The 144,179-nt window shown below is 42.9% G+C and overlaps 1 protein-coding gene across 1 annotated transcript; it reads left to right on the top strand.

Annotated features, from left to right (window-relative positions):
* Nucleotides 1-35,323: 35,323 nt before the first annotated feature.
* HS3ST3A1 (heparan sulfate-glucosamine 3-sulfotransferase 3A1) lies at nucleotides 35,324-131,223 on the top strand. The gene is made up of 2 exons (XM_025428327.3): nucleotides 35,324-35,956; nucleotides 128,394-131,223. Exons 1-2 carry the CDS (start codon nucleotides 35,340-35,342, stop codon nucleotides 129,013-129,015), a joined length of 1,239 nt encoding a protein of 412 aa, XP_025284112.3. The 5' UTR covers nucleotides 35,324-35,339; the 3' UTR covers nucleotides 129,016-131,223.
* The last annotated feature ends 12,956 nt before the right edge of the window (nucleotides 131,224-144,179 follow it).

Here is a 144,179-nt window from a genome sequence, read left to right as displayed (position 1 = left end):
AGGGACCCAGAATCGAATCCCACATCGGGTTCCTGGTGCATGGAGCCTGCTTCTCCCTCTGCCTATGTCTCTGCCTCTCTCTCTCTCTCTCTCTCTCTGTGACTATCATAAATAAATAAAAATTAAAAAAAAAAACAAAGAGTAAGCTTCCCAAGTTTTGTTTTTTAAAGATTTACTTATTTTATTTTATAGAGAAAGAGAGAGAGTGCAAGCAGGGAAGGGACATAGGGCTTGATGCCCTGAGATTATGACCTGAGCTGAAATCAAGAGTCAGATGTTTAACCAACTGAGCCATCCATGCACCCCATAATTTGAAAATCCTTTAAGTGTATTTACCGTCACTTTAGAACAATACTCTGAATAGCCAGCTCCTTAATATGTGATAGCTACACATTTTCGAAAACACATTTTAAATAACTCAAAATGCATTCCTTCCTATGTATCTCAGTGTAATTTTTTATGTCATGTTCGGTTTGGTTTAAAAATGACATCATTAATTTGATGGAAGTAGTGTGGGAATTACTTCATTCATGCAATATAGGCTTAAGAAAAAAACCTCATTGTTCATATTTTTGACAATAGAATCATGCAAACATCGATCATAGGGAAGTTTTCATAGAATGCCTGCATGTTGATACTTTAAAAGCTTCTCATACCCGGCTCGTTTGTTACTAGAAGGTGCTATGGGCTGAATTGTTTTGTCCTGCTCAAATTCACATGTCAATGCTCTCAACCCCAATATGACTGTCTTTAGAGGTAGGGCCTCTTTGGAACTAATTCAGGGTAGATAAGTTCATAAGGGTAAGACTCTGATCTAATATGGTTAGTGTCTTTACAAGAAAGAAAGAGACCAGAACTTTCCCCACTGCCCACATTCTCACACACTGAGAGAAGGCTATTTGAGCACCTAGCATGAACACAGTGTTCTTCAAGCCGAGAAGACAGCTCTGACCGGAAACTGAGTCACCGTCAGCATTTTGATCTTGGATTTCCAGGCTCTAAAACTATTGAGAAATGAATCTGTATTGTTTAAGTCCCCAGCCTATGGTATTTTGTGATGGCAACTTAAGCCGACTAAGACAGATGGCATTTCAATAAATACTAATTTCCAGGTTAAGGAATTGGAATATATTTATTTATAGTCAGTAATTGATAGAATGGTTTAGAAAACTGCCTTCTTATTAAGAGCTGTTAGGTCCAAGTATACCATGCAGTATGGTTAACATACATATATTTATTTACATCCTTTATTTTTCTGAGCGGAGCATAAGGAAATAGTCTTTTCACATGCAGTCAGAAAATATAAAACAGTTTTTTAAAAAGGAATAATTTGTAGAACTGAATGGTCAGGTTCCATAGGTTGATCTTAAAATTATGGGTATTTGGGGGAGGGGGGAATAGAAATCCATTCATTTAGTGGTTTCTGCATCACTTATCTGGACCAGATCTCTGGAGTGTCATCTTTAGAGCTCTCCAGAACATAAATCATGCCAAATGGGTAGTAAAAAATGATACAAGGTATTAGGCTGATTTGTACCATTCTTCTTTATGACACTTCACTGTGAGGTCTGCACTGTTATGGCTGTAAGAGGGAGCCCTGGTCCACCCAGCAGTGCTTCCTGCATATACCTCTGGGTGTGCAGAAGGGCACATCGGACCCATCAGAAGGGAGGCAGGGAGAACCATAGGCAGAGGACACAATGGATGGTATTCTGTGGATGAATGCACCCCTGCTCCTATCCATGTTAGCCCCTCCAAAGTACCACTTGAGCATCTTCAAGGCCTGGAGACTAGTTTCCCACACAGACAGCTTAAAAGAGCCAAAGCAGAAGCTGTAATCCTGTTACGACTAATCGTGGAAGTCACATACTGTCACCTATCCTATTGGAGCATCTCTGATTCACACTAGAGTACAAATGCCAGGAAGTGTAGGTCATTAGGGACCACGTTTGGAGCCTGGCTCACACTCTTGGTACCACATGATGCTACTTCCTACTGGGGTCTTGCTTGAGCTATTCTATGATTTCTTTCCTCCTCTTGCCCAGGGGAATCTCTTAGGCTAAAGCAGCAGAAGTAGGGAAGTCCCACATTTTCTGCTCTTTCTAACTGACACAATTGTTTACCGAAATACTGACTTACAAGTACTCTAGATTCCCCTGAGGCATTGGTTTTTAATGTTGGCTGTTGTTTAGAATTATCTGAGGGGCACCTGGGTGGCTCAGTGGGTTGAGGGTCTGCCTTTGGCTCAGGGCCTGACCCTGGGGTCCTAGGATCCAGTCCCACATCGGCCTCCCCGAGGGGAGCCTGCTTCTCCCTGTGCCTAGGTCTCTGCCTCTTTCTGTGTCTTTCATGAATAAATAAATAAAATCTTTTTAAAAAGAAAGAATTACCTAAAGAGTGTATGCATGTGTGTGTTTTATACATATTATATATGTACACACACATATAAAATATATTTTATAAGACATTTATTTTATATATTTGTATTTACATATATCATATATACATATATATGTAAATACATACACATAATATTCTAACTGCACTTTCACCCCATCAGAAACCAGTGCTTCACCTCCATCCCATTCCTATAGGTTCTGATTTAATTGGTTTGAGAGGGATCCAGGCAACTGTAAATGTTGAACGTGTGCCTCAGTGATTCTAACACACAGGTCAAAGACCACAACTTACGTTTTTCGAACACAAGAGTCAGAGAGAGTGGCCCAGGTAAAGGACACAAATCTCATTTACTACTCAAGTTCAGCCTCTGCCCTCCATCCAAAGAAAGAAAAGACAAGAAGAGTAAATATTACAGACGGTCTTAACGACCTTAGCCATCACTGCCCAAGCAACGTTCACACCACTGGGGAGGAATTGGATGCAAGGCACCTAGTTTAGGGGCAGGGTCATGATTCCATCCCAGGACTCGTGCTTTCCTGTTTGCAGACCCTGCCAGCACCTCAAAGCCTCCTGGAAAACCTCAAGGGCTATTTTTGAAGAACCCACATGAACTTCCGCTCTTGGATTTCATCAGTGCTGACTCAGCAAGCACGGAAAAAACTTTCGTTGTACTTCTTTTTTCTTTCTGTTGAATTACCAAGGGCTCATCAGCGAGAAACTAAAACATCATAAACTGGAGGGTGTTTTGGGGTGGGGGCAGGTGGTAAAGAAATGAGAGAAATTTTTTTTTTTTTAATGGGAAGCCTCAGGTAACACAGCTTTCAGCTCAGGGCTTCCACTTTGAGCACCAATTTTGCAAAGGGCCTCCGGTTCCTTGAGGGCAATCCACGTCAGCCCAAGCTTGATTCCTCTGCTTCCCCTACCTTCCGGGCCAGGTAACCGAGATCCATGAAGATCTCTGATTACTGCCCCACTTACTTTTTTTCTGCTTCAGGCACAAGCCATTTATTGAGAGCAGAGGTTTCAAATCAGAAGCCTGCGGGCTGGATGAGGTCCATGGAGTGGGGGTCGTCTGTGTTTTTCCTTTAAGTTCACATTGAAGAGAGAGAGAGAAAAAAAAACACAGAACCTCTAGGATCCCTTGAGGAATCAAGATAAATAACAATGTTGGGTTTGCATTTCAGTTTGGCAAGGATGTGTTTGAGTTGTATCCCTTCCTTCTCTCCCCCACAGCTTCATGCTTTTACATGCTGGGCCTCCTCTGTGGGCAATTGATCTGGGGGCCCCTTACTTAAACAATGACATGCATTAGGTATAATATTAGTTCTTGTTTACAAACACAATATGCCCTGAAGTTAAAAAAAATTAAATGATATGTCTGTGTGTATTTATGTATAGACAAATGCACACGTCCCCCACTGCTGAGATCCTTTCAGATCCCCTTGAGTTGCACTTGGGCATCACTGATCCTGGAGCGTTTCAGCCTCTGGTCAGTTGCTGGTTGGAATACAGGTGTTCAATACCTCCTTGGCATCTTCCTGATACTCACTCTGAGCGCCAAATACCTTCAGGAGGATATAAAATGACGTTGACACAACCTTCACTCTGAAAGAGCCATCGACTTCCTGAGTATTTGAATCCAGGCTTAGCTTTGACTTTTACCACTTATTTCCTGGAGTGATTGAGAAGCATCTTCAAGGGGAACCGTGTCTTGACACCATCTCAACCTCAAGGGTCCCCACTCCCTGCTCTCTGGGCGGTGACCTTCACCGAGAAGGTCATACACCTTGCATAAAACAATGACAACCAAAGTGGAGATCTTTTTTTTTTTTTTTTTAAGATTGTATTTATTCATGCGAGACACACAGAGAGGCAGGGACATAGGCAGAGGGAGAAGCAGGCTCCCTGCGGGGAGCCGGATGTGGGACTCCATCCCAGGACCACAGGATCACGCCCTGAGCCAAAAACAGACCCTCAACCACTGAACTGCCCAGGTGTCCCCAAAGTTGAGATCTGACTCTTTTGCTACAAATTAAAACACATTCCTTTGCAATCCTTTATTTGGAAAGTCCTGAAATTTTATTCTTATAGAAAACAAACAAATACATTTTCTTTGGAGAGAAAACAGTGGCAACCTCACAGTGGTTTTATATTCATTCTCTTCCTGGCAGCTGGGAGGGCTGGGGGGTGAGTGATGGCGAAAGACATTATTTGAAAGTTTCTACTTTTTGGAGCTCATTCCGGGGATGCAGTGAACAAGGCTCGATTTTGCGGCTGTATTTCATGAAGTGTCATTATCCTTCTGCCAGAGCAAACTAATGGATGGCTGGGAGGAAAGATACAATTTGGAGGCAATTAATTCTGCTTCAAGTCCCAATTCACCCAATGCTAAATAGCACTTGAATCCCGACTCAAGATTTAGAGCCCAGCGGCCTGTGGAAGTCGGCAGGGCTGCTCCTCCTCCTGACTCCGTCCTGCAAGGGGCCTGCCTTTTGTTCTACTTCCTCTCGGCCCTGTGCTCCTGGGCAATTAGATCAGCGGTGGGGCTGGTCCTCGGCCGCTCTCCGCCCTGATTTACGGCCCCAGGGAAGCCCCTGGTAAGCTGGTGCAGGGCTCTGCTCGTCCCAGCCACAGCAGGGCCCATGCTGCCATCTGCTTGCGACACTAGGACAGGAGCACACACGGCAACAGCCTGTCCTGCCCCCCTCAGCGGGGCGGCTCCCAGACTCTGCGCTGATCGCGGAGCAAGTGAGCCAAAGATGCTCCCCGAGTCCTGGGATCCTCTGAAGTGGGAGGCTTGGCCAGGGCCCGCCCGCAGGCACCGCTGCAGGAACGAGAAACACATCATTTTCCCTGTTTATGATTCACCAACGCCGAGGGGGATGGTGGTTAAGCACATCTCCTGCAGGCACCTGTTGGGATCAGCCTGCTCCAGGAGAAAGGGGGCTGCCAGCGGCCCCCTGGGGCAGGGGCGTGTGCTGACACACCAAGCCCAGGTCAGCTGCACTCATTTGCCATCAGCACCTTGGAAAACACTTGGCCCAGCGAAGCAACACTGCTCTGCCTTCGTGGTCTCACACCGGGCACCTGGGGCAGCTTGGCATCTCTCTGCCTCTGGTTGCTCATCCTCACCCTGGGGACGTTGCGAGCATTATGATGGGAAGGTTGTAAATAGGACCTGGGGCATCAGAAAAGCTCCATCGATGTTAATTATCATCCCCGAGGTAGGGTTTCAACTCACGCCACAGTTAGTAAGTCAAACCAGAAGCAAGAAATCAAGCAAATACAGGGGCAGGGGCCTGAGTTGGGGTTGAAATCCGGAGACCCTTGCTTTGCAGCACCCCCTTCACCTCGCTGGGAGGACGGCTGACACTTGGTACCCTGAGTGCCAGGCAGGTACATAGGCTTTCCTGTATTAACTCTTCCCGCATGCCGCAGCTACTCTGAGAGGTGGGCTATTTTTATCATTATCTCTATTTCACTAAGGAGAAAACTGAGACGTGCAAACACTAAGGAACCTCCTCAAAGTTGTGCGCCTAGGAGCCAGGATTCCAAGGTTGATAAACCCGCTCTGCTCCCAGTGGCGGCTCTTAACTACACCTCTACCCACCCACCACTCAGAACTAAGAAATGGGGCACCTGGGTGGCTCAGTGGTTGAACGTCTGCCTTTGGTTCAGGGCGTGATCCTGGGGTCCTGGGATCAAGACCTGCATCAGGATCCCTGCAGGAAGCCTGCTTTTCCCTCTGCCTGTGTCATGAATTAAAAAAAAACAAAACAAAACAAAAAAAAAAACCCTTTACAAAAAGAACAAAAGAAATGTAGAGCCCCAGGACCATAGATGGTCTGACTTGACCTTCTGGAGCTCCTAGCACCCAACTCCTTCATTTTGCAAAGGAAGGAACTGAAGATGAATTGGAGTTTCTTGGAGGAGGCAGGGCAATAGGGCAGCCTGGAGTCAGAGAGTCTGAGGGTCCCATTTGTGTCACCAAGCAACTCATTTAGCCTTTCTAAGTAGTGTCTTGGCATGACCCCACACCTGGTGTCCTACCACGTGCCTGCCTCACAAAGCTGCAGGCAGAGCCACCTGGGATGAGAGTGAGGGCTCTTTGAAAGGGGGTAGGGGTGGCTGTCCTTGCCCCCTTTTATGCAACTCAAGTGGTAAAGCTTGGGGACTGACCCAACAGCTGACTCCAGTTTCAGGATTCTTCCCACTACTCTCTACTCTCTGAAGAGCTGAAGAGGCACAGAAATCAAAAGGAAACCAGAGGTCTGGGGATGATGACAACCTTGACTCTACCCTACATGGTTCCCAAACAACTCAGAGCCCTGCATCGCAGTAAGAAGGGCTCTCACCTGTAGGAAAAACGCCACCTCTAGGAAGAGTGCTCACCTGGAAGAAGAGTGCTCTTCTGTAGGAAGAGTGCTCCTTGATAACCCGGTCCTGAGTCAAGTTGCGGGGGGCCCCCTCACCACCTGTTGTGCCTGCAACCTGCAGTCAGAGAAACCACTGAGCCTCCGGGCATTCACTGACCTGCCTTTGCCAAACCCAGGCTCCCGTTACGTTGGTCCTGGTGATTACCAGATGCCCATTCTCCAGGGCTCAGTTCATCTCAGAGCTCATTGCCGGATGCTGTGCAGGGGATACATAGATGCACAAAGGGAACTTAGAGGGAAATGAGGAGGCTGCCATCACTCATGGCAGTTGGTGGGGAAGTTCAAGCCCAGTGGTGTGGGAACTCGGAGAATATTGTGGGTAGCATGGTTTGGGAAGGGGGAATGACAGCAAATTTTTGAGCACCTCATGTATGTGAACTCATGTAATTTTTTTTGAAGATTTTATTTATTTATTCATGAAAGACACACACAGAGAGGCAGAGACATACGCAGAGGGAGAAGCAGGCTCCTCAGGAAGCCGATACAGGACTCGATCCTGGAACCTCGGGATCATGCCCTGAGCGGAAGGCAGACACTCAACCACTGAGCCACCCAGACATCCCTGATCTTATGTAATTTTTAAACCTTTTTCAAAGAGATAAGCATACTTAAATTAATTTCACAGATGGAGCTTAAATGATGAAAAGTCACGTAGTCACAAGGGCCAGGGCTAGAAATGGAACTGGAGTCTCTCTGGAAACAAAAATCCAAACCCATGATACTATATTCACATTGTTTCTGAGCATTTATGCAGCACTAGCTATGTACCAGGGGCTCGTGATGCAGGCTGCACATATTACCTTGTATAATCCTCAAAGAATCCTTTTGAAATAGATGTTATTAGTCCTCATTTCTAGTAAAAGGAGGCTTAAGTAACTTGCCCAAGATCACATAATAAGTAAAAGGGCGAGGTTTGAACCTGACTTTGTTTAGCTCCAAAACTAAGGCTCCTTTTACTGCACCCTGATTTTTCCCTATTTTTCCTATAATTTTTAAACAAAAACATTTCCAAATTTGATGAGGAGTTTAATGAAGCATTGTCATCTATGCAAACTAGCATATTCCTCATAGTCATTACCAGACTTTTCCTTCCTGGGAACCAAATACTGCCTCTCTAACCCTGTGTGGACGCCTGGTCACATCACTTCCTGGGACAGAGGACTTCTAGGTGGAGTACTTGGTGGCGATGCTGTGACCTTGGCATACCTTTCCCAGAAGCACCCCCTCCAATCCAGGGTGAGACTAACCTCCCCTCCCCTCCACCTGTGTCCTACCTACATCCCGTTAGCTCACAGATCCCTGACTTTGAGAGGCTACTCTTCTCTTTCCAGATACTATCTCAGATTCAGGAACTCCCCCAAACTATATCTCTGTCTCCAATCTCTCCTTTGACCTTGAGATCCATATATATAACTTCCTACGGAGCAGCGCAGGAGATAAATCTGGACAAAATAACTCGGTGCCCTAATGGAAATATGTAGAATGTATAGTGGAGACGTAAAGACTTAACTGGTTTAGTGATTTTCTGCTGAGGTTAGAGAAAGGTGACGAAAAATGGACTGTCTCATCCTGAGTCTGGGAGGAAGCTTCTGAGCTTTCTCTTTAAAGGCAGAAAACATGTATTTGTGAAAGGAGACTTTTTTTTTTTAAATTTTTATTTATTTATGATAGTCACACAGAGAGAGAGAGAGGCAGAGACACAGGCAGAGGGAGAAGCAGGCTCCATGCACCGGGAGCCCGACGTGGGATTCGATCCCGGGTCTCCAGGATCGCGCCCTAGGCCAAAGGCAGGCGCCAAACCGCTGCGCCACCCAGGGATCCCAGAGACTTTTTTTAAATACAAAATCCATGGGTCCCTTCATAATTATTTTCCTTTTAGCTTTCTCTTTCTCACTACCCCCCACTCCCCACTTTGTTTTAGTTCTCTGTTGTATTTGCATTATCAAAACTCTCTCCTTTGGCTCTCTCCCTCTCTTTTTTCTCAACCCATTAGATGATAGAACATAAAGAGCAACACCAGCCGGGTGGGAAGGAATGTGGATCAGTCCAGGAATATCCAAACTGGCCTTGCTCCTCGGTTAGGGTGACCAGTTTGTTTCAATTTGCCACCTACCCCGCCCCCCACCCTGGGAGGCTGGAGGGAGGGGTTCTCGGTTTTAGGACTACAGGACCCGCTTCCTGGGAAGCTCCACGGCCCTGGAGCACATCACCATGCTTGGCCACCCTCTCTCACCGGGATGCGAATAACTAAGGATCTGGATGTAAGCAAGTGTACAAACTAAAAGGCATTCGCCTAGATTTCCTTGGGAATAAATAAGGCGAGCATCTGCAGACCAGGATGCCCCGGGAGGCGTATCAAAGACACAGATGCCTGAGCTCACTGCGGACTTCTGATTCACGGGGTCAGAGTGGAGTCGAGAGTCACATTCCTGACGCCTGGCCATCTGACACCTGCTGCTTCCGGTCCAGGCACCAGCCTCGGAGAACCACCACTCTCCGGTTCCCAGAACGTCCCTGCAGAAAGTGCAGGATTCCTCCAACTGTGATAACACCGGAACCATCTTGCCACTAAGCCTGACCTTGTCCATGCCCACTGAGCCATTCTATTCTTGCTAAAGTCTTTATTGTTCAGAGACAGAGAGTGAGAGCTAGACCAGCAACATGGTCACCATTGATTAATGAGCCCCCTGCCGCCCTCGTGGCTTTGGGAGACTCCGGCATGCAGCTTTTGGCCTCAGAGCCTTGCATTTGGGGGAAAGAAATAAGAGGTCTCTTTAGAAAGGCTTGAGGGTGAAGGCCGGAGGGGCTGGGCAGGGCAACAGCTCAGGGCTACAGCTCACTGGAGAAATACCAACCTGACCCTCTCCAAACCCCCAACAAAACCTTTTCTTGAGTGATTAGCCCCAGAGAAAGGTGATTTGTTAAAGCCCTGGGTTCACTGCTTTTGTGTCCTAGGCCTAGGACATCTGGCAGGAGCCAGAGAGCTCTCTGATACTGGGCTTGAGCCCCATTCTCATCCACTGGACTGTGCATCATTGAAACACTGGCTACTCATTCTCATGCTAATCCGTGAACTCTGAGAGCAGATGTGAAACATTTCGTTCTGTTCCTGCTCACTTGTAAAGAACTAATGCCACTTTTTTTTAAAGGGAAGGGCTGAGTTGGGCTGAGAGAAAGGTGAAGGTGAAAGGGGAGAGAGAAACAAGGGGAATGGGGTGCATTCCAGAAAGACATAAAAATTTATTCTCTCCCAGTGGGCGAAGCACTCCAGGTTAGGTGAGTTCTGGCCAGAACAACATAAAACAGAAAATGCAAACTAATATTAAGTAGGGGGTACCTCCAGCTTGCAAAGCCAGTAATATCTTTGGCTTGCGGAGACAGAAAGACTTTGATGGTTTTCCCCAATATGTTCCCACGGAGTCTTTCCTGTCTGCCTTGCCCCAAAGCTTTATCTTTTGGGGCATGGAAGCTTCCCGGCAGATCCCAAAGATCTGCCTCCCAAGCTACTGGCATACTTCAATTATTTTACATTTAGAGTGCCAGTTGAGAATGGAGGCAAGTTTAAGCAGAAGCTGGGAGTGGTTCAGAGGAGTATATCTATATTTCTCTATGTATTTCCTCTTCTCTATTGATAGGAAAATAGATATAGATTTATAGAGAGAGGAACAGATAAATAACTTCTTACGCTGTCAGGCGTTTACGACGGCTATTCCTACGAGCTTCATTTGCCTAAAGTGCCTATACTATTGATTAAATTGTAAATCTGTTAATGACAACATTGATTCAGTGGAATATCTAGATTTGTTTCCTACACTGTCATCAGAAAAATTCTCAGGGAGAAAGACTTATGATACATTTGCTGATGGCAGACTGTCCCTCTTGCCCAGGATTTGTGGCCTATTTAATGCATGCCACAGACACAGGCTGACATCTGCAGAGCATGCCAACTCAGAATTGTTTACAGCTCTCACCCGAATGTCCTCTGCATGCCACTGCTTGCATCACTCACTTTAACAGATCCGCTGTGTCAGTAGCCCCTCTGCATGCTAAGCGGCCAGACCTCCACCTTTCACCCTTGCACCTTTCTTGAAGTCCCTTAAATCAGTGTTGCCCAAATAAAAATAACCCAGAGGGCTTGTTAATGGAAGAATTTTCTGGGCCCTACGCTGGACGTTCTTAGTAGACGTGGATGAGCAGGGGTTCTAGCCTGGCTAACAAGTGTCCCAGGAGAGTCTGATCAGCAGGAAACTCTTGGTCACATTGCCCACGCTCTTCTAGTGTGTTTGTGGACGGCCTCTGGGGTGGACAGGGGTCTACATACAACCCAAACTACTCACCCTCTGCCACTTCTCTGGTCATGCTGTCTACCTTTGCAGTTCAGTTGTTTGGGGGATCACCTTTGACCCTTTATACTTTGGGATGTCTGTTTCCACTGTGAAGTCATTCCCTGCAACTCTTGCCTATTTGTCTAGATACCTGGCGCTCTGTTCTTTTCCCGTAGGCAGCACCATGTTTAGGAGGAGAGGCAGAGGGACATTAGGTGATGATGTTTGGTCTTATAATTGGACAATTTGTTTAGTTTGTTTTGCTTGGTTCAGCTCAAGAAAAGTCTCAGGGGTTTTAAGTTGATTCTGTCCTGGTTGCATCTGTTCTAGAGAAGACCTCAAGAACACTAAAGCTATACATATCAATCTTTCAATCCTTTCTTATCCTTTTCTATCATCTTCTTTCTCATAATTTAAATTATCTTTCTTTTTCCTTCCAGCCACCTTAAACTAACTGCTTTCTTTTTTCTCTCAATTTTCTAATTCTATCTTCTGGAAGGTAGATTTTGTTTTTACCGCTTCTAACAAATTTTAGATTTTTCTTTTCGCATACCACCCAGGGAGACCTCGAGAAGGGGGTAATTGGATCACAACGTGACATTGCTATTGGAATCAACGCCTTGGGGCTTCCTCTGTCCCCAAGTGGGACTCCCACATCAGAGTCCTTTCCTCTCACTAACCTCCCTCTTATCCATACCTGTAAGCTAGACGCACACACACACATACACAGACCCCATCCAGATTTCCAGGATTCCCAGACATATTTCTAAATATCTAGCCCTACCTCTGGAACAGGTTCATGCTACTTCTCATAGGGCTATTGGGCTCCTCCAAATCAGAGGATGTAATGAAGCACTTGTTCAGAGAATGTTCAAGCATCCATTCATAGATAAGGAGGCCCCGTCTCCATCCTGAACTCAAAGAAGATCTCAATAAAGGGTATCTGCAAACTACCCCCTAGTATAGGCAACTTATTCAAGATGCGCTGTGCCACAACCCATTAAAAGAGTTGTCATTTCTTCCTGGACCCTATTCATCAATTATCCCCACCCATATTTATTCCTACCTGGGTGTCTACCTCATGCTATTCCCCTGGCTTCAAACATCTTTCTTCTTCCTTCCACCTATCCAAACCCTAAACATTAAAAAAAAAAACAACATCTGTTCAACTTTTAGATTCTTCTAGCCATCAGTGAGCTCCTTCTCTGAATTTCCAATCCTATATATTTTTTATCCCACAATTTGTATCTAATTACGTATTACTCGTATCATGAAATATCAGGTCAGGTATACATTTTCATTAGATTCATGAACACTAGAAATTCCATTTTGGCATTCCTGTGGCCTAATTCTATTTCTCTGATAGGCGTTTATTTTCTCCCTTATTGTTCTGTTTTTTGTTTTGTTTTGTTTTGTTTTTAAGTAATTCTGCACCCAATATGGGGCTTGAACTCACAACCCTGGGATGAAGAGTCACGTGCTCCACCTACCAAGCCAATTAGGAACCCTCTTCCTTTTTTTGTCAATGAGCTTTTCAAGTATGTCTTCTGTCCCTAACTAGATTGTAAATTAGTACATTAGGCAGTGAAGAGTTACCAAATATCCACCATGTGCCAGGGAAGCGTGGTTAGCAAGGCAAACTCATTTTCACTGCTCACAGTCTTTCAGTTTTCTCTAACTAAAAAAATCATTATTTCCTTAAAGAGAACTGCATGCTTTAAAGTCTTTTATTCCTGTTGCTCGTATAGCCTGGAAACAACATATAAAACACACACATCCTGTAAGTTTGGCTGGAGGGTGCTTCCACTGCCATGTCTAAAGAGTAAGTAGAGTGAAATGATGCTAATTACGATATTTACCATTTATTGAGCACTTGCTATGAGTCAGGTGCTTTATGAAGCCCTTTATATGTATGAACTCATTTATTGCTCACAATGACTCACTGAGCTGTTAACACACAGACATATTAAGAGTTCTCATTCTTTCTTCCTCTCTAAATGGGTATTTTAGAACTTCACAGCTTTGATAGGTTTCCCAAATAAAACTTCTTGATTATTTTCCTCATCATAGGAATCTTCTCTCTCTCTCTTTTTTTTTTCTTTTAGAAGTTCAGGGCATTGATTTAAAAGAAGTACATGTCCCTCCCAAAGGAATACAGAAAATTTTATCTCGGGGCACCTGGGTGGTTCAGTTGGCTAAGTGTCTGCATTTGGCTTGGGTCATGGTCCTGGGGTCCTGGGATCAAGTCCTGCACAGGGTTCCCTCCTTAGCGGGGAGCCTGCTTCTCCCCCTCCTTCTCTGCTCTCTCTTTCTCTTTCAAATAAATAAATTAAATCTTTTTTTTAAAGAAAAATTTATCTCAAAGAACTAAAAGATGTCTAAATTTCAAAACCTTTCTTTTTAAAGAGACTTTCTAGTTTAGCAGTATTATAATTTCTCTCATCTTTTCCTCCCTTGTTTAAAAGAGTAGCACACACAAGCCAGGGTACAGTCAATGGCAGGAAGGGGGAAAAAGAGGAAAGGTGGAGTAAAAAACTTACCAAGCTATGTTATTCCAACATGAATGGTTTTTTCCACTTTGCAGGCATGTAGAGGGTAGTGTTATGGGGTGTTTATGGGCATGGACCCTGGAGACGGTGTTCAAATCCTGACCACCTCCACATTCCTTATCCTGCTTGCACCTCAGTTGACCTATCTCAAAATGAGAATGATCATTATTTCACAGCGTTGTTAGTGAGATCAAAAGACTTGATATGTTTGAGCATTCTAGAACAGTCTTATGCAAATGAAAATTACTCTTTGATAGAATCCTTTGTTTCCTCATCTGTAAAATGGGGATGCTAGATTGAATCTGATATATCCAAGTTTATTTCTACCACAGGCTTGCAATCAGAAATTGACCTGTATATAAGTTCCAGGGATTTTTAAAAATGATAATTTTACCGAATTGAATGTGCTTCCACTTAGTGATTATTAGCTATGGCTCAACAATGATTTAAGTGCACAAGAAGGTATACTTTATACCTACTTTCCTTCTGTAAGTTATCCTTCATTATGTCAGTTTGGTGATATAAACTGACATTGCCCTTCAGTGACAATTGCTACTTGATCCAAGTACAGTAGAGGTACACCTGGCAAGGTTAGTTATGTGGCTGGAGCTGTGGGCTGATGGCACATGCTTGCTGCCCTGTGAAGTCAGGTATAGTAGCCAAATGGATAAAGAATTTGGTAACGAGTCTTCTGGAGCACATCTGTGGCCTTCAGACCACTCCAAGTGCGGTAGAGGGAAAAAAGCATAGCCAGAAAGACCTAGAATGCATCCCAACTTACCTTGGTTCAACTTTTGGAGCCTGGACTAGCGTTTCTAAGATCCTACAGGAGAGCTGTAAGGTTGAGAGTTGATACCGATAGAGACTCCAGCATACAGCTAATACCTACTGCATGCTCAATAAGTGGTGCTAGTGTGTGTTAAAGTTAAGTGTAATAGTGAGTAAATACTAACAACCATAAGACGCAGGAATCCTGTAGATTTGAGGTTTCAAGTATACAACCTGAGGTACATATTCAGCTCCATCACTTTCTAGGTTGATGACTTTGGGCAAGTTATACTAGATAACTAACCCTCAGTCTTCTCATCTGCAAACTGGGAATAATACCTGGAGAGGCTATGGTGAATAAAAGTTGGAAATAATAATGTAGTGTGATCAGCTGAAGATGTGTCATAATCAATATTCAATAAAAGGAGATGGCCGTCCTTGAATCTTCTAACTTGCATTGTCATTTCCCCTGGAAGCTCTGTATACCACACGTATGTATTATTTTTATTCATAGCACTCATTCAGTATCTGAACTTATTTATTTCTTGTCTTGTTTTGTATTTTTCTTCATACCACCTCTGTGGTGAGAGCCAAAATTGTTCATCATTTTTTTTTAAGATTTTATTTATTTATTCATGAGAGACACAGATAAGAGAGAGAGGCAGAGACACAAACAGAGGAGAAGCAAGCTCCATGCAGGAAGCCCGATGTGGAACTTGATCCCAGGACTCCAGGATCACGCCATGGGCCTAAGGCAGGTGCCAAAGCACTGAGCCACCCAGGGATCCCCTGTTCATCATGTTGATCATTACTCCATCCTTGAGATTTCACACGTGCAAGGCACATAATAAATGCTGGCTAAATAAACAAAATAATTATGTTAACTATTGTTATTGATGGAGATACACAGGACTAAAGGACTCCTGCAGATTTTCATGTATTTTAACTGTTTTTTTGTATTAAAATAATTTTTTGTCATTTCTGCGAAGATTATTGTCCCAAGTATCCTACGCTCTAGCACAGTGTTCGCAAGTCCTTTTGCCTAAAATTCAACAAGTCATAACGTATGCATTCTTCTGTAAATAGGTCTTATTAACATAAAACATGTCTTAAACATCTGTTCTTATACCTCTGTACTTTAATAAAAATGATCTTCTTTTAATAACTGAATATTGATGACAAAAGGATTCATGCAGGGGGACTTAATCATGGTCATGGGTAGATTTGGGATCAAATAGAAAAATCTAGCTTTGCTTTCAAGAGATTATTGGGCCAATCATTATACATACCAAGAAATTTAAGTGGAAGTCTTCTTTAGGAGTCTTCTGACTTCTGACTTCAGCAGACCCACCAGAAAGCAGAGAACACTGGGAAGGAAGGAATGTACAAAAGAGAGAAATGGAAGACATTCCAGTTTTAAATTTATTCCTTGGGGGTAAAATACTATTTGGCATTGAAGAGTGTCAATTCAGTGACAGTTTATTTCATTGACCCCTTTTTGGTCTTATTATGGCCCAGATTTCTATACTAGCATATTACGTTTGATCAACAGCACCATTTGAACCAGTTGCGCCACAGTTCTTTATTTCTTTCTTTCCTTTTTTTTTTTTTTTTTTTTTGCCATTGATCATTCTTGAAACAAATTCTTTCTCCACCTTATCAGGTAAGCTCATTTTCCTCCAACCCCACTGGTTGTTTCTTCTCACATTTCTTTTCTGACTCCCCTTCTTTTTCCCAATCTTTATTGGGAAACACCATATGGAACACCTAAGATCTCAGAGCTTGGTGTTCCTTAATTTATGCTCTTTCCTCGGGCCATGATTAAACATACTTCCATGGTTTTAAACACATTCAATAAAGGGCATCTGGGTAGCTCAGTTGATTAAGTGTCTACCTTCAGCTCAGGTCATGATCTCAGGGTCCTGGAATTGAGCCCTGCATCAGGCCCCCTGCTTAGTGGGAGTCTGCTTCTCCCTCTCCCTCTTCCTCTGTCTCCCACTTGTGCACTCTCTCTTTCTCACATAAGTAAATAAAATCTTTAAAAATAAATAAATAAATATATTCAATAAGCTGGTGGCTTCCATATTTATATCTTCAGTCACATTTTCTCCATTGAGCTCCAGATTTGTGTCTGTTAAACATTTCCATGTGGATGTCCAATGAAGGTCTCAAACTTAGCAAGACCAAAATTCTACTCTTGATTCTTGCTTCCAAGCCATTATGGAATCCATGTTTCCCCATTTATGTAAGTAAAACAATCATTCTTTGAGTTGCTTAGATGAAAGACCTAGAAGCCAGCCTTGATTCCTTTCTTTCCCTTATGCCCCACATTTAATCCAGCAGCAGATCCCATTGGCTCTACCTCCAAAAAGCATTTCAGTATCTTCTCTTATTAGTACCTTTACCACTAACACCCCACTCCACAGTCCATGACTTCTTTCTGGGAGAACTGTTAAGAGTCTCCTCATTGGTATTTTTGTACATTCTCTTGTCCCCCCAGACTTTATTCACCATGTATTACTAGGGTAATTTTTTAAATATGTAAATAGTATCATATTACTTTTACTGAAAATTCCTCAATGGTTTTCCTATCACATCTAGAATGACCTCCATATTCTTTTCCCCATCTTAAAAGATGCTAAATGACTTAACCCACACCTCTTCAATGTCATATGTGTTCAATGAACAAATGAGTAGATAAATAAATAAATGAATGAATAAAAGCAACAGATTTTATGGTTATGAGTATGGGCTCTGGTATTAGATTACCTGTGATCATATTTTGGATCTACCAATTAATAGTTTATGGATTGGATCCACCAATTAATAATGGGATCTTCGAGATTTAACTAAGGACTGTTTTGATTTTAAGCAATAGGAAGTGATTTTAACTAAATGGAATCAAAAAAGAGAATTTATTAGCTTGTTAAATCAGGAAATTCAAGGAATTCTTCTACTTCAGGTACATTTGGTTATAGGTACTCAGATAATATCACTAGAAATTTGTCTCTTCTTCACCATAAACCACCACAGGTGCCTCATAATTGTCTTCAGATTCAGGCAAACTCTACCCATAATGGGGCAAAGATATCTCTGTTTTCATTCTGCTACGTAGCTAAAGATTCTACAGGAAAGAACATTTATTATTTTCAGAGAGTTTTAGCAAAAGTCTTATGAAAAATTCTAATTGGGTTTGGGTCATTTGCCTCCTCCTGAACCAATGACTAGGGCTAAGGGATGACTAGTGTTGGCTCATGTGCCCATCCCTCAAAGTTAGGCTGGATTCATTCTTCTAAGCAACTTGGACTAAGAATAAGGGAGGGCCAGCTACCCAAAGAGCTGTTTTGGGTTCATCACATGTAAAATAAGGCAAGAGTTCCTACCTTGTATATAAGGCTCATAACACAATGCCCAGCATACAGTGAGTAATCCATTAATTAGATACAAATGGCACTTAGAAAAGCTTTGGGATGTGGACCAAGTTCTACATAGATAAAAAGTTATGCTCCTAAAAACTCCTACCACTGAGCAAAAACAAATGAAAATGAATAAAATATGATTTCTGTGCTTGCTCATGATTCTAGAACACCACCACAAAAGCACCTAAGGAAAGAAGAAAGGAAATAACAAAGTTATAAGCAAAAATCAACAAATCAGAAAGCAGAAATGGTAGTTGTACTTCTCAATTGCCTTTTTGAACAAAATAAATAGATAACAGGGGCACTTGGGTGACTCAGTCGGTTGAGTGTCGGACCCTTGGTTTTGGCTCTGGTCATGATCTCAAGGTCATGGGGTCAAGCCCCACACTGGACTCCATGTTTGGCACAGAGTCTCCTTGCCCCTCTCCCTCTGATTCCTCTCTTGTTCATGTTATCTCTCTCACATGGATAAATAAATAAAATCATTAATAAAGAAGTAAAATCTTTAAGAAATAAATGTACATAACTCTGGCAAGCTAATAAAAGGGGGGTGTGATACACAAGTGCACTAAATAATAATTAGAATTATAAAGAGATACCATGTTTTTAAAAATTATAATTGAATGCATTTCAATTCGAATAACATGACAAATAGAATAATTTGGCATGCTTTTAATGTTTATTACAGAGATATCATACAAATAAAGCCTGAAAACATTATTACAAAAAGAAATCAAACATTTAAGTACAGCAAGAAAAAAAATCTTTTTCACATTTCTTTGCTTGCATTCTTCCTAAAAATAACCACTTTTAGGAGTGGGGTGTTCATTCTTTCCCTGCATTGATGCATTTACAAATGTAGGGATTTATGCCTTCTGTGTTATATAGAAAAGTCCACATGTGAGTTATCTATACTGCTTTGAAACGTACTTTTTCGCTTAAGCAAATGAGTTGATGATAAATCTAGTGTTGACATACGGGTCTATGTCATCCAATTTTACAGCCTCAGAGTGCTCCTCAGGAAGGCCTGCCTTTTAAATTATTTAACTACTTCTCCTTTGATGGACATTTAGGATCTTAACAATTTTGTTATTACAAACAGCATGGAAATTGAGCAACCCTGTATATGCATCTTTGGATACAAGTGCAAATAGTTATTTAGCATAAATTTCTGGAAGGATTTATCATTTCTATTTTGATAGAGGGTGGCACCTCACCTTCATAAAAGTCAACACCAATATACTTTTTGTATAACTGTTTTAGATTTTCTATTTTCTGCTCATTCTTGAAAACATTTTCTATCACCAATGTTTTTACTCTGCTAATTGGATGAGGCTACCCCCATAATTCATGCCATGCATTTCCCTGCTCCCCAACAGCAATATCTACCAGAAAGGTCAAAAAGAGAAAGCTGCTCCCTCAGTTGTATTGCCTCCTGACTTGGGAATATCAGTAAAAATTCTCAGGATTATGTCTGTTCACCGGGATGGTTTCTGGGGATTGAAAGGCATATATATAAGTAGAATCAAGCTTTATCCTTTTGCTCTGCTCTGATTGAGTCAGGTTTCCTCTCTTTTACTTTCTTTCTTTCTTTCTTTCTTTCTTTCTTTCTTTCTTTCTTTCTTCTTTCTTTTTTTAATTGATGAATTTTGGAATGGGAGAGAGGTTGTCTCTTCATTTTTACTCATTTTTGTAGGTGTTGGAAAAAAGATTTTTCTGTGGCAGAAATCCAGATTCTTTTCTATGAATCCAATAGTCTCTGGATCCTCACCAATGATATTAATTTTACTTCTAAAAAATTATTTTTCAGGGGCTCCTGGGAGGTTCAGTTGGTTAAGCATCTGACTCTTGACTTCAGCTCAGGTCATGATCTCAGGGTTGTGGGATGGAGACATGAGTCTAGCTCCTTGCTCAGCATGGAGTAGGCTTGAGATTCTCTCTCTCCCTCTGCCCCTCCTCTCCCTCAAAATAAATAAACTTAAAAAATAAAAAGAGTCTTTGTAGATGTTTCCTTTGTCAATCATTTTACCTACAGATATTGTTTTTCCTTTTAATGCAATTAAAATCTGATCTGTCCTGATGGTTTGAAGCAGGTTAAACCAAATGTCATTACTGATACTCAGCTGATACTCGGCTGTTTTGTTAACCTACAACAACAGCAATTTCACATCTGGCAAATCTTTAAGAATCTATGTTTTTCTGCCTATGCTTTTTTCTTTTTTTTTTTTTTTTTGCCTATGCTTTTTTCTGTAGTTTGGCCACTGATGGGGGCTAGGAGCTGTTGCCAGGTGAGGTGGGCTGGCCCCTTGGTGAACCTGAGGCTCTCAGGGTTTCCCACTGCTGGGCCACACAGCAAGCAGTGTGGGTGGAAGAGGCAGAGGAAGAGAGTTGAGCATCATCTCCCATTTCATCACCCTGATGAATTGCCCATCACTTTTTGAACCCACTTGTTGACTGTGGCATTGGGACCACATGGGACCACTTTCGTATCTAAAACAGTGTCTCCTGAGTAGTTTGGACTGCACTTGGCTCCATATAACTAATCTATTTTTCTGTCTTGCTTTCATGCATTCTGCAACATTTCTGTTCTCCTTGTTACATTTTTTTCTTCCCCGCCCCCCAAAGTAATTGATTCACTTTGAGTGGGTGAAAACATGGGTGAGTATGCTGTTTACCATCTTGATCTCATTTCTCACAAATGATTTTAAGGAATAGAGACTGGTTCAAAAATACTAGAAATTCTTAATATAACAACCATGAGAAAAATATTTGTCATCGAGCACCCTTTTCTATTAAGGCTCCAGATCTGAATTGGCATGTGAATAATTTTGATGTTACTCTTAAGAAATATGTAACCCATAAATTATTTATACTCTTTTTTAAAGATTTTATTTATTTATTTGAGAGAGAGAAAGAGAGAGAGAGAGAAAAAAAATGAACTGGGGGGAGGGACAGAAGCAGACTCCATGCTGAGCAGGGAACCTGATTCCAGGCTCTGTCATCCTAGGATTCTGATATCATGACCTGAGCCAAAGGCAGATGCTTAACTGACTGAGTCACCCAGGTGTCCCTCTTTATACTCTTTCAGAACACTTAAAAAATATAGAAAGTTTTCATGTCCTTTTAGAAAGCCAGCTTGCTTATACTAAAACACTTCACAAAAATTGAACACAACAAAAGGCTGGCTTATTTTTAAACATTAAAAAAATATATGTTAAAAAGCAATTAAACAAACAAACAAACAAAATATATGTTTTATTTATTGGAGTGCCTGGGTGGCTCAGTTGGTTAAACGTCTGCCTTCAGTTCAGGTCATGATCTCAGGGTCCGGGGATAGAGCCCTGCATTGGGCTCCCTGCTCAGTGAGGAGTCTGCTTCTCCCTCTCCCTCTGCTTCTCCTCCCCACTCATGTTCACTGGGTCTCTATCTCAAATAAATAAATACAATTTTTAAAAAGAAAGAAAAAAAAGAACTAAAACTCCCTTTATTATTTTTTACATATTTATGTCTGTATGTATTATGTATATGTTTGTTTATTTATTTATTTATTTATTTATTTATTTACTTGACAGAGACAGAGAGCAGAAGCAGGGGAAGGGGCAGAAGGAGAGGTTCCCTGTGGAGCAAGGAGCCCAACTAAGCCCAATGCTTAATTCCAGGACCTTGGGATCATGACCTGAGCCAAAAGCAGACACTAAACTGAGTAACTCAGGAGCCCCCAAAGGAAACTGAGTAACTCAGGAGCCCCCAAAGGCTGACTTTTTAAATGACTTATAGATGCAAGTAAATAAAACCTTATCAAAAAACATACAATAGCAAAATGAAATAATAATTACAATACCAAATTACCAAGCAGGTGAATGTGAGTACACTTCAACATTAAAACAAATTGATGTACCATGAATGTTATACTAGATCACAAAAAACAAACAAAGCAGAGCAATTCCCCCTCCAAGTATCTTAGTATCTGTAAAAGCCTCTAAACAAAATCCAAACCATTTATAATCAATGAATATTTTTAATACCAGAAATAAAGTTAGCTAATTCTTTAATAAGATTAAGATTCCAGAGTGGAAAAAAGGACAAATGTCATACTTTGGAAGATCAAACTTTAGGAGCATTTCATTAATAACATAAGCAGAGAAAAGATACCTGATATTTTTGCTATGATTTCACATTATTCTTACAGTTTAAAAAACTTTTTAAATAATTAATTGACTATTTAATTAATTTAGAGAAAGAAATAGTAAGGGGAAGGGCAGAGGGAGAAGGAGAGAATCTCAAGTAGACTCCATGCTGAGTGCAGAGTTGGATGGGGGCTCGATCCCATGACCCATGAGATCATAACCTGAGCTGAAATCAGGAGTCATTCAACCAAAGGAGCCACCGAGATGCACTGTATTCTTACAGTTTTAATCAATGCAACATGGCAAGAAAAATGAATGAGTTAAATTTTTGGAAAGAGGACTTAAATTTTTTATCAACTAGAAATTAGGTAATTGTCTACTGAGAACATTGAAAGTAATAGGTGTGCCCTGTAAAGTTGCCAGTTACTGAATGAACATATATGGAAAAGTTCATAGTCTGCTTATATTCTGGGGGAAAAATCATGAAACTATCATGGGGGGAAAATTCATTCACAGAGCAATCATTCATCTAGATCACTTATGAACAACCACAGGAAACAATGCAGGAATTTTATGAAGGTAATGGAAAATTTTCCTGTCATACAATAGAAGGCATTTCATGTTCCTTGAAGGGGTTATAATGTATCATATTATAAATATGCGAATTCCCTCTCCCCCACCCCCAGCACCCCCAGCAAGCAATACACGTAATGAAAAGACCAATAAAAATGTAAACAGCATGCTTTGGGGGTAACTGACCTAAGAAGCCTAAAACCGGGGGGAGAATAAATATGTGAGAATAATCAAGACATTTGAAATGATAGCTTTTGGAGTCTTCCAGTGAAAATACAATAAATATTGTGACAATATCATGTGGTTCTAATGACAATGACAGATCAATGGACCAAAATAAAACGTCCCAGCACAGACTCAAGTATGTATCAATTTAAATACAAGATAAATGTGTCATTTCAAGCAGGGGAAAAGGATAGGTATTAGGAAAACTAGTTCATCACTTGGGGGAAAAAACAGAGAGTTATTACAAGAGGAGAAATTGATTAGGTAAGAAGCTGGCTCAGAGGATCTCTTTCTTGGGGACGCTCTCTGGTCTTGCCCTTGCTTCCATCGCCTATGAACACAAAGAGACCTAATCCTATACAAGCCAAGAAGGGACTGTTTTTAAAATCACTGTATAGCCATGTCTAAAAACATTATTTTGTCCTGTGTAAAGGGTCTTAAAAAGTCATATGTTTATATAGGCTGGGATGTGAGTTATTCTAAGTCCTTTAAAGGAGTGAAACCTGTGTCAGAGGTCAAGCTGTAAAAAACATAGAGGTGCCCCTTGGCATCCAGTGTTTAACTAGCAAAAATAAGCCTTTTTTTTTTTTTTTTTTTTTTTTACAGTTCTAGCTCATATTATTCCAGCAGTTAAAGGGCAGAAGGCTAACAAGGAGAGGTGATGAGATGGATGAAATGCTCTTTTACCCCCAGATTAGGGACATTGGCAAAATCAGTCTCTGTTTCTCTCCCTCTCTCTTCCTCTCCCTTTTTCTTCTCCCTCTCCCCTTCTTTGTCATGGAAAGACTTCAAGAATTCCGAGGATGATCAAGGATGCCAGAAGATGAACTTCGGTCTTTCCTAGGAAAAGAGAATGATAAGAATGCACAGAATTCCCAGAAGAGAAAGTTTGTCCAAGTTCTACCACCTGAGGACATTTCTAGAACACCTGCAGGTGTGAACAAGACATAGCAGCACACTTAGGAGCTGCACAATTTAGGGTGTGTTTCCTCATCTTCTTTGAGCCTCAACTTCTCCATCTGTCAAATAGGAATAATAAAATCTACTCTTAGGGGGCCACCAGAGAACTAAGAGACCTTGGTTGCAAATCACTTAACACAGAGCAAGAGCTCATCAGTATTAGCCATTATTATTAAACCAGTTGCATTGACACATGTCTGTTGTAGTTTCAATTGTGTCCTCCAGAAGATATGTTCAATCCCTAATCCCTGTGAACGTGATCTTTAAAAATAGGGTCTTTACAGACCCTATTTAATTAATATTTAAGTTAAAATTAAGACCTCCTGGATTAAAGTGGGCCCTCAGACTAATCACCAGCCTCCTTATAAGAAGAATCAAAGAAGGGATCCCTGGGTGGCGCAGCGGTTTGGCGCCTGCCTTTGGCCTAGGGCGCGATCCTGGAGACCCGGGATCGAATCCCACGTCGGGCTCCCGGTGCATGGAGCCTGCTTCTCCCTCTGCCTGTGTCTCTGCCTCTCTCTCTCTCTCTCTGTGACTATCATAAATAAATAAAAAATAAAAATTAAAAAAAAAAGAATACAAGGTATTAAAAAAAAAAAAAAAAGAAGAAGAATCAAAGAACACCCTAAGAGAAGATGGCCATGTGATATGATGATGGAGGCAGAAACTGGGCCAAGCATCTACAAGCCAAAGAACACCAAGAGTTGTCGGCAGCCACCAGAAGCTGGGAAGAGACAAAGAAAGATCCTTCCCTACAGCTTTTGGAGGGACGATGCCTCTGCCGACACCGATCTTGGACTTTTAATCTCTGGAAGGATGAGAAAATCACTTCCTGTTGTTGAAAACCACCCAGTTGGTGGTCATTTGCTATGGCAGCCCTAGACAAAGAATCCAGTGCAATAATTAATCTTGCACTTTTAGTTGCTTAGTGAGATGACTGGAAAAGCTATATTATTGTGTAGAGAATAATCATCAGAATGAAAAAGAAAAAGGAAAAAACCATCTGCAGAAAGATATGCTACCCATGGGTGTCTTACTAAGGCATGCATTCTAGCATCTCAGGAGAAAACCAAATATAGAGATCCATACCTACTGCAGTGATGCTGCAGACACAACCCGCTCTTGCTGGGGAGTCAGGTGTTGCAAAAAAGAACTCTCTGGTGCTTCTGAAAACTGAAGGGAGTTTCCATTCCAGGGCCATGTTTCTAAGTAGTAGACTATAATCTCAGTTCGTTCTGGGGGGGATCTCAGGGTGACTCCTTGTTCCCCTGTCCCTGCACCCTTATCAATGCCTCTGCTACCACCCAGTATCTCCTGGTTGGTCTCAGAGGGTGCCCGAGACGTCATAGTGGATCTGGACTTTGACCATTGTTATTCATCCACGGGGCAAAGGATGAGCCACCCATTTGCCCTCCCTGTTTTTGATCACTAGTCCATGCCTGTCACTGTTGTGGTTATGCCTTGTTCCTGACTGCTAGGCTTCTCCAAATTTCACTCCCTCCTCCAGACCCTGGATCTTCTCAGTAACATCTGGGTGCTTCTCAAGCCTCTAGAGCTACCAGACGCCCCTAAAGACTTGTTGCAGGTGTTTTGTGAAAAGGATCGCCATGGCCCTTCTGAACCCTCCATGGAACCTAAGGTCCCATTCTCTTTTTGCTTTTGGGATTCCCTCAGGCTCAACCTGTCTCTTCTCCAGCTCCTGCTGAACATTTGTTTTGGAGTGGAAATCACAGGACACTGGCTCCTGCTCAGAAAGCTCCAGTATGCCACTCTCCTTCCATTCCCTCTGATTTATCTTCCTGTCTTATGATACAAAGAAACATTTTATTTTATTTTTTAAAGATTTTATTTATTTATTCATGACAGACACACAGAGAGAGAGGCAGAGACATAGGCAGAAGGAGAAGTAGGCTCCCTGCAGGGAGCCCAATGTGGGACTCCATCCCAGGACCCCGGGATCATGCCCTGAGCCAAAGACAGACACTCAACCACTAAGCTATCCAGGCACCCCAAATTCAGTTTTCAAATAGAGTGTATTTCACAACCTGCACCCCTTTCTTTTCATATGGGATAGAATCTGATATAATTGATCCAGAACAGAAGCAAGGAGAAGCGGGAGGAAATCTTTATGTAATTATCAACCTTCCCAGTTATTTTTGGCCAAATCAATAATTTCTGAAAATGACCATTTGTCAAATCCTTAGTTAAAACCCCATCCCTTAGAGGTGGTGGGCTCCTAGAGAACAAACCGAATCCCAGATACTTGGTGAAATGTCCTCCACCTGGTCTCAAAGTAAACCAAGCCCTCATTATATGTAGCTGAGGCTCCAGTGTGTTCACAAAACATGTGTCCTCTGAGATTCCTGACAAAAGCAAGCCCTCTACAGTTAAGGATTATATTTCTTGATTTGCACTCCTCTGAACAATGAAGGTTACTAGATAGGACATGGGTAAAGGGAGTCCATGGCACAAAAGGCTTCAAAACATGGAATTAAACAAAATGTAACTGTCTTCTCTACTGAAAAGTCACCTCAGAGACTATAATATGCTAATATTTAACAGAGATGCTCAATATTGCCTTGCAATAATTTTTGTTTGCTTCTCAATCTGGAACAGCTACCGTGGTCATCTCCATCTGCAAAAACTCCTAAATTCCCCCTAAAGGAATTTTTTCTTTTCAACAAGGTCCTCCTAAATTCCACTTATTTTGGGAATTCCTGATCATCTCTTTATTTGAATTCTCAGTAACTCACAGCTCAGAAATAATAAGTCGCTAGTCATCCTCTCACCTGTGATCGAGAAAACAATTTTTTCCCCAGTGAGAGTGAGAACCTTATTTGATTTAGATGACAATCCAAAGAATCCCAAGAGTCCCTGTGACCTCATTTCAAGCTTCACTGTTTGGAGAGGAATGACTCAAGACCAAGACTGTGTTTGTGTATTCAACCCTGAATGGGACTTGACCCAGCTTCCAACCCTGCTTGGCCAACTTGACTGCTACCCACCCAACCCCATCTCTCCAGTCCTACTGGCACATCTCCAAGTCAATTTAGAGTGAGAAACCAGCATATCTGACTGCAAAGATAGAGGAAAAGCCAACTGGCAAACAAACATCAGGACAGTTATGGAAAGATCAATTCAGTGGCAATACCTGGAATGGATTCTGACTTCTTCTCCTTCATGCTGCATCTACTCTATCATGTTTCTTGCTTAATGAGATATTTTAGATTTTTCTCTTCCTATCCGTACCCCTTACCAACACTGCAGTTTGGGATTCTATGATTTCATGACTGCCATTTATTTAACTATAGCTTCTTCATTCGGTTGTCTGCTTCAAGCTTAGCTTTTCTTTTCTCTCTTTTTTAAAAATATTTTATTATTTGAGATAGAGAGAGAGAGAAAGCACAAGCAAGCGGAGGTGGGGGCAGGGGTGAGAGAGAGGGAATAGTAGCAGGCTCTCCACTGAGCAGGGAGCCCAATGTGGGACTCGATCCCAGGACCCTGAGACCATGACCTGAGTCAAAGGCAGATGTCAAGCTTTTCTAACTCATCTGACATTTGGTTTTCAAAATCATTTTCTAAAATGCTGCCTTTATTACTTCCAGGGCTGAGAACAAGAAATGGAGCACTTGAATCTGAGATCTGAAGATCCTGGACCGTCTTTATTTACTTATATATATATTTTTTGTTTCTTTGCTTTTGCCTGTTTTGATTATAAGTCCAAGTTTGTGGGACGAAGTAGTTTTATAGCTCAAGCAGGGATGTATCAACCTTCCATTCTGTTAATATTGCTGTGATTGAAGTAAGTTCTGAGAAGCAAAAAGTTCCCATTCATGAATGATAAAAACTTTTAAAAACTTTATTGGAATGATGCGTCCGTATCATTCAAAGCGACAGGTATATCTGTGGCATATGAGTCATCAATCGGATTTCAAAAGCAAACGTTCCTATGCTATAGTTAAAAAAAAAAAAAAGTAATGTGCTCGACCTCTCATTAGGTAAATACAAAGATGATTTAAAATGTCCCAATTAGCTTGCTTGTGTTTGAGCTACACTTTCTGGAGTCAGGCTCAGTGGTGGTGATCCGTGCAGGCCTGACTTACGTGGGGGTAGAAGAGCAGGGACAATCAGACAGGTAACACCAGGTAGGTCTCACCTGGTGAGCATGCTCGGTCCAGGCTGGGGTCATTGATAAGGTCACCAGTGAGACTGTCTGGTCAGGTGGCAAGAAAGTGTATATGGTGGAAAAGGAAACCAGATCTGATGATCTTGAGACAGACTACCCTAAAATCTCCAAGAACATTGGGAATAACAGAATTTAGTCCGGTGTGGCGATGAGTCAGGATCTCAGACCAAGTGTCTTAGAACCGATCTCTCCCTGGCTCACTTTTCTTTCTTTCTCTCTCTCTCTCTCTTTCTTTCTCTCTCTCTCTCTCTCTCTCTTTCTTTCTTTCTTTCTTTCTTTCTCTTTCTTTCTTTCTTTCTTTCTTTCTTTCTTTCTTTCTTTCTTTCTTTCTTTCAAGATTTTATTTATTTATTCATGAGAGACACAGAGAGAAAGAGAGGCAGAGACACAGCCAGAGAGAGAAGCAGGCTTCCTGCGGGGAGCCCAAGGTGGGACTCTATCCCGGGACCCCAGGATCATGCCCTGGGCTGAAGGTGGCACTTAAACTGCTGAGCCACTAGGGCTGCCCCGTAGATCACTTTTTTATTCCTGTGTTGACTTCATCATCAGGAGGATTACCCCTTGGGGAATAAACTATGGCCGCTAGCCCCTCAGGCTTATCTTCTGTCCTTCTGGCAAACCTAGGGCAAGGGCACAGATTTCTAGGAATCCCAGTGAAGTCCTGTCCTTGAACCTCTGGATCTGGCTTATATATAGTTGCATTTTGGAAAACCAGGTGCTACGCAGACGGAAGACAGATTACTCTGACATCGAAAGTCAAGGGGATCCTTTTGGGGCTTCGAGATAATTCTTGGATGCAAAGTGTCTGATGCAAGTCTTGAGAGGGGGAGAACTGATGGTAAGAAAAGTGTTAGGTGAGAACACAAAGAACAAAGGCACATGGCTTCTTATCTGGTGACTTCATTTTCAGGAATGGTGAGTTCCCCAAAGAAAAGACAAGAGGTACACAGTAAAAACAGAGACTGGCATAATGCAGAAGTCTGAGACAAGTCCCGAGGCTACTGAGATCACATTCCTGCTTCCAGGAAACTTTCTTAAGTCAATAGATTAATAGAAATGATTTCTTGGGGCTAAAATAAATAAAGATTTGGCCACATTAAAAAAAGATTTTATTTATTTATTCATGAGAGACATAGAGAGGCAGAAACACAGGCAGAGGGAGAAGCAGGCTCCCTGTGGGGAGCCCAACGTGGGACTCAGATCCTATGACCTTGGGATCATGACCTCAGCCAAAGGCAGACAGACGCTCAACCACTGAGCCACCCAAGTGACCCTTGATCACAGTTATTAATTAAAGGTTTACTGGCTACCTGATGTGACTGCCACATTAGTACTCACGCCCTATGATCCAAAATATCATGCCCCTGCCCCCAACCAATCCCTCAGGACCCATTTTGGAATCCCTCATCTCCGCCAAGTCCCCCTCTTAATTTCTAGCTAATTGTTGATTGTCACAATGGCTCTGTTCTAAGAGGAATCGGTCACCGAGCTGGCATCCTGCTCTCCAGTCTTGACACTGCTGAGAAAGCTTTGTGGAGGAGAAATCTTCCTAAAAAAGCAAAGATTTTCCTGTCGATCTCCCCAGATGTCCCATAAAAGTAGACTCTCAAGAAAATTGCACAAGGCCCTCAGGATCTGGGTCCTGCTTTCTTCTCTATCATCATTTCTACGTTACTTCTAGCTCCCTACAAGCCCACACTTCATTCATGCTGAACCACAAGTAGTTTACAACACACAGTGCCCTCTCTCTTTTTCTCTCTCTCTCTCTTTTTTAAGATTTTGTTTATTCATGAGAGACACACAGAGAGAGGTAGAGACGCAGGCAGAGAGAGAAGCAGGCTCTGGGACTCCATCCTGCGACTCTAGGATCATTCCCTGGGTGGAAGGGAGGTGCTCAACTCCTGAGCCACTCAGGCATCCCCACAGTGCCCTCTCTTGACTCGGCCTTTTTGTGAGATGCTCTCAGACCGGAATGTCCAGCTCCATTCTTCCCTGGACCTATTAGTTCGTCAACAAATCTTTATTGGGCATCTCCTTGCACTAGATGATATGCTAGATGTCCCGATGTAGTACTGAGTAGTGGTCTTAGGCTCTTTGGAGTGTCTCTAGTCTAAGGGGGAGAACCTATAACGTCACAAATACTCATGAAGTCTGGAGATAACATTGCTGGGGACTCAGAGAATCTGCATCAGGAGACTTGAGCAAAGCAGGGATGAGGAAGGCATCCTTGAAGATATGTTCCAGCTGATAGCTGAAGGGTGAAGGGGATGTGTGTTATAGGTAGAGACACCATGGACCTTGAGACAGGAAGGGGAGGGCGTAAGTAAACCCTGAAAATGAATCTGATGAACGTGTAACACAATATCTGGTACTTGTGTTGAACACAATGCAGATGTGCATTCTAAGGATTGTGTGCGTATTTTGTCTCATTAAAATGATAAGCTCCTAAGGCTCATGTGTCCCCGTTTGCAGGACATACTCTGCTCTCCTGGATGCATCTTACCTCCTGTTCCTGCCCCAGGAAGAGGCTGACCTTCATCCATAACATCAATGGGCTCCTGAGCTCTCTGGCTTCCATGTTGGTGTGGCCGGTGGAGTTGGAAGGACATGGAAGGAGATCTGGGAGTGAGGGATGGACAGGAAAGGAATAGGGCAAGGGAGGGTCATAGAGATATCTTTTGGGGCAAAGAAAGGTTAAAAAAAAAAAAAGGTCCTGTGAAACATCCAAATTCTTTGAGCAGAACCATTCATGAGTCCATACACATCAATTACGCTCATTTTTACAAATGGCCAAAGGATGCTTTCTCTATTTTCCACACTGCTAGAAAGTCTTAGTATTTTTAAAGAATTATCTATCTATTTTAAATTATTATCTATCTATCTATCTACCTATCATCTATCTCATATATACCTACATCCACTTCTCTCTGTATGTATTTATCTATCTCTATATGGTGAGAACTTACGTATATAAGATTATATAGAAACATATATAAATAACACACGCACACACACACACACACACACACACACATATAAATTACTAGCCAGTATGTTAACCATAGTCATCTCTGGGCAGTAAAAGTTGAAATTTGGGATATGATTTATTATACTTCATTGTTTACTGCATTTTTAAAATATTATGCATTCTTGCTTCTGGGGCAGGTAGGAGAAGGTCGTCTGTAAAGATATTCCTCCCTCTACAGTGTAAACTCTCCATGGGTGGGCTGTGAGAGAAGATGAGCCATCCTCTGTACTTTGGGTTTAGTGTGAGTGGGTTTATGGGACACAGAGGGTAGGACACTGGGTGAGGATACTGCAGTAGGACTGGGGACCCACCAATGAGAGAGAAGTAAGCTGGAAGTCACCAAACATTAACCTCATTTATTCACCCGAGTACAAGACCAGCTTCTGCGGTAGTAAGAGTTTTTCATGGGACCCCCGGGTGGCTCAGTGTTTGAACATCTGCCTTCGGCTCAGGTCGTGATCCTGGAGTTCTGGGATTGAGTCCCATATCAGGCTTCCCGCAAGAAGCCTGCTTCTCACTCTGCCTATGTCTCTGTCTCTCTCTAGGTCTCTCATGAATAAATAAATAAAATCTTTTTTTTTTTTTTTGAAGCGCTTTTCCTGGCAGCACTCATCACTTTTAAGGAGTGGCTACATCCTATAATGTGGAAGGTCAGGAGAAAAGGAGAAACAAGAAAGTGCAACAGAGTCCATTGTGCTTGTTGGTATTTCTGTGGCCACTGCTCCTCTTTGAAAGCGCCCTAAGAACGATTAGCTGGAATGGTTTTCCATTCTAATAAATGCACCCGAGTGGATCAAAGACCAAGAATTTTCTAACAAGTTGTGGAATATGACTCCCTCTAATGTTATCCAGAGACTTTAATCAGTCTTTTTGATGCTTTCTCATGATTAAACATAATGTCACATATCTCTCCCCTGCTATTTGGTCCAGAAACATTCTTCCCCTGACTCTTTCCTGAGACATTCATTGCCTTAGGCGGTTCTGGGTTCTAGCAGTCAAGCTTGCCTCTTCTCTGAGGGGCTTTGTCTAGATGACTTCCTTCTGGGTTTTGAAAACTTCTCTCCCTCATTCCTTTCGACCTAAGGGCGGCAACAGCCCCGATGCTACTGGCCCAGGGTTACTGCACTGTACCTTGGCCTTTGCCTTATCCACTCTTCCGGAAATACTTCTGTCATAAATAACCTCCCTGCCATGAGTTATCCTGATGTGAATATCCTGTTTCCTGTTTAGCCTCTCACAGCTATACCTCTCTCACCAAAAATAACATCCCCATTAGTGCTGCCCAGTATGGCAGCCACTAGTCACCTGTGGATATTGAGTATCTGAAATGTGGCTGGTCCCGACAAAGATGTGCTGCAAAGGTAAAATACACACTAGATTTCGAAGCCTTGATGTGAAAGGAAAGAATCTAAAATGACCTCATAATTTTAATATGGACTACATGTTAAAGTCACATTTTTAGGTATGCTGGAGGTATTATTAAAATTGACCTCCCCTTTTTCTTTTCGGCTTTTTTTTTTTAAAGGTGGCTACGTGAAATTTTAAAGTTACCTATAAGACTTGTATTTATGGCTCGTAATTTATTTGTAATGTACAGAGCTGCCCTAGACATTGTGAGCACTCCTAAAACCATGTCTCCTAAGTATGTAGGTCTTTAACACCCACATAAAGAAGATACCTAGGTTTGAAACGTGAAAGTATAAATGCATGATATTGTACCCTGTTGGCTCTAGCAGGGAATGTGGAGACCATCATTTTCCCAAGGAGGAAACGGAGGCATGTTTGTAGGCATTTATGAGACTGCATATGTTTTCAGACTTTTAAAATGATTTTTTTTTTTTTTGGTATTCCTTCTGCAAATCAGGCTGAAACACTGAGAGAAAAACTTCAAAACATATTAAAGCTCCAGATAGTATTAAAACTGAACTGGCTTGTCAATATCCAATTTTAGGACACAAAGAGACAGCAGACCTTGCGGGATCTGCTGTTCATCCTTGTAAAAAGTTCATTGCTTTAAGGCATCAGAAGCTAATAAGCTCTTCTTGGCTGCTCTGCAGAAGAGGCTGGAATCGGTACTTCATAAACCTAAAACCAGGGATCCCTGGGTGGCTCAGTGATTGAGTAGCTGCCTTCGGCTCGGGTGGTGATCCCCGGGTCCTGGGATCGAGTCCCGCATCAGGCTCCCTATGGGGAGCCTGCTTCTCCCTCTGCCTGTGTCTCTGCCTCTCTCTGTGTGTCTCTCAGGAATAAATAAGTAAAATCTTAAAAACAAAACCCCCCCAGATGTAGCAAAGGCACAGACAGACCAGCTCCACCCCAGCACAGAGTGAGAATCAGTAGGTCCTCCCTAGGAAGGGTCAGGGGGACTCCCGTGACTTGCACGTCCACGGTCACACAGAGCACAGAGCGCAGGAAGGCAGGCGGGGAGGTTGGCAAGGCCGGCCCGGGCGGCGGAGTTCCCGGCGAGGCGCAGGGCGCGGTGCGTGTGCGGGGCCCGGTGCACGGCTGCCTGGGTGACTTGCACCGGTCGGCGGGCCTCGGTCGGGGCCTCGGTCGGGCCGGCCAGCCTACCGCCCACGTTGCCAGGCGTCCTGCCGAGACAAGGAAGCCAAGAAATCAGCCACAAATCGAGATGGAATCAGACCCCCACGTCCTGCAGGTTCCACGGGCCGCCTCCCTCCACTGAACAGCGAGGTGATCTGTATCCCTTGCTGACCGGCTCTCGGGAGCGGGAGCGGAGGAGCGCGCCAAGGGCAACCGGGTCAGGGCAGGCCGCAGAGAGGACGCCGCTGTAGAGGCAACCTGGGACTCCTTTCCCGACACGCGTGCGCACGCGCGCGCACACACACCTACAAACCCACACGCCAGCACAGTCTTCGTCGCAACTGGGTGTGGGGGATGTGGCAAGCGACCTGATTTTTTTTTTTTTTTCCCCCTCTAAAACTTATTTCTCTCCTCGGTTTGTTTATGGGCTCAGTTCCCAAGAGGTTGCTCCTATGTCGGTCCTGGGGAACTCTCGATCGCCCTAAACCAGTACGAGGCCAAACAGTCACGAGGAAAAGACAAGATACGGGCGAGGGGCGAAGAGGCCTGGGCTCCGGGGCCGGCCGGCGGCAGCGGGGTAGGTGCAAGCCCGGGCGGGCGGCGGGGAGGAATTCGGCTCGCCCCGGACAAACGGGGGCGTGGCGTGCAGCGGGGCTGGCAACTGCAGCCAAGGAAACTTCCAAAGGGCCGGGGAGGCGGCAGGGGGCGGGGAGAGGAGGCAGCGACAGGGGCGGGAGCAGGGACCCGGAGGGGGTCAGGGCTGAGCCGAGGCTGAGAGGCGGCTCGGGGGGAAGTCAGGCCCCCGGGGATCCGGCCGGCCCGCGCTGTCGCTCAGACGACCCCGGAGCCCCCGCAGCCCCCCGCGCGCCGGAAAGGGGGCGAGGCTGCGGCGGTGCGCGGAGCGGGGAGGGGGGGGAGTGGGGAAGGGGCGTCGCCCCGGCCGCCCCCGCCCTCTCCGATGCCATTGGGCCGACGCTGCGGGGTCCGCGCCACCTTTTCTCCATCCCGCCGGGTCCGCCCCGCCGCGCCCGTCCGGGAGCCGGTGCTGCCCGGGCCGCTGACGTCACCGCCAAGTTTGCTGCCCTCCGCGCCCCACGTGTGGCGGCGGCGGCGGGGCAGCGTCTGCGAGCGCAGTGGCCGCGGCGGCTGACAGGTCCCGCGCAGCCCGGCTCCGGCGCGCCGCTCCCCGGTGGACACCCCGGGCGCTGTGGAGCAGCCGGGCGCGCGCGGAGAGGGGCGCACGGCCCGCCGCGGGCCTCGGGCTCCCGCCGGGGCAGGCGCACTCGGGGGCACCTCGCGCCCCGGCGGCCACCGGCCCGGAGGAGGGCACCGTCGCTCGCCGCCGGCCGCAGCGCCCGGAGCTCCGCGTGCCCGGAGCCTCGAGTGCCCTCCCCGGGACCGAGCCAGGGATGCACGACCGCTGAGCGGGGATCCGCGCCGGGAGGCCGCCCGGGGCCGGGGCTGAGACGCACGCGCCGCCGCCTCCGCCGCCGCCGCCGCCGCCAGGACCCCCGTTCCCGCGGCGCTCGGGGACCCGGGGCGCCGAGCGCGTCCCCCAGGCTCAGGACGGGCGAGTCGACGACGATGGTCTCTTAAGCACGGCACCACGTCCCCCTCCCGCCCCCTCGGCCGGAGGCAGGGGTCCCGCGCGGGGCGCCCGCGGCTCCGTGTCCCCGGGGCAGCTCGCACGGCCGCAGGGACGCACGGGCGATGCGGGGCCCCCAGCCCGAGGTCGCGGCACCCGGCGGGGTCCCGGCCTAGCATGGCCCGCGCGCGGCCCGACGTCGCCTCCGGCTAGGATGGCCCCCCCGGGCCCGGCCGGCGCCCCCGCCACCTCCGCCGAGCCGCTGTCCCGCAGCATCTTCCGGAGGTTCTTGCTGATGCTCTGCTCGCTGCTCACGTCGCTCTACGTCTTCTATTGCCTGGCCGAGCGCTGCCAGAGCCTGGCGGGCCCGCTGGTGCGGCCGTCGGGCGGCGGCGGCGGCGGCGGCGGCGGCGGCGGGGCGGGGGCCCCGGGGCGCGGCGCCCTGGCGGGAGGCCCGGGGGAGCCGGCGGGGTGGCCCGCGGCGGCGCACGGGAAGCGCCTCCTGCAGCTGCAGCGGTGGCGGAGGCGCCGGCCGGCCGTGCCGCGCGACGACGGCGAGGAGGCGGCCTGGGACGGGGAGCCCCCCGGCCTGGCCGGAGGTCCCGGCGGCTCGGGGGCCGGCAGCAGCGCCGCCGAGGCCCCGCCGGGGACGCTGGCCCTGCTGCTGGACGAAGGCAGCAAGCGGCTGCCGCAGGCCATTATCATCGGCGTGAAGAAGGGCGGCACGCGGGCGCTGCTCGAGTTCCTGCGCGTGCACCCCGACGTGCGCGCCGTGGGCGCCGAGCCCCACTTCTTCGACCGCAGCTACGACAAGGGCCTCGCCTGGTACCGGTGAGCTGGCGCAGGGCGCAGCCGGGGGCGGGGTGCGCGGGGTGCGCGGGGTGCGCGGGGTGCAGGGATCCCCCACCCCAGCTCATCCCCTTCCAGGTTCCACGCAAAGGGGCCTCAGGCGTTGCTCCTGAGTGCGGGGGTCTCCTTCCCCATCGTCCCTTGTGCCTCCAGGGAAATAAATGGGTGTTAAGGGAGGCAAGGGGTGGAACATTTTGGCCTTCACGAGTTTTCCTTTCGTCCTTGGGATTTCCTTTCCTTCACGCAGCCAATCCCATCTTTTTCTCCTGCTCGGTCCGTGTGTCTCTGTTGTTAGCTTAAGGGCTTGGGTGGGTGGAAAGGGACCTCCTAAATTAGAAATCTGTTCCTCGATTAGGAGGCGTGTAGCCTAGTCCATGCTTTTCCTGCAGAAAGCATGCTTTTATTTCTTCTTTATCTGCTGAACGGTACCCAGTGGTTCCTGCAGTCTCTGCCATCAGGTATTCATTTACCTTGACCCTTTGCCAGATCACTGCCGTAGTAATATCGAGACTTAGTAAAAGTGTCAAGAACCAGAGGCTGGGCAGTTGGGAAATACAGGTTAGCGCTCGTGCCAGCAACCAGCCTGTGTGCTTGCTTTAAGGAAGGGCTTCCCGTGTAATAACTTGTGCTTGTGGTGAGGAATGAGTTTTGAAAAGTGTTTCCTAACTTTAAAGAGAATAGTGTCTCGTGTTTCTGGCCTGGCTGAAACTTTTCTAAAGATCTTCAAACAATTCTCTTTCCAAATGAGGCAACTTTTTTTTTTTTTTCCCTTTTTAAAAAAAGAAAGGGAGAAAAAAAAATCAGGACACTGGTTACATTGTGAAAAACCCTCCTAATAAAGTTTAGGAAACAAGTCCGATTCAGATCTCAATCTTAAAGTTGCCAGTCTTCTCAAATTTAGACCACCTTTAATAATGGAATCAGCCAAACTCCAATAAATCCTGGTGTCACCTGGATTTTATTTGCCATAAAATATTGGCCTGTTTTCTTTCCTCCGAGAACAACCAAAAATCATGTGGCCAGAATTCTCATTTTATGACGTTATATCTTGTTCATTAAGTACGTGTTCTCTTTGTTGTTTTAACTGACACAGCATCACAAAAGTTACTGGCACAATTTAAATAGAGTTCAGAAGCTCACTAACTAAATAATTCATCTCCGAAACAGAAATGAACTTGATCTGACAAGTTTATTTATTTGAGGAGTCAGGCACACCCTCAGATTGATTTCGGGAGCCGAATTTACAGTAACCCAACTTAGGAGAAAACATGTGGTCTTAAAAGTCAAGTTCAAACCTTAAACATTTTTAAAACAGTAACTTTCCATTTGTTGGAAAGAAAAACAAACAACCTTCCCTTAATATAGAATATATATCATTTAAAATCATCAGCCACTTAAAAAAAAATCCCCTTGTGTTTCTGTCATTTATGTTGTATCCTCTGGGAAGTTCTTATAAAAATGACCTGTTGAATCTGGAAACAACAGGTCCTTCTTTTTAGCACAAAGGCAGCTCTGTTTTTTCCATCAAGGACACAAGAAAGAAGTGATTAAAGACCCCTAAAACTCTTATCTATAGAGGTTTGCATTGAATCGGGCTTCGTACAGTGCTGTGACACAACACATTTCAAGCCAACTTCACGGAAGGTCTAAAGACAACGTTTGGATCTGAGGTGCATTAAATACGGTGAAACATTTAGCACTAAAACTCTTTCTTTTCGTTTTACCATGTAGACTTTATTTCCACAAAGTAGGATTGTTTCTTCTTATTCCAGAATTCAGTATTTGAGGGCACAGTCTACAGACCTGGATCTTATTTTCCTTGAACCTTCTTAAGATCATGTAAGAGAGAAGGAATGTTTCAAGGTAACTTAGAAACACAAGTATTAAGAAAAAAACAACAACAACAAAACAACAACAACAACAAAAAAAAAAACAAAAAGAGAGAGAGAGAAAGAGGGGGAGAAAGAAAAGTCATAAACTTTTAGGTCACTCTCTTTTGGAAACTAGATGCACGCTGTAAAGTAAATCTCTCCTTGGATTGTTTATTCCAGCAGAGGAGTGCTATAAAGCAATTTATGGTGGTTACAAAAATAACTGCACGGTAGACTTCATGGTTTGGTGAATTTAATTTTCTAAGTGTCGTAGCAATGTCTTTGTTTTACCATTTGCAATGGTTTTTATTGGATGCATAAATTTAAGTTTAACTCAATTACATATAAAACTCTTATTAAAAAAAAAAAACCCTCCACCTATACAGCCTGGATTATGCGCTCATTTAATGAAATTTTGCCACAGTTCTCTTTCATCTTGGCTCTGAACTTGGGAGTATGATGTTTGTGAGAGAGACTTGAACATTAACTCTGGAAAAAAAAAATCTCTTGCACAGAATACTACTTAACCTATATTAAGTGGACATTACTGCTGGTGTTTGGCCAGTATGTACAATTAGGGATTCGGTGAGACTTTCCTGAGTCAGCCCCAAATTTATTATATGGGATTTCTGCCACATGCTTCTGATTTACCCCGCCTCCCCCCTCCCCCCCGCCCAGCCCCCGCGACGTGAACAGAAAGACAGCTCGTGTTTGCACCACAAAGTGAATTATAGAAGGAAAAAAACCCTGTAAATTATTTTTTAGATGCTCATTGACGTGGGACAATCTTATATGTCCAGCCGTGGGTTTTTTTGCCCTATGAAATCTCACAGTTGGCCATAATAGATCGTTGTGGCAGTGCCCCCTACTGTCCTGACAAAGGGAGAAGTGTGTTGTTAGGAAGCTGAAAGAAAATGCCATGGAGAGTGAGTTTGAGAATGAATACTGTGGCCACGACCATGGCTGGGATATTTCGGTACATTTGCCTCACTGAGGAAAAACATAAAGTACTTCGTAAATTGCGTCCCAAGATTAGTATAATCGGTTTCTTCCTTTGGACAGATTTGTAGTAAAGGCAAGAAAGTTGAGTCTTTTCAAAATCTCTAAAAAGGGAAGCTGCTCTGATTGGTTTAAAATGCCCTAATGTTCCTCTAGAACAAACGAAAAAGACAGATATTTATATGCCAGGAAATGTGTTAATGATAACGTAGGATGCTTCGGTGGAGTCTTCTGGATGTGAAACTCCACCCTGGTGGGGGCTTTAAAAAACATTCCAACATTACTTAATTTAGCAGACATGATATCAGTACGACAAATGTCTGTGGCTTGCATGTCATGGGAAAGCAATCCTTTGCAATGAACAGTCTGCGTGTGTTTCCATGGTATGGGTGGTGGGTTCATAAAGGAAAGTTAGGGAATTTTTTTCATTAGCTTTAAGGCTTTGAGATCTTTTCTGGAAGCCAAATGCTGCTATTGTCATTTCAAGAGCAGGTGAGCTAAGAATTGAATGAGAAGGCCCCCCTCTTCCCTGGGTATTTCTGTGCCAACTCAGAAGGGGGGGTCATTTCTTTTCTTTGTAAGACCAAAGATCCCTATTTATAAAATACTAAACATACATGCGTACACACGCATATGTACGTATAAATAACACTTTGTTTGGTGTGACATTTTTGTTTCCTCTCGTATTTTGGGACAAGATAGTAACTGTTCCATACCTAATCTCTCAGGCTAGCATGCTTCTCCCCTATGTTATGATGTGTTTTCTTTTGAGTGGAGAAGAGTATCACCAAAATATTTTACTTTCTAGCATCCAGGAAGATCAGAGATCAATCAGCTTGGAGTTTAAGAGTTGGTCCCCCCCACCCCACCTCAGCTCCATCAAAATTTAAAGTTTTGTGGCCTCTCACGATCATCGCCTTGTTTTCCAAGTCTACCGAAGAGGCGGACGGGACAGAGGAACTCTGGGTTCCTATCAGGAGAAACCGGCATTTCTTAGCAGCTGGGAGCAGCTGCAAACTACCTCCATGTGCACTTTCCCACCCTCCTGAGCCACAAGCCCCTTCTGTATGACGGGGTGGAAATGAAATTCGAGCCAAGGGAGCTGCAGAGCCTGGCCACCCATGCAAGGTCATAGGGACTGAAGTCCAAAGAGAGCCCCTCTGTCCTTAGAGTAAAGAACAGTGGGAAGGGATGTGGGCTAGGAAGAGAGAGGAAAGAAGTTGCTTTGGACCTCGAGTCTAGGGTGTGTGTCTACAGGGGGAGAGGGGCTAATTTCTTTTATGCATATAGTTCCCATCAGCTCCCAGTGACTGTACATTCTCTATCCACCTAGAGGCTGCAAACAGGCCCTTTGAGAAGCCACAGAGCTTTCATTTTATTAGCTGAATGCCTGTACTCTGGGCTTAGCATCCCAGTAGACGACTCCAGCAATACCAGTCAGACAGCTTAGTCCTGGTGTGTGTGTGTGTGTGTGTGTGTGTGTGTCCCCAAGGGTTCATGTAAGAGCAGACACTTGGTAGGTGGGGAAATTGATAGAATTGGTAACAGGCTAGTTATTAAGTGCCTGCGGAACTTCTGAGCATGATATATCAGACACCGAGGTTATGGGACAGGCTTTGGGTCTAGTGAGTCTGGGCATTAAAAACAACAAAAGCCACGTTTGTTATAGCCTAGAACTAGAATAGCTTGCATGCTCCAATATTCCTTTATAACAATGAGATTTATCGTGTGCTGATACGTTTTATGTGAAATGCATAGCTGTCTCAGAGTGGAAAAATCCTCCACGATACCGTGATCTGCCCTCCCCTTAAAAAAGAAAGCCCTCTGGCCAAAATGTTTGTCTCATATACATAACTCTGTCGATTGGCCAGGAAAGCATATGTGCCAAATCTGTATCTTGGAGGGGGTCATGGGAATAAAATAATAAGCCTGTGCAATTAATGACATCGGGGGCTAACCTTACATAGACCAGATGCTCACATTGGGAGGGGAAGAGTGTCACAGAGCAAACAAACCTACTTGATATAAACAACAAAGGGCCTCCCATCCCTAAAGCGTGCATGTGAACAACTGCAAATTGCAATTACCATCATTCAAATCACCAGGGTCCCGTTGGGAACTTTACACACTTAGCACTTTTCTTTAGGAAGGTCATCTTTCTCCACCAAATAATAGTAACTTGGCAGATAAAGAGTGTCCTCTCTTGGTACGTTTCCCAGTGATATTGGACTCCGCGCTTTGTGAAAGTTGGTTTCTGTTCGAGGCAATGAGTTACAGTCGCGAAAATGAGATTTTTTTCTGTTACAGATAGGCCTTTCATAAGGAATTGGAGGAATCGGAGTGATAGCATAACTACATAATGTTGTAACTCCCTAGTCTTCGCATTTATAAGAATGTCTTAAAATGTTGGACGGCCCTGTTTGATGTAACTTGATAGAGTTTAAGAATCTCCATGGGGGATCGTGGTAAGTTAATAGATAAACGTGTGTGAAACCAGAACTTAGAAATTGAGGAAATGCTGAGTTCAGTGACCTGAAGCATCTTCCCAGTTGCTGGTCTCCAGTGATGCAATTCTTGATTTTTTTTTCTTTTTTTTTGCATTACTCACGTGGTCATGACTACCATGCCTGGAACATTCACATGTCTCCTGTGATCATTTGAGGACCGTGTCCCAAGAGTTCAGATTTGACCTGTCCCAGAAGCTGTCCGAAGACAGTAAATGTTAAAAAAAAAAAAAAAAAAGGAAGAAAGAAAGAAAAGAGGAAGTGTTTATACGAATGAAATTTAGTAGCTGACCACGAGGCGTGTGACATCCTTGCACCGTTGAAAAAAATAAAATCTTCCTTCGCAGACTGTGGAGAGCAGCCCCTTTTTGAAGGTGACATGTAGTGCCACCTAGTGGGAGGGAGAGTCAGCAAGGGACCCAAGCAGCTGAACTTTGAAAACCTGTAATCAGAGAGTTAAGTGCGGTCTGGATTAGGGAAATCGGGGCAGGTGGCCTTAGGTAGTAGCATCAATAGCCCAGGGATTGTCTGTTCAGTGTGGCCGAGCTCTGCTTTGCTTGTCTGCCTGAGCTCACTCCTCTTAGGCAGGGAGTTTATTCTTTGGAGAGAAATAAAAGAGACCTGCCTTCACAATAAACCTGAGAAACAAGATATAAATGAGTAGGAGATTTATATTGGAAATGTGCATGAGTGAAAAGGAACACCATATGCCCCAGATTAGTTTCCTTAGTGTGCTTTGCCTCTGTTTCTGAAAGCCAGCTTCAAATGAAAATACTTCCAGATGATTTTATTTCGACAGCAGTAATGCAGCCTGTGGCTTCCCGGGGTTGTAAGGCTCTGGAGGAGGGTCCCCTGATTTCCTAACGGGCAGTGCACAGAAGCCTGTTTAACCCCGAACCAACAGAGACACATCAGGAAGATCCCCATCCCCCCTGCAAGGGACGATGTCACAGGAGGTGCCTTCGGACTCCCAACAGGAGAACCGTTCTTGTGACTGCAGCCCGGTGCCTGGGGAGGGTCGGGGAGAGGGGTGGTGGTCAGGTGAAGGCAAGGCAGCGGAGGAGGGGAAAAAATAGGAACATTACAGAGGAGATATCAGGAGACCCCATTGCAGCCAGGTGACAAGCTTAATGCTTGCTTGGTGTAGCCAGCGAGGAGCGCACCTCACCTGGGGGGTATCCTTCCCCCACGCGCCCAAGCCCGGTCTAATCACGAGAAAACATCTGATCAACCCAAATGGCAGGGCAGCTACCGAAGAAAATCTCCGACTGGCATCCTTAAAACATGTCAAGATCACGAAAAACAAAGACTGACAAACTGTCAGAGATCAGAGACCAGAGACTAACCACTAGTGAGTAAAAATGGTGGATCCTTAATTGGATCCTGGAGAAAGGGCATTCTTGGAAAAAACTGGAAAAATGAGACGATGTGTGTGCAGCCTGTTGGTGGAACGATACCAGGATTAAATTCTAGGGTTTGATCACAGTGCTAGGGAAACGTGAGATGATAACCTTAGGGGAGTCTGGGTGGAGGGGTATCTGCAAAGTTTCCGCGCTGTCTTTTTTTTTTTTTTTTTTTTGGAACAATTTTAGTATTTGAAATTATTCTAGAACCAAAGGAAAAAAACAGTAACATCCGCAAGGAAGGGAGGAGATGCCCGACGGCTTCAAGGGATGAGGGCTCATCCGGAGGTCCTCCTCTGCACACCCGCTCCCTTTTGTGCCCTGTTCTCCCAAAGCACCTGTGGCTTCCAGACCTGCTGATCTTCCCTCCGCTGACTCCTCTGCCTCGCTGTCCCCGAACCAAGCACAGAGACGGTTCTGTTGGGTCCTTCTCTCTTCTGTGGCTGGCAAAGTGAGGAAGGTGTAAAAAGTCCCCCACCCCTGATTGACTTGTACTCTTGTTGGAAAGTAAAAACAAAACAAAACAAATCCCTTTAAAAAAAAAAACAAAAAACAAAAACAAATCCCTTTGATGTGAATGACAGGTTTTTGAGAACAGAAAGGATGGAGGTAGGGGTCAGGGGAAAATCAGTTGACATCAGGCATTTTTCCTACGACACAGGAGGAGCAGTTGTAGGGTTGGGAAGCTGGTGATGGGATGGAACCATTGCTCTTTGTGGCTGAGATGCCAGCACGGTCCCGGTTGTTGTTGTTGTTGTTGTTTTTTAAGATTTTATTTATTTATTCATGAGAGACAGAGAGGCAGACACAGGCAGAGGGAGAAGCAGCCTCCCTGAGGGGAGCCCGATGTGGGACTCGATCCCAGAACCCCAGGATCACGCCCTGAGCCAAAAGCAGTCGCTCAACCACTGAGCCACCCAGGTGCCCCCCAGTCCAGATTTTCTTGGCCAGCTTATCGCTCCTGGCTGCTTGCTCAACCTGGTGCTTTCTCCTTTGGTTTAGACACTGTGGCTTATAGGACCAGCCATGGGAGCAAAACAGATGTGGAGCAATCACCAGGTTCAAGGATCAGAGAAAATCCAACTTCGAGTGCACTGGAGAACCAGAACCTGGGCACCTGGGGTGGTTCTTCCCATTGAGGTGCTGAGTCTGGATGCCAGTGTGCTGGGACCCAAACGTCCCCACGTCTAGGTGACATGCTGGCATTTTCTGCTTCTGTTTTTAAACACAGAGTTGTGCTTCTGAGACTCTGGTTTACCAGAATCATGAAAATCTCCCTAGAAACATTTCTTTTGATATTTTCAACAACTGTAAAAATAGTTTTGTTCACATTACATTTTCTCTTAAGCAAAACAAAACAGCATGGCCCTGCATCTCAAGAAGCAAAGAACTTAGTGTTTCCTTATAATTCTTACTCCCTTATCTTTATTGGATCAGTTTTTTAGTTTTCATTTTTGTTTGTTTGTTTGTTTTCTAGAGACAGAGAGTGATGGGGAGGGACAGAGAGAGAGAGAGAATCTTAAGCAGACTCCATGCTTGCTCGATCTCACAACTCTGAGACCATGACCTGAGCCAAAATCAAGAGTTGACGGCTTAACCAACAGAGTCACCCAGGCACCCCATTGATTGGCTTAGTTTTGTGAACATGTGTTGTGCAAAGGACAGGCTACTAATGCTTATGTAGAGAAGATAATTTCTTTGATTTAATGCCATTCTCTGTATCTTTCCATCTTAGTTACTACACACTTTTCTTCATGCATTTTGAGCCTTCTTAAAAACAATTGCAAACTATTTGAACCCTGAAATGGACATTTGATGAAATATTTTGTCTTAGTCTGTTTCATTTAATTCTGCTCTGATCTTTGTTATTTGCTTTCTTCTTCTGCTAACTTTAAGCAGAGATTGTTCTTTTTCTCATGCCTTGAGATGTCAAGTTAGGCTGTTCATTTGAGATCTTTCTCTTAATGTAGGCACTTGGTGGTCTTTATCTCCATCTTTTTTTTTTTTTTTTTAAGATTTATTTATTCATGAGAGACACACAGAGAGAGGCAGAGACACAGGCAGAGGGAGAAACAGGCTCCTCGCAGGGAGCCTGATGTGGGACTGGATCCTGGATTCCAGGATCACGACCTGAGCTGAAGGCAGGCACCAACCACTGAGCAACCCAGGTGTCTGTGACTTCCCTCTTAAAACTACTTCAGGAGTGGGTTGTTCAATCTCCACATATTTGTGATATTTCTGGTTTCACCCTTGTTATAGATTGCTAGCTTCATACTATTGGGTCTGAAAAGATAACTTGATAGGGTTTCAATCTTCCTAAATTCATTAATATTTGTTTTGCAGACCAGCATGTGGTCTGTCCCAGAGAACATTCTATGCCTGCAGGAGATGAACGTGTATTTCCGCTGCTATGGATGGAGTGGTCTGTGTATGTCTGTGAGGTCCACCTGGTCTAATGTATCGTTCCTTCAAGGTCAATGTTCCCTTATTGATTTTCTGTCTGGATTATCTCTTATTTTAGATGTCAGGTAACAATTAGTAATGTTTGGTGAGGCCTCACCCTGTACTGGATGTTACCAAATGATCTACATGTAGTCTGGATATTTTATTAATATGATGACTATTATTAGGCAGATCCTATCACTAAAGATGAAGTAAGTTGTCCAAGACCATACAGCCAAGTTAAATGGTAGGACTGGTGCTGGATCCAGGGCCACCCACCTCTGGTATGCCAGCACCTCACCACCAGGGTATGCCATTGTGTTCTCAGCATGGCCCCTGTGTGGTTCCTGCCCAAACAGCAGGCCATCAGCGGCTCAGAGATCGTGGACATGGAGAGGCTGCCCCATGTGATTGGACACATTTCATCCTGGTCTTGGACCCTTCATTAGAGAACTGGGTAGCGTATCAACACAGGGTTGAAAACCTAAATTGTTAAAAGTGGTTGTCTATCCTATGAGTCTGGTGGCCTGTGAGATAACTAAACCACTTGTGTTTTTTCTCAACTTCTCTCTCTCTGTCTCTCTCTGTCTCTCTCTCTTTTCTTTCTTTCTTTTTTTTTTTTTTTAAGTATCAGATTCCAGAATCCATCTTACTGAGCCTATCAGAAATCCGGGTGGTCTACTTCATTCCCTCCCCCCCTTCCATTAAATATGAACAGTAACTATGAAAGAACTTTTAACTATTAAGTGGCCCAGATGAGCAGGTTTCCTCCTAAACTGCTGTATGGGAAAGCCCGAATATTGTCAGAAATGCAATCAGAAAGCTGCTTACTGCTCGTGGAAGTTGGGGCCACGCGAGCCGGTGGCTGTGCCAGGTTGCTTGTGACATCATGTGATCCTGTGCTCCCATTTACCTGTAAGAATCTGCCGACCGCCTCTTCCTCCTGAGCATGGCTGAGTCACTGCCAATGTCCAGAGTTCTCTTTTCTGTGTGTGCACTTTTTTTTTTTTAATTTAAGATATTACTTATTTATTCATGAGAGGGAGAGAGGCAGAGAGGCAGAGATGCAGGCAGAGGGAGAAGTAGACTGTGTGTGTACCTTTTGATTGACATTCTGTTTTTTTAATTCGTTGAGGTATGCTAATACTCCCAGCCAGGGCACAGCCCAGTTGTTACCCCAAAGCACTCTTCTGTCTACCTCCATTATTATTTTATTAATAACCATCATCTAATTTCTTTCCTGGCAGCTGGTCATTATGAGTGGCAACACAAGCCCTTTACTGTAGTGGTCAGGTCATTGCCACCTAAGACATGGGACCCCTGGGTGGCTCAGTGGTTGAACGTCTGCCTTCAGCTCAGGTTGTGGTCCCGGGGTCCTGGGATCGAGTCCCGCATTGGGCTCCCTGCAGGGAGCCTGCTTCTCCCTTTGCCTGTGTCTCTGCCTTTCTTGTGACTCTCATGAATAAATACATTTTAAAAATATATATATTTTTTTAAAAAGGCCTTGGCTCCTGATGGGAACTTCCTTTGGTTCCAGCCAGATAGCATCATAAACTCTAAACATTGCTGGAGTTAGAAGGTCTCTGAGAGATAAAGATCGTCTTGCTTATAAAGGACAGGAACCTAGGGCTTCAAATTCTAGGGCACCATTCTGAAGAATCCAGTTAAGAAACAATTCCATGTTCCAGATGATAAAAATTCAGTTTTGGAGGTTTTGCAACAATGACAAAAATATGCTAGAGGATGGAACAAGTTAGAGCATTATGTTTTTCTCCTCCCAGAATGGGTAAATTAAAGCATTGCATTGACTTGAATCAGCGGTCAATTCATCTTTAAATGCCTGGTTTTCATCTTAGAGCATTTTCCCAATACTTTGGTGTGTACAGATTTAGGGACCCCACTAACATGATTGGCCCATGGATCCTTGTGAGTAATTTGTGTTTTATGATCGTTGCCTGCTTGTTAAAGATTAGTGGGGGAAATCTGAGTACAGACAGGAAAAAGTTTGCTGTTTCTTTTTTTTTTTTTTTTTTAAGTTTGCTTTTTCTCTCTTGAGTGTTCAGAGTAGGAAGTAATCCATCAAATTATGGGAATAAAGTTCTTTTTCCTTTTTTCAGGCTTCTTTCTTGGATTAGATCTCTCCTTTCAATAGAAATATCAAAATTACCAGGCTAGTTTAAAGGACAAAGTCAAAAACGATGGATGTGTTTGGTATGATCATAAATCTTTGTAGATTCTTGCGAAGTTCAGATATTAAAAAGAAAAGAATGGAATTAAGCTGCAACTAAAGTTACATTCTTGGAGCTAATTGCATGCCTCATCACCTTTCCAAATCAGAGTCTCATTTGTTCTAACTTGATAGCTTAAAAAATTCTGGCTGTAGGAAAATGCTGCAGAGATGAAATTATTTCATTTCCCAAACAAAGGTTTTAAGTAAACAAAATCTGGCATCTGTTTTTTTTGATTTTTTTTTTTTAAATTTCCTGGTGGACTCTAATTATTCTTATAGTGCTTTCATCAAATGCTGTGGGTTTTTCTTTTCTTTTCTTTCTTTCTTTTTTTTTCTAAGAAATAAAAGCTACTTGTTTTTCTTTCTAATGAGGTCTCACTCTTTCTTCTTGGTGTGGGAGGATTCAGGATTACGAAAGTATCTGTTAAAAAAGCTCTCCCCAAAGCCAGAGGGTCTACTAGAATGACCTGCTAGAGTTTAATGATGGAAACAAAACAAATTGGATCTGTTTTATATTTATCATGGGGGGGAGGTCGTGGAGAACTAATGCCTGTGATGAAAATTCTTGAGATTTTCAGGTGCATTTGCCCTGTGGCAAAGGGTGGCAAGTTGGCAGCAAGCATTGGAGAAATTACTTCTTAGCTCCGACTGATTGTTACCAAGTGAGAAAATAGACTTGTTATTGCCATGCCCTTGGATTTTTCAAAAGAAAAATTGAGAAATAATATGTAATAATAATGAAAAACCAAAAGCGACACTAAAAACAAAATTCTGCATGGGTGGAGCAAATCAATGTCATCCGAAGGTGAATGGCTGCTAGTTTATAACCAATGGTTGGTTTATGGTGAGGACCAGATGTAGACAAACAAAAGCTGGTGTTATACGAAGAGTTTTCTACACTGTGAATCACAAGACATTGTAATAGAATCCATTGTTTTTTGTTTTGTTTTGTTTTGTTTTGTTTAATGAGAGGCACTTTGATAGGATAAAATAGGAGCGTTGATCCCATGTGGTAAGCAAGACAAGTATTACTACCTTGACAAACTTGGTTCCGGTGCCTACACATGCATGGATGAGTGGGTGCAGAGTGGCTCTCGATGGGAAAACTTTGAAAAACGCTGGCTAATGTGAACAGAAGTCCTATTTGAGAAGTCCAAAATGAATGTGCTTCAGGACCCTTCGAGAAACTGATTGGGAATGCTCCATACGGTGGATTCACCTGTTTAGTCTTTTTCAACCTTATATCTCCAGGGCCATGAGCTCTGCCTGCCACATAAAAGATTCACTATTGGTTTAATGAAAAACTGAAACTGACCCTGGGGCCAGAGATCAGGAATTTTTTTCTGAAAAGGGCCAGAGTAAATATGTTAGGCTTTCTGGGCTCTGTGGTCTCAACTCTTCAGCTCTGCTTTTGTAGCAGAAAAGCAGCCTTGGTCAATATGTCAATGAACGGGCATGGCTATGTTCCAATAAAATTTTATTTACCAAAACAGACCTTTGGTTCACTACCAAGAGTTTGCAGACTTCTAGGGTAGGCTGAAGGCTTCAAACATGTTGATTCCCCTTTCTTACCTTTTTATTCTCAGGTGGGTACCCTCCACTAACGTGCATAGCAGGCGTGAATGCATGATGTAGAAATAACTTCCCACTTGAGATACAACTTGGAAATAGCAGAACTCCCTTGTGGTTGTGTGAGAATAAGATAGTTCACCCAGAAACTGCTTAGCAGTGACCTGTAGGAACTTTTTGAAATTTTGTGTAGAATGGTGGCATTTCATGTAAAGGTGATCATACACTCAGTGATGCACATTCTATTTTTTTTTAAGATTTTTATTTATTCATGAGAGACAGAGAGAGAGAGAGAAAGGCAGAGACACAGGCAGAGGGAGAAGCAGGCACCATGCAGGGAGCCTGATATGGGACTTGATCCTGGGACCCCAGGATCACGCCCTGGGCTTAAGGCAGGCGTTAAACTGCTGAGCCACCCAGGGATCCCACACATTCTATTTTGGAAGAGTATTGTATACACACAAATCAAAGCAGCTTTGGTCATTTTCATGAAAAGCTTGAGAATCTGTTCTGATGTTTCCTTGACTTTGTACTCAAGTGCATCTTTGGTTTGTAGATCTTCCCCTGAGTCTTTATTTTCTCTTTTGTCTTCTGGATGCCTGGGCATGCTTCGAAGCATTTGGAGGGAGTTCTGGGGATATAAAGAGGTCATACTTCCTCACCTGATCTCCGTTATGAGAAACCATCTTGCCATGTGGTTGAGTTCAACATTGTCTTTGCAGATGGGGGGGTTGGGGGGGAGGGTGGTGGTGAGACATCACATCTGGAGCCAAACATGAGGAAAGAGTTCTGAGGATTAGTACATGGCGTGTTTGAGGAGCCTGGACTTTCTTCTAGATCATCACTGTCTAATAGAAATCTAGTGGGAGGAGTGCCTGGGTGGTTCAGCCGGTTAAGCGGCTGACTCTTGACCTCAGCTCAGGTCTTGATCTCAGTGTCACGAGTTCAAGCCCCTCATTGGGCTCCATTCTGGGTGTGGAGCTTACTTAAAATATATATATATATATGGAATCACATTGGCCATATTGAATTTTCTAGAAGCCATCTGCAAAGTAAGACTGAAGAGGTGAAATTAACTTCTGTAATAGTTTGTTTGAAAGTTAATACATCCGAAATATGATAATTTCAATGAGTAATCAAAAATCAAAACATTCTGGATGAGGCATCTTACATTTTTTCATGTGAATCATCCAAATCTATGTGTTTGATGCTTGTAGCATGTCTCCATTCTGAGTAGGCAATATCATGGGTTCCATAGCCCGGTGAGGCCAGTGGCCACCATATTGAATAGTATAGCTCTACAGATGGGGATGGGGTGGTGGGGGCTTTCAGTGGAGGACTGATCCCACAGATTGCCTCTGGTTCTGGTGTGGACACCTTATCCCAGGGGGCATTAGAAGGGTAGAAAATGCAGCCTGAGCTATCAGAATCTAGAGGACAGATGATGGAGGCTTAAATTAGAGCAGGGCAGTTGGTGTGGGAAAGGGGAGAAAGATTTGCTAGAAGTTTTGGTAGTAGGGATTATAAAACTTTGCATGGGATGCTAGGCATGAGGGAGGGAGGAGAAATTGGAGAATATTTGAAGATTCCTAGCTCTGGTATATTTATTAGTAACTGTGACTGTGGTCAGGAACCCAGGAAGAAATGACAGGTGCCAATGAGAACAAGCAACTTTGTCTGAGGTGTGAAGTGGAAAGGGCTTCAGGGTAAGCTGGAGCTCATGGGGGAGGTTAGGCTCGGGAACCGCGTAGGGCGAGATTGTTGAGGTCTTGCCAGCTGTCACAAACCCGACAGGTGAGAGTGTGTAGCAGAATGCAAGGATCTGGGGAAAGAGAGCAGGACCAGGAAAACGTGTTTATATTTTCACTCCAAGGGCATATAGTTTCTAGAGTTGATGCTGTGCATGGGGAAGTGTATAAAGGAAACGGTGTGGATGTCCGCAGTTTACTTTGAAACACATTGAAAAAAGATCAGATGAATTTGCATGGATAGAAAGATGGGTAGATCATGGGATAAGACAAATACAGATTTTTAAGGAAAATATGTATTTAGAATTTAGTTGGGGGGCACCTGGGTGGCTCAGTGGTTGAGCATCTGCCATTGGCTCAGGTCATGATCCCGGAGTCCTGGGATCGAGTCCTACCGCTTCTCCCTCTGCCTGTGTCTCTCATGAATAAATAAATTAAAAATCTTAAAACAAATTTTTTGTTGGTAGGCGCAGGGTGTCTCTTGCACCATTCCTTCTCATTTTGCTGTGTTGAAAATTTTCATAATAAAATGTTGGTGGTAGAGGGGGTGAGTTTCAAGATCATTGGTATCAAATGCTGTTAAAAGGGGGTATAGAGGTTTGAGATGGAGGAGTGTTTGTTTCAGCAGTTAGGAAGTTATTGGGGATCCTGAGACCAGGTTGGGTGGCTGTCGTGTGACACATGCCAGCCAGCAGTGAGTTGGTGAGTACGTGGAAATGTGTCAGAAGACATGAGGAACGCAATGAACTTGGCCCCTGTGTCTGTCTCCCTCTTCTTGCTTAGACTGGAATCAACCAATGGGGTCTTCATACAGACTTTATGGCCGTTATGATGAATCCTCATGTAGTAAAACTACATGGTGACCTGATCAAAAGTCTCTTTATCAGAGTCTTAGCTAGGACCTTTTTTCTTATTTTTTATTTTATTTTTAAAAAGATTTTATTTATTTATTCATGAGAGACACAGAGAGAGGCAGAGACACAGGCAGAGGGAGAAGCAGGCTTCCTGCGGGGACCCTGATGGGGAACTCGATCCCAGGACCCCAGGATCACGCCCTGAGCCAAAGGCAGATGCTCAACTGCTGAGCCACCCAGGCACCCTGAATTTTTTTTAATGGATGCTTAAGGCTTTCAGCATTAATTGTTGAACACAAGTAGTGTCTGATATGCCTGTTTTCTTGAAAATATTTGTAAATTTTCAAGGCAGCGCTGCACCAGCCTATTCTAAACTCCATTGCCAGCGTGGAAAGGAAAATGAACTTGCTTTTATGAGCCTTCATCTTCTGAACACTTACTTTAAAGTTCCTTGGGAGGACGAAGAGATTTAACTGCTTTGTGTTTTCTTCCTTTCTCATCAACGCTGATTTTTTTTTTTTTTTTTTTTTTTTTTTTTTTTAAGATTCAACCACTGGATAGTCTTTCCATCAGTGACATCATCCCATTTCTTCCCTGCGCACACCGAGTATCAGACGTTTCATGTTCTGCTCCTGATACTGTCTCCCTAGTCACCTGTTTCTCCACAGCCAGGGGGTTCCAGTCAGTTTCCCAAGACCCTAAATGTACTGTATTTTCAGTTTCCACAACTTTGTCCACTTGATCTTTTTTGAAAGGAAACTTTGCCCCCTGTTTCTGGGTACTGAATGGCTATACTGTCTTGTTAGGAATTTAAATCATCTGCCTCTACAAAATTAACAAATGACAGTCTCACCAACTGTGCCGTCTGTGTACACGTTATCAAAGCGTGTGCCTAGGGCTACTCTCGATGGTGATGCTAGTTTAAAAATAAGGCATTCGGAAAGATAGACGGTATTTCAGATACGGTTTCTTAAAATTAGGTGATTGATTTCTCAGGGACAGAAACATCAGAATTATTAATCAAATGATACAATGTATGAGCAGTGCTCTGCGAATTTAAAAGATGATGGTTATGAAATGCTTAGAAATCCACTGGACATTAAATGTCTCGTTTCACTTTCAGCCCCTTGATTGTGTAGCAAACTGCATCAGATGAGTAAGTGGTAGTGTGGCTCTACTTTTATAAGCATGCTTCTCCTTCATTTATAACAAAATTCAAATAAATGATAGGTCATTTAAATGACTCCTAGTGTATTGGCTTGAACATGTGAATTATGTATACCCGTTAACCATAACGTGTCAGCACCGTTTGAGAGGTTAGGTGAAACCATTGCCCTTCCAAACAGGAAGTTCTTAAAAATTGAAAAGTAATTAGCTGTGTAAGCAATTCCAGCATATTGATTTGGACATCTGACTTACATATGCCTGTTATCAGATTTTTGTAGAATATGCTAGCTCAGTGTTCATTTTCTTTGAAAACAGAAAGTTCTTTTTCTTCCTCCCCAAGGCCTCTAAAAATCTGAACTATTGAACTCAGATTTGAGTAATGATGTACTATACTTTGCCAAATGAGTCGCTTCCCCTTTTATAACATCCATCAGAAAAAAAGGAAGTGTCTAGTTGGACAAACTGTTTCCCAGGAAAGGCCTTTTTTATGTGTTTGCTTAAGTCAAGGTAATTTTAAAATCAGAGGAAAACTCGATATTGTTCTCAGGTGACATTTAGGAAGTGAAAAGATTTTGAGTCTCTGGGTTCTATTCTATAGGCACAGAGATAATAAGACAGTAGTTAAAGGAAATTAGTGTCTTCTAAAATCAAAAGAAAGTAATTTGGACTATTTCACAGCATATGTTCATATAAAAATGACAAGAGATAAGAGATGCTTCACACATTTGCAGTTTAAAATGCTACTCCAACAAAACATAAAATGTACTTTAAACTTTTTTTTGGAAAAAAATCTGAAATATTTAGGCTCAGAATGGCGTGACTGGATTTATCGTTATTATATTCAATTCCTGTTTGGAATTCATAGAGCTTGTGCTAAATCTCAGCCCTCTGGGATGTGAGCTTGTTTATTCTTATCCCCAAATAAATACCTCGTTATTAAGGAAAAAACATCCTGTCATAAAATCTCATCATTAGCATTGGAAATGACCCCAAGGTCATCTAGTGCAATACTTATCTGATAGACCAAAGTTTATTAAAACCGCTTCATAGCTTTTCTCATCATCAAGTAGTGCTTTGGAGATACGTCTTCAAAACATTGATGTAACACAGCTTATTTGAAGAGCAAAATATTTAGTCCATCTATTGCTGCTTTTCTGCATACTGGCTGCCAAGCAGATTCACATCTGTTTATCCTTTGTTCTTGTGACTAGGTGTTTTGAGACAGTGTAGAGTGTGTAGACAGCTTTTACAAATAGGATTTTACTAGCTCATATTAAATTTTATTTGCTTATTGGAAAGAGAATACAGTCAGCTCTGCTGTAATGTGTGTTTTGCAAACAGGAATGTGTTGCAACGGAATTCATATTTTAGGAGCCTGTTGTTGTCTAATGCCAATCACATTTGCTTATGCACATATTTGTGCTCGAGAACCACTAGGTGAATGTAGAAAAAAGGGCTCTCAGCTGAACCCAGCCATGCAAGAAGGGGCAGGCCCGCATGCACACACACAGATCTCAGATATCCACCAGCTACCTCACTGCAAGCTGTGAGGCCCACCCACCCTGGCTGGTGTGCAGCTCCAGGTCCCATTTTAAAACACCTTCCTGCTACCACTTCACAGTAACTGGCTAGCTGCAACCCTCCAGTGCCCACTTTCACCAGCAAACTTTAAGGCTTCTTCAAGGTCAGGTGCCATATTTATTGTAGTATGTATGAATTTCTTAACCATTCAGGTGTGTAAAACTGTTCTGCTGCTGTTATTAGGTTCGTATCTTTTTAAAAATATTGCACTGATAAAGTTGGGAGTCTAATACCCTAACTCCATTATCCCCATAAGCCCTGTGGTTTTTTACTGTGTGATTTTATACGGTGTGGTGATTTTAGGAATACATCTGTTGGAGTTAACAGCACCACTGACTCTGTGCTCACCCATTGCAGACGATGTAGCAAACTCACTAAAGGCTATCCTTGTAACCAATCTGAGGCATTTACTCCCAGACATTTTACTCTTCATCAGCTATTAAAAAAATGTCTACCTAATTAGGTTCAAGGTGTATGTATAATTTTTAATGATTTTATCATTTAGGAGTACAGTATAGACATTTTGTTTTTTTAAAAGATTTTATTTGAGAGAGAGCTAGAGCGAGAGCACACGAGCAGGGTGAGGGGCAGAGGGAGAAGCAGACTCTGCACTGAGCAGGGAGCCCGATGTGGGGCTTGATCCTAGGACCCTGGCATATGACCTGAGTTGAGGGCAGATGCTTAACCAGTGAGGTACCAAGGTGCCCGTAAACGTTTTCTAACTATGTTGGTGGTCCTTTTATAAATATTGTAATGACTTCTAAATTCCCCTTTGAGAATATATCATAGGGGCACCTGGGTGTTGAACTCTTGATTTTGGCTCAGGTCATGATCTCAGGGTCCTGGGATTGACCGTATCTCGGGCTCCATGCTCAGTTTAGAGTTTGCTTGGATTCTTTCTCTCCCTCTCCCTCTGCCCCTATCTGCACTTGCTCTCTCTCTCAAATAAATAAATAAATAGAATAAAAACATATCATAATTTATCATTTAGTCTTTGGGTACTTTTTAATTTGGGGCTACTATAAATAGCCCTCTGATAATTATCTTTGTTTATAATGCTATTTGTTATACTGAGTACAAATTGTTTAGAACCTACTCCCAGAAATAGAATGGAAAGGTCAAAGGCTGGAATGTTTGATACATTTTGCTAAATTAACTCTCAAAGTGATTGTATGAGTTTATATTCCCACCAGTATTGAACAGGTAGAGAAGTGTGGCAAAGTCCTGTGTGCACATGATTCTCAAACAACAGAGAGAAGCATTTCATTCAAATGGGAAAAGGTGTGCAGTTATACAAATGTCTTCATTTATTTTTATAAAAAGATACACAATGCTAGGCGTTGGGATATTTTAAAGTGTATAGTTATGTGTGGTATGGGTAAGGAGTCTCCAGCATCTCTAACATTAAAATATTTTTTCTGGGTATTTAGACATCAGACAGCTCGTACGTTTTGTATACTTAATGTAAACGGCAGATTTCACTACCATAACAACGGAAAATCAAATTCTGTTTTTAATACATGAAGTCATTCACATTCAAATGATTACCATACTGCAAATAATTATTCATGTTGAAAGGGTGTTTGTAATTCCTCTCACTCAAGTGAGACTTTGTTATTAGGGGATTTTTGGTGTCACACTGTGAGTCTAATTGCCATTCACTCGTATGCTCATTCATGAGATGGTATCTTAGGCACCGTATTGGTACTAGATCCAAGTATGAGGAGTGACCATGGGGCCCTGACTCTAGACTGGATTGAATTAAGGCATTGAGTGAGGAAGGCATAACTCTCTAAATACCACTGTAGAAGCCCCTGTTTTTTTTAAAAAAGAGTTTAAAGATTTTTTTGGTTAATATTGCATGGATTCTGTTGTCTGATGTGCCATAAGTCACATAAGCACTCCCCACTGTTCAATGTCTAATTTGACTCTGGTATTTTACTATAACAAACCTACGGTGGATTCCACATAACTAAATCTTGAGTGCTTACCCATGGTTATTTCCTTAACATAATTTCTCAGAAGAAGAATGTTGGGTAATAAACTGACTTACCCATTTTTTAAGGTTTTGAGAGATAATTGGAAAATTACCTTTGGGAAATATTATACCAAATGCTCCTACTGGTGGTGTGAGAGAGTACTTTGATTGGGTTCTAGATAAATAACCATTCTGAGAAATATATGTGTGTGTGTGCATGTGTGTGGATGTGTATACAAAAAAGATACATACAAAAGCTATTATTAGTATTTCTTGGGATCATGGTTCTTTTTTTTTTAAAGATTTTGTTTATTTATTCATTAGAGACACACAGAGAGAGGCAGAGACATAGGGAGAGGGAGAGCCTGATGCGGGACTCGATCCTGGGATCCGGGATCACTCTCTGAGCCGAAGACAGACGCTCAACCCCTGAGCCACCCAGGAGTCCCTCTTGGGATCTTTAAAAAAGTCATCAGACATAAAAGTAATGAATTAGATTGTGCCTGAACTTGATGCAAATAACAGTTCATGCTGACTGTGGTAGAGAAGCACTTTGTAGTAGAGAAGCCTGCATCTACTTCTGGCTTTGTCATTGATTAGTGAACTTACACAAGGCACTTGACTCTCTGGGACTGAGTTTTTTCACCTGCAAAATAACGTCAAACTCATTGATTTCTGTTCACTCCCTTGGCCTAAAATTGTATCATTCTATTTTGTACTATGCTGTATGAATACAGGGAAAGCTTCTGGGCTTTTCTGTCATGACCAGTATTCTCAAGCTCAAGCTCCCATTCTTCCTCTCTCTAAGGAGGGCACAGTTGGCTTTGCTGGTTCCCTCCACAGGCTGATCTAAAGGTTTTTTCAGGGTGAAAGGCCCTGGGGAAGACAGGCTCCCTGTAGCGAGGCAGCTGGGCAGCAACCCCATGGACCTGTTGGAAACAGAGCTGGTAATAGCTTAGAGGATCTTGTCTAGTCCAGGCTAGGTGGAATCAAGATGAAGATACCTTAGTTCCAGTAATTAACAGCATGCTGGTTAGGCCATCCTACCAAGCACATGCTTGTTCTAGCATCCAGTACTAGATATGGAAATTGTGTTAGTAGCATTGGTAAATTTAATGGCAAGAAAATAAAATTAGAGTAGTTGCTTGTTCTTAGAATAATGAACTGATTCTTACAATGTCCCTTGATGTCACATGCTAGAGAGATCTTAATTAAAATGGGTGCTATGTGCTATTAATGGTTTTGGATACCTCCAACACTGCTGTGGGGTTTTGAAGATAGGTGCACAAATTCTTTGATTCTCCTTCAAGAGATGGAGCTTAATCCTCCTCCTCTTGAGTAGGGGTGGGCCCATTGACTCACTTATATTAAATTGAATATGGCAAAACTGATAGTATGCTACTCTTCAGGTTCATGTATCAAGAGGCTGTGTTTTCCAACTTGGTCATGTTCTTTGTCTTGGATGACTTGACTTGGTGAAGTTAGCTGCCATGCTTTGGGAGTAGCCCTCTAAAGAGGCTCATGTGGCAAAGAACTGAAGCCTCCTGCCAGCAGCCACATTAATGACTTTAAAATGGGTCTTTCAGCATAGTCCAGTCTCATATGACCAACCATAGCCCCAGCTCATAACTCGCCTGTATGCTCAAGAGATACCCTGAGCTAGAACTACCTAGATAACCTGCCCTAGGACTCCCGACCTTCAGAAATTGCATGAGATAATCAACATCTGTTTTTTTAAGTCACTAAGTTCTGGAGTTACTCATTATGTGGCAGTTCCTAATACAACCACCAGCACTATTTGTGAGGCCAGTACTTCTCAAATCCAAGCCGGCATCAGAATTACCTAGAGAGTGCCTTGAAACACAGATTCCTTTGATGAAAGGAATTGAAGAAGACACAAATGAGTAGAAAGATCATTTGTGTTCACGGGTCAGAAGAATTGGTATCTTTAAAATGTCCATATTACCCAAAGCACTCTACAGATTCAGTGCAGCCCTTATCAATTATCAATAACATTTTTCATAGAAATAGAAGAAACAATTTTAAAATTTGTATGTAGCCATAAAAGACCCTGAACTGTAAAAGCAATCTTGAGAAAGAAGAACAAAGCTGGAGGCTTCAGGCTCTCTGATTTCAAACGATGTTACAAAGCTATAATAACCAAAGCCATGTGGAACTAGCATAAAAACAGACATGTGATTAATGGAATAGCATAGAGAGCCCAGAAATAAACTCATGCCTATATTATCAATTAATTTATGACAGAGAAGCCAATAAAACACAGTGTCTCCAATAAATGGTGTTGGAAAAACTGGACAGCCACATGCAAAAGAATGAAACTGGACCACGTTCTTTTTTTTTTTTTTTTTTTTTGGACCACGTTCTTATACATCATACGAAAATTGACTCAAAATGGATTAAAGACGTGAATGTAAGACGTAACATCTCACACTCCTAGAAGAAAAACATAGGCAGTAAGCTCTGTGACATCAGTCTTAGAGATAATACTTTGACCCCCAAAGCAAAGGCAATCAAAACAAAAATAAACAGTTGGGACTACATCAAATAGCTTTTGCACAGCCAAGGAAAACCATCAACAAAATGAAAAGAACCTACTGAATAAGATCCAAATCATATGTCTGATAAGTGGTTAATATCCAAGTATATAAGGTGTCTAAGTGTATAAAGAACTCATACAACTCAGTAGCAAGAAAAACAATTTGATTAAAAAATAGGCAGACAATCAATAAACATTTTTTTTCTAAAGAAGACTTACAGATGGCCATAGGGTACATGAAAGATACTCGACATCACTAATCATCAGGGAAATGTAAATTGAAACTACGATGAGCTATCACCTCACACCTGTTAGAATGGCTATTACCAAAAAGATAAGAAATAACAAATGGTGGCGAGGCTGTGTAGGAAAGAAAACCCTTGTGCATTGTTGGTAGGGTCATAGGTTGGTGCAGCCACTATGGAAAACAATATGGAGGTTCTTTAAAAAATTAAAAGTAGAACTATCACATAGCCCAGCAATTCCACTTCTGGCTATTTATCCACAGAAACCAGAAACACCAATTTAAGAGATACATGTACCAGCCATAAAATGTAATACCTTGTTTTGTGAAAGCATGGATGGATCTTGAGAGTATAATGCCAAGTGATAGAAGTCAGAAAAAGACACAGAAATAACCATTTAGATTTGGGATCTAAAAACAGAAAACAGGATAGATGCAGAGAACAGACTGGTTGCCAGACTTGGGGTTGGGAGAGGTAGAATGGGTGAAAGGAGATAAAATTTACAAACTTCCAGTAATAAAATCAATGCCATGGGGATGAAATTTACAGTATGACAACTATAGTTAATAATACTGTATTACATATGTGAAAGTTGGTAGGAGAGTAAATCTTCAAAGTCCTCATTATGAGATAAACGGTCTGTAACTATGTGTGATGAAGGATGTTAACTAGATTTATAATGGTGATCGTTTTGCCATATATACAATATCAAATCATTATACACCTGAGACTAACACAGAATTGTTGGTCAAATGTATCTCAATTCCTACCCCCCGCCTGTGGATTCCTAGACTCCTGCTCTTGAAAATCCATTGGGTAGGTTTAGTGAGTGTTTATTGATGGTCAGTACGATCCCAATTTTTCTCTCCTTTCTTACCTTGTATTGGCAGACCCCTTGCTAACCTTTGGCTTGGTCTTGTGCTGTTACTTAGACAAATGAAGATGGAGCTAAAATCTTTAAAAGCCCCATAGAATAAGCTGTAAGCTACACTGGAGGGGGAGGTGAAGGTTAAGAATGGTTTTCCCGGGAGCCTGGGTGGCTCAGTGGGTTGAGCCTCCGACTCTTGATTTGGGCTCAGGTCATGATCGCAGGGTCGTGAGATCTTGCTCCTCCTCCGTCAGGCTCCATACTCAACAAGGAGTTTGCTTGAGTCTCCCTCTCCCTCTGCCCCTCTCCCCTGGCTCATGTGCTTTCTCTCTCTCTCTCTCAAAAAACGAAAGGTTTTCCCACTTTTTTTCTCTGACACAAGTCACCATAATTAGGAGACACAGAGAGAGAGCCATGCGTTTCCATTTACAGTGTCTTGTGAATTTGGCAAAGGCTGAAACCAGAATGGAGTGTGGGAATTTCATTCCTTTCTGACCTCAAGCATCGCTACTAATGTTCTTGAGCCTCCAAAAGATACTTTCTCCCCTCTTAGTGCAGGAGTTTTTGTAAATCGGTGGGGGACTCAGAAAGAGTCGCAATATAGGGTAGTGTGTGCAGTGCCAGGTGAGGGGAGCAGATGGCACATAGTAGAGAATTTCAGAGGTGAGAGAGCAGGAGAGAACTCCGTGTGGTGGGGCATTGAGGTAAAGCCTCCTGGAGGAGAGGAGATCATTAAAACTGGGTAGAAATTAGATAAGCAGGGAGACATGGGGAAGAATTCCAGGTAGAGGGAACAGCAAAGTAGGGAGGGGGTACACGTAGGTGCTGTTGCAGTGTGGTCGCAAGAAGATTGATTTAAGTGGGTTGATGTTTTGTCTGTGAAGAGGATTATGAGGTAAGATGAGAAAGCAAGATTAGAACCTCATGGTGGGGGATCTTGAAAGTCACTTGGAAAGTTCTGAAATTCTTTCCTACAGAAATGGGGAGAGTTTCTGAGCAGGGTAATGATACATGGCCTGCCTTAAATGTCTTAGGAAGACTGATAGGACAGTGAGCATAGACTGAATTAATTGAGGAGGTTGTTGGATGTGGGATAGAGCCTCCCTACAGATGAGAACGCCTCCCAAAGACCACTTCTGTTATTTGGGCTAGAGATAGTGAAGCAACTCATAGCAGATGACACCTACAAGAGGGTGAACCATTGCATTTCGTTGTCTGATTGGTTTGGGAGAATAACAAAGGAATTAAAAGTGACTCTGCCCAAATTTTCATCATAGTAGTATGGCAATGGGTGAAGGCGAGTGACCATGGGTAAAGAGTTGTGGCTGTAGATGCACACAGAGGTCAAGTGGTGGGGGCAGGGAGAGTTCCAGATGGAGTCTTCATCAGACAAGTGTCATACTGCAATGCAGACTTGGAGTAATCTGTTAGAAGTCAGAGGACAAATCAGGGATTTGTTAAATCCCATTTTTGTTAAAAATGCAGGACTGCATTTTTAAGAGAGGGAGAGCAGGAGGCCTTTTAAGAAGCCTGAGTGGAGCCATTGGATTACAGAAAGGTATTTTAAAATTCATCTGGAGGGCACTTAGGTGGCTGAGTGGGTTAAATGTCTGCCTTCAGCCCAGGTCATGATCCTGGGGTCCTCAGATCAGGCCCTGCATTGGGCTCCCTGCGCAGTGGGGAGTCTGCTTCTCCCTTTCCCTCTGCTTACTACTTCCCCTGCTCATGTTCTTTCTCTCTATCTCTCAGTCTCGAATGAATAAATAAAATGTTTAAAAAAGTTAAATGCATCAAGAGAGGTCAGATGAGATGGAGGCTCACTATAATGCCAGGGAGGCCAGGACAGCATTCATCTTAAATGCAGACAGACAAGAACTAGAAGAACGAACAGTAAAGGTCAAATGGGTCCAGCAGTTAGAAGATCAAGGTAAGCAATCTGATGGGCATTCAGTATTTTGACTGAAATCCAGATGTGAGAGGAAAACCTGTAATGGAGCGGGTGGTCCTGTTTCTCCAGGACCCTCCTGGGCTCCAGGACCACACATAAAATTCACTTCCTGTCCACTGTCATCGGGCTGTTCAAAGGCGTGGTCTTATGAAAAGGGTCATGGCGTTTCTGCAATTCAATACAATCTTTTAAGTTACTCCTTTTGTGTCTCCTATATCCTTAGCAGGACGGTTAGTTCCTCAAATCTGTGCTTTGTTCAGTTTTTAAGAAATTCCCCGGTTGTTTCTGGCCCAGTGCCTCACACCTGGTGGAAAGTCAACAACCAGCCATTGAATCTCCCGTCTCCTGATTCCTGTAAAGTGAAAGGATGGGTCTGAAGTTCAGGCAGGTGAAAGGACCTTAGCAGATGAAGATGACCTGAATTGTTTCTGGACAGCCTGGATATCTCCTCTAGGGAACCCAGCCTTTATGAACAGAAGCCACAGGTTCAGTAACAGCTACTTCCCTTGTGTGCCCCCGTATTAGTCATAGAATCAAATCACCAGGCTGCTCTCTCATCCCCTTGGCTGGCTTGTGGGCTGCCCTCTGCATCCTGACTTGTTAAGGAAACTTAAGTTTCCAAACACGTTCGTTTTCCAGTTCCCTTCAGATTAAAGTCCTACAAGAAAGAGGTCCAACTGTTCATCCCCTAAGAAGTGCACAGGGACACTGTGTGTTCTGGAACAGAGGACACCTGTGTTCTGCTCCTAAACTTGCTGTGTGAGGACTTGACTTGGGACAAGTCAGTTCCCCTCTTCAGGAAGCACTTTTGTCCTCCCCAAAATGGGTTTGGCTCAATGCTTCTGGATCATGTTTGGTCATCTTTAGGGACATGTTTCTAAGAAATTCATAGAGGTCAAAAGGACACGGTGAGAGGGTGAGGTGAACAAGCTGAAGACACATGAAAACAAAAGTCTAGCCAGTAGCATTTTGTTATGTGGGAAAGCATTTTCCTGGGAAGCTCTCTCTTTTGTTTTCTTTATTTTGAACAGCATTTTATTTTATTTTATTTTTTAAAAGATTTTAGTTATTCATGAGAGACACACAGAGAGGGGCAGAGACATAGGGAGAGGGAGAAGCAGGCTTCTCAAAGGGAGCACGATGTGGGACTTGATACCCGGACCTGGGATCACGCCCTGAGCCAAAGGCAGACGCTCAGCTGCTGAGTCACTCAGGTTTCCCTGAACAGCATTTTATTATAAAAAATTTCAACATGTAGCAAAGCTGAAATAATTGTAGTGTGAACGCACCTACTCATCGCCTAGATTCTCCTTAACATTTTACTATACTTGTTATATTGTCTGTCTTTCCATCTATTTATCCTCTCTCTAGTGTGAATTCTCTTCCATTTTCATGATTCTTCCAGGTGTTAGTATCTTTCCTGAGGCACCACAGAGCCATGGAAAGTTAGGGAAAGTTGCCAGTTAACATCTGAGGCAAATTGGAGTTTCCAAATGGGTCGCCAGCACCATCTTGGATGTCCTCTGAGGACGATTGTCTTCCTGCAATCTTCAGAGGAATGCATCAGCTGCGTAATATATAATGTGAAAATAGGGACCTGAATTTTAAAAAATTTGTTATTTAAAAAAATTTGTTATTTTAAATGAACGAAGTTCACCAAAGCCAGCCTCTAGCAGAGATATATACCTATTCCAGTATTGCTATTGTGCAGAGTATTAGGGTGAATGTTTTTCTTCTCGGAGTTGTCCAGCTCACAAGAAAACTGGCTTAATTACTCACAAGAAAACAGACTTAATTGCTTCTGGACAGGCAGATTAGACTCATAATCTTTGCTGATCTCTAATCATTGCTGACTAAACTCATAATCAACACTTCCCAAGTCACCCCCTGCCCTTCCTTTCTCCTTAGTCGGGGTGGCTCTCTCACTATCCATGAGTTTGTGTGGGCTGAAGTAGCAAATGTGAGCTTCCTGGGCTTGCAGTTGGCCAAGAAGAGCTTAAACAACAAAGGGACACCTCCTGTCTCTCTCTCATGCTGAGCAATTGACCCATCACATGCCTGCCTCTCCGTTTCCTTCTCTGTAATCTATGGCCAAGAATTTTTACCTTGTTATAGTTTGAGGGTTGTTGTGAATGAAGAAAAGAATAAGGGAAGGAAGGAAGAAAAGGGAAGAAGAGAGGGAGGGGAATTTAGGAACCTAAAACTCTTGTAAATACATGAAAAATACATATATTGAAATACAAATCATAAGGCAAAAAGTGAGCGGAATACATTAAGAAGCTAGCGTGCTAGAGTTATGGAGGAGTGATTATTTCCTCTCCTTGTTTCCAAAATTATTTATAATGTGATGCTACCTTTTTCATTTATTTTTTAAGGTTTTTATTTATTTATTCATGAGAGACACAGAAAGAGAGAGAGAGGCAGAGACACAGGCAAAGGGAGAAGCAGGCTCTATGCCGGGAGCCCAACGTGGGACTCGATCCCAGGTCTCCAGGATCATGCCCTGGGCTGAATGCAGCGCTAAACTGCCAAGCCACCCAGGCTGCCCTACCTTTATCATTTAAAAATGGTGCAGTAGGACTAAGCATCTGTTCTTATCATTTTGGGACAAAAAGCAAGAAATGATCTCTGTAGTAGATAGCTGAAGAAGAAAAGGACCAGCCATTTGGGAAAAAAATGGAAATATTATAGACAGGAACCTTCTTTGCCTGATAGGAGCAGAGACTGTTGATTTATGCCTTCCATATCCTAAGAACATTCCCTGCAAAGGGGAAAGAGCTGGAATCTCTCAGGTGTGTTGAGAGTGTTTGAATGTCAAAACTTCTAGCAAATTTTTATCACTTCTGAGCTATAAGAAGACTTTGTGGTGTGAGGTTAACTATTGGGTAATCTGCTAATTGCTATCTTCTGCTCTGTGCTACTTTCCAAGCAGGATTAGTGGTGACTCCCAGAATAGAATTTCCAGTCTACCCATCTGGGACACAGTTCATGTGAGCAGGAAGGTGGGAGGAGTGTGGAATGGCTAAAGATCCATTTTAGATCTTTAGAACACAATGCAAAAACCAGGGAGGGAACAGAAGGGAGGTGTCATTGAGATTCTTTAAGTGTACGATTCAGAAGTTCCATTTTGACCTTTTCCCCCACTGCCATTTCCAAGGGATTGAATATACATCAGGATTTTACTCCCAGTCAAGTCTTCTGCATTCAAGTTTCAGAAGCTGAGAGTTGTGAAAAACGAACATCTTAAAAATCATTAATGGTTATAGAGGGAGCTAGACAGTGAGGAGCTGGCAAGGCACAGCTTGGGAACATGAGCAGTGAATCATCTGATTCATTCTTTGTATTAGCTCAGAACATCAGGCTTTGTGTACTTGACAGCAACATTCCATAGCAGTCTTCTTTTTGTAATTAATTAATTAATTAATTTTTTAAGATTTTATTTATTCATGAGAGACACAGAGAGAGAGGCAGAGACGCAGGCAGAGGGAGAAGCAGGCTCCCTGTAGGGAGCCCAATGCAGGGACTTGATCCCAGGACCCTAGGGTCGGGACCTGAGCTGAAGGCAGATGCTCAGCCACTGAGCCACCCAGGTGTCCCTCCGTAGCAGTCTTCACTGGAGGGCTCATGTTGTTGCACACACCTGCTGTGTTACAGCAATGCACATAGCTGCTGCATGCTTAGCCTCTCCACTCAAGAGATGAGGTACAAATATAACCTCATAATTAAAACCTTTAATTATCTCAGCAACATTTCCAGCAATGAGAAGGATGAAGCTGAGGAAAGATGTGGTCTATTTCCTGCCTCCCTCCAACTATTAACAATAAACACATAGGAATGTTGTATAAAATATAACAACCACCACAATAAAAACAAGTTCACGCAGTCACAGTTTAAAGAAGGGGAATCCTGCCAGAACAGTAAGTAGAGCCTGAAGCTGTAGGAAGCCACAGAGGATAAGCGGGAAAAAGGACCTGCAGGCGGAAGGCTGGGATTCTGGGATTTGACCTGGGTTTGCCAGGAGATACAAATTTTGCTCCACACATAAAACCGAATACTTTGGCAAACACCACGCTCTTTGACCTCATGGCTGGTCTCCCAGCTCAAACAAAAGTGCTGAGGAAGCTTTCCCTCTCTATAGGATTTTGGACAAAAGAAAAAAATTCACCCACAAGGAAATAAAACCACAGCTAATATGAGTTGTATATTTGCATGTGGTCTGAGTTTATACTTCCTGTAAAGTATGAGAACCACTAACTGAGAAATCAACTTAAAGATGGGACTCAGGACTATGGAATCCACCATATCTTTGGCAGATGAAAAACTGAGACTACCCTGGATGATTTTCATAACTTGGTTCCCTAAGTTTTGTAACTTCCCCAGAATGAGCAGCCACTATTGAGGATGAGTGCACCATTAGCAATTTCAGTCACTTGAAGAAAGAAAGCAACCATGAGGGAGAGGCTGTAGCCCTAACAAACCAAGGTGGACTTCAAAATCGCATGCTCTGAAAGATACCAATATGTTTATTTCAGATTATTAAAGAAGTAAAGTAAAACATAAGAACCATAATGAAAAAGCATGATAGCGAAAAGAAGATTTCTAAAAGAACCAGAGAGAATATGAAATAAAAAGTAGACTTGAGGGAAGCCTGGGGGGCTCAGCAGTTGAGTGTCTTCCTTTGGCTCAGGTCATGATCCCGGGGTCCTGGGACCGAGTCCCACATTGGGCTCCCCACAGGGAGCCTGCTTCTCCCTCTGCCTGTGTCTCTGCCTCTCTCTCTCTCTCTCTGTGACTATCATAAATAAATAAAAATTAAAAAAAAATTTAAATGAATAATTGAGTATAAAATTAACAAGAGGGAATGAATTGTTTGTATTATTAGTGAAAATAAAAGAAAGATGAAGTGAGGAGTAGTGTCAGGGCATTTTAAAGTCTTTGTGTTGATTGCGAAAATGCTAGCAATATTAACTTTTTGATTTTCTTAAGTCCATCATCATACACATTTCACATAACCACTAAAAGAATTAAAATAATTGCAAGCCGGAGACAATTGAACAAAATACAAATAAATTTGATCAATCCAACTGAAGTTTAGGAAGGTACAAAGAAAACAGACATGGGAAATAGAATGCATCAAATAAAATGGTAGGAAACAAGTTCAGATTTATGACTTATCAAAATAAATGTAAATAGGTTAAATTCAAACACTGAAAGAGTCTCAGATTGGGTGATTTCTTCAGGAAAACAGATCTCTGCCCAAAAGAACCTGTGTCTTGGGAGAAGATCCTTGCTCCCTTCAAACTTTGGCAATGCATTCCACTTCTAGTGTTTTCTACACCAATAAAAAATACAGCTTGCTGTGCAGAAGCAGAATATAAGGTCAGCATAGAAGAAAATGTCGTTAACACATGTCCTCAAGTGTTGCTGATGGAAGAACTGCTTTTCTTGCATTAACATTAAAAACTTTCTAAAATGAATTCTGAACCTTTTAGCTTCCTACCGAGCAATGGTGATGCAGCTTTTTGGTCAACTGACTGGGTCCAAATGTTTCTTTGTGTCAGAGAAGATTGGGCCATTCGTTCAACGATAATTAAGAAAAATTATGACTCTGGCACCGGTGCTAATAGTTGCAATTTTGTGATTTTTGCATTGCCCTCTCGCAGTTAATTAAAAGCATTTAGAAAGTTCAGAAACATACGCTCAGGAAAGGAAGGAGCTCCGGCTGTGTTCTCTAGGGACCAATGTCCACACCCAGAAAGAGGGAGAACAGTGGTCTTCAGTTCACCGTCATGGACATATGTCTTGAGAGAAGACATTTCCTTATGTTCTGCTGAGCTACAGCTCTCTGGACAACCCCTACTGATTCCTAGGGGCAGAGCATGTCAGAGCTGAGAAGAACCTTCTGAATTTCCAACCCATTCAGCTGCTATGAAGATGAAGAAAACTGTATGTGCCCTCCCGCCCCCGGACCTCTCCCCTGAATGGGATCAGCAGAATAGCTGGACATCCCTGATGTTTTCTGAGTTTGCCCAGATTCCCAGTAGCAGATGACCTACAAAAAATCTTACTCAAGTTTCCCAGGGTCTAGGTGACTTAAGGTCCTCTAATGATGCACCGTGATTGAGCGAATCATGACACTGCTACTGACCAACCCACAGACAGACCTTTCAGGTTCCTGAAAGAGCAGAGAATTTGCTGCCCCCCTTCTGTGGCAGGTGGTGCCTCTGTAATCTTCAGGCTCACCTGTTTTTTTTTTTAAATTTTTTTAAAGATTTAATTGATTTATTGATGAGAGACACAGAGAGGCAGAGATGTCAACCACTGAGCCACCCAGGCGCCCCCATCTTGTGTTTTGATCTTTTTCCGTGCCACCCTGGAGAAGTGACCATGACTCTTGCCTGCCCCAGGGTTCCGGTGACATGTTTCAGAGGTTCACAACTGAGTTTCTTCCTTTCTAAATGGAGTGCACATATCTCTGGAGGAAGCAGGGTCTGGGAGCTTGGGGAATGGGTTCCCTTCCCCCGGCCTTCCATCTGCAGCACACATGAGGCAGGTACATGTTTTTCCACTTTGCAGCTCAACCCTTGAGAATCCGTGGGGTTTTGTTTAGGGCTTTTTTAGATCTGATTAGACTCCAACTCCTTTACCCCCACAAAGTGAGCAAACAAGTGGCTCAGTGGTTGAGTGTCTGCCTTCAGCTCAGGGTGTGATCCCGGGGTCCTGGGATCGAGTCCCCCATCGGGCTCGCCACAGGGAGCCTGCTTCTCCCCCTGCCTGTGTCTCTGCCTCTCTCTATGTCTCTCAAGGATAAATCAATCAATCAATAAAATCTTTAAGAAAAAGTCTTTCCAAAGTGAGCAAACAACAGCTGGTTGACGTCACTCCTCAGGCTTTGTATCTGCTCCTGATAAACAATCTCCGTGTAAAAGAAGCAAAGGCCTTCCAGACAACTAAAGTTAGACAAAAATCATCTTTTTATGAACTCAAATAGTGTCCTGTCATAGTAAATATAAGATGGTTTACGGTCGTAGGGCACATCGATTGGCTTCATAAACCCTGACTCCCGGACCTCAGCTGGGTGCCTTGATATTTGACTCTTTGGATGGAGTTTGGCCCAGTAGAAATGTTGGCTAGCAATTTCCATCAATGTAGAAAAACAGGAGTTACGGCCCATAAATTCTCTGCCTGGCCAGGGGTGGGGGTGGGGGTGGGGGTGGGAGCAGGGGGTAGGTGTGGCGGGGCCCGAGGTCAGGGGCAGGCTGAAGACAGAGGATGTCCGAAGGACTGCCATCGGGATAATGTTTCTTCAGTTTTTGAATCTATCTTTCACGCTGGACATTTTTATAGGGCCATTCGATCCCAGGATGTAAGGGAGATCAGAGGGGGCGGGAGGGGGCTGCCTTGTCAGGAATCGGATAGGGTTACCGTCCTGGCCCGCTGTTCCTCCGTGTGCAGCCTGGCTGGGGACAGGATGTGAGATGCTCCTGGAGTGGAGTGGCCTGGGGTTGTCCCCACCGCTCTCGCAGCCGGTTGCCCTGGACTGGGCCTGACCCACCTCCTGGCCTGTTGTAGGAGCCCTGTGGACTCTTGCCCGTTGCCGGGCTCCCCTTTCCTGGAGGCAGAGCCAAAGTTATGGCTTGGCCCTTCCCAAAACGATGAGGTGGCGATGGCCACACATAGAAGGGAATGAAGGGGACAGAATCGGATCTGTCTTGTGATCTCATTTTTAGGTATTTTTTAAAGTTTTTATTTATTTATTCATAAGACACAGAGAGAGAGAGAGAGAGAGAGGCAGAGACACAGGCAGAGGGAGAAGCAGGCTCCATGCAGGGAGCCTGACATGGGACTCGATCCCAGGACCCCGCGGTCACCACCTGATGCTCAACCGCTGAGCCACCCCGGCACCCCGTTTTTCCCTTTGAGCCAGCAGCACCATCGCTGGTCTCTGCTTGAGGATCTGTGAGGGACCCCCGGGTGCCTTTGTGGGCTCCCGACTCCTCCGGTGGCGGAGCCCCGCGGCCCAGTGAGCGTGCGGCCGGGGCTTAGCTGGGGAAGGGCCTCTGGCCCCACACAGCCCAGCGCGCCGGGCCCTCTGCCTGCCCCCCGGGTCCTCCCGTCCGCACCCCTGCGATCGGGGCCCTGGCGCCCCCTCCCCGCAGCAGGCTGCCATCTGCTGCCTGTCCCTCCAGCCTGCTGGGAGGCCTGCGGCCAGCGCGTCGCAGCCGCTCGGGGTGAGCCCTTGGCGGCCAGCACAGGAGCAGCGAGGCCGGACACCTGCAGTCTAGGGTTACGCCCGCGGGCAGGGGGCGGACAGAAATGCACGGCTGTGGCCCGCACCCGAGCTCCCATCCTCCCAGGGCCCTGGGTCCCCGCACTGGCTGCTTAGTCGGGTCCCCCGAGGAGACCCTGCATCCTGATGCCCTGGCTCTGTCCCCGAGACTCCCGCTGAATCGGCCCGACCTGGGCTCCAAGGCCCCTGGCCTCATTTACAAGGTGCCGGGACAGGTCTCATGTGCAGAGGGATGGGCACCTGCACGTAGATGAGTTACGAACAGGAATAGGGACGCGGCAGCTGTTTGCTCCTGGCCTGGGAGCGACTCTGTTACACCCTCATTCCCCCCTCCACCTCCACGCTGTGCATTTTCAGGTTTTGGGCTCTGCTGGATGATCTTCTAGAATTTAAGTCGCAGTATCTCCAGCATCTCCCCAGTCAGGGAACTCGAGGAATGCCACTTTAATTCCCCAAACCTTGGTGTCTTTGTTTTTTTTTTTATTTTATTTTTTAAAGATTTTATCTATTTACTCATGAGAGACACAGGCAGAGGGAGAAGCAGGCTCCCCACGGGACTCGATCCCAGGACCCTGGGATCATGTCCTGAGCCAAAGGCAGACACTCAACCACTGAGCCACCCAGGCGGCCCAACAATTCACTTTTCAACCTTGTTACATGTCTGTCTAGAGCCTGTCTTAGCCTTTCACGTCTCCTCTTTGCTTTTACAGAATCTGTATTTCATGTGAGCATGTTGGGCACATATCACTTCAAATTGAATTTAATTTTGTTGGTTTGCTGTATTTTTCCCCCTCCTCTCCCACATGGAGATCACCATCACTTGTTGTCCCTTTCTATTTAGGGCTTTGTTCCCTTCCCTTAATTCTGTGGCTTCTCCTTCGAGAGCTGATGTTGGTGGTTATCGGGTGACTCATGCTTGAATATTGAGCCTGTAATTTGCTCAAAAGACAGGGTGCACCACTCACCTCAGATAAACAGGAGGAACAGTTTCTGACAAAAAAAAAAAAACAACATTCTAATTAAGTGATTCAGCAACGATTAGGAGGGGAAGAGGGCCTCAGCATGGAGCACCCCCGCCCCCCGGGAAAGCATTTCTGGGCTGTCCCCCTGACCCCTGGCCATTTTGTGAATCTGCTGGGCAAGAGGGCCGATTTCTGCATGGGCTTCGGTTCATTGGGAGTTTGTGGGTTTTGTTTGATCCGCTTGGCTGAGCCCCGACCCTGGGTATACGATGCGACAATGTCTGAACTTCTTATGCTGGCTGCTGCCTTAAATTCAGGGAAAATTGCTGCTGTCCTAAGGATTTTCTGCTGGGTGCAAGCACCGGTGCCATTGAGTTTCTGAGTGTTTTGTTGTTCTTATTTATTCTAGAACTCATCCCTGGCTTTCTAAGCCTCCCTGAATTGGGGAGGGATTCCAGTTCTTCTGGGGCAGCCCCTGCTTACTGCTGGTCGCAGTACACTGCTGTTTTGGGAAAGGTACCATGAGCAACCGTTAGCTTGAAGCCATCTGGGTCCTCCCTGAAGAAGGATGTGGACGCTGGGTGTGGCTTTCCTACATTCTGACTTTCCTTTGGTCATTTTGCCTAAGATGGGTGAAGGATGTGAGAGAAGGAGGGGTTTTAATGAAGCCAGCGGTATCTTTAACCTTCATGGTTTGTTTCTGAGCTTTTATACTTAGAAAAACTTAGCCAAGAATGCCTGCCTATTCATCTCTGTTTTTTGTTTTTTTTAAGATTTTATTTATTTATTCATGAGAGACAGAGAGAGAGAGAGAGAGGGAGAGAGAGAGAGGCAGAGACACAGGCAGAGGGAGAAGCAGGCTCCATGCAGGGAGCCCGACGTGGGACTCGATCCCTGATCTCCGGGATCATGCCCTGGACTAAAGGCGGTGCTAAACCGCTGAGCCATCCGGGCTGCCCTGTGTGTGTGTGTGTGTGTGTGTGTTTAAATATTTTATTTATTCATTCATGAGAGACACAGAGACAGAGGCAGAGACACAGGCAGAGAGAAGAGCAGGCTCCCTGCGGGGAGCCCAATGGGGAACTTGATCCCAGGACTCTGGAATCATGCCCTGAGCCAAAGGCAGACACTCAACCTCTGAGCCATCCAGGCACCCCTCGCTTGTGCTCTCTTGCTGCCAAGTTGAATCTGTCTAGGTGAAATGGATGTTTAATATGACGCCCATTTAAAACAAGGGAAGGTGATGCTTCTCCATCTGCCCCTTCTCATTCCCACACTGCAGGAAGCCTGTCAGAAGAGCAAGGGTCTGGGGCAGGCTTCCCAGGGTGGAATGGGGGCAGGGTGAGCTCCAGGCAGACACAGGGCTTAGCAAAGAGGTGTGAGAGTTTGATCTGTGCTCAGGGAGCCATAGATGTTCCAGATCAACGGAAATGTGGGTCACGAGCTGGGGAGAGGTGTAAGATAAGGCAAGTGAGGTAAGGACTCTGGGGCTCCTCTGGGGGTAACTGTGAATTCCAGACTGAAGTGTTCCATCATGATCCACTCATCAGCCAGGTGCCACTGAGTGATTTTAAGTAACCCCATCCTCGGGGGAATTGAGGAGGACTGATTTGACAGCACCCGGATGCAGGAGGGAACAGAAAGGGGGACAGTCTGCCTGTAGGGAAGCAACTTAGGAAGACATTGCCATCGTTTAGTTTCAAAATAATAAGGTGGTCCTGGGGTTGGATGGATGGTGAGGGAGGTGGCATCTGTTAGGACCTCCAGGATGGCATCTTATCCCACCTGGCAGGTTTTGAGAAGCTTGAATGAACTTTCTCCCTTGTTGCTTGGCAAACAGAACCCTGGCTGTCTTTTGAAGGAAGGCTGAATGTGCTTCTAACTAGAGTAGCATCCTGGGTTGGGGACTTGACACTTGTAAGTCACCAGCGCTCAGCAAGGAAGGCAGTGATCACGGGGAAGGGCTGCTCAGTGGCCGCTGAGCCTCCGTCAGGGGCTGCATCCCTGAGACCTCAGAGCCAAGCAGTGCCTGGCACTGTGGGATGGCAGGTCTGCTAGTGGTGTGGGCTGGGTAAACTTCGTGGATTTGCCATTCCCCTTGTGAGCACTTTTATTTCTCATTTTTATTTTTAATAGGCTTGATACATTATACATTGCTCATTTGCTACTAAAATTGGAACCAGTAGAGCAATAACTGGCAATTACCTCTTTGAGTGCGATGACTTTCCCTGCCATCAGCGGAGGGCTCAGAGCTGCACAAACTGCTGGACTTTGCAGCTGGGCAGGTGGAAATGGGGACCCCCGTCCTGCTCCCTAGAGTACAGGCTAGCAACTCAATAAAAATGCTCAGAAACAAAGCAAAACAAGCAAGCAACCCCCTCTCCCCGTCACCAAATAAACCTACAATCCGATGGATAAGATGTCTTATTTATGACACAGGAAATCCCCAGCTCTGGCTAATTCCCCAAGAATGTTTTTCCTTTTGAACCTCTGATTTTCCTTGCAGTGTCCAGCCCCCAGCCTTGTGAGCAATCATGTTAGTGGCATCGTTCATGTATCTTGGGGTCACTTTCCTTGACATTCTCACCTAAAGTTATAGTAAAATGATTAGACCATCCATTACAGATAGGTACCTATCTATAAAGGGCACCAAAGGAATAAAATTCCCTCTGGACTATCCTCCTAAGGGAAGTTTGATAAAGATGTGCACAGGTAGGCCAAAGGTCTACTAGGAGTTTCAAAAGAAAGCACTTTAGAGCTTCTGGCTGGCTTGGTTGGTTAAGCATCTAAGTCTTAGTTTCGGCTCAGGTCATGATTTTAGGGTTGTGAGATCAAGCCCCCCAGATCGGGCTCTGTGCTTAGCGTGGAGCCTGATGGAGATTCTCTTTCTCTCTCTATCCCCTAGCCCCTCCCCCTTCACTTGTTCTCTCTCTGTCTAAAAAATAAAAATAAAAAATAAAGGGAAGTACTTGAAAGAATAAGAGCGGGGGTTAGAGATAAATAGTTTAATTTTCTTTTCTTTTTTTTTTTTTTTAGAAATCAATCATATTTCATGTGCTTAGAAAGAACTCTGTAGGAGCATTGAGAATGTATAATTTAGCTGGCTAGGGCACCTCAGAAGAAAAGTCTTTAAAGCAAAAGGGTGCCGTGGATGGGGCACTTGTTTGGTGAGATGCCATCTCAGAGGTTTTCAGGGTCAGTTGAACCACTGCTTAGAATTTTGCCCCAGGGATGGTTTCTGGAGAAAGTAATCTGATCTGGACAGGACCCTGCAGCAGGCACAGGAGAGGGGATATCCGTTTGGTCAACTAAGAGAGAAGGCATGGTATCCTCCTCCAAGACATCTTTATGGATGCTGTTGTAAAAGCACCAACACAGTGGTGGCTTGTGGGGGCTTGCACACGAGCAGGTGCAGCGGTGGTCTGTGCTCCTTCCTGCAAAGCTGGGCTCTGTATGGACAGGCTCTGTGCAGTTGCTCTCTTTGGCCATCCCGGGCTGCACCTGTTGTGGGGGGAGCGGTGTGTTCTTGTCCTGGGGCTTGTGGTGCCCCCCCACTCACTCTCCTGTCCCACATGCCCCACTCTCAGGGCCAGCAAGAGGCTGGAGGCAAGGGGCTCCAGCTCCACAACTCAGCCTTAAAGACAAGCTCATCACTTTGTGTGTGTGTGTGTGTGTGTGTGTTTTAAATCTTTTATGTATTTATTCATGAGAGACACTGAGAGAGAGGCAGAGACCTAGGCAGAGGGAGAAGCAGGCTCCCTGCGGGGGAGTGGGGGGGGCAATGTGCCACCCAGACATCCCAGTCTCATCACTTGTTAACAGGGCTCTGGAATTTCTAGGCTCCTTTGGTTCAGTAAAAAAACTTCTTGCTTATTATGCAGACTCTGCCCGGTGGGAATAATAAAAAAAAAAAATCTACCTTAACTTGATTATAGAAAGACCTGGAAGCCTTAGACCCAGGGAACTGGAAGTCAAAATGATCCTAAAAGGCTACTTCTCCAGGCCATAGATGGCAGTTCTCCCTGATAAAGGGGAAGGATTATTATGCCTGAGTCAGGAACCACAGAAGGAGGAACTACTTGACTGGGTTTACCCAAGGTTCAAATTATTTGCTTGCTGTGAAAAGGTAAGCCGTGGGAAGCCCTTCACCCTAATCTGCTGTTTTGATTTGCTCTTCTCAAGTACAATGGCTGCTGATGAGGCTGGAGGATGAAAAGTTTTAGCTATACTTTTCTTTGTCTTCATTTGCATTTGAAAAAGTCCCCCAGACCGGCCTGAAACGTTCTGAACAAATGCAGTGCTGAAAAATCAGGAAGGTAGATTTTAACACTGTCCCTCCAGCCAGTAGGCAGAGTTCTGGAGAAAAACGTATTTCAGGAGAGATGGGAACTCTTTTTTTTTTCTTTTTAAAATACATACAAATACATTTACAAATGAAGTGACAGAGCCAAAGCCAGCCACCTAAGAGGAGACAGAAAGAGCCCCTCCCCCAATGCAATGTTTGACATTGCCCTTGAGAAGGCTTTCATGGGGAAGCTGTATTGATCAATGCTGCAATCGTATTTTGCCCTGACATACCTGGCACTTAGATTATAAGTACTGTGGTCAGCCAAGGGAAAATTAAAGTGTTCAAGAAGCAAATACAGCAATTGCCAGTCAGACAGCCATAAACTGAAGTCTAAATCAAATCAGTAAGTGCCCGTCAATTGGCATCTCTGTGTGTGGGGATAGAAGGAGGATTGAAACAGGACTCTCCACTTTCACAAAGCATGCAGCTGAGTTGGATGCTAAATAGTCATTCTTGACTTAAATGAGATATGGAAAACATAGGATGTGCTACAAGGCAGAGTAGATCATTCAGATAAAGTCTCATGGAGGTTGGATCTTCAGTGAAGAGGGTTCTGTACGATGAAGAAGGTTAAGAAAGAAAAGCTAAGGATGGGAAGCAGTTCACATATGATGTAAAGATGGAAGCAAATGCAATTTATTCAATAGAATGTCTTAATTTTTTTTTTTTTTTTTTTTTTTTTTGCAGATAATGAGAGATATATTTAGGCAGGAAAAAATAATTTAGAGCCTGAGAGCAAAGGACTCTGGCTAAGCAGTTTAGAGTTAACCTGGGTGGCCTTTACACAAGACAGGTAATCTGCTGCTATGTGCATGACGAAAGAAACCTCTATTAGTTTGGGAAACACGCTGTGGAAGCAAATAAATGGTGAGCCTGTCTTTTTTGAAAATGTTGATAGGTTGTTCATGATGGATTTTTTTTTGCACCAATTTTGATTTTTAAAAAAATACTGCATTAAAATCTTACCTTGATTACTGAATTTTAGGTTGTCCCCTTACATTACGCACCTGTGGAAAATTTTGCATTCATCTTACCCGGGTCCCGGCCTTGAATAAATCCCCAGATTTGAGTGTCTGCATAAACAGAGGTTTATTTTTCACTCGGATAACAGACATTGCAGGTGTTTTGGGTCAGGTGACTCTGCTCCATGTGGTGATTCAGAGGGACCCAGTTTTCTAACTGACACATGCCTCCCAGCTTGTCCTAGGGCTCATCTTCATTCCAGTAGCCAGAAATGGAAGAGAATGTGAATGATAGTGGAGGAGAGATTTTCAGAGACCAGGAGATGCACACCATCTTTGCTCTCCTGCTTGGTAGGAGCTCAGTCACATGCCACACCATACTGGGTGGGTGGTTGGCAAATAAAGAGTAGCCATATTCTCACAAGGAAAGAGGATTGGCCAGATGAACAGCTAGGAGGCTTCTCTGTCACAAGTTCTGAAAAGAAAATTTAACTGGGAAAAAAACCCACTAAAATTCAAGAGCAAAAGAGAAAAGAAAATTTCAACTAATGGTATTCAAAGTTCTTGTGTTCTAAATTAAAAAGAAAAAAAATTACTACCACTAGGTAGTGGTAGTAGACCTGGTAAATTACTAATAAATAGGTTCAATTATCAAATAAACTTCTAAATGTTTCATGCTGTTTCACCATTTAGCGGATTCTTAATGCATGTTAGTATTTTAAAGCTCTGAGAATAAATGAAAGAAGCTCGTTTTAATAATCGAATATCCCCAAACATATTTATGACCATGGAACCTTCTTTCATAGAATATCTATCAATATCCTGAGGGCATTTTGGGAAATGGTGTATCTAGGGGAAAGGGAGGTTTTCAGATAATCAATAAGAAATGAATAGAAAGTCCTCTGAGTACAATTAACCATTAACAGTCCAGTTATATTTGTTGACAAGAATTTATGGAGGGGAGCCTAGCTGGTCCAGTTACTAGAGCATGTGACTCTTCATTTCGAGGTTGTGAATTTGAACCCCACATCGGGGGGTGAAGAATACATAAAAACAATGAAAATAAAAATCTTTTTTTTTTTTTAATCATGGTTACTTAAGATAGGCAAGGTTTGTGATTTTTTGCAGTAAGTTTCCTAGAAGCTAGAATGGAAAAAGACCTGGCTAGCAAGGACAATGGATAGAGCAAATAGTTAAGTCATCATGGGGGTTGAAGGGATTAGTGTATGGTAGTGTGCATCAGTCCAGTTACAGAGCCCAACCAAGTGAGGAGCAATGGAGTTGGTTCGTGGGGAGGGATCAGTGTCAGGGAAATTTACCTGAGGTCAGAGGACTGTTAATGGTGGGTGAGCATAAGGAGTACAGCAAGAGAAAATATCCCCATAAGAGGCGGAGAGTCAGTGGTGTTGTACATTGAGTTTGCACCTTTGTTGATGGGTAGGAGGTGTGGAGTGGAGGCTCAGTGAAGTCTTAGATGATGTAGACCAAAGGTTGTTAGTCAAGGTTGTTGATGGTTCAATTAACTGAGTACTATCTAGGATGTTAAGAAACATGGTACTGATATGCTATGGACTGGATGTCTGCATTCCCTACCCCCTAATTCTTATGCGATGATATTTGGAGATGGAACCTTTGGGATGTGATTAGGCTTAGATGAGGTCATGACGGGAACACGAAGGTTGGTATTAGTGTCCTTATGAGAAGAGGAAGAAACTGAGCCCTCTGTTCCTCTGCCATATGAGGATACGGTAGGAAGGTGGGTATCCGCAAACTAGGAGGAGAACTCTCTAAATACCAGGTCTTCCAGCACCTAGATTTTGGACCTTCCAGCCTCTAGAACTGTGAGAAATAAGAGTTAGTTGCTTCAGCCACCCAGTCGATGGTATTTTGTTATAGCAGCCCGAACCAATGAAGACAATATATAAAAGCAGTACAGTTACAGAGTCATTAAAGACAGTGGAAATGGTTATTGGAAACCATTGGAGTAGGAAAATGAGACTTGGATTTGTTAGTATAATTAAATAATGGGGACTTTAAAAATCAAGACATAGTGTTAAATGCTGAGGGGAGAGATCTGGCTGAAGACTCCTTCTCTTCCCCTGAGATGGATGGGAATGGAGGGTGGGCCTCTAAGTAAGGGACATAGTCATGCAATCATATAGGTCATAGAATATGTAATAGAATAAGAAATTTGGTCTAATACGGATTCTGTGAGGGCTTTCTAGGAAACCTGCAGAAACATGAATACGCCAGATAAATATGTTTGCTAAATGTTGCATGTCATATGATCTTGGGAGTCTCATACTGCTTATTAGCCCATTAAGGGTCTCAAAGCCGGAGAGTAAAGATTAAACACATTTATCTCAACTCTCCCAAACTTACTTGTATATGAAATCCATTTTTTTCATGGTATATGTATTTTCATTCATTGAACACATATTTAGTGAACGATCTCCTTGTTGGTACTATGCTATGAAAGGCTGATGTTCTAGAGAATGCAGTTTGAGAGATGATGACCTTGTCCAACCTCTACATCTTTCAGATGAGGAAATTAAGTCTATGAATAGTCAGTAAAGAGAGAGGTATAGTCAGTGTGGAAAATCAGCTGGAGGATAATGGGAACTGGTTGAAACAAAATTTGGGGGGGCAGCTCCATTTTTTTTTCCTGGGAGTGGCATTGAAGATCCAGGGATAAGACAAGGTAAAAGTGTACATATTATAGTGATGAGGCGAGGGTCTACCTAGTAGACAGTGTCATGACATTAGTGTAAAAGGACTAGTGGAAATTAAGTAGAGAAATACATATATATAGTCCCATTCTCAGGCAATCCCCAAATGGCAAGAGGTTGGAGATAAATATTCACCTGATACTTTTTGAGTTATTGTTGCTAGATGCTCTGAGTGACCCAGACACGAGGAAGAGCCTGTCCTTTCCATGGAAGAGAGCTCTTTTCCATGACCTCGTGGAAGTTGTAATGCAGCCTTAGATCTACGCTCACTTCTCTTCCGTGTCCCAAGCACAGTTAGGTTACTTCAGAGATCACAGGACTACCACCTCTAAGGCCAGTGGACTGTGATGAAGATATAAAACCTCCTCCCTGCAGAGATGCTTAGCTCCCATGTATAGGTAGGAAGAAGGGAGAAAAGGTTTCTCAGATGGTGAAGGCAAACCAGTGGAAGAGAAAATTCAAGAAATGCAATCTCCGCCATGATGACAAGCAAGCACCGGTTCGAGATATTCATGGAAGTGAGCAGAGCATTGATGTCTCCATTCATTGTGCATGATTCCCTCTCATGCTGCTTTCATTATTTGAACACTATCTGGTGTCATTAAGATATCAATGTTATTTAGGTATATCTGCATTGGCAGTTTAATTATGTCTGGGTAAGGCTCGGTATTTATTCATGGGGATCTTGGGGAGTTGTCAGACACCAGCCTGGAGATAAAGACCAGGTGCCTGGAGAATGCTAATGCTCCTCAGCTTGCCACTTGACAAACCCACATGCCAGTTATTACCAAACTGATTATTTCGATCATTAACAACACATACATCAGCCTCCTTCACCCGAGATTGCCACATGCATTCATCTTTTCATAAATGGTTATCTGACAAGGGCGCTGAGAATTGATGTTCTGGGGGGGATTGCCCGATGTGGGTCAGCCATGGGAGGCAGCAAGCTGGACACCCTGTTAGCAGCACTATTTCATTAATCAGATTAGGACAATAACCCATGGCGTGGGCACCATGTTCGTAAACAATACCCAATCGGGGTGCCTTTGTCTTGCCTGTGGCAGCGGCTGCACTGCCTGCTAGAGGATGCTGCTTTGCAGATCCCTGTGGAAAACCTGCACCTTTGCTCATCCTATCACTGCCCGTTCACAATAATCACTCTTGCCCCAAGGAGAGGGGCACGAGGAGAGGCTTGGGGGTTCTGGAGACACCATCTGTTCCTTATTGCTCACCTGAGTCAGAGCCTCCTGACATCACTTCTCTGTGTCAGCATGAGCCAAACAGAGCAAATAAAGAGGCTGGAAAGCACAAAGCAAGCAAAAAACATCTACCCGTCTGCTTAGACAGATAAGTAGATACCTGTCCTTGGAATCGTTTTATTTGGTGGCACGAACAACATGGTGATGGTGGTGAGGATGCTGTTTCCATTTATATGATGCTCCACCAATATGGTCTTTTTGGATTTTCTCAAAAATTGAACTTGCTTTAAGAAAAACCAGATGTTGGAACCCGGGCTTAAGAGACCTTATACAACTTGCCCCAAGATCATAGGCATAACCATTCACAAGAGGCTTCCTTAGTCTTATTTTGCCACCTTGACACCATTATAGATAGAGCCATAGGGAGTGCAGTGTTCCAAAATCCCAGCAAATGGTGACTTGTATCTGGGTTTCCCTCTTTTTTGGTCTATAGCTCATTTTAAGAGTTAAGTACTCTTTTTTTTTTCTCCTTTTATAATAAAACCAAAATCTTTATCATTTCCCATTCATTCTAGATTTCCTCTGTGGTACACATAGAAAAAAATCTGATTCTCTATGCAATAGCCCCTCAGACATTAAAGACAGACATATGAGTCTAGAATGTTCTCTCCTTCAGGCTAATTCCAGGTATGGAGGGACGCGATACTGTCTTGGTCTTTGAGGGCTGCCTAACAAAGTACCACAGACTAGGTGACTTAAACCACAGAGACTCAGGGGCACCTGGGTGGTCAGGTCAAAGCGTCTGCCTTTGGCTCAGGTCATGATCCCAGGGTCCTGGGATAGAGTCCCGCGTTGGGCTTCCCACTCAGCAGGGATTCTGCTTCTTCCTCTTCCTCTGCCTCTCCCCAACTTGTGCTCTTGCTTTCTTTCTCTCTTTCAAATGAATAAATAAAAAAATATTTTAAAAACACACCAAAAAACAGACATATGTTGTCTTCCAGTTCCGGAGGCTGGAAGTTCAAGACGTAAGCGGGGCTGGTTTCTCCTGAGCCCTCTCTCCTTGCCTTCTTGCTGTGTCCTCCCATGGCCTTGCCTCTGTGCATGCCACACTTATTAGAAGAGTCTCTAAGTCTTATTAGGTAACTTAACTTTAATCACTTTTTTAAAGGCCCTATCTCTGAATATAGTCACATTGGAGTTTAAGGGTTCAACATGTGAATTTGGGGCACCACAACTCAGTCCGTTATAGGTACGATTAAGTCAAGGCTTCTGTTTCTGTTTTGTTACCTGTTCAGGAACCAGAAAGCCAGCACCATTCACAGATGGAGAAGGGGCTGTACTGCTTGTCTGTTGTTTGAGTAGCCTTGAGGATCTATGTCCCCTACATGAGTTCGGTGTATACAGCCAACGGATGGCTAGCTGGCCATGGTGCCCAAAGATGCCACCTAAATCAGCGTTGAAAATGATCACGCCTAAGGCAAGGGGTATGACTCCATGAAGGGAAGAGAGCTCTCTCAAGGAGCAGGAGTCTCTTAGAGCGGGTGCTTCTGCAGCACAGGATGTAACATGGAAAGTCTCACCCTCTCAGATCTCAAAGAAACTGGACTCAGGCCTTGTTTTCATCTAATCTATTTGGGAAGGTGGTGAGGGCAATTCTAGAAACTGGCCCTTCCATTCCCAACGTGTATACCAAGAGTGAGTGAGACAGTGATGAATTACCCAAGATGAGGTTAGAATAATTTAATAAAAAGAGGTGGAAATGGGGTCTTTAATTCCTAACCTTTTGAGCTGTGGCTAAAATCCATTAATAGAACATGGATTAAGAAGTCCAAAGTAAGATTAGTCAGCATCACCCACCAGTGAATCACTCTGGCACCCGGGTCAGAATTAGCATCTGAAAATTCTTTAAAACTTTATTCCTGAGATTTTTTTTTTTCCTGGCTTGACTTCTTTTGTAGTCTTAGCCTTTTTAGCCAGGGAGATAGAAAATGTTTGGCATCCATTCAAAGCTCATTCAAACCACAGGGTAGAACTATAAAGGAGGCCTTTGGGGATATGTAGGGTCAGTCTGAATAGTTTATATCATAGCTTTCAGTTAAAAAAAGAAAAAAATTCTTTTACAGCATCAGTAGGGAGAATTATATCACAATATATAAGTAGATTTAGCAGGATTTACAAATCCACATGTGTTCCCTTAAGCAGTAGTTTTCAAATATTTGATGACCTTAGAACTCTTGGTTCAGATGAAATTTTACACTGAAGTAAAATGGAACAAAACCGTCATAAGGAAAGTTAGTTTGCTCACATGAGGATATAGGGGGGTCTCAGAGACCCTAGTATTTCTGTTTCACTCTTTTGGGGTAGCCCTTAATGAGAACAAGTGCCAAGATCTTCCAAGAAGATAGATTGATTGCTTTTTCTCTTGGAGATTCTTACTCTACACTGAATTTCTCCCAGTGAACCACAGAACATGTGGGAACGACAGCCGATCATTAAATAGTAAGTCACACCTCTCTTTGAGTTTTGAAAAATATTTTGAAAGCAATGTGGTCTTCCAACATAAATGTAGAGATTAAAGGAGGTGAATTTTTCCCACAGCAGGAACATTTAAAACACGGACTGTTTAAAACAAACTGCTAAAAAAAAAAAAGTGAATTTTACCAATTGAGCATGTGTTTTCTTAGATCATCAAGTTGTAGACCACTAAAGATGGAAGAGACCCTGCATATGGAAGTCAAATGAGATAATTACATAAAGGTGCATTGTAACCTATAAAACATTTCACAAGAGTTTAAGTGTTGATGGTGATGATGTGTACCTCCTTTCTTTTCACTGGAGTTTTAATATTTCTTTGATGTGTAGCCCCTAAACCCCTCAGAGCTCAGAAAAGGCAAAATATCTTGCTTGATGTCAAGCAGCTGGTCAGTGACAGAGATAATGCTATGACATAGATTGTTGCTTGAGGGCACTTAGATCAAGTCATAAAAGCATAGTAATCAGAGGCCCATCAGAAAGCACCACACTTTCTCTTATATAAAAATACATGTTGGGGATCCCTGGGTGGCGCAGCGGTTTAGCGCCTGCCTTTGGCCCAGGGCGCGATCCTGGAGACCCGGGATCGAATCCCACATCGGGCTCTCGGTGCATGGAGCCTGCTTCTCCCTCTGCCTGTGTCTCTGCCTCTCTCTCTCTCTCTCTCTGTGACTATCATAAAAAAAAAAAAAAAAATACATGTTGGTGGCTTAGTTGGTTAAGTATCTGCCTTTGGCTTGGGTCATGATCTGGTGGTCCTGGCATTGAATCCTACATTGGGCTCCCTGCTCAGTGGAGTCTGCTTCTCCCTCTCCCTCTGCTTCTCTCTCTATTTCTTCTCTCTCTCTCTTTCTATCTCTCAAATAAATAAGTAAAATCTTTTAAAAAATGCATGTCATCTATACCTGAGATGAATCCCAAGGATCTACTTGTTGAAACACAAAAGACAAGTATCAGTCTGGACCTATAAGTTTAAAACATGTTCATGGAAGGATTGAAGGCTTTATTTACCTAAGCCCAAACTTGGGAGCAGAGAATACTTTCTATTTATAGCTCTTCAGTGATACATTTGGAAAATATCAAGTGGACTATTGTCTTACATAGTTGGTGTTAGGTTTCTAAAATCAGTACCAAAAAGTAAAAATAACATTAATACAGGTGCTGGTTCTCTGGGTGGAACATGCGGCTCTTGATCTCGGGGTTGTGAGTTCAAGCCCCATGTTGGGTGTGGACCCTACTTAAAAAAAATCCTGAAAAAAATAATAAAATCAGTATAAACAGTAAAGATCATACAAAATCAAAATTATCTCTGAGAATCCTTTGGACTGTTAGAAGCTCAAAGACCTATCATCTGTTACTTTTATCTCTGGAAATTTGGCTGAGATTTTTTTTCCTGTAACGTTGAAAGCCAAGGTCTCCTGAACCATACAAGGTAGCATAAATATGTTTTATGTTTTGTTCTTTGTGACCTTCACTGGTTGAAATGTGGAGGGGATTGCACATGATCTGATTCTACTGTACATATTTTCTGCTTTAGCCATAGGTTGGTTGATGGTGATAGTTATTGAAATGAGGACATAATAACAAATACACAGTGATGTTTAAGGAAGGAAGTGTTCTTTGGTGGTGTTTCTAACCTGTGAAGTAAAATTAGGTAGAATCACCAAGACTCCCCACTCCTGACTTCCCCAAACTGGACCTTAGTACTCTCCTCTGAGCTAGAACTGGATTTAGAAGAACACTGGAAATGGCTATAGGCATATCTCCAACGATGGCCACCAACAATTCCTCTCATCCACATTTCATGCATTCCACTTCTCCCATTGAGAGGTAGAATTGAATTATCTCCTCCTCCTTGAATCTGAGATGGCCTGTGCCTTGCAGTGTCCAGTGGTAGAATGAGGCAGGAGCAATGCTGTACTGGTTCTACACTTAGTCATGTGGAGGCCTCATGGCTTTCACTTTTGCTCCCTTGGAGCCCTGAGCCACCATAAGTGGAGGCCAATCACCGTATTGGAGAGGGAGGTCGGCCAGCCCCCAGCATTTCAGCCTCCCAACTCAGGACCCAGATGCCATTTTGGTGAGTCTAGCACCAGTTGAGCTCCAGGATGAATAAAGCTAAATGAATACTACTGACCTCACATGGAGCAGAAGAACCACTTAGTGGAGCCCTTCCTACAGTACGGGAACAAGAGCAAATGAATGCTTCGCATTGTTTTAAGCAGTCAGTTTTGACTGCTTTGTCAAGCAGCAGTAGGTCATTGAGACAGTTGGCCATGAGATTTCTAATAGATGTTGTTTCATAGACTCTTGCCTGCTTTGTTTTCAACTTCTTCCAGATAGACACTTCTGCTCTTATATCCTCTGATGCTGCCCAGAGTTTTAGTGAAGAAACATAAAACAAAATAAAACGAGGGATTTCTCCCGGTGGCATATCCTGTACAGGCTTCCATTCCACTCAAACATGATGGAGCCAGAGGACACGGCCGCAGTGTCTCAATGAGGCTCTCAGCTTAGTTGGAGTGGTCACCAATGCTGGGCACGGTTTCATAAATTTCACATTCCATATTATTTTACTGGTGCTTGGTTTTCAATTCCTAGCAGAGGGAGACAGTGACAGGTGGCACACAATTACTTTCTAAAGGATTAAAATCCTCAGGGAAGAGGAGGCAATGATAAGGATCAGAAGTGGGAAATCAGACACTTCCAGGGAAAGGAAGCATAAATGAATTTCTAGGAAAAGACAGTGCTACCATGAAAATATCAAGAAACAAAGTCATGGCTTTTGCAAAATGGTGAATCCACCTCTCCTGGGCTACTATGTGGTCAATCTGGATGTCGTAGGGTCATTGCAGCCAACGATAAAATACAGTTTTCTGGGGGAAGAAAAAGTGGAGTCATCATCTGTAAACACACAGGATGGCTTACTCATGCGATGCCACAGGGAATTCAATTCCACGAAACACAGTTGCTAGATGTCTAAAGATTAACTAAGGAGACGTGTCACTTCGGTTGGCTAGGAAAACACTATAAAATTGATGTGTCACTTAAAATACACAAATGTAGCACTTACAGGCCAAATAGATATTTCTTGATAGAAAACGCCTCTTAAAACCTTGGCAGGGCAAAGCAATCTGCTCATGAATGTTTATTGTGTTAGTGGAAAACTCTGTCAAATTCAGCCACGTTGTCACCCGAGGAAACACCAAAGCCCAGATTTTAACCTTACTGAAATATTGATGGCATAAAGTGGAGGCTGATGGGATACATAATTCTTACTACTTTTCAGTGTCTTTGGGGTAACCTGCCTGGACAGTACAGGAAAAATGCTTCCCCTTCCGACTTCCGCCCCCCCCATCCCTATCTGGTGCAAGAGGTGGCTCTACCGTCAGCTGACAAGTGTCTGGTGGAAATTTTATAAGACTTTTTAGTGAGGCACCAGTTGTCTTTTAATACTTGAAAAAAATTGAAGAGAAGGATTCAGTTACTCGGATGAAAAATGAACATTCTACCCCGGCTTTGGCCACTGCTGGTATGCTTGTTTTAAAACTGAATTATAGGCGTAATACATTTGCCAGAGACACAGGCATTAATTTTTCTCGAGCCATTCAAGATTGGGAGGACAGAACAGGAGGGAGCAGAGAGAGAAAATAAGATAATCAGAGTTTCACGTTGATTTATTCATCTTTCTGTGAAGTTATGGGGACCTGCAGGGAGACCATTCCAGAGGCCTTTTCTCCTGCAAGAGAGAGAGGGAGAATTGCAGACGGGAAAGCAGCATGAAGGGCGACAGGGCAGCCTGCCAAACACAAAGTCCAGTTGTTGTTCTTAGATGATAGGAGATTACTTTATTTCTCTCACTGCTTTATAAAAATACAGATGCATAAAATATACCGCATGATGCAGAAGGAGTGCAGAAGGCCACACTGTTTATCCAGGAAACAACTGTGTTCCTAACCTGCCAGTCCACTGGCTCATTCCTTTAATGGAGATAAAGTGGGTCTTGGCAGAGCCAAGTGGAGGCTGTGATTCCGGGGTGTTTGAGGCTGGTGGTGCAAGAGAGATTGACTCACAGCCTGTCCTGGGCAGATGGATGGGCTCTTGAAGCATAAAGCTGACACCACACACAGAAGTCTGTGTATGTGACCCATCTCGCAGACCTAATGTCGAATCACTGAGTGTGGGTGGGAGAAGCCCCAAACCAGGAATCCATGGGGTCCTCCCTTGGTCAGCGATCAGCTCCATGCAAGACCAGCTTTATAATCTGTGAGGCCCAGGGCACAATGATAGTGTAGGACTCCTGGTTAAAAAACAAAAACAAAAACACCTGAAATTTTTTTGTCTGTGACAGCAGAGCACAAAACTAAGGGCCGAGCTCTTCTAAGTGTGGAGCCTGGGAGATGGCATTGGGTTCATGGCTTGAAAGCCCGTACTGGCTCCATGACTTTATGATAAGAAGCTTCTCATCTGGAGTTGTCAGTTTCCATGTGTTAAACTGATCATGGTGGGGATGGAGTGAGTTGGGGTGTGTATGATGAAACTTGGGGATGTCAGTAAGCAATATTACTAAGTTTGATCTTCTCTCTTTTATGGAATTCACGTCTTCATTCCAAAGAGCCTCCCCTCATTCTGTTCTTAAAAATGTGGACCTGTGCAGAGATTACCTGTGGACCCTTTTGGGTACCGAGGATGCAGGAAACAGCTTGTGGCTGCTGTCTCATAGAGCAAAGAAAACTTAGGTTTAAAAAAAGAGCATATTTTCCCATATTCATACAACAAAAGCAAGTCCATTGGTTGCCTTAGAAATTACTGTTTGCCTTTCTTCTATGACAACTCAAACGTCTTTTCATCCTCCAAACAGGAAAAAAAAAAAAAAAAAAAAAAAGCATAAGCTCATCTGTCTTAGAACCGACTTTGCAGGCAATGTTGGCAGGTTTATCTATTTGAAAAGAGACCTTGAAACTCTAGTGCCTTCTGTAAAGCCTGGGTTCTCAGGCTGAACTGCGGGGAGATGACAGATGGGATTCAGATAAGTTTAACCTTTTTGTTGCTCTAACCATAAAAGGATCACTAAACCTGAGCATATGCATTTGGTCTACTTTTATACGCTTTTTATTTCTTTTTTTCTATTCAACCATCTAGTAATACCGTTGACCCTTGTTAACTCACAGGTTTCTGTTTGTGCGTAAGTTGCTTGCCAACACTTATCTGCAACTCCCAAATTAATACTTCCAGTGCTTTCCTGGTTGTTTTTTGGACATGCAACAGAGACACAAGAAATTTGAGTCACTCTGCATGTGTGTTCTCAGCTGAGGTCACACCATGTGACGTTCTGCTTTCCTATTTCAGCTCTCATACTGTAAATAAGAATCCTTTTTGCCATCTATGGAGTGCCATGCTTCTCACATTTCTTGTGGGGTTTTTTGTTGGTGGTGATTTCACTGTTTAAAGTGGCTCCTCGAGGTAGTACTGAAATACCTACTATTTCTAAGTAAAGGACGGCTCTCGTGCTCTATGGAGAAAATACCTGCATTAGATAAGTTTTGTTAAGTCATGAGTTACAGTGTGGCTGGCTGTGAGCTCAGTGTTAATGTGTCGATAATACATAATAAATAAGAAGGCTTTCAACAGAAACACATAAAACTAGGTTTTATATGAATTGATTGGCCAAAGTTTGACCAAAGACTCATGGGAACCTAACCCTACATTTCCCCTGGGAACAGTGGTTCCATATTCACTAATTCAGCATTCCCAGGGACTTAAGAGAACATAGTAACCTCAAATAATAAGAACAGACCATATGTGTTGAGAGCCCACCTTGTTCAAGAGCCTAAAGTACAATAGAACATATCTCATCATCAAGGACGGTGTTTAGTGGAAGTAGTGACCATTCTTGACGATTACTTATTCCAAGAACCTGAATATAGTATCTGCCTATAAGTAATGCCAACTTATGCCATAAGTTGGGCATTAAACCATCAATAGGAACAAAGACTCAAGTTGGCACAGCTCCTAAGTGGAACAGCCAGGATTTGGATCCGACTCGATTCATTGACTCCCCAAATCATTCTCACATGCTCTTCTGTTTATCTAGTCAAGGAGAGGACAACTCTTGGACCAGAAAAGGAAGGTACCAAAATAGATATTTCTGATTGGTTTTTCTCAAAAACACCAAGTCCATCCTAATTTCTACCTCTGGCTTGCTTTGAGAGAGCTGTGACAAGGTTCTCAGAGAAGCTTTTCTAGAATTTACAGTCCTTAATGCAAATCCTTTTTCTTTTGATCTGTTGCAATAAATATAAAACAAGAATTTTAAATAAGAAATTTATACTTGAGTCCGTGATTCTCTATCATAATAAGTAGCATTTAATGGAGGTTTTCTGGTTATTGTTGCTCTGTTTGAGCAATGTGTAGACTATACTGAAAGCGTTGGGGAGTTGTTTCTGTGAAAGTAACCTTTTTTTTATCACGTACAAATCCCTCCTGTTATTTATTATTTTGAATTAACCTACTTGCAATGGATGTGAGCAACCTCAAACCACAGATACACAGGGGTTTCTTCTTGACTTAAAAAAAGTTTAAGCAAATTGAACACCAATAAAAAATAAATTTATTATTAAAAAAAGGTTTAATAATTTTTCAGATTATGATTTATTTGGGGGTTTTGTTGTGATTACAGTTGTTGCCTTTCCTTGTAAAGTCTGCAGACTCTAATTTTTAAAGAAGGGTCTGGGTGTCAGACCTTTTCCTTCCAAACAGAACTTAGGACAATGACAATTTTTCCATGTTCCTCAAAGGTCACTGGGAGGACAGAGTGAAAAAAATTTATAAAAATCACCTGAAGTGGTACCTATATTCTAGCAGGGCTCCTTGCTTATTTGTTCCTTTTCTGTTCCCCTTATTAGGCAGTTTATTTCTCTTTTGCAGTTGGGGTCATTTATGAGGCTAGTGTATAAATGAGAAAGTCTAACCTGTAGAGCTATTGCCATATATAATAACTTTACACATATAGAATTCTCTACAGCTTACAGAACCCCCTTCTCACTCTCAGATGTATTTCATTCAATGTAATCCTTAGAGCATCCCTAAGAAAAGGACACAGCAGGTGCCATTGTCTTCTTTTAGGTAAGATGATGAGGCTGGGATCTACAGAGGATGAGGTTATTCGGGATAAGATCACAGACATCACTGAAAATGACTCGGTATAATTCTTCCATTTTCATTATGAGCTAAAATTATATATGTCACCATATTGCTTACTTGCTGCAAATGTTTCTTGGAAATATTCAAAGTCTTGACCAAGATTATAAAAACCGCCAGAACCGGACTCCGGCATGCTACTGTTTGATCTTCTTATCTTGTGCTGCCCAGATGTCCCAGATTTCACACTTTTATTTGAGGACGCCAGAGCATGGTGGCCTTTCCCCATCCTGGGTATCCTGTCTGCAGATACCGGAGAATTTCTTAATCCTCTGCTAAACTCCAAATATCCAGATCCCTTTCCTGTGTGGATTTCTACCTTTCCACTTTCATTCTGACCCCTCAGCCTTTGGATTCTCCTGGAAAGCTCATTTCCCCCTTGCGCATCTTATCGTCTCCATCTCCCCGGTGCCAGGTCTGCAGTGTGCTTCTGGAATTTGCTTCTGGCCCATGATGACAGCCTGAGGACCATTTATTTGCCAGTTTGAAATCTGAGCTTCCCAGGGCGGTCGGCGGGGAGTGGTCATTCTTGGTCTCCCCTTATCCCACTGCTGACTTAGAGAGCCTATGTATGGTCTTTCTTCCATCTTCCATGACAACCAGGTCTCTTGCAAATGCAATTGTAAATGCACGCATGTGCAGGGACCCTTTGCTAGTGAGTGCATGGGACAGTTCTCTTCTGTAGGGGACCACCTCGAATCCGAGTTCAACTCCGCCTCTACTCCAGACTTCACAGCTGGTGCCAGAGAAGTCACTCACTGGTGAACCGTGTCTGTTCGTGGCTTCTCCAGTCCAGCGTGGGCTGTTTCCACTCCTCTGGCTGAATGTGCTTTTTGCAAAGGGGCTTGATTCTGAACTCGAATTACAGCCGCTAATTCAGGCCTGGGCCTCTGATCATTCATCTTTTAAGCTTCTGAATCCCATTTGGTTCCCTGTCCCCCCCTGTCTCTTTCCTACCACCTCCTCTTGATGTGGCCAGAATAGTTAACTCAGACAATTAGTAAATGCTGAATCATTGAGTCAGTGAATAAAGCAAGTGTCTGTGTGAGGTATACAACTTCCTGAGTGGGTTTAATGGAAGTCTAAAGAGATTTTTCACAGATTCATGGGTTTTCAAAGGAGAAATTTGCATATTAATAAGAAGCTGTTCAGACTGATTCGCTTAATGTGTATGGAGTAAGTATAATTAAATGTCAAGGGAGATATATCATGAAGTAATGAAGCTGAAGCCAATTTATCAAAAATAAGGTCTAGGGAGAGACATTTCAAATAATAAACAGTTCTCTAACCTTCCTTTTTAAGGTGATTTGCTTAGTCTGGGTGAAGATTTACATGTTTTTTTGAGCCTCGTGCAAACAAAGATTCTGGGAACAGGGTGGGGGGTGGGGAAGGAGAATGAACATTTTTCCTATTCAAGTTTATAACGTTCAAGGAGGTCTTTCCTGTCTGAAACCCTTTTAAAAGGGACAAAACCCATTTAGTTTTTCTATCGCAGATATTGAGATGTGGTCAGGATCGGCACCCCGATCCACCCCCTCACATACAAATACAGCTGCCATTTGCAAACTCCTGCTCCAACCAGAGGAAAAACCATACGTAAGGGTGGCTGGTCGCTCAGGAATTATACCTATAGCAAATTGATGGAAAAATGGATAAAAGACAAGAACTCTGGGTTCTGGCTTCTGAATCCCGAGCTATTTGCTGATGAGCATGTCTGAGAAGTTGGCCATTCTTTGAACGGTCTCAATCCACACTTTGCTCTGAATTCCCTTAGTTGGGAAGTCATGATAAAATTACATGGAGCATCTTTGTATGCTTTATTCCCTAAGTGTTTGATTGAATTAATCAAGAAATTCAGGCTTGTGGCAGTAGATGGATTCTCTTGAACCCGGCTGACACCAAAGTGACCTCTGGAGAAGTTGCTTAACTGGATCAAATGGAAATAAAGAATCACTAGTGTTTGATTCTATTTATTGGGATGTGAAAGCTGGTGGGTTGGTTCCTGGGCCGAATGGAATGAGCGGGACCCTCACTGAGGTCTTCAAAAAGAGGAGGATTTGAGTCAATGCTGTCAAAACACCAGGTGGAAAAGAGGAAATACCTCCCTCATACTCACTTGATAGACTAACCACGTGAAAAGTCGAATTTAAAAACTTAGAGATTAGGGGCACCTGGGTGGCTCAGCAGTTGAGCGTCTGCCTTCATCTCAGGATGTGATCCTGGGGTCCTGGGATCGAGTCCCACATTGGGCTCCTGCAGGGAGACTGCTTCTCCCTCTGCCTATGACTCTGCCTCTCTCCATGTCTCATGAGTAAATGAATAAAGTCTTTAAAAAAAAAAAGTCTCTACCACTAGGACTCATTCCAAAAATTAAAAACAAACCCTGTTGCCAACTTTTACCATATAATAGAATCTGTACTGATTGAATGAGGGATGTCAAGAACCCACCTGCTTACCCACCCTCTTGCTTAGTCAGGTTTCCCTAAAACATTTCCAGGGAGCCTCTTGGGCTGCATTCAGCCTGGCTTGAAAGCCTAGCTCACTGACTTGCATTCTCCCTAACTTGTGTTGGACAGATTTGTATCATTGTTTTAGTAATGTGCAATTTTTATCACATCACTGAAATCTAAAATGAACACAAGACTATTGCACTGCAGTCATAAAATATTCCTTAATTTTGCAGAATAGGAAATCCTTTCTGCAGATGGTGGTTCAGCAGCTCAGCAAACCATAGGTCTAGAACTTCTCATTTATACCTTCAGGTGCTTCAGGTGTGAGCTTTCCTCTTTTGACCACAGAAACAGTAAATTGAATATTCCCATCTTGCCATTCACAGGACGTACCACAGCACAACCCGTTGGAAGGACCATCTGCATACCCAGCTAGAGAGAGAAATCCTTTAACTTCATCCTTGAGTCTAAAGGCAGCAAGTTCAAAAATAAATTCAGTTCTTTTGTTTACAGCTCTCCTATTTTGATATGAAATGCTTTTGAAATCCTCAAAGTCATCCTGAAAAATGCATTCCCTGTAATGTTACTTCTGTAGTGTTTGTAGGTGTCATGAAAGAAGGAGGGTTTTGTGGTCAAGTATGAATGAAATGAATTCCTTGTTGAATGGATTTTTTTTTTTTTTGATCATGGACTTTGAATAGTTGTGTTTGTAAGGGTCACTGTGACAAACCACATGGGATTTGTCATAGGCAGTGTTTCCCCAGGACGGTGACCATGCCAAACCACGCATTTGTCATGAAAATCCATAGTACTGTGTGTTCCTTGGGACACAGTTTGGGGAATGCCCTCCTTTTAAATTAAAGCAAATTGTGATTTATAAAATCACAGGATGGATGAAGTTCGTTGTTGGAATTTGATCACGGTCTTCAGGAGGTTAATTTGAGACCTATGCAGGTCCTTTACTTCTCCTGAACAAGTAGACAGAGATAGGAATATTAACTGCTTATTTCTTTCCTGAAAACATGGGCCTCGGGACTGAATTTTACATGATAGATTGGCCTTATGCTATGATTGATTTTTTTTGTACCATGGGACAAGCAATTTATTTTCTCCCTAACAAATGGCAGGTGCTATTCGTTCAAGGAAACCACCTACATAGAAGTAAAATATCTTTTTTTTTTTAAGGCTGTCAAAAGTACTCTGCTATGGATTTTTTCCATATTTTATTGCTTTGGGTACCTCATTATTCTCCTACAGTTACCATTTCCTATATCAGAGTCTCTGGACCCATAAGATTATACACAAGCATTTGTGGCAACTGTATATCTTGAGCCACATATTTTTCAGCTTTATGTCCCAAGCCCACCCTCCTGCCCCCACCACCATACATACCCATACTCCATTCCCATGCACTGCCTGTGGTCCGCCATCTTTATATCATTGTGCCTTTATGCATGTGTCCATCCCTCTTACTGAAAGACCTTTTTTCTTATTTACCCATCCTACCGCCCCCTCCAACTCATTCTTCAAAGATAAATTCAAATGCCACTTTCTTCATGACTTTGCTTGCCGCTTTGTGGTTCTAGTGGTTGGACTTCCATGTTGGAGTTGTATGCCACTTTGTTTAAAACTTAACACTTTGTCGCCATTTGGGTTTTCCACAAAGCAGATCCTCGGAGGGAGTGAAGAGTATAAACTGTCTTGACCTCTACAGGAAAAGGAAAGGAGGCTGAATTGGGCAGACTGACTCAATGTAGACATGATGGTCTCTACTAGCCCCACCTGGAGACCTAGAGTAAAAATTGCTTCATCTTTGAATCCAAAGGCAGCAAGTTAAAGAATGAAGTTCAGGACAAATTCAGTTCTTTTGTTTACTGCTCTCCCATATTGATATGAAATGCTTTTGAAATCTTCAAAGTCAGCCTGAAAAATGCATTCCTATAATGTTACTTCTGTAGTGTTTGTAGGTGTCATGAAAGAAGGAGGGTTTTGTGGTCAAGTATGATTGGGAAATGAAATGATTTTTTTTTGACCGTGGACTTTGAATAGTTGTGTTTCTATGGGTCACTGTGACAAACCAAATGGGATTTGTCATAGGCGGGTTTCCCCAGGATAGCGACCATGTCAAGCCAAGCATGGTCAGTGGAGGTCCCAGCATGGCCAGACTGTGCCACCATCTTGTTCAGTCACTGACCAAGAGCCGCCCGGAGCAAAGTATGTGCTCAATGGCTGAGACTGACCCCAGGGAAGGACTCCTAACAGCAGGAAGCTGTCAGTTCATTATACTTCCCACAGCTGGGCTACAAGTCCTTCGGTGAAGGGGGGATCAGAGTAGCTCATCTGTGTCGTCCACCTTTTTTGCAGCCTTATCAGACTTTTTATTCCATGACCCACATACCCAGAATGTGAGCTCTCCCAGGGGCTTTAGAGGTCATGCAGGTGAGACTTTAGATTTTACAGACAAGGACGCAGAACCCTTTGTTGTCCCCACTGGACTGTGATTTCCTTCACTGTATGATCTATCCTGAATCAAATCCCACATAGGAATCTAGTGGGTCAGTCCAGCTGTCCCCATTCCAGTAACATCCAAGTACCCATTTTTCTGGCAACCCAGGAAGCACTGTCCTTTTCTGGGGCCAAAAGGAATGGATGCCGATGAATGTCAGGTAGGAAACGAGGAAATTCTTAGCAATATCTGTAGTAGGCCCTAGTGGTTCCATGACACGTTAAAACGCTCACACACCAGCATCGACACTTAAATATTGGTCTTTTAGGACTCGAAGTCCCCAAACAATTGCAGATAATGAAGGGACCTGAAACTCACAAGAGCAGATCCACTGCAGCCGTAGTTGGGAATCTGAACAAACTCTTGGTTCTAGAAGGAAGAAAATGAATGAGCAGAGTGGGAGCAAATTGCAACAGAGGGTCTGTTTTCCTGTCTGTTTATCAGTCGCTTTTGCTAGAAGCCACTGAGGCTCCGAGGCTGTCTTAAGTGAGCTTTTCAAGACTCTACTCTCACTGGCTCTTCGTGCTCTTTGTCAGGGTGGGGGTGGGGGTGAGGAGGGGGGTCTGCTCTCCCACAGGGGTCTGCCCCCCTCCACTGGCGACCCATAATGCCTTAATTACCAAACCCAAAGCAGGTGATGTCTGCTTTGGTCCTGAGGGCTCTTGATGACTCAACTCCCTAAAAGGGAACACTTTCCACATCAATAATTAAACAGAGCAATTAGGGGAATTTAAAAAGTATAATTAGACAGAATCAACTCTGAGTCCCTTGAGCATTCTGTGTCTTTCTTTTTCATGCTCCATTCTCTCCCTCCCCTTCCCCTAAAGTGTCATTTTGTGGACATAGGAGGCCTCTGTTCTGTCTGTGTTTTTAAACCCAGGCAGAAAAGGGGGAAAAAATTCATTGGAAGGGCAGGTAAAATGCAGACCCAGACTACTAGGTTCCAGTTCTTGTGACTTGTCACTCTCCCCTTCCAGCCAACCTCAGCTCTCAGGGCTGGAGGAGTGGAAAGAGGGCAAGGTAGTGCAGGCTGGCACACCCAGTTGTGCAGGAAGTCTCTGGAAAGGGGGCCCCATGCCCCCCAGAATAGTGACATATACAGCCAGAGCACGGTGTGTGGCAGCCCCAATGGGGCATCCATAGAACATTACCTCTGTTCATGATCTTCCACTTGATTTCACTGTGATTGCTCTGGTGTCCTCAGGTACACAGAATCCATTTTCTCCCCCTACCTTGAGGATGTGAAAATCAAACACGGTCCAAGCAGATAATAAGAAAATATGAAAATTGAAGATGTGTCCTAGTTCAATATGATGATATGAATGTAAGTTTCCCCTTCTCCCACATCTCCAGTGAAAAAGCCAGAAATGGTAGCCATAAGGAGCAAGCAGTACCAGCAATGGGGCAAGAGCAGGTCACCATCAATATACCAAAAAATTCATAACCTTCTTTAAGGGGAGCGCGAGGAACTTTGGATTGTGGGAAGGGTAGCCAGTGCAGGGGCTAGAAGGGACCATCTGGAAACCCATATGCTCAGGTGTCAGGATCTCAGGGAGTGTGTGCTGCTATGCAGGGACCAGGGGCAGACCCAGGTCTACTCCAGGGAGACACCAAGTGCCAGGATTGACGGAACAGCACTCATACCTGCAGACCTGGGCCCCCAGAGGCAGGTAGGGGGCTCAGCACAGTTAATTCTGGTGTTGGCTTGCACTGATTAGACTTCCTTTTTTTATATTCTTTTTAAATTTAAATTCAATTTGCCAGCATAGAGTATAACACCTAGTGCCCATCCCATCAAGTGCCTCCTTAATGCCATCACCCAGTTACCCCCCGTCCCACCTCCCCATCTGCAACTCTTTGTTTGTTTCCCAGAGTTTAAGAGTCTCTCACGGTTTGTCTTCCTCTCTAATTTTTCCCCACTCAGTCTTCCCTCCTTCCCTTATGGTCCCTTTCACTATTTCTTATATTCCACATATGAGTGAAGCCATATGATAATTGTCTTTCTCCAATTGACTTATTTCACTCAGCATAATACCCTCCAGTTCCAGCCATGTCTATGTAAATGGTAGGTATTCATCCTGTCTGATGGCTGAATAATTTGACTTCTAATTAGACAAAGTAAAGCCCAGATAATACGTGACATTTCTCTTCTCCCTTCCTCTGGCTGTGACAGATTTCAGCAGGAACTCAGAAAAGCAAAAGCCACCTCCGCCCTAACTGAGGACAAATTCAAGTTAGTCTCTGGTACTCCACAGGGCCAGCAGGCAGACACATGATAAAATACAAGTCTCAATCTTTTAAGAGAATATAACCAATTGAAGGAATTGGAACGAGCATCTCCCTTCCTGTTCATGATGTACAGAGCTTCCATGTGAAATAGGAGAAAACTTGAAAAAAAATCATTGATTTTCTCAACAAGATTTTAGTCTTCAGTTGAAAAGGCCAACCAAACGCCACATTAAAGTAGTAAACATGGCCCTACATGTATCCTGATTCCAAAGAGAAAAGTTTCCCAGAGGATGAAGGGGTAGAAAAAAAAAATCTTACGGTCATCTAGATAACAAAAACAGATTCCCTTACAAGAAGATAAATGAAGCTTCCATGAGGTGTTTTCCTCAAAATATTGTCTTTTAGAAAGTGCTAGTCTCCTATTACAGAGTGTTGAGGGACCAAAAGTTTGTGACTTAAGAATTTTTAACCATTAAGATGACCTCAAATGGCTAATGTGAAAAAGTTAAGTTTACAATAAAAACAAGTGGAATTATATAGTAGAAAAGGAAATGAATCATCTGCAATGGCTATTTGTAGTTTGCAAGAGATGTAGGAGGACAATATGAAATAGTGTTTACAAATATAAGAATGGCCAAAGCTGACTCAAGCTCATGTGTGCATGTACGCACACACACATGCACCCACACATGCACATACACACGTGCGCATGCATACATACACATATACATGTGCACACATAAACACGCGTGTACACACATACACAGTTACACACACACACACACAGTCTCTCAAAGGAAATGAAAGCAAGCAAGCTGGCATGACCAAGTTGGCATCAGACAATGCAAAATCCAAGATAAAACACTTAACATGAAACAAAAAAAACTTTTTAATAATCAAGAGTACAACCCATAGCTTAATTTTCATGAACCTTTATGTATGAGATGGTGTACCCTTGTAGCGTCAAGATACATGAAGGGAAAGCTGTTAGTAATAAAAATAGATTTTGTGTTTTGGGGTTTTTGTTAAATTACTTTAAAATAATTATAGATTTGCAGGATTGCAAATAAGTGGACAGAAAGTTCCCGTGTACCCTTCACCCAGCTTCCCTCAATAGAAACATCTTGTACATTGTAGATTAATATCATAACCAGGAAACTGACACTGATACAATTCACAGAACAGAGATGGCTTAAAATATCACAATACCAGTAAAATACTCCAACCATTCATTTGAATCTTTGCCAGATAAGTTGGGAAAATATGAATAAACACATGGAACTCTCCAAAATACACTTAATTTTCATTAAAAAAAAAAAAAAGTTACCAGAAGGCTGTGTATCTACAAACAGAAAACAGGTGGTCTTTTCAAAAGTCTGTGAAACATTTATAGAAATGTTTATATACTTGCCATAAAAAGTGTAGTAAGTATCCTGAAAGTTTAAATAATGGTAAACTCATACTTTGACCACGTGAAAAATAATAATAACAGGAAAAATAAAATTAATAAAATGGCAAGATAAAAAACTATTTTCTTTAAAATTCTTCATTTAGAGAGGAAATAAAATCTTTGGCTAAAAGTCATTTAGAGGGGTGCCTGGGTGGCCCAGAAGTTGAGCGTCTGCCTTCAGCTCAGGGTGTTATACTGGGGTTGTGGGATCAAGTCCCATATCGGGCTCCCTGCAGGGAGCCTGCTTCTCCCTCTGCCTGTGTCTCTGCCTCTCTCTGTGTGTCTCTCAGAAATAAATAAATAAAATCTTTTTTAAAAAGTCATTTACATAAAAGCCAAATGATAAACTAAATACCTATCATACTTGTGTAGTCAGTGATGTAAGTAGAATGAATTCATGTCTATATAATTTAAAATCACACTCGGAAGGAATGAAAATGAGCCAAGTCAACATTCAAACCGCAAAACTAGAAAAGGAGCAAAATACAATGAAACAATGAGAATACATATGGCCAGAAATGCTGAAGACATTACAAAACATACACTGTATAATTTTATAATAATGAATTTGAAATAGACTAGGAATAAATTATGTATCGAAATGACACCAGTCACCAGAACTGTCTTCCGGAGACAGAGGACAGAGGACAGCAGGTATTGAAAGACAATCCAAATTTAATTAAAAACAACCAAATAAGGGACGCCTGGGTGGCTCAGCAGTTTAGCGCCTGCTTTCGGTCCAGGGCATGATCCTGGAGTCCGGGGATCGAGTCCCACGTCAGGCTCCCTGCATGGAGCCTGCTTCTCCCTCTGCCTGTGTCTCTACCCCTTTCTCTGTGCCTCTCATGAATAAATAAAGTAAAATCTTTTCGTAAAAAATAATAAATAAAAACAACCAAATAAGAGCAGACAATACTCTGCTCAATACTCAATAAAGTCCATGTAAAACTAACTAACTTTAGGCAGCACTAAAGAGCCTGCCTCACCGTAGGGGGCACAGAGCCTAGGGAGTCTGTTCTTTCCTCACCTCTTTATCATGTCTTTGCAGCAATTGGTATTTGACACTTGATCAGGACCACTTTTTAAAATGTACCCTCTTGTTTTGTTTCCCAAGACTCCACCCTCCTCCTATGCTGTCTTTTCTTCCTGAGTTTACCCTGTGAGCCCCCAAGGTCCAGTCTCTGTCCTACCAATTGTTATCTCCTTTGTCTCAAGGAACCCATCCTATTTCCTTCTCAAATAATGGGACTAGCTTTTTTTTTTTTTAATCTACTCCTTTTAATTTCACCCATTTTAAAAAATAACTACACAGCCAGATCTTGAAATGACTTTTTTTCTAGAAGGGAGCCTCCGTAAGAAGAGAACAGACCAGACTTCACTTGATCTTTTGCTCCATCCTAGGTTTTAGAGGCTGGACTCTTGAGATCTAGTTCTTCCTCTCTCCTTTACAGACCTGGTGGGTTGTATAACTTCTCGCTTTTGGCCATACCTTCTGCCTCTGGTTCCTATCTCCACCCATTTCTCTTTCACTTCCAAACACAGCATTTCCAGCTCATTCCAGATGTCTATTTCAGCATAACAACATGCCCTGCTACTGCCTACAAAACTCCATGTCTGGGTTCTACGGTCATATGGCGCAAACCAAGAGCATCGTCTTCTGTACTCACTGTGTGTGTGTGTGTGTGTGTGTGTGTGTGTGTGGTCTGTGAAGCTTGGCTTGAAACAACTTTGGTGTTGTTAAACATTATTTGATCATTATATACCTGTTTCAGTTTTTTACAGGTTTTTGTTATACGTCCCTAACAAATACCAGTTCTTATATGAGTCTAATATTCACCAACTAATTCTGTGCAATCTGTTGGCAAAGTGAGACATGCATAGAAATTATTTACTAGATTTTTATTTTTATTTTACTTTTATATTTTTTTATTTTTAAAGATTTTATTTATTTATCCATGAGAGACACACACAGAGAGAGGCAGAGACACAGAGACACAGGCAGAGGGAGAAGCAGGTTCCCCCCGGGGGGTCTGGTACAGGACTCGATCCCAGGACCCCGGGATGATGCCCTGAGCCAAAGGCAGATGCTCAACCACTGAGCCCCTAAATGTCCCTATTTATTAGATTTTATACTGAAAGAGATGATAAATCCTGACACAGAGGGGTCTGGCTTCACACATTTTTTTTCAGCACATAGCAGAGACTCCACTGATTTGCTAGATGATCCGTGATGTTCCGTTTTGGCAATGTTGTGTCTCTACGGTACAGATATATTATACAATTGCCTTAATACGATAGAAGACAAAATTTCACCAGTTTTGATAGAAAACTATATTAAATTAAAAACAGCTCAAAAAAGCATGCAATAAACTATTGAAAAAATTAGAGATTTCTAAGTGGGGGACTAATAACCATCTCTGAGCAGTAGCACTGATAATTATTTTTTGAGAGTCAAGATACTCTATCTGTATTTTTCAAGCTTTGAAAATTGTGATGCATATTATTTATATGCATAGACATTGAAACAAACAAGTGTGGAATACACATTCATGAGAGAATATTTTTACTTCATTCTATCTGATAATTTCTATCCTATCCTATTTTATTCTATTCTTTTTAATGCGGGTGACAATCTTATAAAGCAACGATTCTGAATAGAGGGCGATTTTGCTTCCCAGAGGGCATCTGGCAATGTCTGGAGCCGCTTTGGGTTGTTGTCATGCTCTGACGGGGGGAGGAGAATGCTACTGGCATCTAGTGGGTAGAGGCAGGGGATGCGGCTCAGACCCTATATTACACGAGACAGCCCCACAACAAAGAATTATCCATCCTGAGATGTCAATAGTGTTGAGGTTGAGAAACCCTGATCTAAAGAGTTGTACCCACAAGTCTAAACACACTCCTCCGCCAGCATTAACCAAGAAAGGGGTAATGTTGCCCATAATAATATGCCAAGATTCTTTCCAGAGGAATAGTAAGAACAATTTTTGTCTTTATGGGGACCCCACAAAGTAGACCCATTTATCCTACTACAGTGTTCGGAGTGCTCTTTCTTAAAGTTTATGCCACCTTGCTAGACTTAGGTCCTCACGGCCATACAGGGCACTTGGAGGTTAAAACGTTAACAAACGTGTCTCTAAGTGTCCGTGAAAGCTGATTCAGCGCTCGGGGTGATTAGCAGTGTTGGGTCAGAGCTAATGAGCTCGGGGTGCCAGAAGTTGGTATTGGAGCTTAGTGGGGCATTAAGACCCAAGAGCAGTCAACTTCTTTCTGACCCGCTTGGGCCTCTGTTTTCTTCAAAACCCAAGAGGGAGAAAATTGCTGACAGGGCAGTTTATTCCCTATCAGGCTAATTACTTCTTTTCCCAAGGTCAAGACTCTATTCCGGCAGTGCGGAAGACATCTGAAAGCAGAGAACGTCCTGCCCACTGGGGAGGGGAAGCCGAGGCGTGTGTGCGCCCCTCAAAAGAAATAAGCGATCTGCAAAGAATCTAAAAGTGGAACACAAGGTGGAGGGACTTCTAATGTGGTCTGGAGAACAGCTCGGCCGAGGGGCCCGTCGTGGCTACAAGTCAGGAGCACGGGGCTTGGGGCCCTGCCACCGTAGACAGCTGCACTATGGACAAAGAGGGACAACAACAAAAAAAAATAAATAAAAAAATAAAAAATAAAAAAAATAAAAAAAAGAGGGACAACAGAACGTGTGTGAACAGTGGAGAATCTGGAAGGAGGCATACAAAGTTGGTTTTATTAAGAGGTTGGAGGCTGTCTCAACAAGCTCAGTGTAGAGGGACATTATTCTAGCTTTCCTGTGAATAAGCGATCTGTTTTATCTATCTAAATGGAAATGTTGGGGCGCCTGGGTGGCTGAGTCCATTAAGCATCTGCCTTCGGCTCAGGTCATGATCTTAGGGTCTTGGATTGAGCCCCACATCCAGCTCCCTGCTCAGTGGGGAGTCTGCTTCTCCCTCTCCCCCCCTCCCCTGCTTGTGTGCGCATGTGTGCGTTCTCTCTCTCTCCTCTCAAATAAATGACATCTTTAAAAAAAAATAAGTGGAAATGTTTTGCATGTTTCTTAGTGTCCTTAGCTCTCATCGCTATAGATTGCTTCTACAGACATACAGTGGTTGGGGAATGTTGGAGAGGCTGCTCTGGTCTAAAGGGTGGAGTGCTAGACTTTTTTGCCCTTATTTGATTCCTGTGATGTGGGGCAAATTATTTTATGTCTTCTAGTCAGGCACTTGTAAATATGAATTTACATTTACAGGGCACCTGGGTGGCTCAGTGATTGAATGTCTGCCTTTGACTCAGGGTGTGATCCCGGGGACCTGGGATCAAGTCCCACATCGAGCACCCTGCAGGGAGCCTGCTTCTCCCTCTACCTGTGGCTCTGCCTCTCTCTGTGTCTCTCATGAATAAATAAAATCTTTAAAAAATAAATAAATAAATTTACATTTACGTCTAAATGCAGAAGTGAATATGGTTGGGCTGCTATCATCCATAAAGGTGCATTTCCTCTTGACTATACTGTGGATTTAAGAGGATAGCGTCCTAATGGAACTCTCGTGACTACAACAGATCTTTTACATATCTCCATTCAAGTTGACTTTGGAAAAATAAGAGCATGCCAGGAAAGGGTGGTTAATAACGAATCAATACTTTTTGGTTATAAGAGATAGGGCAAGGGGGCCTTTGGGTGGCTCAATCGGTTGGGCTCCTGACTCTCGATTTTAGCTCAGGTCATGATCTCAGGGTCCTGGGATCGAGTCTCCGAGTGGGCTCCATGCTCAGCAGGGAATCTTCTGGAGATCCTCTCTCCCTTTCTCCCCATTCAAAATGTGCTCTCTCTGTAGAATAAATCTTTAAGAGAGAGAGAGAGAGAGAGAATTGGAGAGTGTCAGTAGCAGCAGTGCATCAGTCCTTTTTGTTTTTTTAAAAAAATTATTTATTCATGAGAGACAGAGAGAGAGAGAAAGAGAGAGAAGCAGAGACATAGGCAGAGGGAGAAGCAGGCTCCATGCAGGGAGCCTGACGTGGGACTTGATCCCGGGTCTCCAGGATCCCGCCCTGGGTTGAAGGCGGTGCTAAACCACTGAGTCACTGGGGCTGCCCCCTCATCAGTTCTTTATTGATCCTTTGCCATACTTATTTTGAAGGCAGAAGTAGGAAGAGAGTGGCAAATGACTGAATGTGATTTTCATAATGCATGTACTTTGGTTATTTCCATTACATGGATGGGGAAACTGAGACACAGAAAAATTAAAATATTTATGGGTCCCCTACCTAATAGGAAATGTGACCAAATACTTTTAGTCCCCAAATCGGACCCATTTCCGAGGTATTACCACATCCTACTACCTCTGAGTTCTATGCTTCTCACCAAGGGATGCTCCCCTGAGATTTTCGATTTCTACAGTCACTTTTAATGCCTTGCGGGCAGTTAATGGTGCCTTTTGGAGCTTAATGTGGGTAGAACAATCCAACCAAATCAATAGTAATTTGTAATTACTTTCTTTTTTTCTAGACTTGGTAAAGGCTAAGAAAGGTTAACCACATCTTCTCCCAGAGAGTTGGTCTAAGATGAATGAAATAATGATATGCATCAGTATCCAGCCACCTGTAAAACATCTCATTTGTTTTAATCATCCAAAAGTCCAAGCTAGATCAACCTCAAGGAGTTCAGATTATTTGCTCCTTGGTACAGCATTTTGGGTAGCTTTAACAGTTTCTCATGATGGCTTCTCCCATTCATAGTAGACACAATGATTATCTCAATGACCCCACTTGCAGCAGGGAGCCACTTGCATCTTTACAAAAGAAAAATAGGCTAAAAAAGTAGAGGTTGGTGGCACATTCACCATTGTTCTATTAGTGTTGCAGACAGGAGCAAAAGCCAACTGTTCTAAGCTTTGCAAATGCTCTAGCCCTTTAGACTTACTCTTTCTTACTCTTCTGGCAGCCACCTTCTAGAATCAGGACATAATTTCATATCTGCTCTACTTTTGGCATTTAAAGAACAAGTTAAAGAAGGAGGATGAATCAAAGAGGAATAGCAATTCTGCTTCTGAGAGAGTACAGCAGTGCTTTCAGGGTTTGGATGTATAAGTTGACCAACAATTCTTCTCCCCAAAGGCAACCACTATTAATAGTTGGGTGTGCATCTGTCCAGATATTTGGTAAGCCTGTATTATATACAAATACAGTGTATTCATTATCTATGGCTAAAATAATATTCCATGGCATTACCACAAAACCTCATAAACATATAGTTCTTTATTTTAGAAGGCTGCTGGGTTCCACGCTTGGTTTGAGATCTGAGCCGGCCTTGTTCATGTGTCTGTGGTCAGCTGTGAGCCGGCCAGATGGCTCTTCTGATCTGTCTGGGTCTGCTCACATGTCTGGGAATCAGCTGGCTGAAGGCTGATCTAGGGTGGTCTTTGCTTGGCTGACTTGGGTGACTCAACTTTGTTCTGTTTGTGTTTCATCCTCCAGAGCCTAGTCCAGACATGCCCTCACAGTAATGGCCAGGCGCAAGAACACGAGTGGAAAATACAAGAGGCTTTTCAAACTTCTTGAAATAACTATACACTTGCTAATGTCCATTGGCTGGAGCAAGTCATATGGCTGAACTCAGTATCAGAAATAGGAAAAGAGATGCCACTCGTGATGAAAAAGTTGCAAAATCCATGGCAAAAGGCAAGGATTGGAGCAAGGGGCGGATAATTGGGGCTGTCAATACAATTAAACTAACAATCACAAAACATATTTTAACATTTTTGGTGGTGCTATGGTGGACACCCATTTATGTAAATGCTTGTGTAGTTACACTGATATTTCTGGAAATTGACCTTGTAGATATAGGATGGTGAGATCCATCACAGTTTATCTTCCTGCAAGACTGAGCTACTTGGAGTCCGCTGAGCGTACCACTATCTCTTAAACCTTTGTGTCTTCAAACACCATTTCTTCTAGACTCCTCCTGCCTCTCCTGCTTGACTTTGTTAAACTGAAACCCATGGTAAAGAGACTCTGTATATAACTGGTGATGGGCTCTCAGGCTCCATATCATACTCACTCTGCAATAGCCTCAAGTTCCAGCATTTGTAAAAAAAAAAAAAAGGGTTCTGGGAGCTACTTAGAGCTCCTCTGTCATCCGCATTCTCATCTGCACTCAAGCACCACTGTATTTGGGAAGGCTTCTCCGCAGTCCATAGGCAGGTCAGATGCTCCTTCTCTGAATGTCATGAATACTCCCATTTTGGCACTTCTCCTGCTGAAATACATTTGCTATTATGTCTTTCTCTTTGAGAACAGGAGCATTGCCCTTTTGTTCATGGAGTTGCATATTCTAGTAGAGTGTTTGGCCAAAGGTGGCACTCAATAAATGTTTGCTAAATAAAAATCTTACACTTGAGGTCAGCCCTAAAGTTTGATCATGTAATAGTAATTCAGTAAATATTTATCTGTTCAGTCATTCAATAGATATTTATTGAATTTGTATAGTGAGTTGGACATGTTTGAAATGAGAGAATGGGGAGAACATGAGTGGGTCTTCTTGAAATGGAATGGTAATTTTAGAGTGTCTGATGAAATTTCAGACTTTTTACCCAGGAAAATGCACATAATGCTCACGTTCACTTTTTATATACACTTAGTGGGCTCATTATCTCCTGATACTCATTCTTGGAGCTTAGGTTAAAACCTCTGCCTTCTATTGGTAGGTTGTGTGTCAGACTTTGCCAAGGGCAGGTCTGGAGACTTGAGGTCAGACTATCATCATGACAGTCCCACCCGTCAGGGTCCTTTGTCCTTGCCTCATGACAGACAGGTGTGCAGGTGGCCTGAATATATGGATCCTGTCGTATATATAGTTCTATATATATTTTAGATACCTTGCCTTTGCCTAAAGTATTTCTTGATATTCACAGGTTATATTTGGCTCTTTTTAAAAAAGATTTTATTTATTTATTTATTTGACAGAGAGAACACAAGTAGGCAGAGTGGCAGGCAGAGGGAGAGGGAGAAGCAGGCTCTCATTGGAGAGCATGATACAGGACTCAGTACCGGGATCCCAGGATCACAACCCAGGCTGAAGGCAGACACTCAACTGACTGGGCAACCCAGGCACCCCTGTTTTTGGCTATTGATAATGAGATACATGTGAATAGAAACATCTATCACAAATATTCCTCACGGGGCTGCCTGGGTGGCTCAGTGGTTGAGCATCGGCCTTCGGCTCAGGTAGTGATCCTGGGGTCCTGGGATCGAGTCCCACATCAGGCTCCCTGCAGGGATCCTGCTTCTCCCTCTGCCTGTATCTCTGCATCTCTCTGTCTCTCATGAATAAATAAATAAAATCTTTTTTAAAAAAACCCAAATATGCCTCATGGCTTCTTTGACATTACAAAGCCATCATTCTGTGTAAACACACAATTTATTCAATTTTTGGGGAGAAAGGGTTTCCAAAAACATTGCCACGTAAGAAATAATGATTTTTGCATCGTAAGGAAAATTTTAAGGTATATTTAGATAAAATGAAAAATCAATAATCCACTCAAAATAGCAAAAATAGAAGCTATTTAGGAATAATAACAATAAGAAGCATATACAACTTGCCTATAAAAGCTTTACTGAGGATTTGTGACCAGAGTTCAGAGACATGGTGCCAAAAGCATAATCCATGAAATACATGGGTAAATTGAACCTCATAAAAACTAAAACTTTTGTCCAGCCAAAGACACTGCTAAAAGAAAGATGGGGGTGCCTGGGTGGCTCAGTGGTTGAGCAATTGCCTTTGGTTCAAGTTATGATCCCGGGGTCCTAGGATTGAGTCCTGCATGGAGCTTTTCGGAAGGAACCTGCTTCTCCTCTGCCTATGTCTCTGCCTCTTTCTGTGTCTCTCTTGAATAAATAAATAACATCTTTAAAAATAAAAAGAAAAAATGTAGTGAAAACCACTATGAGATACCATTGCATATCTAGAGGAAAGGAAAGGAAAAAAAAAAAAACCCAACAATATCAAGTGCTGATAAGGATTGGAGCAAATTGCTTTGGGAATGTGAAGGGAAGGGCCACTCTTTAAAACACTTTGGCAGTTAAATATATCACTTATTAAATGATCCAGAAATCCAACTCCTGGCTAGCTATGTGAGAGAAAAAGTGCCGTTCATACAAAAACCTATGTCCAGTGCTTATTAGAGCAGTCCTATTCATGATTGTTGAAAGCTGGAACCAACCCAACTGACCTCCGTGTGAGTGAATAAAAAAGCTGTGGTATGCCCATACAATGGAATTCTCCTCCACAGTGAAAAGGAACCAATTCTAGATGTATGTAGCAGCTTGAATGGATCTCAAAGGCATACTGAGTGAAAGAAGCCAGGCTTCAAAGGTCATAGGTCATAATTCTGGGGTCCTTGGGTGGCTCAGTTTGTTAAGCATCCAATTCTTCATCTCAGCTCAGGTCTTGATTTCAGGGTCATGAGTTCAAGCACTGTGTTGGGCTCCACACTGGGCATGGAGCCTACTTAAAAAAAAAAAGATTCTGTGTCATAATTCCATTTATATTATATTCTCAAAAAGTCAAAACTATAGTGACAGAGAACAGATCAACATTTGCCAGGAGTTAGGGAATGGAAAGAGGGTAAGACCACAAAGTGAGAACACAGTATCAGAGAAATGGATCTATTTTGCACTCTGATTGAGGTGATGGCTAAACAAACCTAGATACATCTTGAATTTCATATAACCATGCTCCAGAAAAGTCAGTTTTACTATATGTCTATTTAAATATAAAATAAAAGTTTTATTAGGAATGTGAAAGAAAATCGGTATCAATGAAACATATGTCATCCTTCTAGATTGACAGACTCAATATAGCAAGCTGTCATTTCTAACTGAATTAATCTTTACCTCTAATGACATTTCAGTGCCAAAGGAAGTGAAAAAGGGAAGGGGAGTTGATGAAAATATTTTATGATTTCTTCTTTTGGAAGAAAACCCACTTAATAGAATACACAGGCAATTTCATGTTAGATTTGAGACATATTCTAAAATTACAATAATTTAAAAAGTGTTCTCCTGGTGCCAAAATAAACACAGAACAGAATATAAAACTTAGAGGCACCTGGGTGGCTCAGTGGTTGAGCATCTGCCTTTGGCTCAGGGTGTGATCCCAAAGTCCTGGGATTGAGTCCCACATCGGGCTCCCCACAGGGAACCTGCTTCTCCCTCTGATGATGTCTGTCTGTCTGTCTCTCTCGCTCTCTGTGTCTCTTATGAATAAATAAAATCTTAAAAAAAAAAGAATATAATACTCAATGCACAGCTTGAAAGCTTCATAGGAATTTGGTATATGGAGTAGATGGCATATCAGTACTGGATAAAAAGTCATTTTTTAAAAAGGAAAAAATTTAGAATTCAGTATCAGCAAGGATTTAAAATGAATTTCAAAATAATATTAAAATCAGAGATGAATCTTTATTCAATATTGATGGAAGGGCAGTCTTACTTAGAAAACATCTTAAAGAAAAAGGAAAGGTCATAAAGAAAAAATCAGAGATTTTAAAATGTTAAAAATTTTTAAATATTGTAAAATGATAAACTAGAATATTTGTTACATAAAAGTGTATAAATATTGTTAATGTAAAGAAAATGCTTAACGTCTAAGAAAGAAAGCATCTCAGTAGAAAACAATTGGCAAAAAAAAAATAATAAAAAAATACATAACCAGGAAATGTCTTTTAAAAGAAGTCATACACTTAATAAATATCTGGGAAACGCTAGTTTAAAATATAAGTATTAAAAATTTCCCGTATTTTTGGCAGTTATTGTGCAATATTGCAACACACAGCATTAGCGCATGAGAAAACAAACCTTTACTGAAGTAGAACTAAGATGTTCAAAATAATATATTAAAATCAAAGACAAAGTGAAAATGCCTTCATAGAAGGCAAGTTTGCAGTGCAGTTTTAAAAACCTTTAAAATACACATGCCTTCCTCTCCACATCAAGAAAATGGTGAAATACTAGAATTTCTAACTGGAAACAACCTAGATCTCCAACAATAAGGGATTCACTTAAATACTTTATGGTGATTCATAGAGTGGAATACTGTGCATCCATTTAAAATGAAGTTGATGTGTATTTAATATCAAGAATGATGTTTCTTGGGGTGCCTGGGTGGCTCAGTTGGTTAAGCGTCTGCTTTTGTCTCAAGTTATGATTCCGGGATCCTGGGATCAAGCCCCGCATCAGGCTCCCTGCTCAGTGGGGAGTCTGCTTCTCCCTCTCCCTCTGCATCTCCCCCTGCTTGTGTTCTCTCTCTGTTAAATAAATAAAATCTTTTAAAAAGAAGAGAGAATGATGCTTCCCATTTATTCATAAGTGCAAAAAGCAGTTTATAATGGTGTACACACAAAATGATTCCATTTTATGATTCAGTTACGAAGAACTGCAGAGTCTAGACGGATATATTTTTAAATGCTGCGTCTGACTGATGGTTGGTGGTTTTTCCTTTTTGAGGGTTTTGTGCCTCTCTGATTTTTCTGATTTTTCTGCAGTGAGCCTTTTTCATGTGTGCAAATTTCACTTTATATGTTTATATTAAAATTTGTATTAGTATGGTATAAATCTAATTTGAAATACATTTGGAATATAGCTTTTTTCTTCATGATCTCATCCTCCATCCTGTGATTTTTTTTTTTTAAACCCTCTGTGCTGAAAGAAGATAGGCTCCTTTCTGTGCAGTCCCTCAGATACAGTGAGAGCGGGTCTGGGACGTGTCTGTGGTGGTGGAACCACTGGGTCCACGTGAACTGCTTCATTTGGAAAGTCCAACTCCTGAGGGCTCTTGGGCCTGATTGGAACCAGAGCCTCCTCTGTCTGCCTTCTGCTCTTTTATGAGGATTTTTCTGAGCCCTGTGACTTCCCTCAACCCCGACCTCCTCGCTGTCAGGACTCCAAACAAGAGTACAAATGGAATCCGCCCCACATCCATGTGTCCACAAACAGTTAAAGAGTGATATTTCAACCTCATAAACTGTTAAATGAAATATATTCTCTTCTCCTGTGTTGACGAATATTCCTTCCTAATGACAGAACAGAAAAATATAGCTAGGGGCGCCTGGGTGGCTCAGTGGGTTAAGTGTCTGACTCTTGATTGCGGCTCAGGTCATCATCTCAGGGTCCTGAGATCAAGCCCTGTGTCAGGTTCTTCACTGGGCGTGGAACCTGCTTAAAAATCTCTTTCAGGGCACCTGGGTGGCTTAGTGGTTGAACATTTGCCCTCAGCTCAGGGCGTGATCCCAGGGTCCTGGGAGCAAGTCCTGCATTGGGCTCCCCGCAGGGAGCCTGCTTCTCCCTCTGCCTGTCTCTGCCTCTCGCTGTGTCTTTCATGAATAGGTAAATAAATAATCTTTAAAAAAAGGAAAAATATACTTTAATCTATTGTTTTTACATGTCTGAGAGTTTTGGCAAAATACCAAAGATGACTAGATTTAGTTATTACTGCTCAGCTGAGTATTCTGCTGATGGACCAGCAATTTTTAGATGAGTCATAAAATCAGGACATAACACAAATCATGAGCTATTATATATTTAGGCAGGACCACTGATTTTTACACTTAATTTTAGAAAAATGCTAATTATGCTACAAAAGACTTTATATTAATGTTGTTCTATTGACAGTAATGGTCCAACGCAGGGATCGGCAAACATTTTTTGGAAAGGTCAAGAGAATGTTTTAGACCTTGTGGGCCTATGGTCTCTGTCACAGCTTGCTCAGCTCTGCTGTCAGTGTTCAGAAGCAGCCATGGACAATGGACATGGCTCTGTGTTCCTAAGACTTTACTATAGGGGTGCCTGGGTGGCTCAGTGGTTGAGGGTCTGCCGTCAGCTCAGGGCGTGACCCTGGGGTCCTGGGATGGAGTCCTGGATTGGGCTCCCCAAAGCCTGCTTCTTCCTCTGCCTCTGTCTCTGCCTCTCTCTCTGTGTCTCTGATGAATAAATACTTTTTTTAAAAAAACACTTTATTATAAAAATAATTGAATTTGAGGGCCAGAGTGTGGCAACCCTTTGCCTAAGGGATTTTTAAAGTGTAAAGGACAAATTTGGACATCTTTTGATCCAAATTGTAAATTAGAGGAAGTGTAAAAATTAAAATGATCTTCTTTAGTTTTCATAAGTGATTTTTCTTTGTGAGTATTCCAAGTTATCAATCGAAATCCAAAGGTAAAATATTGGCTATAATGAGTAAATATGAAAATTTGAAACCAAAAAACTAAAGTTGATTCTTTTAATTAATTTTTTAAATGGTGATTAAATCTTACTAAATGTTTTCCAAAAATTAGAACTATTTTGAAGTCTAGCTTTCAATGTGCATCTGTCTGCCCTTGAAAAGACCCAGCTGTCCTACTTAGTCTGTTTCACCTTGACCCACATATTTTTAAAAAAGACTTTATGTATTTATTCATGAGAGACATAGAGAGAGAGGCAAAGACACAGGCAGAGGGAGAAGCAGGCTCCCTGCGGGGAACTCGATGTGAGACTCGATCCCAGGACCCCGGGATCACCCCCTGAGCCAAAGGCAGAGGCTTAACCACTGAGCCACCCAGGCGCCCTTTGACCTACATATTTAAAAGGCTTTGTGTAGCACTACTTGCTTAATTGTACAAAGTGTCCCTCGACATCCGGGTACAACTGTTGTGAACACCGGGCTGACCAGTAAGTACCTCCAGGACCGTGAATTTCCACGGGAGGTGACGCAAAGAAAGGAGCGCTCAATAATACTAACCAATGATATTTTCATATCAGGAAGATATTTCATGTTCTGTCATCTGCGCTATGGGATAAGTGACTTATCCTTTCTCTCCGCTAACCGCTTCCTCACTCAGATACTCCCCAAACCAGATCCATGTCCACCTTCTGTGTCAGCAGCAACCCAAACCCATGGCCATTGTCAGCATTCAGATGTTCGCTTTGAAGACACAGGGCCATGATTTTGGAGATGCTTCCCTGGGGATGCTTCTCAGCCTTAGTCATGAGAGTGGATGTTTGGGGTCATGGGTTGCATAAATGGGAATGGTAAATCTGTGTGTGTAAGATGAAGACTTTCTAAATGGTGGAGGCTCTGAGCAAGGATGCATCTTGTCCGAGGGCTGTGGTGATGATGCTCTCCACGGGGGTCCTTGGCGGAGCAATGGCTTTCTCCTTCTGAGCGGCAGGTGGCACAGCCATGCCCAGGGACTGTGCCTAATGGACACTCCTGAATGGCTTTCCTGAAGTTTGGTCTGCACAACTCATTTTTTTCTTTCCTTTCCTTTTCTTTTCTTTTCTTTTTTTCTTTTTTCTTTCTTTTCTCTTTCTTTCTTTCTTTCTTTCTTTCTTTCTTTCTTTCTTTCTTTCTTTCTTTCTTTCTCTTTTTCTGCACGCCTCATTTCACGGTGATGTCCTATCTTGGAGGTTTTCTTTGTAGCATTGAAGTGAGATTATCTTGGAGGTTCTGTTCCTGTGATAGAACGTGTATCCTTTTCTCCTGTTCAAAACCAAGGAAGCTGGGGGCCCCGTCTCCTGCTGGCAATTTTTGAAAGAACATCCAGGCAATGCAATGCCCTGGACCCTATAAAAACCACATGTTTATGTCACTTTTCCTGTTTGAAACTTAAAAGATATGTTGACTTAGCACCTACTCTGTGGCCAGAACCTAACAAACAGAAGAGAAAAGAAGAAATCAAGGAAACCTAAAGAAGCGAATGCCCCACTGTTGCCAAAACGTAACAAAGGACCTTCCTTGGGGTTTCTCTGCCGTCGTGCCCTCTGCGCATCCCTCTTGGCCTCCCCGCTGTCCTCAGTTTGTCCATCCCCAGGCAAGGAGAGCACGTTCCTTCCCTTATCTCCAGCAACACATATGCAAAGAGCTGATAATTCCAGGCCGTCTGAGGGAGCCCTGCTCTGAGGCAGCTGTCCGCAGTAGCACACAGCTGATAGCAGGCTTCTCCGATGAATCATTTATAAAACTCCTGTCAGAGCCTCGGTGAGCCTTGATGGGGCTTTGTGGTGGCGGCCAGCACAGAGCCAGGAGAGGTGCCCACCTTTGGCTCCCACCTGCCCACTTGGGCTAGGAACCCTTTCTTCCCCTTCTGGATTGTTCAGCCTCTAATGCCGGTTAGAGTACCAGGTAGGACGGAGGAAAACCCATTCTGCTTCTCATCAAGGCTCATGGTCAACATTAACTTTCCAGCCTCAGAAAACACTGGAAGGGGATTTACCCTCCATGAGGGAACTTTATTTTCCAGGGATTTGAAACGTTTCAAGGTGGTTGGGCCCTCCCTGTGTGTGTTGTATTTCTAGAATTAAGGAAGAATGCTCTATCACAGAAAGAGAGGGAACCAGACGCCGGAGGGTGGGGGGGTGTCAGTGGACCAGAATCTAAGCTAACCTTTGTGTCCCTTCTGCAGCCTGACTTCTCAGACCTTTCTGCATCTGAAATGAAGGGGCTGGATTAGGGGATTTCTGAGACTCCTCCCATTTTGGTGTTCAGTGCTGCTGCTGCCTAGCAGAGCGGTCCTCCCACTTGTCTTTGTCTAGAACGTTCTTCTCTTTTTAATCCCACCTTCTTCTCTTCCCCTACCCACCCCCAACTTCCTTCTCCCCCCCACTCTCTCTTTCTCACTCACTCTCTCTCTCTCACACACACACACACACTTCTGAGGGTTCATAAATATTTATCAGACTTTAAACCCTGACTAAATTATACTTCATCTCTGCTATTTATAGTCATTTTTAAAACAACTAGTTGTAGACTCATTCATGAAGATTTATTTCCGTTCTAACTCATAGTAGACATCCCCTCAGTTTCTTATACACTGACTTCTTCATTCTTGAGCTTTTCATTTCACTGCATCTGTTGTTCAACTGAAATGCAATTTAGGAGACTTTTCCAAATACCTCCATGCAAAGGTTTCCAGAATCATTGCATATCTGAGAATGTTACTATTTTTTTAGGATTTTATTTATTTATTCACGAGAGACACAGCGAGAGAGGCCAAGACCTAGGCAGAGAGAGAAGCAGGCTCCATGCAGGGACCCCAATGCAGGACTTGATCCCAGGACCCTAGGATTACTCCCTGAGCCGAAGGCAGACGCTCAACCACTGAGCCACCCAGATGTCCCCTGAAAACGTCACTTTGATAAGACTTCAATGAAATACAGCTTAGCTCAGGATAAGCGTCTTTTCTCCTTTCAAACTTGAACAACCTGTGGGCACTTACTAAGAAAGTGTAATGTCAACCCTCCCACCTCTCAACCTTGTTTGTCAAGTAGCTAGTTGCAGTGTTACTGTGTTAGCCTTTCTGTATGACTGACTATGAAATGCTTTCTTTATGCTCAAGCATCCCAAATTTTGCAAATATTTTTCAGAGCGTGGTTCCCTAAAAGGGCAGGAACGAGTAGTACAGATTTGAGGAGGTGCTTGCTTTTGGGTGATGCAAGTGTTCAGTTCTACACAGGACAGGGTAGAAGAATTATTGTCACTCTTTTGGTTGGTGCATCAAGAGTGTCTAAATCAGGGGCTCCTGGGTGGCTTAGTCGGTTGAGCATCCAACTAGTGATTTTGACTCAGGTCATGATTTCATGAGCGGTGGGATTGAGCTCGGTGTCAGGCTCCATGCTCAGTGGGGCTCTACTTGGGATTATTTCTCACCTCTAACCTCTGCCCTTTCCCCTCAAATAAGTGAATAAATAAATAAATCTTTAAAAATATATTTTTTTAGGGCAGCCCCAGTGGCGGAGCGGTTTAGTGCCGCCTGTAGCCCGGGGTGTGATCCTGGAGACCCAGGATCGAGTCCCATATCGGGCTTCTTGCAGGGAGCCTGCTTCTCCCTCTGCCTGTGTCTCTGCCTCTCTCATAGCTCTCTCTGAATGAATAAATAAATAAATCTTTAAATATATATATATATATATTTTTTTCTTTTTAATGTCTAAAATTCAGAGAGAAACCCATTATGGAGAGGCATGACATGTTCCCGTCTTTCTCCAGGTGATTTCTTAGATTCTGATCATCTTAAAGATTTAAACATCATTATTAAGTTGTATGTGAATTTCAGTTTTTAATGTTAGGGTTTTTTTTCCCTCTGGATATTTTTTGACATCTTGGTAGGATGTTGGTAGCACATCAGTTCCCAAGAGCCAGACACCTTCATTTTTTTAAAGATTTTATTTATGTATTTGAGAGAGAGAGAAAGCAAGAGCACAGAGGGAGAGGGAGAAGCAGACTCTCTGCTGAGCAGGAGTCATGACCTGAGCTGAAGGCAGACACTGAACCAACTGAGCCACCCAGGTGCCCAGAGTCAGATCCCTTTTTAAGAAAAGACTTTGGGATCCATGGATACAGAGTTAAAAATTATATTTTAAATCTGACACAGTCCCCAGTGGAATAAACTTGGAAGGAGAAAAGCAGAGGGGGAGGCTCGGAGCCTTGTAAAATATTGGCCTATTTCTGTATGTGCTGAGTCAATGAATGAGATGCTTGGTGGCATTGCTTGGGAAAACTAAGGTCCTGTGCAAACATAAAGGATTCGCCCTTGAATTTATGATCTAAGATCTTGCTCCTTCCCTTTCAGTGTTATTCTCTTCTCTGACTGGGATGCAGATGTGTTTTCTGCCCTTTTATGAAGTTCCCCCAAATTATCAAGAATCCTTGACTTTTCTCTAGAACCTCCCCTGAGAGCACCAAGGAACATAATGTGGCTTTTGTTTGTTCGGTCGGCTGGTTGATTTTTTAAATACCCTTTCTCCCTTTGACATAAGGCCTGGGGAGAGTTAGAAAGCTCTCTCTTTCTTTGGTTGATCGCTCCCAGTTTCAGAAAGAGTTTCCTAACCACAGCCTTCATGCTTGACGATGACATACCTTGACGAGGGTTGGGTGATTAGAATCGTGCATCTAGATTGGGTCAGCATGGGAGCCGGTTCCAAAACATAAGTCTTCCCCTCCCACAGAAGCCAACTCAAACAGTAACTAAAGAGAGTTTTCTTTCCAGCCTTACAAGTCACGTTTGGAGTGGAGTCCAACAGAACAACAGCAGGAAAAGAAATACTGATGTGGTTGGACCTGGGCCCGAGGGATGGTGGGCTGACAGCGCTGGGAGTCTCTGGCAGCTTTCTCTGCTCCAGGCTCACGCCATGGGGGACCCCTGGGAACTACCTTCAGGCCAGGGCCATGCAGAGAGCGTGTTTTTCCTAGAATTTTCTGCTGCCAGAAGCTTCCAAAAACAGTTGCATTGTTTCTGTTTGCTTGTGTAGCCGAAGAAGAAAATATGTGCTGTGCAAGGGCCAGATTTATTGACTCCTCAAGGTAAATTACCTTTGTGTTCCAACTCTCCAGACTTTTCCTGGCAGCCTGTCCTTGCCTTACGGAAGAAAGCCCTAGAAAAACATGTATCTTCTGCCTGTTTGCAAGATTCCAAGCAGAATGATTTGCACCCTGCCATGAATAGGGAAGTTTGTGCATTGAATGCTCGTAGGTTTTGACAAAATATTGGAGATGACCAATAACATCGACCACAAGAGTCCTCCTGATGCTGCCTACATGTCTGGGGAGGTTCAAAGAATACGCACTTTGGAGCTGAACAACCCTAGATTTTCATTCTGTCACTCTCACTCGTTACTGTGTGTCTTCAGACAAGTAGCAAGACCTCTCTGAACCGATCTCACCACTCATCTCCTGGGCTTCCTGGGCTTTCTCCTGCCTCCAAGGGCTAGGGGAACACCAAGGGAGCCTTTATTTGGATAACCTCAGCATCATTTATTTGAACTGTGTTCTTTCAGACCTCATTGATTTAGAAATGAATTCTCTTGATGCAAGTTTGCCCTGCCTCATGATTTATACAAATCTTTTTTTTTTTTTTTGGTGTAAGTGATTGGTGGAGTCACACTTAAGAACAGAGCTGTAGTGAGGCCTGCAAAGTTCTAAGCCTGACAAGTTAATAATGAATTTAAATCCTGCACCATCCAGGAGTCTTGGAGGTGGGGTGGTCCTAGAGACTTGGGAGGACAATACTAGTTGTACTGTTTTGCTTACGAAGAAGCCAAGGCTCAGAGAACCAAACGATTTGCTAAGATCACACATTTTAGGAGCTGCAGAACCAAAATGGATCCACATTCCTATGCCCAGTTTTGAGTTTCCCATAAAACTACGTTGTCTTCATGGAGACATGTGATCCATCGGTGCCATATTTTGTGATAAAGTCAATAATGTTTAGTCCTCATCAGCATTCTTAGGCAGAAATCCTAACTTTTAAAAACTAACCTTGGGGCGCCTGAGTGGCTCAGTTGGTGAAGCATCTGCCTTCAGCTCAGATCATGATCCCAGGTTCTCGGGTTCTCAGGATCCTTGCTCAGTAGGGAGTCTGCTTCCCCCTCTACCACAGCCCCTGCTCGCGCTCTCTCTTTCTCCCCCTTCTGAAATAAATATTTGAAAAATAAATAAAAAGAAAAATTAGTCCCAACTCTACTTAAAGAGAAACATTTTCCCTCTTTTTTAGAGTAATGGGAGCTTACTTCTTTCTCCAAAACAACAGTTTTGGGACAGGGCTTGTCTGTTTCTTTTAGTAAAATTCCTATCATTTTCCATGTGTAAAAATTAAGGATTTTCTTTAAAAACTGCTTGGTTCCCATCATAATTCAGCTGCCCAGCCTCCTCAGAACGGTGCTGTCTATCTTGCAACAGCCAGGTCTCTAGCTCCTCAAGCTTGGATCCTGTTGGAAGAGCCCCCCGCCGCACCCAAAGACCTGCATGCTTTCCTTCATCCATTCCAGCTTGTGCTCTGTGTCCAGTTTCCTTTATCACTGACATTAATATCATCGTATCACATAATATCATCATATCACTGACATTAATCTTACCATCCTCATCTCATCATCTTCACTGTCAGCTGCCCTAATGCAGACAGATTCTATCTGTATTCGGGTAAGAGTTTGGGTTCTGCCAGGATCTTCACAGCCGCCCTCTGGACAGCTTTCTCAGATTCTCAAGTTGTCCATCTTGGGTGTATTCCTGTCCTATCCCTTTTGTCTGCTGACTTTCTCTCGTCTGTTGCAACTAAGTGACCTTGCACTAGGCATTGGGGTGTCCATCTGTCACCTTCCATATCCAGACAGTGGGAACCTGTGCATGCAGCTTAGCCTCTCTGAATCTCAGCTTGCTTATCAGAAAAATTGGGGGACACAATGCCTATCTTATCTCACCTGGAGTGATGTAAAAATTAAATGAGGAAACAATTGCTAAAATGTTTTGCAAACATAATGCATTCTTCAGATATTTCTGTACCCCTGTCCACACTCCCAGAGACACATCCACTATGATGCTGTGAATACCACTGTGCGCATAGCGCTGTGAGAAATCAGTGGCCCAGGTGTGCGACAGAGATTATGTGGCTGCTGCTCTGAAACTTGACTTGTGCAAAGGGAAGAAGGCCATTGAGAGAGCCCCTGATTCCTACAGATGGGAGGTCAGCTCCTTTTCCTTTATGATCTTTCTATGAGTTGGAAATGTAATTGAGTGGATCCCTGGGTGGCGCAGCGGTTTGGCGCCTGCCTTTGACACAGGGCGCGATCCTGGAGACCGGGGATCGAATCCCACGTCGGGCTCCCAGTGCATGGAGCCTGCTTCTCCCTCTGCCTATGTCTCTGCCTCTCTCTCTCTCTCTCTCTCTGACTATCATAAATAAATAAAAAATTAAAAATAAATAAAAATATTTTTTAAAAAAAGGAAACGTAATTGACTTACTAAATGCACTATTTTGAAGTGCCTGTTTTTCTTGGAGAATTATGGAGAATTGGTCCTTTTATTTTTGATGTCTTACAAATTTTTTATTGAAGTATAACCAAATTCAGAAAAGGACAGAAATTCTGCATTATGGAGTGGGATATTCCTATCTCTCTAGAACCGCCTTCCAGTCACTCATCCCCCCAAGGGTAACAACTGTCCCCAACATCTAACACTCTAGGTGGGTCTTGCCTGTTTTTGGACTTTTTACAAGAGAAATAATATGGTACATACATTTTTGTGACTTGCTCTGTTTGTCAACATTGTGTTTATGGGATTCATTCACAAATGCTGAGTCATTCATGCCAATTCTATATATTATTTTATATAGATTTTATTTCTCTATAGACACACATATATATATATATTCAGTCATATATATATTCAGTCTTCTATTTTTGATGGATGTTTAGGGAGCTTACTTTTGGGGCTGTTACGATTAATTATGAATGTTCATGAACATGTCTTTTGATTAACGTATGTATGATTTCTATTGCATTGTCCTCCGACCAGAATTGCTGGGCCAGACTATATGCATAGGTTCAGCTCTGCTCGATAGATCCAAATAGTTTTCTAAAGTCATTATAGCTCTTTATACTCAGAGCAGTAGAGAGCCAGTTGTCCACATCTTCGTCCACACCAGGAATTCTTTGTGCTTTTTGTTCTAACCATTCAGGTGGGTGTATGCTGTTGTGTTTTAATTTGCATTCCCTTGATGACTAATGAAGTGCAGTACCTTTTCATACATTTATTGACTATTTTGATACTGTTTTTTGTATGCAGTGCCTATTTAAGACATTTGCCCATTTTTCTTCTATGATGTTTAGTTCATTTTAACTCCTTGATTTGTAGGAACTCTTTATGTATTATGGCTAGAAATCTTTTGTCAGGTATATGTATTTTAAATATTTTCTATCATTCTAATGGTTGCCTTTTTACTCATTGGTATCATTTGATGAACAGAAATTCTTATTTTTAATAGAGTCCAATTCATCATTTTTTTCTTTGTGATTCTTCCTTTAAGAAACTTAAGAAAGAGGGATGGGGGGAGGGAGCTCAGAGGGGATGGGGAGGAGGAGGAAGAGTTTGCAGGAAATAGGGAAGAGGAAGAGGAGCTCAGAGGAGTTGGAGATGAGTGACAGTGGGGAGCTCAGAGGGGATAGTGAAGAGGGAGCAAGGAGCTCTCAGCCCTGAGGCTCAGCACCTGACAATGGCTTGTGACTGAGCAGGACTGTCCCTTTCAAGTCTCCGCATGCCCTGAAGCACCAGGTATTCTATTTAATGCTCAATTTACTGGTGGGGAGAGCAGGAAGTGGTGAATGATCCAGCCTGGGGCCAGGTCCTTGCAAGGCTTCCCCTGTGCTGGGTCCCCTTCACAGGCCAGTGGACCCTCCTCCCCAAAGCAAGAGTCCTGGCACTAGACTGGTTAGCCCCATACAGATGCCCTGTCCCACCATCCCCTGCTACCTGAGGCCTGTGGGAAGTGGTATCCAACAGAGGGGGAGACAGAGAAATGAGCCAGAGTATCAGGGCCAGCAAGGGGCCCCCTCTGTGCACCTGAGGGCCCCTAGGGCAGAAGCAGCCTAGTGCCTGGGGACAAAGCAGTGGGGGAAGAGAAGCCTAGAGAGGTTGGGGGTGGGGGTGGGAGGAGGAAAAGCAGCTGGAAATGAAAAACATGCTATTCATCTGGCAGAAGGGCTAAATTGGGGCATCTGGGTGGCTCAGTGGTTGAGGGCTGCCTTCAGCTCAGGTTGTGATCCCAGGGTCCTAGGATCAAGTCCCTCATCAGGCTCCCCACCCAGAGCCTGCTTCTCCCTCTGCCTGTGTCTCTGCTTCTCTCTCTGTGTCTCTTTCATGAATAAATAAAATCTTAAAAAAAAAAAAGAAACTTAAGGAATATCTGCCCCTCTCAATTGTTAAAATTCTCTCCTAAGGTTTTTTCCCAAATGATTTATTATTTTATCATTCATATTTATATGTACCAGCCATCTGGAATTGGTTTTTCTATATGGTGAGACATCAAGCAAATTAAGGATTATTACAAAGTGGGTTGCACACATTTGCTCTTTCTCCCCAAAGAACACAACAAGAATTACAATATCCAAAAAGTAGAAGTACCCAAAGGTCCATCAGAGGATGAATGGGTACACAGGATATGCTCCCTACATACAATGGAATATTATGCAACTATAAAAGGAAAGGAATTTTGACACGTGTTCCAACATGGAGCTATTCTTTCAACCATGAGCTAGTCATTCAAGCTCTCCAGTCTCAGCTTACTCACTTCACCTGAAGAATCAAGCCAAAGGGCTGGAGAATCTGGATCATAAGCAGCATTGACATGACCATTATGGCTGGGGAATCTGGATCATAAGCAGCATTGACATGACCATTATGACCATTATGATATATGGCACATATCAAGAACTGTTCTTAAGAAGATGACACCCAGTGTTTAGAATTTCTGGCTGCCAGGAGAACCCCATCTAGTCGAGATCACAAGGATCCAGAGAAGGTCACAGCCCCTCTGACATGTTCCTGGGACATCCACACACCTGTCCACTGAAGGCCTTATACGTGTGACATTCAGGCAATGACAGTGCCTGGTTGGAAAGCCATGAACTGGAAAAGCCGGTTATTTGCCTCTTATGGTGGGAGAGAGAGGTGAGCTGTTTTTAAGGGGAATCAATTTATTTCCATGCCAACTGGCACAATTATTCCTAGAGGGAAACATTTTGGTGACACTTCCACGTTGACTAGCGGCCCATTTTGTAATAATCCTTAATTTGCTTGTGAGATCCCCTCTTACTCTTGCCTTCCTCAGGAAAACAAAACAAAACAAAACAAACAAATCTTTTCTACTTTCTCCTCACAATTCTGGTTTCTACCCACTTCCCCATCCCCATATACCTACTATTAATGTCTCCAAATCCTCATCGTTATTTAGAGGTGACGTTGGGAAAGCCTTACACACTTAGTCGGGAAGTTAAGGCCTCCTAGCACCTACACCTCCCATCATCCAATTCATCCCCAGCTTGTTCCGTATGTAGGGAAACTTGACAGGTTTATTGCATACACCTTTCTTCTCCCGTAGCCTGTATGGGATCTCTCCAACCTTTCGTGTACTGGGATGGCTTTTTCCCTCCCCCTTCAGGCCCAAGTCCTGGCACAGAGTAGAGTCACAGTGGAAGTCTCACTCAGGTAAGGAAGGATGATTTGCAGGTTCTCCTGAACACTTTGAAATACGGTATTCCAAATTACACATGTATTGCATTCTGTGTGATAGATGTATAATGTTCTCTGTTTTGAACATTAAAATTCAAATTGCAGTAAGAAAATGAATAAAGAAATTAAAAGGGAGATTACTATTTAAAGAATCCCTTTGTGAGTCCTTTAGCAATGTTAGTTTCATTAAGGATTTATTTAGACTATCACTTCTTCCTTTTTGAAAAAAGTGGCTTGCAGGTGGTTTCCAGTTAACTAGACTCCCTACCCACACTGTAACCCCCATGCCCAACCAGCCTGTTTTCCTCACCCTGTAGATGACAGTAAGTAATGTGTTTTTCTTCTGAAATCCTATTTTAGCTGTTTCCTCTTCAAACGCCTATTGACCTACTCTATTAAGAAAATTTAAAATATGGTTTCTTTTTTTTTTTTTCTTGGAGACCTCAGTAGGATTTTCTCTTGTGCTGCACAATCTATAGCCAGAATCTGTGCTAAAGGGCTGCTGGAGATCTGTGTGTTCCCCTGAGACAGGGGAGAGGGAGATTGAGATCCTCAACCAGTAGCTTCTTCTTTTTTAAGACTTTATTTATTTGAAAGAGAAAATGCAAGCACAAGCAGGGGGAAAGACAGAGGAAGAAAGGGAAAAGCAGACTTCCCGCTGAGCCGGAAGCTAGATGTGGGACTTGATCCCAGGACCCCAGGATCATGACCTGAGCTGAAGGCAGACACTTAACCAAGCCTCCTTAGCTTCTGAATGCTAAGGTGCACCACCAACCAGTAGCTTCTGAATGAAGTATGTTCTCTCTATATTACTGGTCAAAAAAGGAAGCCTAGTAGTTAAAAGTCAGAAATCAGAGGAAAGGAGGCAAGAATTCAGAATTTTTTTTTAATCACCAAATACTCTTTATCATCACTTCCCTGATACTTCATGTTTGCTTCTGCTATTCCAGACTTTTTTCATGCAGTTGATCAAATTCCATTCCCTGAATTATTCCAACAATGTCTGGATGGATCTCCTGGCTCATCTTGTAAAAGCACAACATAAGCTTCCAGAATGGGTTGGCCTTGCCACTTTCTTAGTTTTCTATGGGGAGATGGGCAGTGACAAGCCCATGAATTCATGTCATGCAGTGACGCTAATGTCACATGTTCAGTAACAGTAACTTGTGTCTGCTTGGTGATGACAGTGAACTCTGGTTGCTCCTTAGTCCTCCCCAAACCTTAGGGTCTATCTGGCGGGGGGCGGGGTGGGGGATGGATGACTTTAAAGGTTCTTTTGCAAAAGGAATCACAGATTTCTTAAAACAACAGCAAAAGGCAACAGAAATCAGATAGCTAATTATCATGTCCTTCTCCAAGGAAAAAAGTAAACAAAACCAGACTAAAATATCAAAGACAGCAAAAATCTGAGAATAACGACATCACTGAACTAACCCAGGGTCAGTGGCTTATTGCCACAGATGTTCAGGAATTTGTGCCAAAAATAATGACAATGGGAAGCAGAATAGGTTTTTTTCTTAAATTTTTATTTAAATTCCAGTTAGTAAAATATACAGCGTGATATTAGTTTCAGGTGTACAATCACAACAAGTGATTGGACACTTCCATACATCATGACAAGTGCCCTTAAACCCCATCACCTATTTCCCCCATCCTCTGACCCCTTCCCCTCTGGTGACCATCAGTTCTTTACAGTTAAGAGTCTGTTTCTTGGTTGGTCTCTCTCCTCTTCTTTCCCTTTGCTCATTTGTTTCTTAAATTCCACATATGAGTGGAATCATATGATATTTGTCTTATTTTGCTTAACATAATACTGTCTAGCTCTGTCCACATAGTTGCAAATGACAAGATTTCATTCTTTTTGATGGCTGAGTAATATTCCATTGTATATAATGGATCTCTCATCTTCTTTATCCATTCAGCAGACAGTGGACACTTGGGTTGCTTCCATAATCAGCTATTGTACATAATGTTGCTGTAAGCATTGGTGCACCTGTATCCTTTGAATTAGTGTTTCTGTATTCTTTGGGTAAATACCTAGTAGTGCAATTTACTGGGTCTTAGGGTAGTTCTATTTTAGATTCTTGATGGCCCTCCATACTCTTTTCCACAGTGGCTGTACCAGTTTGCATTCCCACCAGCAGTGCAAGAGGGTTCCCCTTTCTCCACATCCTCGCCAATACCTGTTGGGGAACTAGAATGTTTATGAGCCAGTTGAGTGACGTCTGAGACAGACTTGAAAGTAATTCATTTGTGGAGGAGGGAGCAGAAACAGAGGGGGTTGACAATGAAATGAAATTGGCCAACAGTTGCTATTTTTTGAAGTTGGATGTAAGGTACACAAGATTTACATTAGCATTCTCTCTACTTTGGGGTGTGTTCGAAATTTTTCTTAATATAAAGTTGGCAAATAGTATAGGTCGGATGAAATTACAGGACGTTAACAGAGGCAAATTCACATAACACAAAGTATATATTTTTTTACCACAAAGGCAAAATAGAAACTCATCACCAAGTTATGGTAAAAATGCGGTAAACCAACTATTAGAATTAAAAGTAAAAGATAAAAACAATCTTAGATAACACCTACACTAAAAAGGAAATTAAAAGTACAAAATGCAATTAACTAAGTATTTATGAAAATGACAACAGTACATTGAAATTCGACCAAGTTTATGTGTAGAAGGGAAATAGTAGCCTCAAATGCTATCATGACTTGTGAGGGGGGATTGGAAATAAATGAAGTATCCTGTTAAATAAATTAGAAGAACAGCAGAGCAGAAATAGAAAAAGAACAAAGGGATCGTTAAAAAGCTAAAATGCAAATAAAATAACTTAAAAAGATAACAGAATCAGGCAGCCCCGGTGGCTCAGCGGTTTAGCGCCACCTTCAGCCCAGGGTGTGATCCTGAGGACCCGGGATCGAGTCCCACTCGGGCTCCCCGTATGAAGCCTGCTTCTTCCTCTGCCTGTGTAGCTGCCTCTTTCTCTCTGTCTGTCATGAATAAATAAATAAAATCTTTTAAAAAAATAAAAATAAATAAAAATAAAAATGAATAAATAAAAGATGACAGAATCTAGAAAGCAGAAAGAAAGGCAGAAAAGACCAAATTCCTGGGGATTATAAAATTACAGTCCAGACTCTGGATCTAACTGCTCAATTGGGTGACTTTTAGAAACATGTTAATTGCCAAAATTGACACAAATCAGAAAATTTATAAGAAACCAATAACTATGGAAGAAACCAAAAAGATACTTGAAAACTCTTGTTTCTTTCCTATCCTTACCCACAAAGCATCAGTATAAGATAGCTTTGTAGGTAATGCTCACCAGATGTAAGGAACAGAAAATTATTTTGATGGGTGCCTGAGTGGCTCAGTTAATTAAGTTAAGTGTCTGACACTTGATTTCGCCTCAAGTCATGATCTCTCAGAGTTGTGGGATTGAGTCACACGTCGGGCTCTATGCTCAGCACAGAGTCCATTTCTCTCCTTCTCTTCACTTCCCTCTGCCTCTTCCCCCACTCGCATGTTCTCTCTCTCTCTCTCAAGTAAATAATATTTAAAAATCTTTAAAAAAACTATTTTGCTACTTAAACTTCTCTAAGCTAAAGAAAAATGTGAAACATTTCTCAACTCATTTTATTGGTGGAATAATTCATATTCTAGCAATTGATTAAGCTATTGATCAAAAGAAAAATACAGAAACATCCCATTAATGAATATGAATGAAAAATCCAGAGCAAAATAATAATGAACCAAATGTAGGACTCTGTTAGAAGAATAATGTATCCGAATCAAACGGATTGTATTCCAGGAATAATAGTGAATCCAGTATAAGAACATTTAGATGTTTGATTCTTCCCACAATGGGTCAAAGGATAAATTTCGTTTAGTCATTGAAATGAAATCTCCAAAATACATTTATTCTAATATTGATTTGAGCCAGAGCTATTTCTTGTAAAACTTGGAATTAGAAAGACGGTGCCTTAATATCAAACAGTGGAGGTAATGGTAGTACATTCAAATTGGAAGAGTAAGGGATGCCTGAGTGGCTCAGCAGTTGAGCGTCTGCCTTCGGCTCAGGTTGTGATCCCAGGGTCTTGGGATCGAGTCCCACATCGGGGTCCCTGCAGGGAGCCTGCTTCTCCCTCTGCCTGTGTCTCTGCTTCACTCTGTGTCTCTCAAATAAATAAATAAAATCTTTAAAAGATTTAAAAAATAAATTGGGAGAGCAAATAGGTTTCATCTCTCCTGCTCATACTTTTGACAGGCCCTGAGATTGATCAAGGCAGCAACCTCTGCTCCATGAAGACCCCAGTGGCATATTTTTCTTTCGAAGTGGTGAAGTGATCCTAACGCCATCAGGAAGAGTAAGCAAATGAGAATTGAGAACGTTTTGAACAACAAAGAGCCAGAATTCACTTTGGCGTTGTGAAAAGATAACATAGTAACAGTGTGTGAGAGCTGTCACACTCATTCCCCTTTTTGCTCCCTCCCCCTCCAACCTCCCCAGGGACCTGATGCCAAGGACCCTGGACAGGCAGATCACCATGGCTGAACGTGTTGAGAGGAACCAAGATCTGTAGAGTGTTGCAGTGATGGCATTTCGAATTATTCAATAAAAGATGGATTTAAGTCTTGTTTGTTAAAGGAAAATTCAGAAATTTTCAAGAGAAGTGTGTTGTGTACCAGGCAGTGGCATTATAGTAAATAGAATTGTTTATAAGAAAACTGCGGAAAGGGCTCGGGGTATTTTAATACCATCTCATAGTGGTATGATCATGTTTATGGTGATAGTCTAATTTACCTAAAGAATTTTTTTAAAAATATTTTATTTATTCATGAGAGACACAGAGATTTAGGGGGAGGGAGAAGCAGGCTCCCTGCGGGGACCCCGATGTGGGATTCGATCCCAGGACCCTGGGATCACACCCTGAGCTGAAGGCAGGTGCTCAAGCACAGAGCCACCCAGGCTGTCCCAAATTCGGAAATTTTAAAGAGAAGTGTGTTGTGTACCAGGCAGCGGCATTATGTTAAATAGAATCGTTTGTAAGAAAACTGCGGAAAGGGCCCAGGCTATTTTAATAGCATAACGGTGTGATCGTGTTTATGATGACAGTTTGATTTACCTAAAGAATTTGATGGAGGTTGCTTTCTTTCTTTGATAAAATAGGTTCTTTCTTGCTTTCTTACACAGCATCGTGTGTTCCTAATAATAATAAAATCAAAAAAAATTACGGAGCACTTAATTCTGTGTCAGGCAGTCTCCTAAAGTATTGAAGTATATTATATTAACTCGCTTAATCATCACAACAATGTAGGTAATGGGTAGCATTATTCCCCCATTTAAATACACGAGGCCCTGGAGAAGCTGGTGCAAGCTGGACCAGAACGTGGGAGGGGGGATGCACGCCCAGCTCCGGAGTCTAGAGGATGCTCCGCTGCTTGGAATGAGCCCTCCCTGCCTCCGCACCGCAGGGCAAGTCCCCCCCTTTGGAGGCTGTCACACTCATGCCCCTTTTCGCTTCCCCCCTCCCCCTCCTCCCCCAGGGACCTGATGCCGAGGACCCTGGACGGGCAGATCACCATGGAGAAGACGCCCAGTTACTTTGTCACCCGCGAGGCGCCCGCGCGCATCTCGGCCATGTCCAAGGACACCAAGCTCATCGTGGTGGTGCGGGACCCGGTGACCAGGGCCATCTCGGACTACACGCAGACGCTGTCCAAGCGGCCCGACATCCCCACCTTCGAGAGCCTGACGTTCAAGAACCGCTCGACGGGCCTCATCGACACGTCGTGGAGCGCCATCCAGATCGGCATCTACGCCAAGCACCTGGAGCACTGGCTGCGCCACTTTCCGCTCGGCCAGATGCTCTTCGTGAGCGGGGAGCGGCTCATCAGCGACCCGGCCGGCGAGCTGGGCCGCGTGCAGGACTTCCTGGGCCTCAAGAGGATCATCACCGACAAGCACTTCTACTTCAACAAGACCAAGGGCTTCCCGTGCCTCAAGAAGGCCGAGGGCAGCAGCAAGCCCCACTGCCTGGGCAAGACCAAGGGCAGGACCCACCCCGACATCGACCGCGACGTGGTGCGCAGGCTGCGCGACTTCTACAGGCCCTTCAACTTGAAGTTCTACCAGATGACCGGCCAGGACTTCGGCTGGGATGGGTGACAGTGTAATTTAAAAAGAAAAAAAAATATCAAAATATAATATATTTTTTTACCGATCAGTAGAGAAATGGCAGTTTACTATTTGTGCTGAAAATGTTTGTTTCGGTATTTTTTTTTTACCACCCCCCCCCCCCAGGGAATGTTAAGAGCATTCTGGCTTCCGCCCCCATCTTCATGGCATCACCAGCACCCAATATTTGGATACACAAACAAGCAAAAAATACTTTTTGCATTTTTTGATTTTTTTTGTTGTTGTTGTTTTAATGTTTTATATACATAGTCCTAAACTAGGAGCATCGGTCACCATGAAAACTTTTAAGAAAATCCTAAGGGTAAATCAGTCCTCTCTCTGTTTCTGTCTCCATCTCTCTCTCTCTCTCTCTCTTCTCACGGGTCCCAGATAAAACTCTCTCTCCTTACATTTCCTCCCTTTTAATTTTTTTGCCCGTGCCACCTCTTCAAAACCGTTTCCTGATTAGTAACACGGCACGCTAACCACAGTGCTTTCAAATAAAACTTAACCTTCTTCCGTCTTTCTGCTATGTGGTGTAAGAACGTAGCACATAGGGATTAGGATCCCCGTTTTACAGATAAGGAAACTGAGTCTCAGGGAGGTTTTACATGACTTATCCTAATAATGTCAGATGGTTGGCCTCAGGCCGAACCCCATCTCTCACTTGTTCCCTTTTTCATGCCACTTCTTCCAGAGAGAATGAGAAGTCAGCGGTGTATACTCTTAGAAGCGGTTAGCTGGGGTGGGGATGGTCTGATATAGGACAGAGAGGGTTGCCTACTGTTCTCTGAGGCCTCAGGGTAGCCTTATGACACTCCATCACGAGGAGTCACCAGTGGTCAAGGACACCACTCGGACCAGGACACAGTATCTTTTAAGAGCCAGTCTGGGCTCCTTGAAGTGCCCGGAGATGCGGAATTCTTGTCTTGGCTGAGGTTGAGAGAAATTATCAGAGTCTTAGCTGGAGAACAAGATGGACAGTCACACTAGGAGAAGGATAAAAAGGGTAGGAGCATAACTTACCTAGTTATGGTTTTGATCATCCTTTTTTTTTTTTTTTTTTAAGGAAAAACGCACTTCAGTAAGAGCTTAGGAGTATGAAGCTCTTTTTGCTGTACCTCTTTTTTAACAAAGAAAATCTGCTTCTCTTTGTAATATCTCCTTTCTAATCTTGGAGTTAACACTAAAAGGATGAATAAATGTCACTATTTTTTTTTTTTCGCATGGCTGGAGGACCGCCACTTCGTCACTTTATTTTTCCCCACTTCCCTGTTTGTTCCATGTTTAACCGAATGTTCGTTAATGTTTGGAAAATATTCTAAGAAATACAGATGTGGGTAAAACGGAGGTTTTTTTTTCTTCTCCTATTTCTCTCATCCCTCGTTTAAATAGCTCAAATAAATCAATAGTTTTATGAAGAGTATTCCTTTCCTCTCCAAGTGGGCATTAACAAGATTAGCATTAATGGGAATTAAATTGGTTTAGAGAGAAGCACATATGCACGAAATATATAAAACGTTTATAATTAGTCTGTCAGCAACATTTTATTACAGGTTTAAACCCATGAGGAGAATGTCTCCTATCTCGTGTTAAGTTTTCCATGTCTGCCAAAAATTTAAAGGACCAGACACTACGGTATTGCAAAATACTCTTTTTTTCTTCAGTGTTGTGAGTCCAAAGAAACTAAAGTTGCTGGAAAATACACAGTGCAAATGTGCATCAACCATAAATGGTCTGCATCAGGGGAAGAAAGGCATTCCTGAGGAGCCCAACACAGGATTAAAATGCAGAGAAAAAATTATTAAGTTTCTAGGTATTCCAGCATTGCTCCAGACCTTTGAATTTCTGTTGTGGATATCCCATTTATGAGAATTACAAAAAAATAAACCAAACAAACCAATTCCGGGTCTCCTTTGCCCAGTTGGTTTCCTTCCTTTCTGGTGCCCTTAATTTTCCAATGCAACACCCTGGTTTTGTTGTACTTAAATCATCACTTTTAGAAACAAGATACTCACCTCAAACTCTTTGCATCTTTTAACTTGTTTTGTTTGTGTCTCTGATCCTTTTATAAGCATTTGCTTGGCAATATGCAAACGTAGCTTGCACAAGGAAACACGTGCATCTAACAGTTGTATTGGGCAATCCTCCTCTTTCTGTGTTAAGAAATAATAAAAGAACAGAATTGAGTTCAAAGCACCTCTTCTTGCATGTAGATTTTTTTCATTTTTTTTTGAAATTCATATTATTTAAATAATGAATGACTACGAAGCCTTCCAGGAAAACTTTCTAGCTTCTAAAGTTTCAGAAGAGTGTCAGAAGTTAATAGATCCTGACAAAACATATACAGATCTAGAATCCGTATACTCAACGTTTCTTCCAGAAGAGAAATTGCATTTACTCTTGCTGTGTGTGGCTTCAGATATCTTTTATCCGTTTAGCTATAACAGTTAGTGGGTTTGTTCTTGATTTGAACATCTTAGCGATGCTTCCTCTAAGCTGTCTGCTCCATGGCTATGTCTACTGACCTCCTGAACTCTTCTTAGAGGTGGAGAATTCTCTCTCCAGAAGAGCAACCAGAGGTCGAGAGTTTCACCCTGAACAGTTTACTTTTGAGGCCCCGTCTACGGTGTTACAATTCTGTAGGTCACTTAGTGATTTTTAGGGGAAATTCATTTATTCTGATGACTGGAGGTTAATAAGCTTCCAGACAATGGATGTGTATTACTCATGGAGTATTAATCCCACTGTACTTTTCTTAATTTCAAAGATCTTCAAAGAGTAAAATGTAATGGATCAAATCGCCATTTGGCACTTAAATCCTCTCTAACTAGTTATGTGGGGGTTTAAAACATAATGTGTCTGGAAATTCTCTACTCTTGAGTTTGCTATGGTTGGAAAGAGGATCAGCTATTTTTTTTTAAGATTTTATTTATTTATTTGTGAGAAACATACAGAGAGAGGCAGAGACATAGGCAGAGGGAGAAGCAGGCTCCCTGTGGGGACTCCCATGCGGGACTCGATCCCAGGACCCCGGGATCATGCCCTGAGCTGAAGCGGATGCTCGACCACTGAGCCACCCAGGCACCTTGAGGATCAGCTTCTCCTAAATGCCTTCATCCAGTTCTGTCAGCTAATATCTGCCAAATCTGTTACATGTGAAGATACTTAAAATTTGATGTGGCAATACATAAAGGTGCGTATGTCATAATAGTACAGTATGTTCACTAGCAGATTACCCTTTCACTAAATATCCCTGAACCAACAGCACTCTCCACTCTCACGAGTTTTACTTTCCAGACAAGCAGGTGAACACTTATGAGAACAGTGGTTCTCCCCAAAAGGCAATTTTACCTCTCAGGGGCATCTCTGGAGACACTTGGGTTGTCCCGAGGGGGCTTCTGGTGGGCAGATGCCAGGGACGCTGCTAGACACCGTGTGATGCTCAGCAAAGCCCCCATAACAACGAATCCTCCTACCCAAAAATGTCAGCAGTGCTAAGATTCCTGGTTTAAGAAGTAAAACCTATACAGCTGGTGCACATCGGATGCAGGTCTAAAAAGCAGGTTCTAATGAATGCTTGGCTGGAAATTCTTTCCCTCATCACTCGGAGTTTTTCTCTTGCAAACCTTTCCTTCTCTCTCTCTCTCTCTCTCTCTCAGCAAATGATTCCATTATAGTAAGCAGATCAATGTTTAACGTCATGCTCTGCCAAGAGGAGTGCTAACGAGAAACATCACTGAACTGTTTTTTTTTTTTTTTTTTTATAGCTGAGATCCAGGAGCCGCTTACAACAAATGGATAATTGCATTTCTGTGAAGTGGAATCCGTCAACTTCGAGTGGAAGAATAACACCCCAATAAGACATTTCTAAAGGTTTTTTCAAGTTCAAGTCTTGCAGATTCAATTTGCCTCCGTGACGGGGCCATGGCAGTATTTCTTGTTACCTGACACAACCGACGTGTCGAGAGATAGAAGTAAATGGCCCCACTTGTGTTAAACAGCAGAATTCAGATGGATATGCTGGGGTGTACAGAGGGCCCTGAGCTGCTGAGTAATAGCAAAGGAAGGCAGATGATTTCTGCCGAATTTTCTAGAAACCCCAGGGCATTGTGTCTCCTCTCCATAGAATCATGGAAGAGAGGAGCTTGTGATGGCCAAACGTGGGGAAGTGTGGCTGGGATTCAGTCCAATACAATTCTTCTTGTAGAAATAGAACACCCTGCCTATTGTCCTGTTATATCCTGTAATTACTGATGAAGAATGACTTTTCAAACCCAAATCTCAAGCCCTGTTGGGGAAACATCCCCATTAATGTAACCTAAGTCTGGTCCTTGAAACATCTTCAGTGTGCAAATGGATTTGCATTCAGAGTCTCAATTATATGGATGAAAAACATAGATGGGAAAATGTATAAATCTGTGTGTCCCATCACAGAATGTTGGAATAATGGCAGGTCTGTCTTTCCTTTAAAGTGTGAAGGAAGGGGTGCCTGGGTGGCTCAGTTGGTGAAGCATCTATCTTTGGCTCAGGTCATGATCTCGGGGTCCTGGGATCGAGTGCTGCATCGGGCTTCGTGCTCATTGAGGAGCCTCTTCTTCCTCTCCCTCCGCCCCCTCCCTGCTCATGCACACATGCTCTCATTATCTCTCAAATAAATAAATAAAATATTTAGGGGCACCTGAGTGACTCAGTGGTTGAGAGTCTGCCTTCGGCTCAGGTTGTGAGCCCAGAGTCCTGGGACTGAGTCCTGCATGGGGGTCGTCACAGGGAGCCTACTTCTCCCTCTGCTTATGTCTCTCCTCCCTCTCTCTCTCTCTCTCCTCTCTCTGTGTGTGTGTGTGTGTGTGTGTGTCTTTCATGAATAAATAAAGAAAAAAATCTTTGCCAAAAAAGTCTTAAAAAAATAAAGCTTGAAGAAAGGGTGAATTTGGAGATACTATGAGGCAGTGCAACTTTATACACAGTCATAAAAGAGCAGATTTTAGTTATGCCAGGAGGAAAGAAAACTGAAAATAGAAATTGCTTCTAATATATGGACCCATTGTGGGTTGTTAGGAAATCTTAGTATGTCTCAGACTCAGTTCTTTTTTTAAAAGACTGTATTTATTTATTTGACAAGGCAAGAGAGACAGCATGAGCGGGGAAGGGGGAGCAGCAGAGGGAGAGGGAGAAGCAGGCTCCCCATCAAGCAGGGAGTCCAATGCGGGGCTCAATCCCAGAACCCCAGGATCATGACATGAGCCAAAGAAAGACACTTAACCACTGAGCCACCCAGGTACAACCTCGGTTTTCAGTTCATTTTAACTATCCATTGTGGTCCCATTACTAGCTATATGGCCAACAACTTAGTCTCCAGTTTTGCCATCAAAATAAAAGTTAACAATAAATAGGGAACATACTTTCTGCTGTGGATCCTTTTCCATCCCTCAATTCCTAGGTCTGAGGTTTTGGGTGCATCTGAAGGATCGGAGCTGATGAGAAATACTACCCTTTATTAGCTCCGCCTGGCTGGGGTGTGCTAAGGTGGGATTTTTAGTGTGGTGCTATCTGGTGACTCAGAAGACAGCTTGTAGGTCCCCGTCTGGTCCACAAGGGGACAAAGTAGAGTCTCTTTGCTTCACATCCCTCCCAGAGTCACTTTCTAGTAAGCCCAGAGTGTTTACCACCCCTGGGGGGTTGTTGCCATGGCAAACAGGACTAATACACCTTCTCCCTTCTTACCTCCTCTCCATGCTTCTCGCATTTTCCAGGTCCTGCCTTTGTCCTGTGATTCCTCCTATCCCAGCCTCTCCTGATGTAAGCTCTTCCCTCTCTTCAAATGCACCAAGCTCAGGGGCGCCTGGGTAGCTCAGTGGTTGAGCATCTACCTTCGGCGCAGGTTGTGATCTCGGGGTCCTGGGATCAAGTCCCACATCGGGCTCCCCCGCAGGGAGCCTGCTTCACCCTCTGCCTGTGTCCCTGCCTCTCTCTGTGTGTCTCTCATGAATAAATAAATAAAATCTTAAAAACAAAACAACAGAAAAAACAAATGCACCAAGCTCAATGGTGTCTACCTCCTACCTCTCAGATTCCTGGGGGGAAATTTCTCTCAGCTTCAGCAGCTCTAAATGTACATAATGTAGACTCCAGGATGAGTGGAGGCCAGATGGGTTGAACTTACCCCAAGAGTGTTTATGTTAGGAGAAAAAGGGGCCCCAAAGGAAGACAGATGAAGCCAAACATGTAAGTACCAGGGCACATTTCTTTGAAAAGGAGATGGAGGTGACACTTGGAAGGACAACCCTCACCATGCACCTGAATTTCAGGGTCAGCAACTTGGCATTCCACTTCTGAAGGCTGTCTGCCTCTGATCTGGGCAGTCACATTTTCCTCCCACCTGTTTTCCCAGAAAGTCTTCTCTAAGCTCAGATTTCTTTATTTTGGGCCTGGAACAGCTGGTCAACCAGAGAACAAAAGGAAACGAGAAGACATTCAGTGCCGTTTTTCAGCATGGATGAGAGTTCTTGATCGCCCCCATCAACTGATGTCTTTAGAGTTCAAACATTTTTATTGAAGATTTTATTTATTGATTCATGAGAGACACAGAGAGGGAGGCAGAGACACAGCAGAGGGAGAAGCAGGCTCCCTGTGGGGAGCCTGATGCAGGATCAATCCCAGGACCCTGGGATCATGACCTGAGCCAAAGGCAGACGCTCAACCACTGAGTCACCCAGGTGCCCATCCTTCTTGCCTTTCAGTGACACTCGTAATTGGGCGTACCCTCCCCCACATTTTTGGTAACCCTCTGGCCCCAGAATTTTACCTTATTTTTCATTTCGAAAGTTGGCCTTTATTCTACCTTCATTGATCCCATTTACCTTTTCTTAGATGGCACCTCTCCATTTTAAGAAAAGTTCTCTTTAAAGAAACATCCCCTTTCCACCAGCCTTCCAGCATATAGCATTTAAAACTTTCTGGGCCTGGAGCTGCATTATCCCCTCCTTACCCTGTAAGGTACAGAAGAAGCAAACAGCACTGGCTTCCAATTGTAAAATGATTTCCGTATTGAACACCCTCTCACTCTTCTATCAAGCCATAAATAAAGAGCTCTTTTTTCAGACTCTTTGGCCCTGGATATTTGATGAGGCCATCAATAAAAAGTTCTGTATCAACAGAATGATAAACTCTACTAGCCCAAGCCATATATAATGAATACCCAGAAAAATTGGAAGCAGATCTGTTTCTACCAGCCACGTCCCATCTTCTAACTGGAATTGCAAATATTCCACATGGTAACGATGCTCAGTGTCTGTTTTTCACATTCCTTCAGTGTGTGTCCCGAGATTTCTCAACCAGCCTGTTCTCTGCTTTTCCATGCCCATTAATTCCTGCCACGCTTTCACTAAATTTAGTCTAGCTCTAATTTCTCCAGCCTGATGGTCATCAATTTCACTATCATCTCTTTATTTCTCCTATCACCACTATGATGCTTTCTAGGTGTCTACAACTGTGGAGTCTGTTCACAACTCTCATGCTTTTGCATCTTCAGGAAGATCTCCGTCATCAGCTACTTGATTTCAAATGTCCATCAGTGGGCGGTTTGAGTCCTAGGATAGAGTCACATGATAAATCATGTGATTATGTATTTATTACACCTCCCTGGCACATCACACCTCGATATAGAGAAGCCACCCATTTTCTTGATCCTACTTACTTTTTTTTTTTTTTAATGATGTTCTTTTAATCTATCAGCTCTTCCTGTGCCTTAATGATGTAATCCTATGTCCGGTGGGTAATTTGGAGAATAGTCTTGATTTGACCACAAATAAGGAAGTCTTGCATGAATCATTCAGTACTGCTGAACCTCAGTGGTTTTTTGTTTTGTTTTGTTTTGTTTTACTAAAAAAAAAAATGCAGAGAATAAATTGTGTTCATTGCAATCGAAATGTCTGGAAACATTTTATGGCAGGGGCTATCATGAATAATTATTTTTCTTCCGTCTCTTAAAATGGTTATCGGTAGATCAATCCCTTTACTTATTTCCCATAGGCCCCTGAAAACTATAACCAAAATGTGTTTTTGTTAGTAAGAATTAGTGCTAGCTGGCCACTGAAACTTTCTTCCCTCTATCACTTGGTCCCATTTGTCAATACTGGAGGAGTGGTGACATTTGAATTGTGAATTTCTTCCTATTTTCCTTGAAGCCCAGGCATTATCATTCCTCCTCGACTCTGAGGCTGTATCTTTTTCAGATTCCTAAAAAGTTCTGTTGGGGAAAAAAAATCCTTAATCACAGTTTCTGAATTGGGCCTATCTTCATCCATCTACTTTAGCCCCTTTAATTTACAGACCACCCTCCACCTTGAACAGTAAAATATAAAGAAACTCAGTCATTCTTGTGTTAACCATTGCTTCCATCAATCACTTTGATCTGGTCCAGATAGAGTCTGTCTTTCCCTGGACATATGCTATTTTCTGCAAAGTTCCATACTGTGGTTTTTCCCACCTCCTGTCTCGTTCCTTGCTTTTGCAAAAGGAGGTAGGAATATTCCTCTTTGAATCCTAGACTATTGAGAGAATGAACCCTTTATAACCATTTGAAATTGGAGACAATGCTTCTTGCCTCCTGGTCAACTATAAAAATGCCTCCTGAGGGGCATCTAGCTCAGTGGTTGAGCATCTGCTTATGGCTCAGGTCATGATCCCGGGGTCCTGGGATCGAGTCCCACGTTGGGCTCCCTGAAGGGAGCCTCCTTCTCCTTCTGCCTGTGTCTCTGCCTCTCTCTGTGTGTCTCTTACGAATAAACAAATAAAATCTTTTTAAAGAAATGCCTCCTGAGTCTAGGGTGTGCACAGAGTGTCATTGAGTGACCAGAAAAGGCAATATCTGTTACTTTTGGTCCTTGCCTCTATGGCCCTTACAATTAAATCTAGTCGGCTATTTTACTTTGTGAGAATTAGGTCCCGGGTGTCTTTGGATCTCCCTTTTATGGAAAGGGAGGGTTACTTAAGAAAAGAATTTGGCAAAATCCACATCACATAAAATTTATCATCTTAACCATTAAGTGAATAATTCAGTGACGTCAAGTACATTTGCAATGTCGTTCTGTAACTGTCACCACCATCCATCTCCAGAACTTATTTATCATATTTAACAGAAATTTTGTACCCATTAGACAATGGTTCCCCATCCCAATGCTCTCAGCCCCAGGTAATCTATTTTTTTTTCTGTCTATGATTTTGACCCTTCTAGATACCTCATATAAGAGGAATCATGCAACATTTGTCATTTTGTGCTTGAGTTATTTCACTTACACTGTTGCTCAGGATCATCCACATCGTGGTATGGGTCTGAATGCCCACTTCTAAGGCTCAGTAATATTTCGTATGTATAGTCCACATTTTGTTTATCTCTTCATCTGTCAGTGGACACTTGGGTTGTTTCCACCTTTTAGCTATGGGGAATAATGCTGCTATGACCATGGGTGTATGAACACGTGCTGGTCTCTGTCTTCTGGGTACCTAGCATGAAATGGAATTTCTGGATGTAAGTTTCTGGAATTTCTGTATAGTAATCCATGCTTGACTTTTTGAGCAACCAACCAAGTTGTTTTTCACAGTGGCAAGGCATGAAGTTTCTGATTTCTCTACATCCTCTCTGATACCTCTCTTTCCTTCTTTCTTTCTTTGATTTTCTTGCTTACCTTCCTTCCTTCTTTTCCTTCCTTCCTTCCTTCCTTCCTTCCTTCCTTCCTTCCTTCCTTCCTCTTTCTTTCTTTCCTTCTCTTTCTTTCTTGCCTTTTTTCTTCTTTCTTTCTTTCTTTTTTTTTCTTTCTTTTTCTCTCCCTTTTTCCCTACTTTCCTTCCTTTTTTTTTTCTTTTTAAATAATAGTTATCCTAGTAGATGTGAAGGAAAAAGGTGGTATATATATATTTTTTCTGTTCTTATTCCCTGACTTGTAATCTTTGGCTGCCTCTTTCCTTCTTCTTCTAATAATCCCTCTAGGGGACTTTTAAAAAATAATAACATCCGAACTTGCTTCTCATTTTCCTTCCCCGTTTGTGTCTTCCTTCCCCTTCCCTGGCCCTCAGATGAAATCAGCTTCCTCACTTTTCTTTCCACAGCAGGGAATTGCAGCTCCTCTACTTTCTTCAAGTGCTTCCTTTGCTTTCTTTCAGACTTCCCACGCCTTGGAAACCTCCCCCTATTGTCTACCATGAAAGCATATGGCAAAAAAAAAAAAAAAAAAAAAAAGGAAGGTATCTGAGTATACCCACTTTGGAGAAAAATTAGGGAACATATAGTAAAGTAAAAATTAATCATAACTGACCCAGCAATTCTGTGTCTAGAAATATATTCTAGAGCATTGGTTTTCAAACCCGTGTTGCTTTGTTCCCATTAAAATAATTGTAAAGTTATATTTATGTATTTTATGTTTACACAATTGTAAATAAGTGAGTTGTATTTTTAAGTTTGTTTAAAAAATAATTGTTACACTCATTTTTAAATTTGTCTAATGAAATTCAAATACCATGTGATACCCACCATCATCCATAATAAAATGCAGGAATAAGCTTTCTGGGAAAAAAAAAAAAAACATATGGCAGCTTCATCTGGATGGACCCTGATTTGCCCCACATGTCTGTTCTTTTCATTCTGGACTCTTGATGCTGACCAACCTGTATCTTTATCCTACTCGTCACAGTAAGCATGTAGTAAGGGCACCCACACTCATGAACCCATATGCTCACACTCACAGACAGCCTTCCCCTAAGGATCGCATTCAATCTCAACTTTACTCCAAGAATTGTCAGATTCTTGTTTTGAGCATTGGAGACGCTTTCTTGTTGCTATAAAACACTCAAGAGATCCCTTCAACATCCTCTAGACTTGAATGAGTGGTCCAGGTCTTTGGCTCCCAGGCATGACCAAGCAAGTTCCAGAGAGCAGACACGATTTTCTTACTGCCACATTCCTTTCCCACATAATATATTTATCATTACAAGCTCAGGGCTGCTTGTCGACCTTACCAGAGTTGTAAACACGTCCAGTGCTTCTCTACTTGGTCACGTTTTCTCCTTTATTCTGAAGGGATAAACAAAATTTAACTTTAAGCCTACTTAGTAGGATCACTATGGATCAAAGTGATTCACTGTTTTCACTTAAAAAGAAGTAAGTAACAAGTAAGTGTTACCATGAATAAAGAATCTGCATGAATTCTTGCTGCTGTCTCTTAAAAAAAATGCATATCAGAAAAAATGCTACTAGGAACAAATTCAGAGACACTCCAGTTCACAGCCCAATCCTGTCTTCAGATGGGAATAGATTCCTAAATCTTAAGTAGGCAGCGACACCCACAGAGATTCCACCTGCCTTGACATTTTGCTCAAATTCTAACATTAGGCTCATTTTGCTTTTCTGTAATCAAGTTTCTAATCTCAAAATTCCACCCCGTACCTAAGTGTTATCTTCTACCTTTATACCTGGGTGTCTGTCTGCATTTCTACCTTCTTCCCCCAGTTACTCCAGGCCCAGGAGGTGAGTCCAAGCCTGTCTCCTTGACCACCTTCCTGATGTCTGCTGCCAAACCTCCCTTGCTTTATCTACCTGGGCAGATCAGAAGATAGGACAGCCAATTTCCACTTAAGTTTGCCTGAACACCTGACCTGTGCCTTTAGTACTCTCTATTTATTTTATTATCTTAGTGATGGTATTGTTGCCCTATGCTAAAGCCAAGGGAAGCCTAATTCGAAAGAACATGTTTCCATGACTATGGCAGATTTTCTTTCTCATACATTTTCCAAGACAAATGAGGTTTTCTCTCTCAAATGGAATGTGTTTCTCATAGGAGTTTGAAGGGTAGCTAATGTGGCTGTAGCTCCTCCAAATTTAACAGATATTCCCTGGGTGGCTGTTGATTCTCTTGAATGGTGTTCTTGAAGAAAACACACAGACAGTACCTGTCTACCTGCACACACAGACAGTAGTGTTTTCTGTCCTCTCCTGCCTTTATTCTCGAGCAGGTAAACTTACTGTGAAGGAAATAAGCTCAAACTCTGGATTCTTTACTCGTGGTAAGATCTTTAAAGAGTCTTTAGCAAATTTTAGATCTCCAGTTTTGCATTCTTTGCTTGAAGGAACACCTAAAATGATCTGAGTTTCAGGCCCCATGACACTGGTCTCCACCTCTACCTGTGTGATTCTTGGGGAAGATAAACTTGCTACATCAGCTGGATGTGATTTTTTCCCCTTTCATCCCCTTCTGGATAGCGCATCCCAAATTCCACCCTCCCTCAACTTCTCAGTTATATTGTCCTGATCCTCTTCTTCATTCTTACCATTGGCACCTGTCTGCAGCTCTAACTTACAGAGATGCCTATGGATCCAATGTCAGAAACAATGACAAGCCAGTGCAATGAAAGAGCATTCTCTCACCAACACTTGAAAGGAACGATAATGACGCATTTTAATTGTAAGTGGTAGTACTAGATAAAATTGATCAGCACCGGCCTGAACCCATGGGGACCAGGGACACTAGACATGTCAATATAATGGAAAAAAAAATCACCTTGCAGCCTTCTTAGGCCCTTCTGAACCCATTTTTTTCTAACATGAATCTTTATTGCTGAGAGTTAGTGTAGATTTTTAGTTAAGAGTGTGGGTGTTTGAAGGCATCTGGGTGGCTCAGTCAGTTAAGCGTTGCCTTCGGCTCAGGTCATGATCTCAGGGCGCTGGGATCCAGCCCCATGTAGGGCTCTCTGTTCAGCAGGGAGTCTGCTTCTCCCTCTCCCTCTGTGATCTCTCTCACTCTCAAATAAATAAATAAATCTTAAAAAAAAAAAGAGTGCAATGTTTGATTTGAATTCTAAATGTGTGAGTTTTTAGCTGTGTGACTCTGGGAAGCATACTTAATCTCTCTGACCCTCAGTTTTCCAACCTGTAAAGAAGGGATGATGATAGTAACACAGCATAAGGTTGTTAGGAGGATTGAAATATTATGAGAAGTTCTTGTATCAGTGCCTGGGACATAGTAAATAGGATATGGGTTTCAGCTTTTATTTAGAAGATTTATGGAGTCACTCTGTGGGTTCTAGAAAATGGCTATAGTTTAAATAAATGTGTTTATATACACATGCGTTCTATCTCCCTCTGCACTTCCAGGCCTCTGCACAGAGATTATGCAACTTGGGATCACTGTGTTACACTTTAATATTATTTTCCCTTGAATTAGAGACTGCTCAGATACACACCTAGAGGTTCCAAATCTTAAATCTGTCTAATAACTAAGAAATCAAAAGGAAGAAGGAGGGGGAAAAAAGAGAAAGGAGCAAGGAATCATGACGGAGTTCATGTTTGTCATTCCATAGTTACACCCCATATTTTGCAGAAACAAGTCATGGGCAGGAAGGACACCAGGGAGGCTTCCCCATCAAGTTATCCACCAGAAAGTGAGCACCTGGGTCACCTGACTGGCTCAGTCAGGAGAGCATGCCACTCTTTATCTCAGAGTTGTGAGTTTGAGCCCTACCGTAGGGGTAGAACTTACTTAAAATATTTTTGTAAAAAAGAAGATAAACACTTGGGGTTGCTTGGTGGAGTGACCCATGGGTTTCCCCACTGCAAAGTTGGGAGGTTCTGTAAGGAGGAACTCCTGACAGGCTAGGAGTTTTGCTCTGTCTGGCACTCTCCTGTGACTTTACATAAATCCTTAGGGGCCCCTAGAGTTTCCTTTTGCTTATCAGGGAGTAAATTAAATGGTTTTGAAGGTCCCTACCAGCTGTGAGCAAACATAAATGCAAGTTTCATCAAACTGTTTGCTTGGGGAATTGTAGTGATGACACATTTCACGTGTAGAACACTTGAGTGTTAGTCTTTTAATAGCACAGACTACACTTTAAAGATTTTATTTATTTGAGAGAGAGAGAGAGAACACAAACAGAGGATTAGGGGCACAGGGAGAGGGAGAAGTAGAGTCCCCAATGAGCAGGATCCAAGGATCATGACCCGAGCTGAAGGCAGACACCTAACCCCCTGAGCCACCCAAGTGCCCTCATTTTTTTTTCTTTTGCAGTCAGTGTCCCTAAACGGTGACATATTTCCATCTTAATCACTGTACACTCCTAAACCACCTAAATTCAGCGACACTTCCTCAGTAATGCCTTGGCAACAGCAGGGCTGAGGATTTTCTTTATTTAAAAAATCATTTCATGGGCACTGGATCAAGGTAGATTAAATCATCTATGCCACATCCCACTTCCACAATCATCTAGTCTAGAAACAACTTAAATGCAGATTTTATATTTTTGTTAGCAGAGGAAGAAAGATGGTGATACTGAAGTTAAACATGTGTTGATTTTTCAAGTGATAAGCTTTAGGGACAAAAGCTTGATGGGAGGTGATTCGTACCCTGAAAAGGGTTCTGTTCCAACGCTAGCTATAAAAACTAGGTTAATCAGGGCATCTGTGTGACTCAGTCTGTTAAGTGTCGGACTCTTGATTTCAGCTCAGGTTATGATCTTAGGGTCCTGGGATACAGCCCTGCTTTGGGCTCCACCCACAATAGGGAGTCTGTTTCTCCTATTGCCCCTCCTCCTGCTCGTGCTTGCTCTCTCTCTCCAATAAATAAATAAAATCTTTCAAAACTAGGTTAATCAAACAAGGACACTCTGTTTATTAGGATGTTTTGAGGTCACGGAACTAATTTATGCTTATAGTTGCACAACTTTGACATGATGAAAATGGTCTTTGGCAGTGGTTTCCTAAGATGAAGATATTTACCATGAAGTAGTACTTCTATGCTGTGAAATAAAACTTTACAAGTCTCCCAGCTTTATAGACTAGGGAGATTAGCATTTTATATATCTATCAAGTTGGTTAAACAGTTTTAGCTTCCCTGCTTTTTCTTAAATTAAAAGTTGTTGCTTTCCAAAGGCAAATGCGGGCTTCCCAGGGATTTTTGCAAATATATTAAGGTTCATAAAAAACAAGCAAATTAATAGTTTCCCTTAATGGTTTGGTTCAGTTAAGCCAATTGTACATTTTTGTTTATTTTCTTCCCCCTGTAGTGGTAAGGGAACTGAAAGATCCTTTGTGGTGGTGAATGGTGATTTGATGCAATTTGTTTTCTCATATTTGTTGAAGTAGTAATTATATTTATGCATATGCTATATTA

The sequence above is a fragment of the Canis lupus genome, chromosome 5 (genome assembly GCF_003254725.2).
Source record: "Canis lupus dingo isolate Sandy chromosome 5, ASM325472v2, whole genome shotgun sequence".
Taxonomy (NCBI): domain Eukaryota; kingdom Metazoa; phylum Chordata; class Mammalia; order Carnivora; family Canidae; genus Canis; species Canis lupus.
Note: the sequence above shows the minus strand (reverse complement) of the source record. Positions and strands in the feature narration are given on the sequence as shown.

Excerpts from the sequence above, each read along its gene's own strand:
- HS3ST3A1 (XM_025428327.3), top strand. The coding sequence starts at position 35,340 with ATGGCCCCCCCGGGCCCGGCCGGCGCCCCCGCCACCTCCGCCGAGCCG. Across the intron at positions 35,957-128,393 it reads AAGGGCCTCGCCTGGTACCG|GGACCTGATGCCGAGGACCC; the intron begins GTGAGCTGGCGC and ends CTCCTCCCCCAG.